Source organism: Sciurus vulgaris (assembly GCF_902686455.1).
Source record: "Sciurus vulgaris genome assembly, chromosome: 5".
In the NCBI taxonomy this organism is placed as follows: Eukaryota; Metazoa; Chordata; class Mammalia; order Rodentia; family Sciuridae; genus Sciurus; species Sciurus vulgaris.
Window position 1 is genome coordinate 156,189,764 of NC_136465.1, and position 144,179 is coordinate 156,333,942.

A 144,179-nucleotide genomic window follows, 5' to 3' on the forward strand; every position below is an offset into this window, starting at 1 on the left:
TGGGGGGTGTCCCAGGGAAATGTCTCTATGATGTGTTTTGCAGGTGGGGGCAGAGGAGACTCCTAGTGGATGCAGGTGCCATCCTTCCTGGAATCTGTGCAAAGAAACTAAGCCAGTTGGCACACCTCACTCCAGCACCAAGATGTCAGCATCCACAGAGCTCAGAGTCTTCTGGATGTCTGGTGCTTCTGTCAGTCTGTGATGGGTACTTTTTCATTGGAACCATTCTGTTTCTGGACACTGGCAGAGGGAAGCATAGTACACAGCACAGTTTTTGAATGCATTTGGAGAGCCTCCTTCTCAGGCTTTTCCAATCCCTGCTTCTGTGGTGGGATTGCCTGTGGAGGTACCTTGGGAGGATGAATTGCTGGGCACAGGGTCACACAGGGAGGCTAGGCTGAGAAGGGGGTGTGTCCATGTTAGGAAGCTGAGAGGAATGGCAGGCATGCTAGCACTTCCAGCACCCTTCTGCCCCGACAGGCCTCCTCAGGCTTCTGCTGCTCAAAGGGCGAGGGAAGGGCAGGCTCACTGGAACACTTGCTGGGGCAGAGCCAGGGAGGATCTGCTGGCCCTGGGCAACGCATGGGCTTGACCTGGGACCTGCGGCCCACTGCCTGGGTTCTCTGGTGCTCCAGTATGAGGTACGTGGCCATCGCGTCGTCCTTGAATCTTCGACTTGCCATGGACACCCAGGTATTATAGGGCTGGTATCCCATGTTGATCATGATTTTCAAAATTGCGGGATCTGGGAGTTTGGGGGGTGCCTCACTCGAAGGACTAGGGGAAGCTTCCTCTCCTGGCTCAGCCATGGGTGCTCCATTACCTGCTCTAAGGTGGGCCTCTGCGTGGAGTCCACCATCAGGATCTCGTTGATGAGGCTCTGTGCTCCCTTGGAAACGTGTGGGGGAATGTCTGCGTGCTCCCTGCATGATCAGCTTCTTCAGCTGCTTATTGCTGGTTGCCACAAATGGGCACCTCCCCATAAGCATAAAATAGAGAACGACACCCAGGCTTCAGACGTCTGTTAAGGGGGGCCCTCGTATTCCTTCCCGTGACTTCAGGGGCAACATAAAAGACTGCCCCAGGACCTATTCAGCCTTTTACCAACTGTGAATCTGGTGCTTAAGCCAAAGTCAAATGAGTTTGACGGTGCTGCTGGCATCCACCAATGTGTTCTCTGGCTTCAGGTCAAGGTGCAGATACCTGTCTCGTGGCAATACTGCAGGGTACACACAATCTGCCTGAACAGTCTGCGGGCCTCCTCCTGCATGCTGTCAGGTTCCAGGATGAGGTCCCATAGCTGTCCCCCACCTGTGTGCTCCATAATAAGGTAGATGTATTGGAAGGTCTCGATGACCTGGAAGAGCTGGATCACATTCCGGTGGTCCGAGGCCACCATCATAGCCAGTTCAGACAGGACGGGGAAGGTCCTGGCCTCTTTTGCCAAAACCTTCACCTCAACCTCTGTTCTGGTCAGGAGATGGCAGGCAAACTTCACCTGGGCAAACCCCCCTCCCTGATGTCCTGTAGTACCATATCATGGTTGACGATGGCGGGCTCATAGCAGGAGCCCCACCCCTGCAGCACTGCACTGCTCTGACTGCTCTTACTGCTCTTCCTCCAGAAGGAGGATGCTAGCTAAAAAAAAATAACAAACAAAACAAAAAGTCAAAAAACAAAAGCAAAAAAATAAGATATATTTTTAAAAAATCCAAATTGAAAAACCAATATCCAAACACTACAACCATCAGCGACCAACCACCACCAAACATGCTAACTATCTGGGACTCTGACAGGCGCTTCCTGTACTTATAGAAAAAAAGCCCAGCTGCAACCACCCTCTTAAATACCTGTTGTTTGAAATTCCCTCCTTATGAGGGCAGAGCAAGAAATAACCCAGTCACCCCTGGGCATAACCCCAGTGGTCATCTAACTTTGGGGCCTCCAGGATCTTTTCCACTTTCATAACAAGAATAAGAAAGGACTATTTTTTTTTTTTTTGCTTTAGTGGGTTATGGAGACTGGTATTTCTTGTTTAGAAATTAAAATTTGTAGGATACTTCAGGAGTCTTTTCATTTTGAGTCTGAAAATCTGTGATAACTTTGTGACTTTGAAAGACCTCATCATAGCTGCACTCAAGGTGTCTGCTTCTTTGCTGTCCTGAACTGAGCAGTTTTCTTTCTTGGGCCCTTCCCTCATGATGGACAGCCTCACCTTGGGCAGAGGAGTGGAGTTAGCTGTCTATGAACTAAGACCTCTGGAACGTTAGCTCCAGAGAAACTTTTCATCCTCCAAGTTGTTCTTGTTGGGTGTTTTGGTCACAGAGACAAAAAAAGCTAATTAAAACAGCCACACATCATTGTGCCCACCTTGACAAACTGACAAATGTGTGTGATACTGGAAACTGGACCAGGTCCTTGCACATGCTGGAGAACTCTCATTGTGGGGTCGGAGCTTCCTGGCCTAACCAGCTCTCAATAATGTTACACTGAGGCTGAATTGTCAACAGGAATTTTGGAGGGATACACACAGTCACACCACAGCATGTGATAAACAAGAGCCCAGAGAGTTGGTCCCCACTAGATGTGCCCTGTGTGAGGGGAGTCTTTCAGGTTGCACTGAAGGACATTAGATAGGAGCTCAGATCTTGATGAGGACAGAAAGATTTCTGGTAAAACAAATTTATGACAATTATAAAAGGGCTACTTTTGTTTTCTACAAGATGTAAGAGAATCATATATCAAAACACCCCAACTTTATCCTATGGTATTGAATAAATATATGTAACACTGTAACATCAGTAACTGAGGGGGAGGGGTCAGAGAGATACAGCAACGACTTCTGAAGCCATGTTGCTATAGATTCACACCAGAGTGTCATCTCTTTCTCATGTTAAATGGAACCCCTATGGAATCCACAAGGAAATGCTTGTAGAGGTAAGGGAATTAAAATGTTTTACTACTAGGAGGGAAAGTAATCATATAAGGAAGCAAGTCACATTGAATCAAAGCTTATGCTGTCTCCTTATAAGGACATGAGGCACAGTGAACCAAGGGCCCACCCTGTTGTCCTTATAAGGCCACAGACCACATGGAATCAAGGGCCCTATCCTCATTTCCTTATATGGACACACACCAGGGAGTGTTCTAAGTCTAACAACAACAAGGAAACAAGGAAAAGAGTTTGCCCCACTAAACCTATGTCCTGCTAGGAATTATTGTACCCATAACCGCCTGCCGCCGACCCGGGTTGCTTCAAGTGGCTCGCTGCCACCACTTCTTGCTCTTTCGGCCTGACCAGCGGGACAAAAGACACGTACTCTTCAGAAGTTCATGAAGCAGCTTCCCATTAAGATAACACCCTCAATATATAAGCAGTCTCATGCATAAGCAATTGTAACCAGATATGTCCATCCAATCCTGTTAAAGGTCAAGCGATCACGAGTTCAAGCATACACGTAAAGCCACTAGGTGGCTAAACTGATTATCATACAGCCAATTGTAAATGCTTCCTGCCTTTCTCCAGGCATAATCAGGACGCCATTTGCTCTCTGCCAGTTGCCATCTTTAGATGCACGTGGTGTAACCCTGGGCCCTGGGTCTCGCCCGTCACATTATTGCATTTACAATGTGGTCATTTCCAGCCAAATCACTTCAGGTTTAGGTGAATAGATGCTTTGCCCATCCTAGAGCAATTGATAGTCCAGTATGCTAGTTTTCCAATGGTTAAATCCGAATTGTAGAAAGTATCTTTGAAAGTAGCTTATGTTCTCAACCAGGTAACTAAAGCATTTCTATCTGTGTTCTAAGAAAAGATTTAAAATAGGTGACCTGAAAAGTTTTGTTGAATCAAATTGGATTGCATTTCTCTCTTTCCTAATCACAAGGAGTCTTCTAGCGGTATGTTTAAAAAACAGTTTTGGAAACTGGGAGAATAGTTCAGTGGTCGAGCACCTGACTACCATGTGCAAGACCCTGGGTTTGATCCCCATCTGTGGAATAAATAGTTTTAAAAATCCTTTTATAATCCTACTATAGAATTGTGAAAATTTTTTAAAAATCAAAAGCATCCACCTTCCAATTATGCATTCAAAATATTTCACTTATTGCCATATGTGTTACCATCACAGATCAGTAAGTTATCCTTTATAACTGAAATATTGTCTTTTATTACCAACTATATGCTATGTTTAAAAAAAAACTCAATTTACCACATATAGTAATAATGATTCTTAGTGCTTTTTATCCAGCTCTACCATCCCTCAGTTTTATTTTTTTTATTTACTTTTTTTAGAAGAACCCTCATTTTCATGTTAAGATGAGAACCAGAGCAAGTGAACAAGTGGGTTAGTGGCTCAGTTTCCCTCCCTTCCCTCCCCAACCTCTCTTTTTTCCTTTGGTACCAAAGATGATTTAATCCAGGGGTACTTAACCACTGAGCCACATTCCCATCCCTTTCAGTTTTTTTATTTTGAGACAGGGTCTTACTAAACTGCTCAGGGCCTCACTAAGTTGCTGAGGCTGGCCTCAAACTTGTGATCCTTCTGCCTCAGCCTCCTGAGTTGCTGGGATTACAGGTGTTTGCCACTGTACCTGGCTCAGTTTCTGGTTCTGACCTCAGTTTCTGGTCTAATCTAAGACCATGCTTCACCTTTGAAATGTTCCTGGCTTCAACCTCCTTATTTGGAAATAAAGAAACTGAAATATTTTTCAAGTATATTTTGTGAATACATAAGTTATAGATACTGATTTCTGAACATATGAAAAGTACACAAAAATGGCTTATAATCTTATCAACCCAGATAAAGCCACTGTGAACATTTTGACGTAGTTTACAAAGAAGAAAATAGAGAGGCAGGAAAATACACATATGCAAATTTGAAGTAGAATATATAGCCAAATGTATTTAAAAAAACAACAAATAGAATACTTTAATTCATAGAAATAAATAAAAACAAGATATACTTGATTTAGAGGAAAATGTAAATTATCACTATCAGCTCAAGAATAAACAGCAGAATCCTAAATAGGCCTATAACAATGAAAAAAAGAATATCTGAAAACATTTGCGAAATTTGCTTCCATGATACAGGTATCATTACAATCCCCATTTTACAGAATTTTTACACAAATATTTGACAAAGCTGGGACTTGGCAATAGTTTCCATGCTCACAATTGCCACGCTTTTTGTGGGTCTGGTTCCCATTTCGTAAAAGCTCACAGTGACCACATTAGTAGTTAGGTAACAATCAGTAACCCATGCCTACTCTGCCAGGCATTGTTCTGGGTGCACAGAATGCAGTGATGAATGAGATGTGGTCCTTGTATTCTAGGAGCCTCTAGTTGGGTCAAGACTGACAAATAATTAAATCAATGTTCATTGCTCTAAGAGGTAGAAAAAAATGTCAGAGCCTAGAGGAAAGAGGGATGCCTTGGGAGACAGGAGAGAGGGCATACTGAATGTCCTGTTTGGGCTGGCTCTGGAAGAGGAGAGAAAGAGGTCCCATGCAGAGGAGAGAGCATGGCAAAAGCAATATGCTGTAGATAACCTGTACGTTGCCATCTCCACTAAACCGTTCTTTAAGAACAGTTGCACAGAGATGCTACGCTGCTTTTGACAGAAGGCAACAGTTCTCAGCAGTGTCTTTTCCTTCTATCAAGGCAGAAACTGCTGTTAGGTCACATTAGGATGGCAGCGATTTGGCAGAAACCTACTGTATCCTTCCTTAATGAGTTGTCAGAGGTTCTGCCATGCCATTTGTCTTCTGAGCACGTTTTTATGAAGGCTGTCAGTAAAGAGCAATGATGGGGATAAACAATATATTCACAAGTCGGCAGGAGGTTGAGAATCGGTTCATTCAGAATCAGCAGGGGACCGTGGGAAAATGCCCATTCTTTCAGCATGCCTGTGAAGGACTACCATTCAAGGGAGCTAAGAAAGTCTTCCTCTAATTCAGACTCACAAGAGCCTTCTGTAGGACCCCTGTCTGTCTACAGAATGAAATACAACATAGCAGACATCCTAATTGAAGAGCCCAATCTTAATTTTGACCACTCCCCAAAACTCAATTCAGTGACAGACAGATGAATCTGATACTATATAGATAGGGCCACCAGTATGGGGAATGAAGTCAACAGTTACATATCCCAAAGTAATTCCCACTCAAACTGCAACATAGGAGTTTCCTTGTCTCACTGAGGCTATTATTAACTACATGTAAAATTTAAAATCAAGGTTTTTTTCGTTTTGCTTTTTTTGGTGGTGATGTTTGTTTTGTCCTGAAGTTCCTATAGTTTATGTTAGAAGATCTAAGGAGTAAAATTTGAAGACAGACAGATCTTGGCTTATTTCTGTGGGGCTTTAAGCAGGTTATTTGCAATTCTAGTTAATAATACCTACTTCACAGAATTGCTGTAAGGATTAAATGAGACAATGTATCTAAATGTCAGTATAGATGTATTCAATAAGTGACAGTCATCGTGCTTATGATAAATATTATATAGACCCAAGATCAGTTTATAATTTCCCCCAAAAAAGAATAGGTACCTTTCATTAAATCTAAATAATTATGAATAAATGAATTAAAATTTTATACCAATAGTTTTTTATATGGTCAATGATAACATCTAACCTGTTATGTGTGATTGAACAGGAAGCAGAATCAATTTTTATTGTCCTTCTTAATTTATCAAATTTCTAGTTGCTCTACTATACTTTGAATTTAAAATACAAGTGTTCATGTGATTACAAATCTTGTAATGCAGAATATAGTTTTAAAAATAATTACATTTTGCTATCTAACCTCCTCAGTATACATGGAAAACTGAAAGTTTTATCTACAAAAAAAAGGTTACTTAAGCCAAAAAGCTAGCCTGTCCTTTATTTTAGGACTATTTGTATAAACTTTGTAATTTAAAGTATAGTATAAATCAGGAAATATTCTTTATTTTAATTTTCATTTTTCTAGTTATTAATTTACACTATCAGAAAATAGCATTATATTAAAGATGGGAAGGTTGCTAAGATTATCTGTTTGATCCCTTCATCAGACAAATATAAAACTAAGGCCTGGAGAGGTCAGAATTATTATCTCATCTTGACATACATATATGGTGGTTATCATCAACAAGACAATATAAATAAGCATTTGAAGGATATATTAACTTCCTGCCAGGAAACATGAAATTTCCCAAAGCTGAATTGACTTGACCAAACAGCAATGGTACCAAGCTTAATATTTTAGCATTTTTTGTCTTCAGAATTGCAGTAACTATAAATAATATAGCCTAGTAATTACTAAAAATAAATAATAGAGCTAAAATTTGGTATGAAGTAATACTTGATTTTTCCATCTTAACTGGTCTTCCACACCAAAGGATAGATAAATATCAGTTATTTAGAACATTGGGAATACCACTTGATGCCTCATTTCTGCAGTTCTTTAAGTAATAGCTCACATTGCTTCTATAATGCATGGAGAAAACGTTGTCTAGTGCCTTAACATGAAAGTACTTCTGAGGGACCCTCGTTTTACCTGCTGTGTAGCATTGGTTGCAGAATCACATATGGTTTGAGGAAATTTCACATTCACTATTTTCCTGCAAGTCAGTTGATGTCACTGCATAAAATATGTAGTAATTATGATAAAGACATAACCTTATACCTCCAATAAATTTTCAGCTATACACAAAGTTAGGTGAATCAATTGTTTCCAATCTAGATTATATGTGATTAGTCAGCTGTTCAGAGGCAATGTCAATCAGAATCATTACGTTATCATTGTTCTGGTGATTAAATGCTCTCTTTGTTCACTACTGAAAGCTCAATTGATCTAGTACATAGCCATGTTACACTTAGTTGTGTGTCTCCAATTAATGAATGCTCAGAATGCATTTTTTTCTAACTTATTTCTTCAAAGTCAAAACACAATTTACAGTGAAGATTTAGAACAATTGAATAATCTGTATTCAATTGGAGAATCTGTCCCTGGGTATTTGTACTGAAACCCAAAGTCAAAACATCACACTAGACAACATTTTCAGGAAAATGTTCAATTTTGTGAAAAAGATACCTTTCAAAGAGAGGCCCATGATGATTGACACTGTTGGTGAATGCATTTCCATGAAGAGCCATCTATGCTTTGGTATCACACTATACACCATCAGGGCTGGTGACATGAAGAATATTCAGAAGTCACAGATAACCAATTACGCTCCTTTGAGAAATCAATGGCTATTATTAGGTTTGAGCATTGACAATAATGGCTGCAGCATATCTTGAAATAAAGATGTATCTCTTGTGAGAAGTGAAATGAAAAATGTCTCAAAATAAAACCACTTAAAAAATAAAAATTTGAATTTGACCCACAGGGACAAATTGTTCAACTGATCTGAAAATTTTTCCCCTTTCAAATAAGTGTTCCTCAACTAAGGGTGACTCCCTTCCAGACAACATTTGGTGATGCCTAGAGATATTTTGATTAACAGGACACTAGGAAGAAAGTGAAGATGCTATGGAATTCTAATGCAGTGGCCCGGCCCAGGGCTGCTGCTAAACTCCTGCAAACATAGGACAGAGCCCAACACCACCCTTACCAAGAGTTAGCCAATCCAAATGGTCAATAGTTAAAAGAGATGGTTGGTGGTGATGTTGCACAATGATGTGCTTACCCCCAATGAACTGTACACTTAAGATGGTTAAAATGATAAACATGTTTTGTATATTTTGCCACAATAAACCAACAGTGTGGAGATTGAGAGCTTTATGTTATTGGGAGTCCTTCTGCAAAGAAAGTACTTCAGTCTGCTAGGAAGGCCAACGGGTACTCTGCACGTAGTAAAGTAACATTCAATAAAGCAAACTACTTTACTTTGGTCTTGTAAACCATATTTTGTTCTCTCTTGACTTGCTTCCAAATTTCTTTCATCCACTAGTGAATGATCCCAAACAATAGTTTCCTCGCCTGCCTAAATACTGCTGCCATAAAAATGAGAACAAAAACTAAACTCAGGGGTTTTGGCTCAAACAATTTGGACGTAGAGGTCCGTTACATGCAACCAAAAGTCTTGACAAATACAAGAGGCAAAAAAGAAATTTGGGCAAACACAAAGTAAGGAAGCTTCATGTCACAGGGTTATGTGGAAAGGAAAGAGAATAAGAAGCAACATGCTCCCAGTAACACTGAAGAGAGGTAAGATTTATCTTCTTCTTCTGGTATTAATCCCAAGAAAGGTCAGCACAGGTGCCCACTCATCAGCGCTCCACACAGCAAGTCGATCAAGTGCAGCCCCAAATGAGGCTTCTCCGAATCCAGAATCTCACGACTATAAATCTGTGTTCAGAGTCGGACTCAGGCATAATTAATCATTTCGCTTACCCACAACTTAACTTTGAAAGTGTTTTTATCATTAGCCCTTCTCTCCCAATTTAGTCAATGATAGTTAAAATATTTCTAAAATGGAATAATATTATTAATAATTCTTGCTGATGCTGAATCAGAGCATATCAGCAAAGCCATAGCCCTTTGAAATGTTTTGATAATGTCAATGAAAATGAAGTTCTGGGGCTGGGGTTGAAGCTCAGTGGTACAGCGCTTGCCTAGCATGTGTGAGGCACTGTGTTAGATCCTCAGCACCACATAAAAATAAACAAAGGTATCGTGTCCATCTACAAACTTAAAAGTTTTTAAATGAAGCTCTAACATTGGAATACAGTGAACAGAGTCGAAAGTTCCTTCTCACCTATACAATAGCCACATTGTAAAAATAAATCTTGTACAACTTTTACTAAAATTATTCTTTTTGGTTCTGCAGTAAATTGGAAAAAATGTTTATAATCTGTCAAAATAAGAGTTTTATTCATTTATGTAGAAAAATCTGCCTCCTAACACTAAGAGTTTTCATCCACAAAAGAGGTGGGGAGAATATGTAGGGAGAAAGCTGAATGACATCAGGTATAGAAAATAAAAAGCAGGAACTACAAAGAAAAATATCAGTGCATCAGTAGCATTAATAGTTTCTACCTGGCAGAGACACTAAAAGTCAAATCATAGTCTGGGATAGTGTTGCTCAGAAGAACAGAGGCAGCACCTGGGAGCTCTAACAAAACACTGGCTTCTAGGTCCTACTTGATTGAACATATGCTATAATTAAATGATCTCTTTTTTAAGACTTTACCTAAGAGAACAATCAAAGAGACACACAGGAACAAGAATATATAAGATGGTTCACAACACTTGCAATTACCAAAAAGTCATGACCAACATGAATGTCCAACAGAGGTCACAGCCAATGATGCAACATCGTGGACTGAAACGCCAGGCAGTTACTGAAAGTCTTGGGGGTAGAACAGCTTGTGTTGTCACATGGAAACATTGCTAAGTGAAAAGAGTCTGACAAGCTCTAGTAACATCTGATTTTTGTATGGTTAAAACAAAGCTTTCTCTCAGCAAAGGAAACTATCAGCAATGCGAAGAAAGAGCCTACAGAGTGGGAGAATATCTTTGCCAATCATACTTCAGATAGAGCGCTAATCTCCAGAATCTATAAAGAACTCAAAAAACTCTACTCCAAGAATTAAAATAATCCAGTCGACAAATGGGCTAAGGAAATGAATAGACACTTCACAGAAGAAGATCTACAAGCAATCAACAAACATATGGAAAAATGTCCAACATCTCTAGTAATAAGAGAAATGCAAATCAAAACCACCCTAAGATTCCATCTCACCCCAATTAGAATGGCGATTATCAAGAATACGAGCAACAACAGGTGTTGGCGAGGATGTGGGGAGAAAGGTACACTCATACATTGCTGGTGGGGCTGCAAATTAGTGCAGCCACTCTGGAAAGCAGTGTGGAGATTCCTTAGAAAACTCGAAATGGACCCTCCATTTGACCCAGCTATCCCACTCCTTGGCCTATACCCAAAGGACTTAAAATCAGCATACTACAGAGATACAGCCACATCAATGTTCATAGCTGCTCAATTCACAATAGCCAGACTGTGGAACCAACCTAGATGCCCTTCAATTGATGAGTGGATAAAGAAACTGTGGTATATATATACAATGGAATATCACTCAGCCATAAAGAATGATAAAATTATGGCATTTGCAGGCAAATGGATGAAATTGGAGAATATCATGCTGAGTGAGATAAGCCAATCTCAAAAAGCCAAAGGATGAATGATATTGCTAATAAGTGGAGGATGACACATAATGGGGGGGAGGGAAGGGTTAGTGTTAGGGTTAGAGTTAGGGTTAGGGAGGGGGGCAAGTATGGAGGAAGGAAGTACTGTATAGAGGGTAAAGAGGGGTGGGAGGGGTGGGGGGAAGGGAAAAAATAACAGAATGAATCAAACAACATTACTCTATGTAAATTTACGATTACACAAATGGTATGCCTTTGCGCCATGTACAGAGAAACACCATGTATCCCATTTGTTTACAATAAAAAAAAAAAAATAAAACATGCTGAAAAAAATTGCTGTAAGAGCAATCATTCAAAATGTTAACAGTTTTTATCATTGAATGTGGATTTGGGATGTTTTTCTTCCTGTGTGTTTTTTTGGGTTTTTTTTTTTTCTGAGTTCTTTGAGTTAACTGTGTATTGTTTTTGTGGATAAAAAAATTCCTATAAAAACAAATCTCATTTTGTTTTTACAAATAAAATAACAAATGACTTACTAGAGCATTGCTCCAGGAATGGAAAAGAGTGGTCATAATTAGTTTATGAGGTGATCTAACTAGAACAGGTGGGCCTTTGTTTACACTGGAGTTACACCTTTTGATAAGGAGGATGTCTTTTAAAAGTTAGAAAATATTCTTTGTTGGTTCCTGGGGATTTCTTCTGCATTCATGTTTATACAACTAACTTCCTTGGCAAGATTTTCTTTTCAGGGAACAATGATAAATTCAGCTCCAATGGAATTCTCATAAATTCCAAATTAGTCACGTTTATATTAATGTGGATTTATTATGATCCAGAACAAAATAAGCAAGAACAGTGTGTTCCTTTTCCCCCACAAATATATTGTCTTAGGAAAAAATGATCTCCTTTGATCTCATATGAATTCCTATTTGTCATGGATAAGACCCTCAATATTTGCTTACATTCTAAAGTCACAACTACTCATAAAACAATTGTGTGACGGTGCTGTCCTGTGTCATCCATGCTCACAGATTCCAGCGTATCCTGACCATTGCCTGGAAATGGCCCATGCCATGGGTACTGTTACGGTTAATCTTTTCAAATGGTTTGTGGATGTGTGTTTGTGAAATAGTTAAGCAGCAAATGGGCTTTGAATGGCTGTAGGGAATTCTACAAGTCTTGAATTCTTCACACTGAGACTCACTCCTTCCATGTTATGTCCGAATGAAAAGAGGCTCTTCACCACCTTCCTCAGCCTGCCTGCTAAGGGGAGGTCGCTCAGAGATGTCATACATGTTTGCTCCCCCCGCCCCCACCATCTCTTCCCACCTGCACCTTCTTGACCAGCAGAAGAGAATTAACTCATCGATGAATGTATCATCAGATACAGATGAGACAATGGTGCAGGATGGTGTTATAACTTCAGAAAGCAGGGAATTCGTTGGCTTGATTTAAAGCCATCCTCCTTGCTAACTGTCCAAGTCTGTCTGCTTGTAAGTCTTTGAAGCATGCATGTGTGCAGAGACAGAGACAGACAGGCTACATCATACATGTGGCCAATTTTTGCAGGATCCTGAGTTCTGATAATTTTGATTATAAAAAAATGGTTTGTGTTAATTGTTTAGATAGCCTAAGATATTGTTTCTATTATTACTCTAATATTAAGACTGCTGGAGCTGGGTGTGGTGGTGCACACCTGTAATTCCAGCATCTCAGGAGGCTGAGGAAGGAGGATTACAAGTTCAAAGTCAGCCTCAGCAACTCAGGGAGCTCCTGAGCAACTTGGGTTCAATCCCTGGTACAAAACAACAACAACAACAACAAAACAAAAAATGGTTATCTTTAAGAACAAATACATTCCCATAGGATTATGTAATTATCCTCTCAAAGGATTATGTAATTATCCTCCTTGATGGATCCATTCTTGGGTAAACAGCTACATGTTTAAGTTAACTGTAGATAATCCAAAATCCAAAAAAAATTCAAAATCTGAGATGTTCCTGGTTTTGAACATTTTGGATACATATTCAACCTAGAATAAGTTCTTTCTTAAGAGTTAAAGTTATAAATTTCAAACTTTTTTTTTTTTTTTTTTTTTTTTTTTTTGACATGAGTGTCTTACTATAGTGTCTTACTATGCCCAGGCTGGCCTCAAATGCCTGGGTTCAAACAATCCTCCTGCCTAAGCCTACTGAGTAGCTGAGACTACAGGTGCAAATCACTGAAGCCAGCTTGAGTTTGTAACTCATAAGGTACTAAATATATAATTTTTCAGTAAGAGAATTTTACTTTAACCACACATTTCTCAACTGATTTTTCTACCATTACTTATTCGATCAACCTGTGATATATCATTTCTTTGATCTCTTCTCAGTCATTGATGAGATAGAATAGAAATAGAAAAGGAAACCTAGAAAAGAATAGGAAGAGCTCTTCCTTACAACTTTCACATTAAAATAATATCACATAATAAAACAATGAAAATGATTTTTCTTGGAATAACAATGTGCTGAAACAATTGGAAGTTGTCCAGAAAAAATTAAAATTCCTCCACATTTTTCTTTTGTGTTAGTTTCTATTGTAATACAAATTAAAAAGCTTGCTTCCACCCATTCTCCCTTTCAAAACAATTATGTCTAAATATTATCAGGTGAGGCTGAGCAAAGTAGGGATGGGAAAGGCAGAGGAGTCAAGGGAGCAGTGACCTTGGGTAGGCTGTTGGTACCAGGCAAGGCAAGAATATCATCCAATGGAGTGGGATGGGGGAGGCCATGGTGATGAAGTTTGGTTACATGGAGGGGACTGATCAAATAAGTAAACATTGAGGATGAAGGGAAACAGTTTTCTCACTGTTGGAAATGCAGGTGAGAAAATTAGAATGAGTTGTGTGGTATTAAAATGGAATTTTCAATAGGGATAAAAAAATATATAGATGTAGTTGTAATTGTATGTATATGTAGATGCACATATTCTCTAGTGGTGTCTTGAGAGAGGGCCTGGGAGCATCAACACCCCAACCACCAAGGAGTACACCTAGCATCCAGATGACTCTTGGTTTCAAAATGCCATTCTCCACCAGAAAGAACCAGCGTTTCTTGGAGAAATGGCTGATTTCCGGGCAAGGGCAGGAAGCAACTTGTTGGATCAGAAAGGAAGGAAATGCTCAAAAACTGATGATTACACATCAAAAGAACACCAAAGACAGCTAAAAGAGGTCTCTCCCATCCAAGCACAGGAAAACAGAGGCACAAAAATAAATAGGAAGAGATCACAAATCCATGTAATAAAACAGGGATCCATGAGTCCTCAAAAGAAATGATGGGCATCAGCAGCCGGCCACACTGGCACACTCCTGTAGTCTGCTATTTAGGAGGCTGAGGTCGGAGGATTGCTTGATCCTTGGAGTTCAAGGCCAGCCTGGGTAACATAACAAGACCCTGTTTCAAAACAAACAGGTAATGAGCATCAAAATATATAACCATAACATTATAAACCACTAAATAAAATAGGATCCTGAGTTCAGAGTCACATAAATGAGTGAGGAGGGAAAGGACAAAAAGTTTTCCCTTACAATGGAGTACCCACTAATTAGTGTAGACAGAACCATGGAGTCAGTAAGTGACCATTTGGCAACTATCATCATAACTTGTTCAGCCAAGAAGCATAATGGATACTAAGATGTAGGGGATAAACGTTTGATGAAGAATTAGATATCTACATAGCCTCAAAGTACTTTCACAAAATACATCTTGTTACCAAAAGGAAGAGAATAGTTTTACAATGAAAAAACCTGGTAGATAGTTTCTTAATCAAGAGGTCGGAGTTTCTATCACCAATAAAGGTTCAAATCAAAACATGCCACCTGATAAGACATGACAAGAATACAGTACTTCTTCAATGATTTTCCTGCCAAAAATGTATAACCTGAATTTAATCTTAAGAAAACATCAAATAACCCCAAACTTAGAGAAGTTCAACAACATGATAGGTTGGATCATGGATTAAAGGGTAGCATTGTGTCATTGTTTGTTTTCCTGGTTTTGATTTTGTATAGAATGCTCCATCATGCCAAAATATTCCTTACAAACACTTGGAATATTTTGGAATTTTTCAAGGAATATTCTGGTATGAGGGAGCATCCCATTGGCAATTTATTTTCAACTGGTTCAGGAAGAAGAGTTTGTTCATATGCTTGCAGTGTATCTGTAAATTTGAAATTATTTCAAAATAAAACTACAAACATGAGCTTCCCTTCCATGAAAGTAATTCATTCATCCATTTTCGAGGGGCTAGGGAAAGCACATGCAATTAATTAATTTTAGATAGAGGCAAAAAGAAAAAGCCAACACACTCGTTCAACATTGGTGAGGTTTTCATTGTCCAAAAACATCATGGACATCTGCATTGAGACTAGGAAGAGCAGTGATATGTTATACTCAACAAAGGTAGCACCTTCAATTAAGCTCCAGTTTGGAAGAAGAGATTAACAAGCACTAAAACTGCAGTTTCAAGGCTTTATTGCTTTCTATAGCATGCCTATAGAACAGTCTAGATCAGAGCTGAGTCTGCTCATTTTCTTAAGTTTGTTTATTCATTCACCCCGTATTGACAAGGTGAAACGCTACCTGGAGCGCCACCCAGCTGAGTGAAAGTCTATACAGCACAGGCAGGAATCTACCAGTGGAAGGATCAGCAGCCACACAGCATCCCAGGACAAACCTGCCTGAGTTTGGCATGGCTAGATACTTCAGAGATTGTGCTCCAGAAGAGCAACCTCACCTGCCCACCCCCGTGAGAAGAGGCTTGCATGTAAAGTAAAAACAGTCCCCACTTGGGTGCGAGCTGCCCAGCAGAGCCACATACCAGTGCTGGGAACACAGCTGCCCAGAACTGCCAGCACTTGGAACCCTTGGAGAGGCAAGAGGGAGCCACCAAGCCTAGCCGGTTCACTGCCAAGCCACCCAGAGAGAGACACAGGTCATCCAGCAGTCACTCTGGTGCATCTCACCACACTCAGCCAACATTTACCAGTAAACAAGGACTGAACTTTTATGCACCTTACACTTCAGGAACTAAAAATCAAATACACATAGTCATGTATTCCCACAAAGGATGATCTATAAAAAGGAGGAAATGAGTGGTCCGAGTATTGCTGGTAAAGACATATTTTATGTCTTCCCTTGCTTATGTCTCAGATTAAACATCACCTCCTCAGAAAAGTCTTCTGTGACTTCCAGAAGGGCACTGATTCACTAATCACACAGTTGCTGAATTTTGGATTTCCTTGAAAATTTTCATTACATGGGAACTTCACCACAGAAATTTTGCTACAGTTGTTTTTCTCCAAGGATTTGTCAGTTCAGCTAAGCTGAATATCAACTTTGAGAGTATTTCACATTAGGATATCTAACAGCAGACTTTCCTTTACAATGATTCATTTTCGTCTGTCTTTGAAAACTGGAGCTGGCCTCCACCTTTGCTGACAGTGAAATCACTACTGTTAACGGTCCCAAAACCTGCTTTAGATTTTGGTAATTTTTGGTCTACTTGACATTTGGCAAATTGGTGCAAATTTAGGCAAATTAGATCTACTTGGCCTGAGCTGGTTTTGATCTCCACCCCTCCATTTCTCCATACACTTGCCCAGTTCATTACTTATAGTACATGGTAGCTGAAATTAGGTTTTTTTTGTTTTGTTTTGTTTTCTGAGATTTTTTCCACTAAATTATACCTTCCTTTTGGAACTTTTGTGTCTATGGTCCATAAAATAGAGACCAGCAGATAGAATGAAGCCAAAATCAAAAGGAAGCAGAGTTGTCCACAGTTTTTACTTAGAAAAATAGAATAAACTTGGGGTGGGATTGTGGCTCACGGGTAGAGTGCTTGCCTAGCATGTGGGAGGCACTGGGTTCAATCCTCAGCACCACCTAAAAATAAATAAAGATATTGCATTCATCTACAACTAAAAAAAAAATTTTTTTTAAAGAATAGAATAAACTGAATGGTGGAGTATTGAAAATAGAATTATTTGCTTTTATGGAGGCAGGGTAGTATAGTGAAGTCTTTATAATTTTATTTATTACTAAGTTTACTGTGCCTTGTATTCTATTAATGTGTCTTTTGAAACTTAAAAAAATTCTTTTGGTTTTTTTGGTTTTTAATTGAACCCAGGGGCGCTTAACCACTGAGTCACATTCCCAAGCACTTTGTGTTTTTTAATTTTGAGACAGGGTCTAGCTAGGTTGCTTAGGGCCTCACTAAATTGCTGAGTCTCACTCTGAATTTGTAATCCCCCTGACTTAGCCTCCTGAGTCTCTGGGATTACAGGCATGTGCCACTGCGCCTAGCTTGTATCTTTTGAAACTTTCAGCAGATCTTAACCACATATATACACAGTGATTTGAAATAAAATTGACAATTTCCATTTCATTTCTCATCTAGCTAACTAAACTCTTGTTACTGAATTGTTCCCTTTATCCCAGTTTATTATTTTTTTCTTATGGCAAAGGAATTCTGATTGCCTCAGTAGCATTTATTGTCTGTACCATTATTTAGTATTTATTATCTATAACTTTGAGGACTGATACCTTCATTTGTGAATATAATAGTCCTCTGACTTTACCTTAAGAGATCTGAAGGTGGTGAACAATTTTATATGTATTTCCATAGTAATCCAGTTTATGGTCCTACACGTATGTTGCTTACTTATTTTGCTCTTTTACATAATATTAGAGACTGTGGTTTAATATAAAGTCCCTATAACTGTACAAATAGACATTTATTGTTCACTTAGGAAAGGAACAGAAAGAATATTCTCATTCAGTATGGAACTCTCCTCCAAGTGGTGGTCCAGGGGCCGAGTTTCCTTCTTCAACAAGTGAGTTCTAGACTACCTAGCTCATCTAAATCAAGTTAGGAGGGAAAAGGGCACAGAGGGTCATTCATGAAAGCTTTTGAGGTTCAGGCCTAACAGACAGCACGTCATTTTTCCCATTTTATTATCTAGACTACAGTCACATGACCTCATCTATCTAGAATGGTAACTGGGAAATGTAGTCCAGCAGTGCCCAGCAAGAAAAGGAAATGTGAGCAGTGGTCTCTGCCATACTTGGAAAAACTACTCTAATAATTAGGCTACTTTTTATTATTTTACATGCACCTCTGATATGCTATTTTCACTCCTTCTATTTTCTGCTATATGAAGATACTATCATCAGACTTCATTAATCATCTCTTTATCATCTTTAAGCCATAATTCCAAAACTAATATAACCACCATTAACATTTTTCATCTCTACTTTTTGTGTGCACAAGTTTGTATGTATTTTAATATACTTGAAATAATATATAAAATTTCTATCTTCTTGCTTACTTAACATGATAGCATAAACATTTGCTCAATCTTAGGAATGCTCAGCAGTAATTTTTTTAAAGGTTGCATTATCTATCTATTTATCTATCAATCATTCTATCATATACTTAGATATTATACCATAATTGTTGGACATTTAAAGTGTTTCTTGATTTCTATTTTAAATATGCATCTAGAACTATCCTATATATGTATATTTGTTTCATGTCTGTGTGTATAAAATGTTAAAATTACTACAAATTTATGAAGTCCATCAGTTCAGTTATTTATTCATTAAGATATTTGCTATTATAAGGATTCTGTTATGTGCTAGAGAATGTCTAAAAATATCAGCACAGAAGTTAATGAGTAAAATTTTTTTCTCTAGGATTTAGTGTTAAAACGTGATAAGGATGCAGTGCCTATGTAACAGAACAACTAATGACCTACGGAAGTCCGCAAAACCTTCAGGTAGAAAATGCTCATTTGAGCTGGACCATGGAGGTAAGATGAGAAGAATTTTCCAGGGAAAGCAAATAGGGGAAGAGATTTCTCCATGGAGAGACTATCCTTTGTAAGTACAAAAGTTGTGAAAAGAGCGTGGTCCATTGTTCAGGGGCAGGCTTTGTGGTCTAAGGGACAATGCTATGGTTTAGACATGAAGTGTGCCCCAAAAGCTCATGTGTGAGACAATGAAAGAAAGCTTAGAGGTGGAATGATTGAGTAATGAGCGCCTTAGCCTAATCTGTGCATTAATCCTCTGATAGGGATCAACTGTGGGCAGGTAGGGTGTGGCTGGAGGAGGTGGGTCACTGGGGGCGTGCCTTTGGGTTTTCTATTTTATCCCTGATGAGCTCTGCTTCCCGACTGATTACCAGGTCCTGAGTGGCTTTCCCCCTCCACACCCTTCTGCCATGGCGTTCTGCCTCACCTTAAGCCCAGAGCATGAGAGTTGGTGGTCTATGAACTGAGATCTCTGAAGCATGAGCCCCAAATAAACTTTTCCTCCTTTAAAATTGTTCTTGTCAGGTCTTTTGGTTACAGTGGTGAAAAAGCAGACTAACACAGATAGGATGGAGAAAGGGGTATGTTTCAGGCTGCTGGTAATGGCAACCAACAAGTATTGGTGAGCATCCACTAATACATCCAGGTCCTCACTTTGTTTGGCAGAAGGGAAGGTGGGAGATACCTCTGACAATGATAACATGAAAAGGTAGAATAATGAGTTTTATTTTTTAAAATTTGATTCATCAGAGACATTTAACAGATGAGGGAAGGGTGAAGGTTGTACTGCACAGGAGACTGTGGAAGAAATTCCATGGGGTTTTGTGTTTTAGAACAGTCCTCAGTTACACCGATTAATTTCCAAGTGCTCATATGTCAATTTGAAATTTTACTCAAAACTCACTACTGCCACCGTGTGGAAACATGGCAAAGAACTGAACCAGGTTTAAATTCAGCAATGCTGGTCAGTAATGCTTAGTTGAATGGTTCCTGATATTTTTACCCGCAAAGGTTTCTTTAATTAGCTAGCTTGTCCTCCCAATTGAATCTATAATTTAAAAAATTGTACACAATTTATTGACAAATTAATCTATTTTTATAAATCATATATAAATAATGCAAATCAGAATTACAGATCTGATTCATGATAATCAACTAGTAATTGTATTTTGAACTGATTTCATTCTAAATAAAAGCAAAGAAGCATGAGGTTTTGAAATTTTAATTCATCTATACAATCTCCATTAAGATAAATGTACAATTTGTTAGTAGTTTGTTTTTTATTAATGAAAGTAATTTGCAAAATCTCAACACCTTCTAAGTGAACTATGTCCAGGGGCCTTTGTTTATAAACAATTGATCTCCAGTAGACAATTGTATCCGCTATGGGACATATGATATTTTTGGCTTGTCCCAACTTTGAGGGAATTGGGTTGCAACTGACATCTAGTAGGCAGAGTCCAGGGATGCTGCTAAGCAGGCTATAATCCACATAGCCACTCTCACAAAGAGATTTGACCCAAAGTAGTACTGAGGCTAAAAACCCTGATCTAGGCTAACCCCTGCACTGTGTAAACCACGGAAACGAGAACCAGAACAGTGAAATGACTTTTCCTTTAATTTAAAATTTTTTAGTTTGATTTTTAATTAGAGAGTATAGTCAAAGGTTCTAAAAACAGAACATATAAAAACATGTAGAACTAGAATGGATATTTCTCCAAAGAAAATATAGTACTAGTGGCCAACAAACACATGGAAAGATACTTGACATCATTGGGCCTTAGGGAAATGCAAATCAAAACCCCAACAAGACAGCACTTCACGCACGAGGATGGCTCTGATCAACACTAACACACATACCCACGCCTACATATTTTCCTATGCCAGTACCTTGAGTTTCTATTAATATCCTCAATCCCCGTCCAACAGCATACCATTTTTCTAGTTTTCTCCTTTTCCACACTTGCAATCCCTTCTCTGGTATTGGGGCGCTTGGTTCCCGTTCTCTTTAATATGGTCCATCCCTGTAACAAGCCTTGCGTCCTGCCACTGCCCCTCTCCTGCAAGCCTTCCTCACCCCATTTGGATCCGGACACCTGGGTCAGGTCGTCCTTCTGCACGGGCACCCTCCTCACTTCCCTTAGGCACTGGCACAGCACAGGGGGCAGTGCCCTGCACCCCGGTGTGGACACCCTCTCTACCCCACTCAGGCTCCGGCATTCTATGTCAGATCACCGTTTGGGGTGATCACCCTGCTTGTCTCTCATGCTGGGTGCGAGGCTGCCCCTTGACCTGTGTTAGAGTTTGGGTATGATGCGTCCCCCGAAGCTTCCGTGTTAAGGTAAGACTATTCAGAGGTGAAGTGATGGATTAGGAGCGCTGCAGCCTAATCATTCCATCCTGGTTTGAATGGACTGAGCAGGTGGTAACGACTGGGGTGTGGCCGGAGGAGGGAGTCACTCCCTGGGAGGGTTCATCTCCCCTGCAACTCCCTCCCCCTGACCCTGCCATGAGGTATGCAGCGTCCCCCCACTGTGCCCTTTTGTCATGATGTTCTGCCTTATCTTGGGCACAGAGCAATGGAGTCAGCCCACCACGGATTACATCTCTGAATCTGTGAGCCAAAATAAACTTTCCCCCCTCTAAGTCATTCTGGTTAGGTATTTGGTTACACCAGCAAAAAGCAGACCAACACAAGCTACATGGCCCCAGCCTCACCTCCTCAAGCACCAGCTTCCACACTGGACCACCACCTTGGACACTCTCCTCCTCTGATTCAGGCGCTAACACCTCTCCTGTGGATGCCCTCCTCACCCCACTTGGACCCCTGTGTCCCCCAGCATTGATACCTACTTTGCTTGACTCTTCCTAATGGCTTTGGGACTATTATGTCCTAAAATGTTCTGAACAGGGAAAGGAAAGCTTTGTATTAATTCCTATCATTCATTACCAGTCAGGGGAAAAGGAACAGTGAGCCCTACATAGTGGGGAAAACGTGTAGTGAGGACTAATAACTTACCCAGGTTCCCACAAGCAGTAAGTGTTGTAGTTAGGATTCCAACTTAGATTCAACCCTAGTTCCAGAACCAGCACTACTAACCATTCTGCTCTCTATTGGATCACATAAAACAATCATATAACATGTCCTATTAAATATCCTAAAACAATGTTTTAGTGACATCTCTTGCTACATTATATACTGCCCTTTTTGTGTAACCCAGTATATAAACACATTTTATGTGTCAACTCAGATTTTTCTCAGTCTCACCTGTCTCCCGGTCCCTTGGTTGCTGATTCTCCTCTAGCTAACTCTGTACTACTCTGTGGCCCAAGCTTCCTCCACCTAAAACTGACACCCGAGGTTACTGCCACCCCCAGACTCCAGCAAGCTCTAAGGCCTGGGGTCTAGATTCTCCCAGCTCTACCTTGGGGAAGAGGAGGTAACTCCCCACAACTGAACCAGTGGGGGTCAGGAGACAGGAGGGGTCTGGCAGATGAATTCCAGCTGTGTATGTCTCTCCGATGTGTTCCCAAGTGTATTTCTATCAATCCTGTTCAAAGAGTCCCACATGGCCAGCAAATGACTTTGTCTTTTTGAAGAAACAGTGACCAGCCCAGAAATGTAAAACCTAGCATTTGCCTCTCCTTCCTCCTAGTCTTACCTTTTGGCCTCACTTCCACTGCTCTGGGATTGGGCCTCCCATAAAACATTCACATTTAAGGTTCATTTTATAGAGATCAATGGGGGTTCTGATACCATAGGAAGAATTTCTCTCAGATCAGAGTAATAGAAGCAACCATGCTTTTCCTGAATGATCCAAAGTGTATAAATGTGATAGAAATTGTGAATCACATAGCCAACCGGACTTCTCAGAGACAAATGTGCAGCCCTTCTCTAGCCAATGCATAAGGTGCTCCATTTTTTGTGGGTGGGTTTTTGTCTTCTAACTTTATATATGGCTCTGTTACTTCCCTTTCATTCTTCGTTGTTTCTTTTTAGTGTTTTTTTCAATAAGTCTCTTCAGATCTGTTATGGTTTGGATATGAGGAAGGAGTCCCCCAAAAGCTCTTGTATAATTCAGGAAAGCTCAGAGATGAAATGATTAAGAAAGCTGTGACCTAATCAGTCCACCCTAGTTTGAATGGATCAGTTGGGTGGTAACTGTAGGCGGGCAGGGTGTGGCTGGAGGAGGTAGCTCACTGCGGGCAGCCCTGGCAGGGTACATCTTCTCCGTGGCCCCTTCTCCTCCCCTCTCTCTCGGCTTACTTCTCCTGTGGTGTTTGCCCCAGAGTAATGGGCTCAGTCATCTAAGGACTGTGACCTCTGAAACCATGAACCTTCCTTTAAATTGTTCTTGTCAGTGTTTGACTTAGGAACCAACTTCCTCAACAAGACTCCTAAAGCACAAGAAGGAAAATCAAGAATCATTAAATGGGATGATATCAAACTAAAAAACTGCTTCTCAGCAAAGGAAATAATCAAGAATGTGAAGAGAGAGCCTACAGATGGGAGTAAGTCTTTACCACCTGCACCTTAGATACAGCATTAATCTCTCGGGTATATAAAGACCTCAAAAAAACACCACCAAAAACCAAATAACCCAATCAATAAATGGGCCATGGAACTGAAAAGGCACTTCACAGAAGAAATATGAATGGTTAACAAATATATGAAAAAATGTTCAACATCCCTAGCAATTAGAGAAATGCATACTAAAACTACATTGAGATTCCATCTCACTCCAGTGTGAATAGCAATTATCAAGAATGCAAGTAACTCTAAATGTTGGCAAGGATGTGGAGAAAAAGGTACACTCAAAACATTGCTGGTGGGACTGCAAATTGGTGCAAACACTCTGGAAAGCAGTGTGGAGATTCCTCTGAAAACTTGGAATGGAACCACTATTTGACCCAGATATCCTATACCTCGGTATATATCCAAAGGACTTAAAATCAGTATATTGCAGTAACCCAGCCACATCAACATTTATAGCAGTTCAATTCACAATAGCTAAACTATGGAACCAACCTAGGTACCCTTCAACAGATGAATGGATAAAGAAATTGTGATATATATACATAATGGAATATTACTCAGCCATAAAAAAGAACTGTGACTTTTGCCAGTAAATGGATGAATCTGGAGACTATCATGCTAAGTGAAATAAGTCAATCCTCAAAAACCAAAGGCCGAATGTTCTCTGATGTGTGGATGCTAACATAAAATAAGTAGGGGAGAATAGAAGTTTAGCAGACTAGGAAAAAGGGGAACGAAGGGAAGAGGGGATGGGATTAGGAAAGACAGTAGAATGAATTGGATTTAACTGTCCTATGTCTGTAGAAGAATACACAGTGAAACTCCACATTATGTTCAACCACGAGATTGGGATCCTAATTAGGATAAGTTATGTACAGAGTCATGTATGCATAATATGTCAAAATAAACACTACTGTCATGTGTATCTAAAAAGAATAAAAAAAGAAAAAGCTGACTAAAATAAAATCCTCTGTAGAATAAATCAGATGATAAAAAGGTAACTTGGTATAATAAGAAGAGCATGAAGTGAGAGGGTCTGTCCTAGGTCCGATTCATGCTGTTTAGTTACCTCCAAAATTAGGAGTTTATTCTAGACACCTCCAGGGTTCTGTTCTACATTTAACATTCGCTGATTGATCAATGCTGACTAATCACTGGAGCTCACCTGAATCCAGGACTAGCAATGGTTCTATTTCCATGGAGAAATCTGGACTAAGGAGATTACTGTCTCAATAAAAAAAAAAAAAAAAAAAAAAACCTCTATCTTAAATTATTTTCCACCATATTCTTTTAATAGTAAAAGGCAGCCTTTAAGTTTAGACCAATCTCTTAAATCTTGAGGAGTCCAGGCAAATTAATTTTCTGGTGTGTGGAGAGGGTTGGTCTCCCAGTAAATAAATAAGGTGCTATTTTTATACAGGTCTCACATTACTTAAACCAGAGTTTTGGGGGGATAGTGGTTAGATTTTTGGTTGATTATAAATATAGAGGGGAACAAACATTTATTAAGCACCAACTCCAACCAGATAGTGTACTAAATGCTTTGTATATTATGTAATGTTTTTCATTTCATGTCAACCTTAGGAAAGAGTCAGGAAAGGACCCCAGCTTTAAGTGGCAGGAAGTAAACTTCTCCATGGGTGCCAAAAGGAGACACTGAGATTCAGTGAAGTGGAGCAAGATAGTTTATAACATGTGGCACAGAGAACAGCAGGGGCATCACCACAATTGTGCTGGTTTCTCCTGCCCTCAAGTCCCCTGGGTAAAGTGACAGGCCCAGATGGATGCTACCCAGACAGTGGGTTCCGCCAGCTGTGGGAACCACAGCCAAGGACCCAGAACTTTTTGAGCAAACAGCAAACAAGCTGTCCCCTTCCTGTGGGAATAGGGCAGTCCCCTGATTATGCTGCGGTGGTCCTAAGGACCTGCTCCCTTGCCTGTGCCTAGCTACTGGAACTGCTCAGCATCAGGAGGCAGAGCCCTACAAATACTGCATCCTGCAAGCAGCCCTGTAAGGTAGGGGCCATGGTTATTATGTCCACTGCTGAGGGAACTGAAGCAGAGATAACTTGCACTTGGCAGAACCAGGATTTAATCTCAGACAGTCTTGGCTTCTAACCACAATATCAGTTTCCTTTATGGTATGATATTTTCTCTACAATGGTGCTATGCGTTATGAACCAGCAAAAAAGACTTGAATTCTAATATGTAGCTAGTGGCTGTATTATTTGCAGAAGAAAATGTATTTTCAAGTTCTTCATTTTTTTACCAAAAAATACAACATCTTTCAGGTTTGACATAATATGTATGAAACTTCTACCAGACAGAAAGCACACAAATCTTGAGTTTTTTTCTCCCCTTAAACCTACTCTGACCATAGGTATATGTGGGGGCACCTGGCTCTCCTTGCAGTGCTTGACAGAGTTCCACTCAAGGATGATTGCAGAGACTCATCCTAAAAGGATTGTAGCCAGATGTATGCCTCCCTAGCTTGGATGTTATTCTGTGGAGTTTTCCTAATAATATATTACTCACTTCAGTCTGAGGATCTTGCTAGAGGTGATGGGAATAATTCTACAAATTTCCAGAAAAACATCACGGAGACCAAACACGTGTTGAAACCTCACTACAGGAGAATGTTTTTATTATGTTAAAAATCAAACACTGCATTTACTGGCACAGCCAGAACCTGTTGGGGCACAGAAATTTATATATAACAATCTTTCCCCAAGTTCTAAGCACAAAGCACCTCCCACAGTAGCTACTAGATATGGACTAGCTTATTTTATCTATGGCAAGCCCTGGTACCCCCCTAAAGGCAAGCCCTTAGAGAAGGTAGATATAGATCTCCCCCTGTCTCCTACAGGGTGGTTTAATCCAGATGATGGTTGTGTTTATGTGCGGTGGTAAGGTAAAAGAATAAGGTTTCACAACATTCTTTCCTTCCTACAAAGAATAGGTCACCCCTATGATAAACGTTGGTACACAATGCCCTGTTCTGGGAAAAAGACAATGTAATTTATTCAGCAAAAGAACTTGGCCACTAGAACCACTGCGACCGCTGCCCTCCTGTAGCCCTTAACTCAGCAATTTAGATATTAACCAGAAGGACCTAGTAGAGATGGTCACATGACATTATTTGTCTATCGCTTTACCGCAAAAATAATAAGAATAGTCTTAGGTCATATAGAGTTTAGATATTAAGGAAATAAACATTGTATTAGCTCATTGACATAGTTAGATATTCTTAAAATAATTGTGATTAAGTAAGGATAATCTGGAAGGTTACTGTTTTCTCATAATCTTTCGATAAAAACAATTGCTGCCTATGCTTTGGAAACTTCTTTGATTTTATTAATCATAAGCCTGTTATCAAAGCCTGAAGAAAAATGTATATAAACCCAGCCTTCCCCAGAATAAAGTGGGATTGATTGCACCAGAACTAGAGTCTGTGTCTTTCATTCTCCATCCATCGCCGACGCTGTCTCCCGCACCCCGTTTACCAGTGTGGAACCCATGGACCCCTGCTGGGGCTGGACCCCCGGCAGGTATAATTGATTCTGACCATAATCATAGAATGATAAGATGATGAGATTATGAGAATAAATAAAAGGAAGATCATGAATTTCAAAAAGAAACTCTAAACTCTACCCCTATCATTCTATATTAATATTTATATTTCTCTATATTTGTACTCAAACATGTTTTGGGGTGAGACAACACTGGTGTGAAGAAAATTTGTAGGCATTGAAATTATTTAACTTTCCACATATCTTTCAGCAAGAATATGTAACCTTTCTAAATCTGTCTCACCTACAAAATGGGGATAATAATACCTCCCTTGAAATACTTTGAGTGTTTTATTTGTTGTAGTTTTGTCTTGTTTTTGGTAGTAGGGGATTAAACCCAGGCCCTCACACTTGCTTGGCAAAAATGCTCTATCACTGAACTACATCCCCAGATCTTTTCATTTTGAGACAGGGTCTTGCTTAGTAGTCTAGGTTGGCCTTGAACTCACCATCCTCCTACCTCAGCCCTTGGCTTCCCAGATTGCTGGGATTATAGGCAAGCACCATAAGGATTTATATAAGATAAATGACATGAAGCATCCTAACAGAACATGTGAGGTACTCAATGGTTCCTTTCTTCTCAGAAAGGTTTTTAAATTTCACAAGGGAAGACATCGCAGGTCCATATTATTAATCTCAATAAATATTTCATGATCATTTGATAAATTCCTTTTTAGTTGTTTGTGTATCACTGGAATTTGGGGGGTTTATACTAATCAGTGGTGAAATTTAGTTCTTCTCACACTGTTTATCTTAAGTAATAACAACAAGCTGTTCTCTCAGGATGTGCTCAAAATGTATTCTAATCTTCAAAACATATAAATAACTTTCTTCCCATATTAGAACCAATTATTCTAATAAACATTCTGTTGACTCATATACCAATGTGACAATATATGTATACTTTAAACCTTTAAAATAATAATTCCCTTTAGCTGGGCTGGGTGGCACACACTTGTAATCTCAAATACTCTGAAGGCTGATGAAATATTGAGTTCATCCTGGGCAATTTAGTGAGACCCTGCTTAAAATAAAAAATGAAAAGGGCTGGGCATATAGATTAATGATAAATGTTCCTGGGTTCAATCCCTAGAACCGCCCCCCACCCACACACACAAGGTTCTTTAACCAGAGAATTATATTTCTAAGGACTTATGGTAAAAAATCAGAGATACATGTGTATGTTCAATGTGTACTTTATAACAGGAGGCGAGAGGGCTGGAACCAATAGAATGATTAATGAACACATTTGCATAATATAGAATATAATGGAGACAGTAAACTACATTTGGGAGAACATTAATTACTGTAATTATAATTAACATATAAAGATACCCTAATTTTAAAAAAGGTGCCATAGCCCAGCCCAGTGGCACAGTTAATCCCAGCAACTCAGTAGGCTGAGACAGGAGAATCCCAAGTTCAAGGTGAGCCTCAGCAATTTAGTGAGGCCATAAGCAATTCAGCAAGACCCTGTCTCAAAATAAAAGAGAAAAAGGACTGGGGATGTAGCTCAGTGGTAAAGCACCCCTGATTCAATCCACAGTTTTTTAAAAATGCTGTTATAATAAAGAGTATACCAAAAATGTTAACAGTGTTTTGTGATTGGTGAGATTACTCTTGACTTTAAGGTTTTTTTTTTTTTTTAGAACTTTCTGTACTTTCCAATATTTCCACAAAATATATGTATGATATTTATAATTAGAAAAATACCAAAGGACTTATGTATCCCTAATTTTTAATAAGGTATTTGAGATTAACACTTAACATGAAGAGAAAAACCAACTTTAAACACAGCTATCTTTACATAAGTCACTGTAATTTGTTCCATCTCACAGAGAAAAAAGCTAAAACCAAAAGCCAGACTTCTAGAGTACATACTGAGCTTATGAAATGTAGCTTTATGAAGTAGAACGAGCAAAGGGTTTGGGGGCTGAAACCAAGCTGTATATCCCTGGGCAAGTTACCTGCTAGACCGGTTTCCTCATCTCTAAAATGGGGCTGCAGCCACAGTCCCATCTCTCAAATGGGATTGTGCGGCAAGATTTCCAAAACAATGTGAAAGAGAAGGCACTCAAATCTACATAAAAGCTAAAGATTCATGAAATGATCGACAAACTAGGAGAAAAATCCACCGAACCTTGGAGCAAACATTTTCAAAAACTGGTATAAACTAGTCTAAAAATTACTGTCTTGTCAGTCTTCTCCAACATTTACATGGACGATATTGAAATAACACCTACTGAGCCCTTAGCCAAGCAGTGTTAACCGCTTTTATGTTATTTAATTCTCACAACACTTTGAGGACGGCACTACTTTTAAAGCCAGGTTAGAGCTGAAGAAACAAAACCCATCCCCACGTGAAGGGCGGTGGTTCTGAACTCAGGTTGCCTCCAAACTCTGTCTGCTCTATAATGCCTCCAGAAAAACCCCTGAATGCTCACTGCTAAAGTCGTCTTCTTCAAGTTGCAGGCATAGCCATGTTCCCCAAGGCAGCGTTCTCCAAGAATGGCACTGCGATTCGGATCAACTGAGCTAATTACCCGGAACACTAAGATGATGGGAACAGCAAACTTAACTGTGCTGTGCTCCGGGTAGTGCAAACTTTCCCCACGTCCTTATTACAAATGCTCCTAAAAAGACCCGCCGGCTCGCAGCTGGCGACCAAACAGGGAGAACCACGCAGGGGCCGCCTCCCGCCTTCCAGACTCCTCTGCAACAAAGTCTGTACCCCGCTCCTCGGAGTTTCCCCTCCCCTTGTCTAGTCTCACCCTTCTCTCTTTAACAATGGCGAAATGGGCATTCTAGTTTGGGGGGCTGTGGCAGAGGCGCCCCCCAAAACGCGGATTCTGGGGGAGATGAAGGAACTCGCGAGCCCGGAACTTGCTCAGTTATAAAAGGACAAAGTGAACCGCCATTAACCAAGCTGGCGAGAAATCACGTCCGCTCTACAGAGGACACAGCATCTCCCAGCCAGCTGCTCCAGGCCTGGGAGCACTCGCGAAACCCCAGCCGCCACGCACAGCCTCGTATTCTGCAGGACGCTGTGGGCAGGGCACAAACGCACGCCTCACTGCTGGTTGCTAGGAGACACGGCCCGCCACCTCCTCCAATCAGCACGCACCTCTTTGCGTCCAATCACAGAAGCCGGGAGAATGGTGGTGGGAGGTGAAAGGTTACGGTGCTATTTGGCGGCCATTTCTCCTGAAGCGCAGCGGTTCGGGCCCTCGGTAGCTGCTCCAGTCACGAGGGACAGGCTACAGCTGGGTCGGCGGCGAGTAGCCAGCAGCATTCGCCCTATTCGCGATGGTAAGGAGAAAGAGAACTGCCCAAGAGGGGGCGAGGGAGGGCGATCAGCCTCGCCGGGCCTGGTGGTTGCTTCGCGCGTTTCCCATTCATCCGCGTGAGGCGCCGCGCACCGGGTCGCCCGCCCTTTCTCCCGGCTCGGGGGTGCGGATGCGCGCGCTGCACCCGATGCCCTTCCCCCACGAGATCCCCTGCAGCCTCCTGCACCTTTGCATCCCGGCCTGAGCTATGCTGGCTGGTTAGGATACAGGGTCGGGGTAAAAGTGAAGCGGGTTTTCACGTCTCACCTGCAGCACTCCGGAATCCGCTTTTATTCCTTGATATTGGGACTCCTAGTCTGTGACCCTCTGGACACAAAGCCCAGACTTTACAACAGTCATTTATTCATCAAGCAAGTATTTATTGAGCGCACACTACCTGCCAGGTATTGTTTTTGGGCACCAGGAGTTTGGAAGACACATACTGATGCGACCCTACTTTAGAATAGCCCAGTCGGATGTGGGAGGTAGACATTAGTCAATAACAAAAACATGTCGTTGCAATTAAAGTAAACACTAAGAAGGAAACTGACAGTGTTTTAAGTGGTTGTATTGGTACATTCGAGGGCTGGTCAGGAGGGGCCTCCCTCGAAGGTGGACTGGATAGCAGGAGGAAGAGCGGACCAAGCACAGGGGCAGGAGCATAGGCGCTCCAGCCTGAATACCAGCTTGGCCAGTTACAAGACTGACAAGAAAGCTACAACTGCTTACAAGAGTAACGGTTATGAGGACCCCTTGGATCATATTAAGCGTTTTGATTCCATCCCACGTGCATTCGGAAGTCATTGAAGCATTTTAAACAGAGGTACATTGTTTGATATATACTTTTAAAAATAGTGGCTTCATGAATATTAAATTGGAAACCCTTTAGGAGGTTGTTGCCCAGGTCCTCTGAGATCACGCTGAACACGAGGGATTTAGTAGCCAGGTTTTATGGTTCCTTTGAAATGATGGAGAAGTAGATGAGGGAACTGCTGCCTGAATTCACTGGGAATATTAGTGGTTTGTAGAATAAGTGAACTTTGAAATGGCTGCATTAAGAAACACTACTAAAGATAGTCACATTAGCTCCCAGAATTAAAGTGAAAGGTTATCAAGCACAATCTGCCTCTTGCTTCCTTCTGAAGTCTTGTATTTGGAATGCTCACTGACAATACTGTTATTATTTCTTATGTCCTCTTGAGATTACCTTGTTTGACTTCCCTTCTTTTACAGAGGTGACCTCCCTTGTCTGGAACAGCCCCTTTTCCCTCTGGGAATAACTTCTCATTCTTTAGAGGCATTACTTCTTACAGGCACCCTTTACATTTCTTTTCATCCCTGAATTGGTTTGGTACCCTTGTGCACGGTATTGCAATATGTAATATGGTTTATTTAGGTATATGTTAACATTGCCCTATGTAATATAATTATGTCTGTTTATATTACCTCCCCCCAAACCCCCAGAGAACAGGGACTCTGTGTGTTTACTGTTTTTACCTTTGTTTGGTTTAGAGCTTGGAACAGTGAATGATGCAGGTATTCATTGTTTCTTAAGTACCTAATGAATATTTTTATTTGATGAGTTGAAGATGAAATTGGCTAACTGGATATCTAAATTTTCCTGATGTTTTTCAGCAAATAAAAATGAAATTCTGGAGTAAAGCAATAGTAATTCAAGAGTTTGCTTCATCTGAATACCATAAAATATTGATAATATGTAGAGGAGATGATGGAAGCTGAGCTAAGGGAAAACAATCAGTTAAATCCCTTTTTTTTTTTTTTTTTTTTTTTGGTGCTTTGCAGAGTTTACCCCTCAATCCCAAACCTTTCCTCAATGGATTAACAGGAAAGCCAGTGATGGTGAAACTTAAGTGGGGAATGGAATACAAGGGCTATCTGGTATCTGTAGATGGCTATATGAACATGCAGGTAAGCTAAAGTTATAAAGATCATAAAATTATATTTAATTTTATTTGCCTTATTTCTCAAAGGCTTGATATGACTAATAAGAATACATACATTGAAATGGCATGGGATTAAATCAAAATTCAGCCACAGATTTTACTCTTAGTAGTTAAAGAAGTGCTTTGACATTTGATTCCTAAAACCATTAGGGAAGAACACTACTTTGCTGGAGGAAGCAAAACTTCTCTTAGCTCTGAAAGAAATTGTTGAAGTGAAATTCTTCAATCTTTTAATAAGTGCTAAAGGTACAACACCTGAGTAAATCAATAAAAGCACTTTTTCGGGAAAACGTGGATCAACCAGGGGAATTGATAACCTGACTACTTAACTGTTAAATTATTTTCCATAAATGATTCAGCCAGGCTTTTTTTCTTTGTAATTAATGTTCGAATTGTAGTAAAAAATAAGTCACTTTAACCATTTTCAAATGTATAATCAAGTGGCATTAAGTACATTCATTGTTACATAGCCATTACCATTATCTGTATCCAGAACTTTTTCATCTGTACCCATTAAATATTAACCCTCCATCCCCCTGCACGCTCCCCAGCTCCTGCTAACCACTATCTTTATGAAGTTGTCTTTGTACCTCATATAAACGGAATTGTACAATTTAATTTGCCCTCTGTATCTGTGGGTTCCATATCTGTGTTTGCAGATTAAGCCAATTGCAGATTGAAAATGGGGGAAAATTGAGTCTGTACTAATGATATACATTTTTCCTTGTTATTATTCCACAAACAATAGAGTATAATAACTATTTACATAGCATTTACATCATGTGAGGTATTATAATCTAGAGATGACTTAAGGTATATGTAAGATATGCAGAATATATGGAGGATGTGCATAGGTTATGCAAATACTGAACTTATGTATGGGACTTAAGCATCCTGAGATCTGTGGGGGATGGATTATGGAACCATTTCTGTAGTTACCAAGGGACAAATGTATTTGTCATTTTCTGTTTGGCTTGTTTCATTTAGCATAATACTTTCAGGGTCCGTCCATTTTTTTTTTAATGACTAAATAATATTCCACTCTATGGATATGTCACATTTTAATTTTCTGACCTCTTGTTGGACACCTTGATGGTTCCACCTTTTGGCTATTTTGAACAATATTACTGTGAACTTGGGTGTACAAATATCCGTTCAAGTCTCTGATTTTTTGGGTACACATCCAGAAGAGGGATTACCATATTGTTTCCACAGCAGCTGCATGCATGGTTTTACATTCTCATCAGCTAACAGGAGTTTGAGTTTATCCACATCCTTACCATCTATTTTTTGGGATGTTTAAAATATATATGTATGCATATACACATCTGTGTATATGTACATTTATGTGTGTGTGTATACATATATATATACATATACACAGATATATATATCGTCATATATAGCCATCTTAATGGATATGAAGTGGTTTCTCATGGTTTTAATTTGCATTTCTTTAATGATTAGAGATTTTCATGTGTTTATTGGCCATTTGTTTATCTTCGGAGAAATGCCTATTTCTTTTGCCCATTTTTGTTTTTATTTTTTTGTTATTTTGTTGTAGACTCCAACCAGGTTTTTGAAGGTTTCTTAGACAGGTGTGAGTCCAAGGATTCCGTACTTGTAAATAAGCAGGAGTACTTAGGAAGGCAGACCTAAGATTTTCCTTAAATGTATACCATCTAATAGGTGATACTAAGATCCTCAGAGTTCTTATAGATCATAATATCTGGAAAACTTCTGAAATAGGAATCATTTACCAAAGCTATAGAAAAGTCCAAAAAGCATACCCATTATGATGAGAACATTCTGAAGTTAGTAATGTTCGTTGCACAACTTTGTGAATATACTGAAAACAACTGAGTTGTACAATTTATTTATTTATTTATTTATTTAATTTTTGAGTTGTACAATTTAAAAGAGTGTTTTATGCTATGAAACTATACTCATTAGAAAGGAAGAATAATATCTGTTTAATTAGAATTAATGTAGCTTACTAGTGAGCCTGCTTGAAATACACAATGTATCTGAGTAACCAACCGCGTTGATGTCAGCTTTTGTTTGTTCACTCACCAAAAATTTTATTGAGTACTCATTATTTTTCTGATATTGTGAATATAGCAATGAACAAAACAGAGTCCCTGCCCTCAAAAGTTTGTTTTAGTGGTGAAAGATGACCATGTAATATAATGTGGTATCAGGTATTATAGACACTATGAAGAAAAAGTAGAAAAAGGGTGACAGCAGGCAGTATTAGGATAGCCTCTCTAGGAAGTGAATTATGCCAAGACCAGAATTAGTGAGCAACCTAATTGAGAGTATCTAGGAAAAGAGCATCCCATTTTGAGTAAAGAGCAAATACAAATCTCCTGCAGGCAGGGGTGTGTTGGGCATATTCAAAGTACAGCAAGAATGTCAGAGCAGAGATAGAAAGGTTGGAATGGTAGCCAGGAGAGCCTTGTAAACAGTGGTAAGTGCTTTGAATTTAATACATGATAGAAAACCTTTAGAGCATTGTTGTGTAATATAGAAACTAGATAAATGTTGGAGAATGTGCTAAAAATAATCTTTTAAAAAAGTTGCTCTTAATTTTGTTTTTTGGGGGGTCCCAGAGATTGAACTCAGGGCTAGTCGATCACTGAGCCACATCTCCAGCCCTATTTTGTATTTTATTTAGAGACAAGGGTCTCACTGAGTTTCTTTAGTGCCTCGCTTTTGCTGAGACTGGCTTTGAACTCATGATTCTTCTGCCTCCCAAGCCACTGGGATTATAGGCATATGCCACCACCCCTGGTGCTCTTAATTATTTTTGATAGCTGTTACTTACAAACTAATTGTCTCTACAACCACATGGTTCAAATAAGTCCATATTTTTGAGTACAGGAAGTTATTTGTTACTTTGTTTTCTGGTTCAAATAAATTCATATTTTCAGAGTACAGGAGGTTATTTGTTACTTTGTTTTCTACAAGAGGAAATAATATCTAGCCTGGAGGATTACTTCATTAACTTGTCTTAAATCTTTTACCACATATTCTCTTAAAACTGTTTTTCTTTCCCTTGCCCATTTCCCTTCTTTATTCCTTTTGTGAGCTTTAGTTGGCCCTGGTGGTGATGTTTTCTTTCTTTTTTTTTTTTTTTTAATTACAAGTAAAGTATATAACTATATGTAGAAAAAAATGTAAAAATTTTGATTTAAAATTAGAAATAGCTGCAAAGATCATTCCTGTTTAATCTCAACAACTTGATTTTCCCTGTTTACTACTACATAAAATTTTTTTCATAATTTTTAACTCAGTTCTTTGATTTGGTTATATTAACCTTAGCATTTGTACACCCATTTGAATATCTCAATATGATTTGTAACGTTATTACTCTGAGAATAATTAATGTCTGCCACTTTAGAACTGAATTTTCTGAAAACTTTTTAATTACAACTTATAAATTAGAGATTACCTTCTTTGGTTACTCTTTTGATATTTAATAGAAATATTACATAACTTGGGAATTTAACAATTTACATTGAAACAAGCTTTATTACGTATTAGTTCCACATCCGTGAATGTTGATTTTATTGAATGTTCATATGAAACCAAAAGTACAATAGTAATAGAAAGCCCATTTTCTAATTATAGGTAAATTTGAGTTGTTGGCATAGAAAGGTCTCAGTTAATAAGTTCTCTCACCAGTATTATAAGTGTGTTACAGTATTTTCCTCCTATGCAGCTAAACTAATATATTTCTTTTTATTTAAAGCTTGCAAATACAGAAGAATACATAGATGGAGCATTGTCTGGACATCTGGGTGAAGTTTTAATAAGGTAATAAACAGCAGTAGTATATGTAAAGAGTTAGTGGTGAGTGTTAGAATTAGTACCTCAATTTGAATTATGTGGTTTGAATCACTATTAATTTAACATAATATTCTACAACTAGACTTCAGAAGTCTTTGATATTGTTAAAATTTGTCAAAGGTAAGGTTTAAATACTTTGGAGCTGTTCATCCTTAAGTTTTTTCTAGTGTTAATATTACATTTTCTGGCTCTTAGATATAACCTTTTTCATTGACCTTATTACAGGAGCTTAGTTTTGAAATTTAGTTGAGTCTGGTTGCTAAAGATTTTTGGTGTACTCATTTTCTAGTACTAGCAAGCCTCCAAATTCTAGTAATTATTTTATGAAAATGTCATTATGACAAACACATGGTAAAAAAAAAAAATATATATATATATATATATATAAGACCATAATTAAGCAAGCTTTTTAAAAAACAAATCATGTGAAACATTTCTTTTAAAAAAGCACAAATTATATGATGTAAATTTAGCATGCAATATTTTCATAATGAAAAAATCTAGCAATAGTAATTCAGATCATATGGTTTTTGGTTGAAACAACAAAATGGCTGTTTCTATTTACAGGTGTAATAATGTCCTTTATATCAGAGGTGTTGAAGAAGAGGAAGAAGATGGGGAGATGAGAGAATAGCGCCTTTCATGGGGATTTTTTTTATATATATTTCTAGACAATAAAGACTTGTTTTTGTTTTTCAGTTTGATTTGTGAACTATTCATATGCAGATATTTACATGCAAAGCTCAAATGTTGAAACAGTTGAAAGTTGATTCACAGAACTAATGCTTTAAAAGCCACTTGACTTTATATTCAAGTTGCTTTTCCTCTGTAAGCCCAATAATTTTTTTTTTCTATAAGGCATAGTTATTTATATACTTAAGAAATTTTTATGAAAGTAAATTTCAGCCCTTGTTGTTATATATTAACAGACCTTTTTAAAGCAAATTTTTTGAGCCACTTAATGTGTAAAGCTAAACATTTTCTTAATATACACTCTTATTTAGTAAAATAATGTTAACTATCAGTATAAGCTAAATAATACACATATCATAGCTGAAATTGAAACATCATCTGAAAATCAAAATGACTGGAGATTGGGCACAACAGAAATCGTTAACTGACATTTAGGCGGGAGGCATATGCTTTGTTCACTTGAGAATAAAGTTTTCTGAACAGAACTTCATATGAAACAAAATTCAGTCTCATGGTTATATTGAGACCATAATTAGTAGATTTCTCTTAAGTTTTAAACTCCTCAAAACTTTTCATTTATTTTAGTTTTACATTGTTAAATGTATATTCCAAAGTGATAACTATACTGTGTACTTCCCTAAAGGTATGTTGAGAACTTGCATCATTTAAATTTTCATGTTGTCGGAAACAAGCCATTATTACACTTTAATCGTAATTCATCTAATTTGGGATATATATCCTCAACTGAGACAACTCCATACTAAATATAAATGTTTAACTATATAAAACAATATGAATAATAAAAAGCTTCAAAAACAACAAGAAAAACTCTCATTCCCAATCCTATAGCTTGCAGAATAAGGGCCTATCTTCCTCAAATTAATTAGGACACTGTGGGGCAGAATATTACCATTAATGAAAGCCAAAATCTATAAAATTTATGTAAAACATTCTGGTAATAAAATGTCTTAACTGCTCCTATTCAACTAAAAAAATATTCTTCCTCCAGTGATTTTGTTCTTGGATCATTGACTAAAATAAGATCATGTTTGTTACCAGATGGAGGGTTTGAACGATAGGTAAGTCGTCTTCCCAGCTGAAACAAAAAGAAAAAACTACTTAATGTTCTTTAGCATAACCATTTTCTACTGAAATAAGTAAAATGCCAATATAAACTTGATTCATATGGAAAAATATCATGGAATAATGTGGTTTAAAATGCTAAAAGATCATAGTTAAAGGGGATTTTTAACATAATGGATGTTCAGCATGTTGGGCAAAGTTTGATAGCAAATTAAACACCCAATGCAGACATCAAAGCAATTAGGATTTATAGGTAAGTGGGGAGATCTGGGTAAAGTCATTGGATAGCACATGGTTCTAATATGGCCATCCTAGAAAAGCACAATGTTGGAGGCCAACATTTCATTTCTCAGTAACTGCCATAGCACTTCATGCTTCCTCTGTGGTTGGATGAGATTGCTTTCTTGCCCATCATTTAGAAAGCTTTTTGAACAAAATTTTCAGAAAATTGCACCATCTTTTTAAACACCAGTGTTATTGCTGGTTTTTGGAGACGTTCTCACCAGGAGAGGTTTAGGGAAAATTTGAATTGTTCTAAAAGTGACAACCAGAGTGAGACTAAATTGAAGCTGTAAGCAAGAAAGGTAATTTCACTGAAGTTCAGCCTGGATGAATTGGAAGAATAAGGTATTTTGTTTTTGAGCTGCAGAGGCATTCACATACTGATACAGCTAGACCTATTAACAGCAGAACACAGACCTTTTTCTTTGGTTGTGCTACTGCTCTTTCCAGAGCAGCTTTTAGCCTTTCTTCTTGGTATTTTTGTTTTTCTTTCATTTTTTCTTCACGCAACCTGTCACAGGAAGGAAAGAACATTCTTATATAAATTATTCTAAAATCCACAGAATGTAAAGATACATATAATTACTATTTGGTAATGAATTGTCTAAATAGATTCCCATAACAATGGGTTTTGAATGTTCAGGTGGATCTCAAGAACTCCTACTTAGAAATGGGAAGATATTCCATTTCCTCACTTTGGAACAAGTGAAAACTACCGAGAACTTGGTCTAAAACAAAGCCAGGCATTCTCAGCACTCCACTATTATTGCAGCACTTTCTGTACCATAGCCACTTACAATAACTTCCAGTTATCCCTTGTCCCCCCGCTTTTAAAACCTTACTTAAGTGTAAAATAGAGAAGAATCTACAGATTACAAGTGTATACTTTAGTGTATTACCATGAAAATGTGTTTTCCAATTAATGTTCTTAAATGATATTCTTGATATAAGACCAATAAATGCTGTTTCTCTTACTCTTAAGGTTTTTGTGAGGAAAAAGATAACTTATTCAAATATCCTGGTGCACAGCTTGGTACAGAATAGGTAACAAATGATAGTTGCTTTATGAACCTGTATGATTATATCATAAATGTAAGATGATATACTGGTATATCTGTATATATATTTGATATACAGAACATTTTTTAATCCACAATTGGGTGTTAAGTTGGGTACATTGAAGCCATGAAAAAAATCAAGTAAAATCATTATTAATACAAATGAAAATAATTGAAATTTGATTTGTGTATTACTGCTGCAAATTAGTTGTAATTGCACTTTAAAGAGAACACATTTGCTACTGTAGAAAACATGTATAGTGAGGTCACCTTACAGAAAGTGATCCTTCATTTATATTTTCACATTTGCTTTATATTCAGTAAGATCCCATTAGGTTCGCCTTAATGTATTCTAGACTTCATTTTTATATGGAAGAAATAATATTCCCCATACACTAGTAATGTAGTAAACAGTGACAAAATATCTAATATTAATGGCTGTATTAGACAGCCTACTATGTGCCAAGCATGTTTGCTGCTTTTATATGAATTATTCTCACGTCAACCCCATAAGTACGATTATTACTGCCACTTGACAGATAAACTGAACAGGTTTTGCTGCCTGCCTGACATCACAAAGTTGTAAACAATTGAGTCTGAACTAAGCCCAGCAGACAGGCTTCACGGCCATGCTTGGAACTGTAGTACCATTCTGCCTCCCAACGTGCTTTTTGCTACATGAACACTATCCCACTCGTAAACATTCCTACATGCCACCTTATGCAGGCAATAATGTTATAATAATCAATAATAATAATAATCAAACAGCATGTACTTAAAAATCCTTATTTAACTTGGTGCAGAAATTTGTAAGTAAGTGTGTTTTCCTGAAAGGTCCCAGTTGGGTGTGGGGTTGGGTTTCAGGGACAGGCTTCATGAGGTTGTTCTGAGGAATAAATGAGTTACTGTGTAGTGCTGGGTAAGTGCTGGCACTGAGGAAACCCTACTTGTGTGGCTGGCTCTGACTTTCTAGCATTTCTTTCTTAGATTATCTCCCTGTAGTTTTCCAATGAAAGGCTCTTAATTCTGTGCCTTGTGCAGTTCTTCCACATGACAGCTCTTCAGAAATATTCAGTGCATCCTGAAGATTCATGTTTTCATACTGCAAAGACTCACTTGCCCATCCCAAACTAAGTCAGTTGCCCTTGGTGAACAGTTCCTTGGGCTCCTTTATTTCAGACAGTGCTCATTACCACTGGCAATAAGAACATTTATTTCCTAAGAATATGTGATGTAAGTGTCTCCCACACTAAATAATAGTTCTGTGAGGTGGGTAGGGTTGGATTCGACCCCTCCAGTGCATCTCTGTATGGCAGCCCTTGCCACCTGAGATTTGCCCAATGTGGGATCCAAGCAAAAGCAGCCGCTCATTAAGTCATATAGTATACTTAAAAGGCAGTGACTATACTTTTGCCGTCGCTCCTTCTGTTTCATCCTCTCAATTGCATCCACGCTTTCTTTGGGGATAGATTCGATGAGATCACTCAGTTCCACCAGGCGAGACTCTACTTTGACCAGCTTTTGAACTGCGTTCAGGCTGCCAACCTCCGCATCTCCAATGCAGACTCTGTACACTTGATTGATTTTTTTACTAAGTGAATCTATCAGTTTTTCCTGAGATTGAAAAGAAAGCAGGAAACATCACATCACTATTTGGTTGCTCATTAGATAAAAGTCAAATTCCATTTTACTATGTTACAATGAAAAATCCTTCCTATACCGGTATGTAGTTTTTTCTTTTTATCTTTATTCTTTATTGGTGCTGGGTACTAAACAGGTATGCTCTACCACTGAGCTACACACCCCAGCCTCTAAATGTTTCTTTTTTAAAGAAAAATGTTAATATGACCTAGATCAGTGAAAAAATGCAGCAGGGATATTTATATCACAATATATAGTCAGATCATTATAGCAACACCTTGGATTATTTTCTCAAAATATACTTAGGTATAAAAAGTAATTATCAATCCAGTTTGCCACTTACTTTTTTTATTTTATCATTGTATTATAATTGCTAAAACTATAATCATACTATATGTCACTTTATTTGCCTATAGGCAGGATCTCCCCATTCTGTAGAGACTGCAAGCACCTCAAGGGCAGGAGCAACTTCTTATGCTTATACTTGTGTCTAAAACAGCACTGTGCACATCACTATACACTTAATGTTTGCAGAATAAGCAAATGCATTCTCTCAGAGAACGGTGTTTGCAAGCAAACAGATTTTCCAGGCTGCTGACCTATGAGAGCCCTTTTAGGAGGTTAATTTCTATGCTCACCATTGGGAAGCTAATGCCATCTTCCAGTCCAAAGGAAAGCTTAGGCCAAACCCTGCTGATCCCTGTACTCACCACTGCATCCTTTTAACTGTTGGTTTTGGGCCCATAAGATAATTGTTCTCTTTCTCCATCATTAACCTGGAATTCACAGCTAAGAGGACCTCGGGAAACTGCTGGGCAAGGTAAACCACTCTCCAGGTAGCTCCCTGCCCCAAATATCACCTGTGCTCATGAAAGTGAAAATCACCATAAAGCCAAAAACAAATGACACACTCAAGACAGAGGTGGCTCCTAGAGCCCTGGAAAACCACTGGAACCACAAGCTCCCTGCACAGCCACTAGCATTGAAGTCTCCCACCTCCTAGTTCAGTGAGTCCACCGATGGTCCTGTTGACCAGAAAGCTCCCTTTTCTTCCTCTCTAAATACTTCTTTATATCTAAAATGATCCTTTTAGAAAACTCGGAGAAATACAAAATATAAAGAAACAAAAAAGTTCTGTTTGCCATAAAGCTCCCTTTCTCCTCTCCCTAAAGTAATGTTTCCTGTTTATGCAACAGGACATTCCATTTAGAAACCTTGGAGACATACAGAAAAATATAAAAGAAAAAAAAGTAGCCTATCAGCACTGAAATACTAGCCACTGCATATGAAAAAAACAAAATCATTAAAACAAAAATATATGGTACTTTAAAATATATATTGAATACTTGTTCTGAAAAAAAGCAACTTTAATATGAGAATAATGGTTGATGGACATTTCTAAATGAGATCTACAACACTTAGATCAAACTTAAAAACAGACAGACTGACTTTTCAGGGTATCTCGGTTTTGTTTTTTAAAGTTCCCTTATCAAACAGGAAAAGAAAAGACAAGAAAAAAGTTCTTTAATGAGAACAGCATTAAGAAAAAAGGACTGAGATTAAGGAAGATAAGTTATGTGTGAAAAAGAGATTGAGGGCTTGGCCCAACAGAGCAAAAGGGCAAAAGAGTACAAGCCAGAAAGTCCAACTGGTGACAAAATGACACGTAAGCCAGATTCCTGCAACTGCCACCAGATGGCAGGCCCGGCCCAGAGTACCTTGGAGGAGGACTCGGGGCTTGGGGGCAGGAGCTGCTGAGGCTTCAGGAGGGAGGTAGCCTGGGTTCTGCCTTCCAACGGTGGATGGGATATGTCCAGAACAAGGTTTTGGGAGGAATCGCTGGATCTGACTGGCCTGTCACATTCTGCTCTGCTTTGAACTTCCCCAGTTGCTTGTACAAAAGAATAAAACAAGCAAGAACACACTCTGTAGATTGAACAATGGGTAGCTTATGTTGCATTTCATGTTGAATGAAAAACAACTGCTACCCAGACTGGATGAATCTCACACATAATGGCGAAAGAAGGCAGACGATTCCACTTCTAGAAAATTCAAAAACAGGGAAGTTAATGGATGGTTACAGAAGTCAGGGAAGCAGTCACTTGAAGGCTGGCAGAAAGGGGGATGAGGAAGGTTTCTGAGGGGGCTGGTAACAGTCTGTTCCCTCGTCTAGGGGGTGGTGTGCACGTGTGCTCACTTTGAGAGAAAATTCCTTGAGAGACACACTAATAATTTATGCATTTTTAAATGTTATGTTGTACTTACAGTTTTATTTTAAAAAATTGAATCAAGGAAAAAATGTTAATGGGTTGAGCACAGTTAATGTGGCAGTTTTGAAAGAATAAAACATTCATTTTACAGTTATAGTTCCAAAGTAACTTATAATTTTTGAATATCAAAATTAGGTGTGTCGCTTCTATCGGCTTCAACTGGAAAGAAACTTGGTTTATTTTTGTGGTACTGGGGATTGAACCCAGTGCCAAGCACTTTACCACTGAGCTATTTTTATTTTGAGACATGGTCTCCCTCGGTTGCTTAGGGTCAAAGTTGCCCAGACTGGCCTAAAACTTGTGATCCTCCTGCCTCAGGCTCCTGAATAGCTGGGATTACAAGCATGTGCCAGGACACCCAACTGGAAAAACAATTAAAAAAAAATTAAGTGCTACTATATTTACTTATAAAGGATTGTGTTTTGTACATTTTGAAAGAATGGGGTTGGGGAAGCAGGAGAATTCTAAGGAAGGAATTTTCCCTTTTAACTTTCCTGTTCTGCCTTCTTCCCACCCCACACTTCCAAAATTTGACATTACACTTGAGACAAAAATGTTATGGCTACTCTTAAAAAGTAATTTTCAGTTCAATTCTCCCTCCTCTTTCTTGGGATCTGGTCACCTCGGTGTCAAGTATTGAAAATGCCTCTTTTTTCTTAGTTGTCTTCAAGTTGGATGAAAGGTGTTGCCTTGGGTGGGGGTGGGGTAGATATCACATATTTATCAGACTCTTTTGCAAGACACTTGGCTTTAGAATTACTTAAAGAGTTGAAGAGTGGAAATGACCCAAGTGTCCCTCAAAAGATGAACAGGTAAACAAAATGCATAGATACCATGGATTATTTTTCAGACTAAAAGGAAATGTAATTCTGGTACATGCTACATGAATGAACCTAGAGATCATCGCACTATGTGAAATAAGCTTGCACCAAAGGACAAATATTGTACATTCGCACTTTATGAGCTCCCTAGAAATGTCATATTTAGGGAGACAAAGTAGAATGGTATTGCCAGGGGCTGCGGGGGAGGATTGGGAAGTTGGTGGTTGGGGGGATAGTGTTTCACTTTTGCAAGATGAAAGAGTTCTGGAGATTGGTTGCAAGACAGGATGTGCTGAACACTACCTAACTGTACATTTTAAAATGGTTAAGATGTTGAATTTTATACTGAAATGATGAAAAATTTCTGGAAATGTGGTGATAGCTACACAACAGAGGATATACTTAATGCCATTGATGCTCACACTTAAAATGGTTAAATGGTAGATTCTGTGTTTATTTTACCATCATGAAAAATGGCTAATGAAAAACATTGAGGAACCAGAAGGTAGCCACCATTACATCTCTTGCTCTGGCAGTGATGACCCCATCCCCTGCTAACTCCTTAGCTCAGGATGTTGTAACACCTTCTGGAATGTGTGTGTGAAGGAGCCGTAAACAGTTTTTGCTTTCTGTAACCCTGCCCACCTGTAGGGAGGGAAGGATAGTCACCTATTTCTGATGCAGTTTCCCTAGTTCTACCTGTCTGAAAAATCAAATCATAGCCATAGACATGATATCAGCCCCGCATGTTAGCTTTGACTTTTTAAAATTTCACTTCAGATTTTTACGAGGAAACCCATGTTAGATGGAATTTGTAGTTGGTTCAAAAACTAACCTAATCATTCATTCAACAAACATTTATGGAAGACAGACTTTATGGGGACACTATACTGAGCTAAGAAAAAGATAATCCTTGCTTGAGGAATGTGCAGCCAGTTGGGAGAGATGAACTTGTCAATAAATAAGTGTACCTCTGATGCCATCCCCCCATCTGAATTACTTCCTTGCTATGGTGGGTGTATACTCAAGGACAGATAAATCTGTCTAAAATGGGGAAGAAAGGTGAGCCTGCTTCCCCTGAGATTGGGGAGGAGCAGAGTGGCCACTCCCTGCGGGGGGCGGGGTGTTTGTTTGTTTCTATTTTGGACTGGGGAATCTAGTTCAGGGGTGAGTCTGAGTCACAAGTGCTGTGATAATGAGCTTATCTGAATTGTTACAGGCTCAGTGTTGAGCAAATTTCCCATTCCGTGTTGATTCACTGCTTCCTCTATTAGATACACTTGCTCCTTGAATTGCCACCAAAATGATCACAGGCAGTGAACTACTTTGTTATGTAAATGGTCTGACTTAAAGAAATGTATCTATAGGGGAAACCTTTGATATCATTTTATTAGAGCAACATTTTAAGTGAAATTCAATGCCACTTGGAATGATTCTTACCTAGTAAATTGGCATGCTGGCAAGATGATTACAGAATAAAATTCCCATAGGCCAAGAACAATTACCTGATGTTCCGAATTAAATTCTCCAAAACTAAAGAGCCTGGACCTCAGTTCCAATTCTGCCGCTTTTTCCTCTTCTCTTACACAGTTAGCCCTAAGCATTTCCTTGTGCTCCACCAGGAACTCGATGTTGCTATTTCTATTGCAAAAGAAGAAAGAGAACCTGGTCTGTAACTTGTGGTTTGGTGAGAAAACCATCAGGGGCTTTGACACTTTTTCTTTTTTTTAATCATCATCCTGTGCCTAGCAAGCCAAATGGGAGTTCATGCTTGAAGACCTTGCCGAGTTTACCCAGCAAGGAACAATGAGAAGAAATGCCCCAATGCTGCTTTCAGAAAGGCATTTTCTTCCCCTCCCTTATCTTTGTGGTTTTCCTCTGGTACTACAAAAGAGGGCAGCAGAGCCCAAACTGTGGTGTGACCTGCTTTGCAAGTGTCTTCAAACCTGAGACCTTCAGCACCACGGGGAGACGGGGTCCTGGCTCCCCTGGATGTTAGGTTCTTACTTCTGAACGAAAATATTTGTTCTGAAGTTAAATGCAGTGTGACCTATTGTTTAAAAAGATTACCATCTTCATGCCCAGAAAAGCGTTCCAAGAAGGTTCTGCACATTTTTATAATGGGTAGATATAAAGATCTATTCTCTCTGACTTGAAACTCTTTATCAAAACTCTAATAATATAAAATTTTAGAGTAGGAAAGAATTTTGTGAGTTATTACAGCTATCTTCCCCTGACATAAATCCCTCTAGATCCATTTGTGTACAACTAATCGAAATGCATTCTGCTGTCATGTATAACTAATTAGAACAAATAAAAACAAACAAACCAAAAAACAGGGCTGGGGTTGTGGCTCAGTGGCAGATCGCTTTCCTAGCACGGGCGAGGAACTGGGTTTCGATTCTCAGCACCACATATAAATAAGTAAAACAAAGTCCATTGCTAACTAAAAAAATATTTCAAAAAATAAATAGAAATTCTAAAATAAATAAATAAATAAATAAAATCCCTCTAGAACAAGCCCTGATGTATTGATAATGTACATTATGAAGTGATAGTCTATTAAATCACAGAAAATTATGATGTTGAATCACAGCTGAGGAAAATACATTGATTAGCATCCAAAGCATGATTTGATTAAGTTTCGAAATGATAGCTGTGCAAAAATTAAGGCAGCAGGTACCATTCTAATTGTTTTTAGTGTCTTAAACTATTTTTATTATTAGCTGGGAAAATATTCTGACAAGTGAAAGGAAGTAGGGACAAAATTTTGCTAATGCCAGCCTATTCTGTGTAAATACAACCTCTGCTTTTTATGCCCACGATGTGAACTACTATGAACAATCCAGCCTAAATCCAAAGAGACCATGAGGAAGGGCCAGCATGAAGCCTCTGGTCAGAAATTTTAACAGGATAAATCAACTTGTTTTGAATGACTTACATCTTATCCTGTATAACTTTTTCTCTTTTGTTTACATCTTCAAGATTTTCATCTACATCTTGGGAATATTGGACCAAAGTAAGATTCTGCTCTTCCAGCTCTGTGAGAACTTGAAGTAACTCTTCTGGTTCCTTGAAATAAAGCTCTGGCTCCTAACCAATCAACAACAAACAACAGAATTCACTCACAAATGTGGCCAACTTCCTTCCCCAGCCCCACCTCTTGAAGGTTCCACCACATCCTGCTGCTCCGAAGGCCAGGGACCAAGCCCTCTGCACAAAGCTGTAGGGGACAGTCAAGATCCAATCTATAGCAACTGTTCTGATTGCGAGGGAGACATGGGTAGAGAATAGTAGGTACCTCATGTATCTCTAAGGGAGAGCTGAGTCTCACGAAGAGGATGTTTGGGGTATTGAGGGGAGATGAGAGCCATTAGGGAAAGGGAGAGAGGAAGCGGGTCAAGGAAAAAAAGATGAAGGGATATAGTAGAAGAGGAGGCAAAGGCAAGGCAGGGGAGAAGAAAGAGAAGAGAGCAAATGGAAGGCTAAGTGAAGGCCACTTTCTCCCTACATTGTAATTGTTTTATATTTTCCAAATTTTTAAGAATAAGTATTAATTTAAGTAAACATTTTTTTTTTTTTTTTTTTTTGCACCAATGACTTGGTCATCTGCATACCCACGTTCATCATTGTTTACAACAGCTAAGAGGTGGAAGCCACCTAAATGCCCACGGATGGATGAATAGACAAAGGAAATGTATACACATACAATGGAATATTATTCAGCCAAAAGAGGGAAAACCTGTCCTACACTACAATGTGGATGAATCTTGAGGACATTATGCTAAGTGAAATAGGCCAGTTGCCAAACACTGTATGATTCCACTTTCGTGAGGTATCTAAAGTCGCCAACTCTCAGAAAGAATGATGGTTTCCAGGGGTTGGGGGAGAGTAGAAAGGGAGGTGTTCAATGGGTTTGGAGTTTCAGTTCTGCAAGATGAAAAAGTTCTAGAGATTTGCTGCACAATGTGCATACAGCTAACATTTCTGTACTGTGCACTTTAAAGTGGTCAAGATGGTAAATTTTATGTAATGTGTTTTTTTAACACAATTTTTAAAAAGGACGGAGAATTGCAGGTTCAAAGTCAGTTTCAGCCACTTAGGCCCTAAGCAACTTAGGGAAACCCTGTCTCAAAAAATAAAAAGGGCTGGGGACGTAGCTCAGGAGTTAAATGCATCCCTGTGTTCAATCCCCTGTCCTCCCCACAAAAAAGGATGACAGGTAAGTTGTGTTACGTATTACAAAGAATAGTGTTTTTTTGTTTTTAATTCCTTTTGAATTTCTGTGGTTCCATTTTAGGTGAGGTAAGCTCAAATCAATTTTGAAGCAATAAAGAAGTGTTTTGTTGAAGGCCTATTTATTTTGTGGTTCAGCTACCCAGTATAGCTCAAGCTCCAAAAAAATAAATGATCAAAAAAGAAAAGTTTCACAGGAAAGTTGTAGATGATAGATCTCCCCCCAAATTATTACCTCCTCATACACATTTATTTCTCAAAGAGGGTCTGATGACAAAAATAGACTATATGTCCAATTGAAGAATGGTATCAAAATCATATTTTCTTCTGGAAAATATATGGAATAGAAAATTCTAATTTCTAAAGAAGAAATGGGCATCTATAATGTTTCACAAGACACAACACATAAATAAAGAAACATAATGTGTTACCAGATCAAAGTCAATGTCATCATCTAGAAAGAATTCCAGACTGTCTTCGGAGCTGATACTGTCAGGCCGGCTGCCAAAGAAAAACAAAGAACATGTCTGATTTCTGAGCTATTTTCCATCAACGACTTTACTTTCATTTCTAAATTGTCTTTGAAACCTAACTGTAACATAGTTCTTTTCAAGAGCCTGTTTGGCCTTTTAGGGAACTGCTTATTGCAAGAATCAGTGGATTCTAGGAGTATGCAAAGAACACTGGACTCAGTCCCAGACAGGTTCACAAATGCAGGTGGGCCACATGGAAGGGCCATATGGTATGGTACCAATTATTTGAGTTACATCTATGAAGTAACTATTTTTTTTTTTTTTTTTTGGTGGTGGGATTGAACCCAGGGCCCTGTGTGTGCAAGGCAAGCACTCTACCAACTGAGCTATATCCACAGCCCTATGAAGTAACTTTTAAAAAAGAAACACATGACCACCTACCTACACTGCCAGATCTAGTCTGTTCATATCAAATAGGATCAACGTAGAAATATAATTTTGAAATGCGTGTTCTGGTACTCAAAACAAAACTTGTATCACAGTGTTTTGAATAGCCCAAAGACAACTGTCTTTTTAAGAGCAGATTTCTTTTTTTAATTAGAGCTCTATAGTTATACATAGTAGTGGGTTCATCCCAACAAGCTCATACATGCATGGGATTCAATTTCAGTTCATGATTCCCCTCTCATCACCTCCCCCGTCCTCTGTCCTCTCCTCTGTTCTTCTTCCTCTACTAGATTTCCTTTGGCAATCTATTTATTTATATTTGGTTCTTTTTACTTATGCCTAAAGGCGAAATTCCCTGTAGCATATTTATAGATGCACATAACATGATTTTTGAAGAATTCATTCTGTATTGTCTTCCCTCACCCATCCCTTCACTCTGCTTTAAGAGCAAATTTTACTTTTTAAAATATTTTCTGACCACCAGATGTGGTGGCACATGCCTGTAATCCCAGGGACTTGGAAGGCTGAGGCAGGAGGATCACAAGTTCAAGTCCAGCCTCAGCAACTTAGTAAAGTCCTAAGCAAATTAGTGAGACCCTGTCTCAAAATAAAAAATAAGTGGTATATATACACAATGAAATATTACTCAGCCACAAGAAAGAATGAAATCATGGATTTGCTAGTAAATGGTTGGAACTGGGGACTATCATGCTAAGTGGAACAAGCCAATTCCCAAAACACAAAGGCCAAATAGTCTCTGATATGCAGATGCTGACTCTCAATAGTCAGGGGAGGGAGGAGTGGAGGTTCACCAGATTGGGTGGGGAGAAGGAAGTGGGAGAAGCGGGGGGATGGGAATGGGAAAGATGGTAGAATGAATAGGACATAACTTTCCTATGTTCATATGTGAATACATGATCAGTCTAACTCCACATCATGTACAACCACAAGAACGGGAAGTTATACTCCATGAATGTATGATATGTCAAAATACATTCTACTGTCATGTAGCACTAAAAAGAACAAATACAAAATTTAAAAAAAAATAGAATGGACTGGGGATGTGACTCAGTAGTTAAGCACCCCTGGGTTCTATCCCCAGTAACTCCCCGCCAAAATATATATATCCCTTTTGATCAGGGTGAGGATTACTGGTTGGGGGGATGGGCAGCGAGGGACATCCTTAAAGAATAATTATGTGACTTGGAAAGGGGAAAAATCCTTTAAGAAAAATAAATTGAAAAATAACAGGAATAGTGAAACGGCAGGGACTGTGGAGAGGATCAGTTGGCTGTGGTCTAGGTAGCTAACTAGGTAGTTAACATCTGACAGCAGCTGGGGTGGTGGGAAAGTGAGTAGTCAGTGAGTGCAGGCCAGTGTCTTAGGGCACGTGTAGGAATGAAATCGTTGGAACCAAGAACAGAAAGAGCCACTGGGGCCAACAGAGGAGACAGATGACTTGACATCTGTAGTCTAGAAAAATGGAGGCAGCACACACAGAGAGAAAACGGGTTAAGGATGGGATAAGAAAGAGGCTACTGATTTGCCTGGCTCACACTGAGTCTGAGGGGACAGAACACCCACTGGAGCTGTCCTTCGAGCCTCAAAGGCGTGAGGAAGCAGAGGAAGGTCCACTGTAGTAAGATGACTATTTGGGAAACGTCCTCTGCAAAACCATCTCATAGACTGTCCACCCCTCCTTTCTTCTGGGTTCAGAAACACCACTTTCTAATCAATCTCTTCTCGATTCTCAGAAACTGGTGACTTTTGGGGTTCCTCTCCTACCGACATAAACAAAGTCTGTTGCTCCTCAGCTGTCTTCCCCTCTCGGTGAACCCCATTGTCTGTCATGGATCCAGCTGTTCCTAAAGCTCGCTCATCTCAGTCTCTTTTTCTTGAGCTCTAGCCTTCCACATCTGTCCTCCAATTGGACATCAATATCCGCCTGGCTGTCCCGAAAGGAGCTAAACCAACACATCCAAAAGTCACAGTCCTCCCCTCTCTCTTCAGGCCTGCTCTTCCGGTGCTCCCAATGTCCATACTTCCTCAATCTTTATGCACCTTTCAGCGTCCTGTCAACACTTCCTGAAGGCTGTCACAGCCTTTCCTTCTTCATTCCCACTGCCACTGTCTGGCTTAGAGAGTTCATCTTCTCTTCTTCCAACTGGCCTGCCACCATTTCATTCTCCACAATACCACCACACCCACCTCTCTAAAATGCAAATCGGGCTGGATCTGTGCCACACTCTTGCTTTAAACTCTCAGTGGCTCCTGGCCCTTGGGATAAAGGCAGACTCCTTAGGATGGAACACCCACTGCTCACGGTGTGACACCCATCTATCCCTCGACCCTCTCTGCCTTTCACCCCAGGGCTCAGGCGTTCTGTCACCTGGGCCAGAAAACCCTCCCCTCCCCCAACTTGTCTCCATCAACAACTCCTCCTTGTGCCCACTCAGCTTAGCTGCCACCAGTTCTGGAGGGCCCTCAGTGCCCCTGCCCCTCCCCTCTCCTCGGCTCCAGCCCTCCCTTGCCATGACTGTGGCACTCTGCCTCCCCTTCCAGTGACACTGTCGCGTGCACTGTGAGTGACAACCAAGCTCTTGTCTGTCCTCCTCCCTCGGCAGAGATTGTCCTTTATTTCTCACTGGGGCCCCAGGTCACTCGATAAATACTTCATACATGGTCTCCATGTTGGGGGAAGGCTAAAAAGTTATTTTCAAGAACAATTCAGTTTCCAAGAGAGTTAATCAAGTATGCACTGTACTTTGTCAAGGATGATTTCCTAGGCTCGGGGTTGAGGGTGGGCTTCTTGCGGGACTTTCCTGTTCCGGATGGTCAGATGAAGTCCATGCCATTGGTGATGGGAAAAGAAATAGCATGTAATTAGAAATGAGTTTGGTGGAAGGTATTCATTTTCTGCACAGATATGCCCATTACTTCTTATTTTTAAACATGATTTTATTATCAGAAAGATAATCATATAGAAAATGGAGCTCTTTTATTCTATTGAAATTGGGCTCCAAGCCTAATTATTCAATCAAAGGCACAGTGGCCGGGATGGAGGGGGAGTGGATTGTCAGAAGTAGGCTATGACAACTGAAAGCCACAGACGGGGGCGGAAATTATAAAATATTCATCATGCTTCCATTTTTACCTAAAACACATATATATATATGTGAAAGTAAAAATGATGTGTGCTTCACACTATCTGGTGGAGGGATCCCCCCAAGCCACAGACAAGGCCCCTGGGCACTTGTTTCCCCACACCTGTGCATGCTTGTTCCCCCACATGGAGGTTTGGGCCCAAGCCTGGTCTCAAAGTAAGAAGTGGCCATAAAGGGTCTTGAGTCTCTTCATTCACTAGTCCCAGGTCTCCCTGCCCTTCATCCCTCTTCCTGCTGTTCTGCCTTGAAGCCCAGAAGGGCCTCAGTATTCCACCTTCTACCTGGAAAGCTCCTTCTATTCATTTTTCAAAGCTCAGCTCAAATCTAACCTTCCCTAAAAAGACTTCTTAATGTCTTTAGAAGATGTCACACATTGAGTTTTTGCCCCAGAGCCTTCACTGCTATCTGTACTATGTCACCTGCCCCACTGTATTTTGTGCTCCTGGATGCATAACTATGTCACATCCACCTTCTTGTCAGGTCTTGACACACACTGTATGCCTCCATGGTGAGCGAAGGGAAGGTGTGGGGGGGAGTGGAAGAAGGACCCCACCACCATCACAAATCACTGCCTTAGCTTTCAGGTGATGCTGGACACGTTACTCAAAATATCGCTAAGTGGTGTTATTTAAACTTAGCAACGTCTATACTCAAGATTTTAAAGGGAAGAGAACATCGATGCCACCACTTACTCCTTCTGCCCCCTATCCCAGAGCCTTACTCCAGATTCCCCAACAGGCAAAGTAACATGTCCTAAATAGGAGAAGTCCAAACTGGCCTCATGAGCCAAAAGAATTGCCTTTTCCAATCAGCTGACCGAATGTACAGGCATCCTGCTCAAACCAGGGTCATTTCTGGGCAGGTAAATTGACTTTACTGGATCACTAAATACACTTGCTGATTGGTACCAGGATAAAGGAGAAAAGGAGTCACCAGAGTCAGCCAGTACTGGGGGATCACACACTCAAAAGTCTATAGGATGGGGCAGGTACAGGAGGGACGGGGGTCTAGTAGGGACTAAGCCCACCAGAGAGGGAGAACCCCTTTCGTGGAGAAGTTCCCACCTTGACCCTAGACTTCATGTCTTGTGGTTTTCAAGAGAATATAGAAATCCAGATGTTTTCATTGTATCTGCTAATTTTCAAATGTTGGCTGCCAAGATAAACAATCTTAAAACCTTAGACTCAAATCTCTGGCCTGCAGCTATGGTGGAACAAGAAGAAAGGAAAGCCAATTCCCCAGAAGGGGCCTGAAAGAGTTCTGGGAAATGACCATGACATGGTGTCGCTGCCTCTGTTTTTCCCCCAAGAGTGACTTCCCCAAGTCACTGGCCAAGCACAGTCACTTGGTTGCAACTGGCTTGGTTTTCTGAGCCCTGGGGGTGGGGGGTGGGGGGGGGTGGGGCTATTACTGCCAGAGAGCAGACCTAAACCCGAGGAATGAGGGAGCCTGCCCTACCTCTTGTGAGGGTCACACAGGGGACGACTGGTTCACCTGGGCACCTCTCTGAGTTTTGTGATAACCTTGGAGAGAACAGAACTCCTGGCTTCCCAGGATAAGGATGATGGGGACAATCTCTATTTTCCAGTGAGCTCTTGAGTCCTCCACTTGGATGGGGACATGTTCTCTGGTTTTACTTAGGGAGTGAAGTTGCACATCTTGACTTTTACCTTGGCTCCCTCTTGCCGTAGAATAGTCATCTGAAGCTAATGTCTCTCCCACATCGATGCTGTCCTCTCTTTTGTTTGAGCCCAGCGAGGCATCTAGAAATAGAAAATAAAGAGGAGAGAGAGAAAGAAGGGGAGAAACATTTCTGAGAACAAGAGCTTTGTCTCAGTGAGAAGGTACAGTTATTATAAAAACATCCAGGGACAGAAATAAAAGATGGTGACAAGGTAACCAGTAAAGATACTGAGCAAATGGTCAGGGATGGTCTCTGCAGTAGGCAGAGGAATGAGAACAGAGTTTTGGGGCACTAGGAGGTCACCATTTCCAGGGTCAGTCTATAAATCCTGAAATCCCACGGTTAGCTATCGACACCTCTGAACAGAGGCCCACGGAATTCTGAACAGCCTCTATTTAGATGACTAGTCTGAGGGGTTAAATCGTAAGCTGTCGAATGCAAGTAATTCTCCATTTTTTTTTCTGATTGTTGTCTGTCTTGGTCAAAACTTTAACCACGTGTCATCACCTGGCTCAGCGCCTCCCAAACTGTCTCACTAACTCACACTTGGCACAGAGATGCGTGAACAGTGCAGAGCAGCTTCCAGGGGTGTGCTGGGAAGCATCTAACAACCAGCTCTCTGCACAAGGAGTTGTCCCTGGTTTGTAGTTTGCCGGTTTCAGTTCTCTGCTGGGCTGCACCTGCGCCTCACCTGTCTCCTTGTGTGGTCACCTGGATGGCCTCTCCCAGGGAGCACTCTGCTTGCGGCTTGATAGCCAGTATCTGAAAACTCTTGTCTCTCAACATTTGTCCAGTTCCTGAAATCTTTTTGCAGGCAGGAAGGGAAGACTGTCCTGGTTACTCTAATGTTACTGGAAGTGCAAGTCTTCCGTTTTGATTAGTGGTTCCCTTTTGTTCACTTATTAAATCCTTCTATGTTATGGGGTCTATTTCTAGTCCCATTGAAGCCGATCTCCTAATGCCAATAGCATGTATTCTAATCATTGACTCTGTGGCTCTGTTTTAAAGGATTAGTAAACTCCCATTATTTTTCCCCCCACTGTGTACTGGGGATTGACCCCACAGGCACTTTACTACTGAACTACATCCAGCCCTTTATTTTATTTTGAAACAAGCTGGGACTTGCTAAGTTGCCCAGGTTAGACTTGAACTTGCAATCCTCCTGCCTCAGCCTCCCAACTCACTGGGATTACAGACATGCCCCACCACTCCTGGCTTCCTTATAATCTTAATTCAAAATTGGTTTCTTTTTTTTTCTCCCATATTAACCTCAGAGTTATTGTGTAAAGTTCTCCCCACCCCCAAACCCAACTCCTTGGGTTAATTTGTGGTAACATTTTAATTACAATTCCATGAAAAGTATACATTCATTTCAGAAAAATCGGTAATTTTAGAATATCAGTCTTCCTGTCCAAAAATATGACATATTTTCATATTTATCAAATATCCAGGTTGCACACATTAAAGTTGTATGTGTTTTCTTGGATTTAATTTTCTTGTATAGTTTCTAATCATTTAAGTCTATTTAGATTAATGTGTATAATTGACTTTGTATTCACTTTATAGAATTCTTTCATAATAAATAGTCTGAATTTTTAGGGAGGGTTTCTAGTGTATCATATCATCTGCAAATGATAAGTATTTTCTCTTTTTCCATGTATTTATTTTTATTGCTTTATATCTGAAATTAACCCGAGTTTCCAAATTAACAATAAATAGTAACAAAGATAATGGGACTCCTTGTCCAGATTTTGTTTCTAAAATCCCAATTATTTAAACAAACAACAAACATTGAAGCAGAGTATTTTAGAATCAAGAGTATTGACTTAATTAAAATTCAGAACATGTGATGGCACAATGGCTCATGCCCATCTCAGTGGCTTGGGAGGCTGAGGCAGGAGGATCTCCAGTTCAAAGTCAGCCTCAACAACTTAGTGAGACCCTCAGCAACTCAGCCAGACCCTGTCTCTAAATAAAACACAAAAATGGCTGGGGATGTGACTCAGTTGTTAAGTGCCTTGGGTTCAATCCCTGGCACTAAACAAAAAAACAACAACCACAACAAAACCCCAAAAACAGACAAACAAAAAAACATGTAACTTACTTCTTAATATTTTTGGAATGATGGTATTATTTTTTGATGAGCTTTTTAGTGCTTGCTGGATTTGCCACTGTTTTGGAGACAATTTCAGTAGAAAAAATCCATATTTCATGTACTCTCTAAGGAGGAATTCTGTTTTTGCTATTTCACTACTCAAAAGAAACAAAGATATGGTTACATGTATCTGTGTAAAAGCATATACATTAAAAATATTTCACAAAATTCATTATCTTGATTATGTAGCTAATAATGTACTTATAAAGAACTGTACATATAGCCATAAAAATATAGGCTTCAATAAGATATGAGAAGAAAGAAACCTATGGGAATGTCACCTGAATCGAACTTGACCAGTGATTCTCACTAAGCTGATGACAATCTTTCTCTGCTTATTTCTGGGGAAACACATTACACTTTAGACAGATAAATTAGAAGCTAGCCAAAAAAAAAAAAAAAGGCACGTAAGGGGAAGAAAGGATACTCACGCTTTAAGAGGCAATTCACAGGATGCACTACAGACAAAATTTCATCCTCCACTAAGTACAGAAGGCTAGGGATTATTATCACCAACTTTTGGAAGGTGGAATGGATGACTTTGCAAGTCACCCTGTGCTCACCAGAGCAAGTGCTCAAACCTGGGTCCCTCTGACTCCAATGCCCAAGCTCTTGCCAACAATACCTAGAGACCTGGACGAAAGCTCCAGCTTCACATTGAAGCTTTATCACAGTCATGCCACAAAAGGGACAAGGAGACAAGATGTAAAATAAGGAAGGACGGCCAGGGTGAAAAGGAGATGATCTTTCTGAGCCTTCCTTATTCAGACCCCCATCGGCACCCTACTGATACTGCATCTTATCAATATCCTCGGCTTCTATTCTTTATCTGTCAGAGACATCCTTCAGCCCTGCTGTGAGAGGGTTTTGGAAGATGGGCAAATGGCTAGCTCATGTTTCAATAGCTGGAGGATCATGGGATCCTTTTTCTCTACCACGGCTTAACCTTTTGGATAGGAATCCTCCCGGATGTGCCACAAGGAACACAGAGTGAAAGTTGGCTGACATTACATAGCTTCCTTGCAAAGGCTTCCTTTTCCCTTGATAAATATGTCCCCAGCCCAACCTCGTGGAAGACCTCCTCAGGCCATCTTGCCCACAAACAGGAAGAGGGCCTGATCCCTGGCTCAGTCCCAAGCTTGCTTCCATTATCTTTTGCACCTTTCTAGAACGAGGAGACACAGAAGCTATAAGAAAGTGCTTTGGCAGGGCTGTTTGGAGAGTGTCATTAGGTGGCCACTGTGCAGGAATGCAGTGCTTTATACAAACATAAAGGCTGTGACTCTCGTTCCACAAATATCCTTTAAATAGGTAGACTATTCTAATTACACTGCAGGGTGAAGGAGGGAAGGGATTCTCCATTTTGGAGTAACTTCAACTGAAATAGAAGAGGCTGCTGTAACCAGAATGAGTTTGAAACATATCGTTAGTGTACTTGGTTTCAAAGAAGCTACCAGTCCAGTTCATTGGAGGCATTTTAGACAAGTTATTTCCCTCCTTCCAAAAAATGTATAGGATATTACAAGTCTAGAATGAGGTCCCCAGAGAAAGAGGAACATCCAGTTATCAAAAAGAAAAAAGACAAAGTTTAGTGTTACCTGATACCCAAACTATAGTGTCTTCTTGATCATGAAATTAGTGTCCCAGGATGGTGACAGAAATTTTTCAGATGTTTCAAATTTAGTTCAAGCAAGTTTCCTTGACTATACAAGGAAATATACAGGTTCAAAAAGAGTGGTGGACAGGTAATCCCAGTGTCTCAGGAGGTTGAGACAGGAGGATCACAAGTTCAAAGATAGCCTTAGTACTTAGTGAGGCCCTGAGCAGCTTAGCAAGACTCTGTCTCAATATAAAAAAATAAAAATAAAATAGGCTGGGGATGTGGTTCAGTGGTTAAGCATCCCTGGGTTCAATTCCTGATAGGAAAAAAAAAAAAAAAAGTATGTATAATATGTCAAAATACAGTATACTATCATGTATAACGAAAAGGAAAAAAAAATTTTTTTAAGTGGACTGTGCAATAATATTAATCTCAACTCCTGCTCCTATAGTTTTTCTCATTATAGATCTTGACTTTTAATAGCAATGCTAGATTCTACTAAGTACAAATATAAAAATCACTATCAATTATAATTGTAGGGCAATTGTAAAATGAGTCCTAATTTTGGAGGTATTAAAAAGTAGGGAAATATGTCCTAAGATGCAGAAAAGAAAAGGCACTTAGAAGATAATTTATTGTTTACTTCTAACATTGGTTTGCTTCTTTTCAACTATTTTCTTTATTTCTGTGTCTACAAGTTAGAGAACTTTTTCAGAGAGTGGCCAGTACTGATGCCCAGGAAGATACAGTCCTTCACTGACAGCTTGCTGATTTTAAATCTGTTCACACTTATAAAATCATCAGTGGATAGGGATTGCTCCCACTTAGGTCTAGCCAGCCATGAGCAGTTTCCAGTGGGAGGTGAGAATTTGAAAATGAGAAGATGGTGCCTGTCCTCACCTCTTCACGGCCTGTACCTCGGTGCTGGCTTTCTTTAGCTCTGCTGTCATTTGGAGTTTGTTTAGAGTTTCTTGTGCTGCACTGAAAAGTAACAGAGATTCGTCAGTTTGTTTTGGGTTGTGTTGTCTTCTGAGAAATAATGTCAAAGTGGGGAACAGGATTTGTCCAGAGTGAAGACACTAACACTTTGAGAGCATCTACAGATCTCTGATCGTTTTCTCGAAGGAACTCCTCAAAGGCCATTGCATCATCTTCGAGCTTTTTTTCTGCCTTTCTAAGTTGTCTTTCCTTTGTTGCTATGTGTTTTTCAAACTTTTTAATTGTGCTTCTTTTGGTCGACAGACAATACTAGGAATATTGAAAATGAAAATCCGTCAAGAACATTAGCACACATTTCAAATACATTTCGACAGTCTCATAATACAGGGAGGGAAATAAGTTATACGGTAAGTGATTGTTTGGACACACATAACAGTGTGTCCAAATCTTGGGGTAACAGCTCTTATTTCATGAAGGAATGTTACTTTGAGGGACTGGCACAAGAGAGAGGAATTCTTCTCATTTACTTTTATGAAAAGACTGTGCTGTACCAAAATAGCTGTGCCCCACAAAAAAAAAAAATAGCTGCTGCCTATGTCTCCAAAGAGCAGAGCCATCCTATTACACTCCCATTCTTTCTGGAGATCAGGAAACTGGCCTGTCTAAAGCCACAAAGGCTACCAGCTTCTCCTCCAGTAGGAAAGACCATGGGAGGTAGCACTGTCAACCCCACCGTGCCAGGCAGGTATTTCTCCATGTCCTTTAACCGGACCCAAAGGGGCCTGCTTGGATCCCCAAGGACAATTTGATATCTACCTATTTTTTTTGGTACAGAATATAAGAATATGTTTGGGGTTTCTAATGCCACACATGAAAAATGGATTATAAAACAAAGCCATGTATGTGATAATATGCATGAACTTAAAATTTAGAAGTGAGTTAATTTGCCAGGCACAATGGCACATGCCTGTAATCCCAGCAGCTTCAGAGGCTGAGGCAGGAGGATCACCGAGTTCAAAGCCAGCCTCAGCAACTTAGCAAGGCACTATCTCTAATAAAATATTTTAAAAGGGCTGAGGATGTGGCTCAGAGGTTGAGCACCCCTGGGTTCAATCCCTAGTACCAAAGAAAAAAGAAGAAGAAGAAGAAATGAGTTAATTTTAGGAAATTACAACCAATAATAAGACCCTCCAAATTCATAATGAAAAGATTTCATTCATTAATTTACTCATCAAGGATTTATAGAGTACCTACTGTGTGCCAGAACTGTTTTAAGCACATCGAGTGGTGAACAAAATAAGCATAATCGCTTTTATGGAGCGTCCATTGTGACAGAGGAAGAGTTGATAAAAGGAGAAACAAGTGCCAGAGGACAAGAGGTGAAGAAGGGAAATCTGTGGCGAAATGGTCCCTCTGAAAGGAAGAGCCCCCAGTGGAGCGGCCTTCAGCAAGGTGTGTCTCAGGAGCAGCAAGGAGCCACTGTGGCTGGAGGAGTGAGCAAGGGAAGGAGGGAGGAGCAAGCTCCGAGAGCCAAGAACCCATCGGGCGGCCAGGGCTTCGGCCAATGAGGGGCATGATCTTCCTACTGTGGAGAAGAGGCTCTAGGGAACAAAAGTAGGAGGAGGCTGCGGATCAGAAGCCACCACAACCATCCATGCGGACAACAAAGGAATGAAGAAAAGATGGAAGAAACAAAGAAGGAAAGATGCCATGAAGCCAATCCATTTTTCGAAAATTATCATAAGTGACTCAGAAGTAGTGAAACTGCAAAATTTAAGGGCATAACCCAAGACTGCCCTCACTTCTGACACCAAGTTCAAGTTCAAGGAGTTCCTCAAAACACCCTCAGTTTGGGTGATTTTCCAGAAGGATTCACAAAACTCATAGGCACAGTTTAATACAAGGAAAGAATACAGATTAAAATCAGCTACAGGAAGAGACTCATCAGGTAGGGTATGGGGGGTTCTAATCGCAAAGCTTCCAGGATCCCCTGTCCCTGGAATCAGGATGCGTTACCCTCCCTGCATCTATACATCCTTAGCACACAGTGTCGCCGGCTAGGGAAGCTCCACTGAGTTTCAGTGTCCAGAGTTTTCACTGCGGCTTCATTAGATGGACGTGATTCACTGATAGACCACATGGTTGATCAGCCTTCAGTCCCCAGTTCTGTCCCAAAGCCCCCACTTTAAGTCACATTGTTGGTTTTTCTGTCAGTCACGTTAAGACTGTCAGATGTGACCAGCCTCACCTTAAAGAAAGACATTCTTATTTATAATGGCTGGAAGTCAAGAGTAAAGCCAGACTTTCTTTGGACAAAGTCATTTTTTAAAAAACTACATACAAGTCTTTTTGATAAAGGGATTCCACTAAGTCACTTTGGGAGTCACCAAACTGGTTGTGAGGAAAGGAGGAGATAGTAAAGAAACGGAATGAGGCACATTTAATACAAATGACCTATAATTCTGGCAAATCTATCAACTGCCCTGGATGTCAGTTATGTCAGTATTATTTTATGATAAAGGTCCAAATCACACCCAGAAAATAATAATTAAACAAACAAAGGCATCAGGTTTATATTTATAACTTCAGGTGAAATCTTTTGCGTTGACTGCAGTTGGCAGTCAAGTGGTTTATGTTCTAAAATGTGTGATGGGAAGTTATGAAAAGTTAAGTACGAGTTCACTTACTCATTCACATCAAAGACCCTAATAAAGGCAGATGATCTTCCTCCAGAGCATTAGACACTTAACAGCTGAAGAGTAAACTACATTCAATTAATTTCTTTTGTGAATTATCTCCCATTGTTAAATGTTTGGTGTCTCTGCTTCATTTGTGGTAAATGAATATGGACAGGACAATATTAAATAATCATGTTTTCATTTATATAGCCTGCTGGCTAAAGGTTTTTGATGGTAGGATAAAGCCTCTGTTATTTTTATAAGACCTTCTCCCATGGGGATCTGGCATGTCCTTCTGGCAAAAGTGGGTATAGTCAAAGCTGTAAGGATTCCAGGCTCCTCTGAAGGCCAAGTCTTTGTTTTCTACACTGTTTGGCACACAGAAGGCACTCAATAAACATTTTTTAAATGAATGAATGTAGAAATGAACTGATCTGTTCAGTCAATGATTTGTGACAAGTAATGGAAAAATACAGGTATTTAAGGTAAATATCTAGCAATGCTATGCAGGAAGTCTTCTATTTGGCTCCAGGGAGAAAGAAATTATTTTTACTACCTCAAGCAGAAACCTGTCTCTCTGGTCATTAATAAATTCATGAAGAGACCTTTTTGCATCTGGTCCTGTAAAGAAAATTGAAATAGACTTGGATTTAGTACATTATCTTTCAAAGATGTTATATGTGGAATGAAAGTATAAGTTATGACATATAGTGTGTAGATATTGTTTTTAAAACACTATAACTTCCAAAAAACTTTTCCTAACCAAAATGACAATTAATAATAGTAGCTACCATTTCTTTTATTCCCACTTATGGTCCGGGAACTTTATTAAACACTTAAAATATAACATTTAATCCTAACAACAACCTGAGTCAGCTATTTACTGCTGTCTCATCCTGTGTCCTGAAGCTTAGAGATGTCAAAACCCTGGTCCCAGATCTCATGGCTAACAAGCAGTAGAGAGAGGGGACATGTCTCTCAGGATAGGTCTTCCAAACCTGGGTTGCACAAAATAAGACTCAATTGATGTAAATCTTATGCGTAGACATTCTAGGCATACAGAGTCCTCAGGCAAAATGTTTTTGGGGACCCCAAACCAAATTTATAGTACGATAATTTTACCATCATCAAATTAAACAGAAAATACCAAAAAATTTCCCTTCAAGTTTTCTTCATTTTGGAAATTTATACATACACTGCATTTCAATGTTTGTTTCATGAAAACCAATAAACATGACACAGAATAAAGTCTCTCAATACAACATAAGTAGAAGTGGAAATAAAATAATATTTCCTGAGTGACCACTGAGCCTGTGCAGCATCAGGAGGTCTAATCTCTTCCTGGGGTCCTGAGGTCCCATGGAGCCTTCACTAACTCACTGGGGGAACATGTGTAAAGTACTCACCCTATCTGCACCTCAGTTTCCTCATCTGTCCAATGAGGATACTAATATGGTAGACTGTATTACTCAGATATCAGCTGCTTTTCTGGGAGGGGATTATCCCCCGCCCACTTGATGTCAGGTTGTCACTGACTCGATTAGGCCAGGGAGTGGGCATGGACATGCTCTATGTTGCTTCCAAGCAGAAGCTTCAGGAACCACCACCCATTTCTCTCCTTCTCCCTTTGCTGTAACCCCAGCAACATCATAGACAGGGATTGTTCCTACAGCAGAAGAACCAGGAAAAAAAATACCAAACTTGAAAAGTTAATTAAATCTCTGGGACTAGAAGCCACTGAAATTTAGAAGTGACTAATTACCAAAGCATAACTTAGCCTATATAGGAATGTGACTATTTCATAATGGTGTTGGGAGAAGAAAATGAAGCAATAGATCATAAAACAGATAGCAATTTCCCAACAATTGTTAGCTGCTATTAAAAACAATGCACTTAGAATGAGGAATCATTTAACTTTTCAAGGTCAATACTGATGGCAATGATGATTATTTCAGTCATTAATAAGCATTGGTTGGGTGGTAACAAACAAACTCTGGAGCCACCCACACATTGAATTCTGCATTCGCTTGGAGATTGCAGGTGACTCAACCTTACTGAACTATTTCATCCAATGCAAGGAGGAGGCCAAAGTATCTAACAGCATTTTGTGGAGGATTAAATAAATGCATATCAAAGTCATCAGTGCTTAGTGCACAGTTTATTTTTTCAATACTTTTTTCTTTTTATTTTACATAATGGAGATCTCCAACATTCATAAAAGTTGAGATGTCTAATGCATCGCCTTGGACCTATCGGCTACCTCAACATTATTAACCATTTGCCAATCTCATCTGTCATCCCCTCCTCAATTCTTCCCCTCACTGGAATATTTTAAAGAAAATCAACACCCCTGGATCATTTCACCACATGAGTACCATAGTATGGACACCTCCTGACAAGTTTTAAAACATGGCCATAATACCACTCTTACCCTTCACAAAACTAATTCCTTAATGTGATCCCATAGCCAGATTGGGTTAAATTTTTCAAGTTATCTTAAAAAGTGTTATCTTAAAAAATTAAAATTTAGTCAGGTGTGGTGGTGCACACCTACACTCCCAGCAGCTTGGGAGGCTGAGGCAGGAGGATCATGAGTTCAAAGCCAGCCTCAGCAAAAGTGAGGTGCTAAGCAACTCAGTGAGACCCTGTCTCTAAATAAAACACAAAATAGGGCTGGGGATATGGCTCAGTGGTTGAATGTCCAAGTTCAAACCCTAGTACCCCTTACCCGCCACCAAAAAAATTAAAATTAAACAAAGATTAACTGATGGGCATGGCTCCCAGAGTTTCTTCTTAACAGCCACCTCAGGTACATATGAATCCCCCTTACTAACTTTTTCCCATACCATTCATTTGTTCAAGAAACCTGGTGGATTTCCCTGTAGAATTGTCCACATAATGGATCTGGTATATTGCATCCTCATGATATATAATATGGTGCTTGGACCCCCATATTTATTCAGTTAAACTCAGCTTCAGTATATTCAAACATTTTTAATGGGAAAAAAATGAAAGTGCTCACTTTAGCTTTCATTTGGTCACTTATGATGGGCCAGCCCAGTGGAAAATAAATGTCCACATCCTAAAAAAATTATGTACTATCAACTTATTAAAAATTAGCTCAGTCTACGTTAACATGGTAACTGATTGCCGGGGCCAATGGAATTTTATCCTTCCAATTTAATTAGACTCATAATTGTGGGTTTCCCATTTTGGCTATTCTAGTTATCAGACAAGATCTTTGAACCAAGAGAACTCAGATGATAATGCTCTCCTCAAAGTGCTAGTGTCCCTCGACCCCAGAGCACCTCAGTCACTCACTGCAGATGTGAAGAGCAGTCTGAGAGATCTGACTATGGAGCATTGCCACTGAGCAAGCCATTCAGTGCTGCCTTTTGAGGGTAAAACCAAAGTCAGGTTGCCAGTCGCATAGAGAGGAAATGGCACTTCTGCCATATGGGCAGATGATCTGTCCATGACACGGAGTTGCCTGTGGACTTCCTTTGCTGGTGACTTCGCAGTTTGCCGCTATTGAGTACACAGACATAAAATAACCTATGCTGCCCAAATGGGGTTGCTGACTAATATTATTACCATCATGTAGGTTTGTTTTCGATCTGAATTCAGGCAGGGAGCATAAGGTAGCAGTATCATTCAGATCAACTCCTGATTGGAAATAGTCAGAGGGAGATTTCTTTAAGAGTCCAAATGGTTCATCTGTACAATCGGCACAAATGGACAACCCTGCTTCCATTGCTGAGGGAGCCCAGATTGCCCTGTAATGGATATGGAGAACGAAAAATCCCCAAGATAATGAGACCTGAAAAGGAGGAAGTAAAAATGAAGGCCATGCACTGACAGATTCATCTCCCAGGACAAATGTCTTCCAGGCGCCAGCCAGCTGCAGGTAGGTAGGAGGCATTTTATCACCCTTAAAAGAAACAGTCTCTGGGAGGCATTAATCTCCTCCAAAGTAGATCCTCTCCAGACTGTCCACAGACCTTGACCATAAGGCCACATCCCTGAGTGTCCGAGCAAACGGATGTGTTCACTAGACCACCCTGCAGAATAACCTATATAAACCCAGTCCCTTTCTTTGTTACCGTGGTTCATTTGCCACCAGGAGAGTGGGTCCACGGGCACCATTTCATCCTTCCCCCCCCCCCCCCCCCAATAAACAGCTGAGATGACTCGTGAGGCTAGTGTCCTGCCCAGTATTTTTGTGCTAACACCCTGGACAATACTCATTTCACCATTTCCTTTGTTGAAGAGTCTACCCTGTGGCTAAGAGAGCAGCAACGTCTTTGTTAAACAGTGATGGTGGGGAATCAGGTTGTCTTCCCAGCTACATTCCCCTAGTTATTCTGGAACTACTGTAGTGGCAAGGATTCTTGAAATCAGTCACTCCATGCAGAACTCTTTCTATCACATGCCACGTGTCATTTTGTGGTGGCAGGTACTGGGGATTGAACTTAGGGGCACTCAACCACTGAGCCACATCCCCAGTCCTATTGTGTATCATATTTAGAGACAGGGTCCTGCCTCAGCCTCTCAAGCTGCTGAGATTAAAGGCATGAGCCACCGCACCTGTCACATGTCATTTTAAATGCCCTTGGTGTCCCGAGTTTACCATTCTACAGAGGCAAATTCTGAGATACAAAATAAGACTTAGACATGCCCAAGAACTTGTGAAGTCTCCGGCATTGCTTGCCACAATTTCATACAATTATATATGCACCTATCAGGTTTTCTAAACCATTTAGCCTGGCTTTATGCTTTGGATATGAGATGTTCCCCAAAAACTCCTATGTTAATGGAGGAATAGTCAGAGGAAAATGATTGGATTATAAGAGCCGTAACCTAACCAGTCATTCTTAGTGATAACTGTAGGCAGGTGGGGTGTGGCTGGAGGAGGTAGGTTGCTTGGGGTAGCCCTGGAAGGCTACATCTTTCCTGCTGGCCCTTCCCCTTGCTCTCTCTGCTCCCTGGCCACAAGGACCTGAGAAGCTTCCTTTGCCACACACATCTTCCATGACGTTCTACCTCACTTTGGGCCCAGAGAAATGGAGTCAGCTCACTATCGCCTGAGTCTCTGAAAACTGTGAGCCAAAACAAACTTTCTCTCCTTAGAAAGCTTTTCTTGTCCTGGTATTTCAATCACAGCCCTAAGAAGCTGACTAAAACTAACGTCCATGGCTTCTGTTCTGATTATTGAATTCAGAGTCCTTTTCTAAGTAGTTTTTCTTATTCTCTCAAGATTTTCTGTTCATAATTTGGAAAATGAAAAGGTTTTGGGAGCCAGAGAAAAAAAAATTTTGTGCCCAATCCTGGGCACTTGATATATGTCTCTCTGTCCATCCTTCCTTCCTTAAATTCTTTTTTAATTTAAAAAATTGGAAAAGATTCATTTGGGGAAAAGTTTTTGTGACCCTATCATTTTAGTATTTGTCATTGTATACACTTCTTGATCTGATAAGTAGGGAACATTCATGCCATTGATGATACCCAGATTGCCTTCTTTCATAGAGTAATTACCATCATTTTGGAGTATTTTAATATGTTGCCTTCAAAAGCCATGAAGCCAGGTATGTTTTTGGTAATAGTAGGCAAGCTTATTTAGTTCTATTAGTTTCCTGGTTCTGAATATATGAGTTCTATAGCTACTCCATTCTTAGAAAGCTTCTGTATTTCTACATATAAAACTCACTATGAATGGCCAGCGTTTTATATTTTTTCACCTTTGCCAATTTTATTACTGTATTATTTTGGCAGTGACTATCTTTCTGAGAGTCATAAAAATGAGTAACAGTCTTCTTGGAAAAATATGCTTTCTTTTTAAAATAGAATTTCTCCCAACTCCCAACTCCCATTTATAAAGACTGCCCCCTAATTATAAGCTAGCATACTTTGTTTTTCTCATCTCCAGAAAAGCACCCAGCTTGAAATCAATAATATTCAAAACAATATTCTGAATTCCAGAGTAACTTAGACTTACCTTCCGTTAATCTGAGAATAAGAATTGGATCTAACCCAAATTTTCCAAATGGACCATCTCCTCCGTCAGAGCGAACAGCTATTTGGCTCAGGTGTGAACGACTCTTCATTCGGGATGAAAAAGTAGACTTTTGGTAGACTTCATGCTACGGTTCAAAAGTTTTTCCTGCCCAGGTGCAAAGTTAAAAGAACTTTTAATATATCCAAATAATCTTGTATTCAAATAGAGATCATATGTAAAAATGCCGTTTAATAAAATAAAAGATATTATCATTAAACAAGCAACCCTCAGTTCTTATCTTTGAAGGAATGTGTAATTTCCTACAGAAAACTGAGTATAAATATATTTAAAAATTAATTTTTAAAAAATTGTATTTCACAAATACGAGACTAGGAAATATCCTTCTGCATTTATTTATATATTTTCACAATTTTGTCTTGCCCCAAGTGCTGATTCCATGAAATTAAAAACTTGAGAGAAAATGGAACTCTCCAGTGGACATTAAAAAAAAATGAGGCTTCTGATTTCACCCTATTTTCACAATTCAATTTTGGGTTAAGTTCAACACAAACTATACAACACCTGCAGGAAACCATCACTCACAGATGAACCAGTTGCTGAGCATTTTTAGATATTTTCTTCATTCTAACAGAGGCTAAGAAGGTCCTGTTACCTTTGCTCTGGGAGGAAGGAAAGTAAATCTGAAATGTAAGCTGTGGGGCTGGGGTTGTGGCTGAGTGGTAGCATGTTTGCCTAGCATGCCTGAGGCCCCGGGCTCGATCCGCAGTACCACATAAAAATAAAGGTATTGTGAAATGTAAACTGTGACCCTGCGCAGTGACAGTTACCCTGCAAGGCACACAGGGACTTAGCTCTGTACCTGGTGATTCTGAAATGGTGCCCCTCCTCCTCTTATCCCCTCTTCCTTCCTCCCTGCTCCCCAGCACACACAGACACTGTCTTGTCCATGTCACCTTGGCAAATGTTGATGTCTTGGAGACTCTGCTCCAGTTATTTCAGTGAAGTCTACCTACACACCACCACCCCAGCCTCTCTCTCCTCCCCAGTAAAGTGGGCTGGCCTTTCTCTGTGTTTCCTTTGCATGTCTTGGTTACTGTAGCCTGTCAACTCTAAGAAAGCATTACCTGGGTGTGGTGACACACATCTGTAATCCCAGGGGCTCAGGAGGCTGAGGCAGGAGGATAATGTATTCAAAGCCAGCCTCAGCTACTTAGCGAGAACCTAAGTAAGTTAGACCCAATCTCTAAATAAAAAATAAAAAGGGCTGGGGATGTGGGCTCAGTGATGAAGCACCCCTGGGTTCAATCCCTGCTGCTGAAAAAGCAAGCAAGCAAGCACTATCATCTTATGCATGGCCAATGGTAGCCCAAGTGGGTGAAGTAGGGCAGGTTGTAGTTGCCATATCTGCATTCTGCCATTAGGTGGCGATCTTTGCATGTCCCTGCCATGTGCTGGGAGTCGCTTGGCTGATTGTTCACATAGTCTCCCCAGAAGTGTGGGGCACACACCATGTGAGTCCCCATATCTAACATCATAAAAATTCATAAGGGTGATGGATAAGAGGACACAATTATAACATTAATTGTGATTTTAATGAAAGCTTACCCTTTTCTTTGCTGCCATTTCATTTTCTTTGAAAAGAAAGAGATCTTTGAAAAAGATCTTATAAGGTCTGTCCTTTTTGACTGAGTCATCCTTTTCTTTATCTGGATGAAAAAAAAAAAAAAAGAAATAAAAATTTATTCTTCTTCTTCTGTTGACCAGAACAATAAAACTCCTACCAACTGGGGTAGAGTGAGTGGGATGCAGGGATCTCCGAGAAAGTGGGATGCAGACAGAAATTGCCTCCCCAGCTGGAATTGGAGTGCAGGACCCGGATCTCTTGGGCAAGATCCACAGATCCTCTGTTTTCTGTGGCACAAGCAGTCCTTGGGGAATGAGTTGATAAAATAGAAAGGCCTTGCCCTGTGTGTTGGTGCACACCTGTGACCCCAGAGATTCTAGAGGCTGAGGCAGGAGGATTGCAAGTTCCAGGCCAGCCTCAGCAACTTAGTGAGGCCCTAGTGCAACCCCGTCTCAAAAGAAAAATCAAAAAGGGCTAGGGACCTGGCTCAGGGGTACATGGGTTCAATCCCCAGTACCAAAATATAAAAATAAAAGTAGGTCTTTAGCAGAATCATGGTATCATATTTTAGAATGTGAATATACTGTTTCTTCCCACCACTACAGACACACCCACAGTGACCCTTAACCTCCACTACTGCAGCTTGCACACCGCCAGTCCCCTTAGGAAGAGCCTCAGTCCAAATGAGACAGTCTTAGAAAACAAAGTCAAAGATATTAACAAGTGCTGGTAAAGATGTGGAGAAACTGGACCCTCAAACACCACTGGTGGAAATGTAGCGTGGTGCAGACATTCTGGAATATAATCTGGTAGTTTCTAAAGATGTCAAACCATTGTCATATACCTCGCCGATTCTAACGTTAGGCATACATCCCAGAGAAAGGAAAACATGTTGACACAAAAACTTGTATATGCAGCTGGGCACACTGGTGCATGCCTGTGATCCCAGAGACTCCAGAGGCTGAGGCCAACCTCAGCAACTTAACAAGGCCCTAAGCAACTTAGCAAGACCCTATCACAAAGTTCAAAATTTTAAAAAGGGCTAGAGATGTGGATCAGTGGTAAAACACCTCTGAGTTCAATCCTCAGTACAAAAAAAAAAAAAAAAAAAAAAAAAACAACCTACAAAAAACAAAAAATGAAGAAGAAAACCCCAAGTGTTCAACACCGAAAAATGATAAACAAAATGTGGTATGTCCATATGATGGAATATTATTTAGGCTTGAAAAGGGATGAAGTACAATATATATTGCAACATGGATAAAACTGGGAAACACTATGTTAAGCAAGAGAAGCTAGTAGCAAAGGACCATATAGGGTATCTTTTCATTTATATGAAATGACCATATAGGCACAGTCATGGAGAAAGAGAGATTAGTGGTTGCCTAGGCATGGAGCAGGGATAGGGGTTAGAGTTTGGAGGTCAAGGGATGCAGGGTTTCTTTTTAAGGTGATGAAATGTTCTAAAATTTGCCAAGGTGATGCCTGCATATACCTGTGAAAACACTAAAAACCATGAATTTATTTACTTAATAAAAAAGAAGGCTGATCATTAAAAATAGAAAAACCAACTACATATCTGAATGGACTTTTTGTTTTTATTTATTGAATCTGAAAGGGCAAAAAGCCTTTCCTTCTGTGTCCTTATTTCCATTGCGTGGAGGTGTGATGCTGGGGACCGACATTGTGGGATTTTCACATTATTTATTTATTTATTGTGGTGCTGGGGATTGAACCCAGGGGTGTTCTACCACTGAGCTACATCCCCAACCCTCTTTAAAATTTTATTTTGAGACCAGGTTTTACTAAATTTCCCAGGCTGGCCTCAAACTTGTGATCCTCCTGCCTCAGTCTCCCTAGGAGCTGGAATTACAGGCTTGCATAATCACATCTGACTGAAATCTTGATTTTAAAGACCCCAAACCAAGACCAGGAATAGTAGAAGCTTGGAGTTGACACCTTAAATCAGAGAGAAAAAGAAAGGGTGCCCAACCCCTTACTCCACACCCCTCACCCCTTCCATCTCTACCTCACCAAAAAAAAAAAAAAAAAAAAAAAAGTCTCTGAATTTTTCCAAGCCGGTCAAGGACCTATGAAGGAACTTTGGTTCTGGCCCTTAATCACTCTGGTTCCTCTGCGTCAACAGGGGTTCTGGCTTAATTGGTCCAGAGCTTCAGCTTTGGGATATATTGAGAGGCCCCGGGTGGCTGTCCTGTGCTGTGGACTGGAACTTCATTGCTGCCTGAGAGGCCATTGCAAGACCCGTGGTCGCAGTGCCCGCGATCACAGAAGCCCCAGACATGCTGGTTTTGTTTTGCTCTGTTTATTGTTTGGATGGGTCATGGGTTAGGGAGAGGGAAAATCACCAAGTGAGGTCTTGGTTTTAACGTGGAGTATGAGGGTTCCAGTCCTGTCCAGTCCACCCTTACAGTGAAGGAGGGACCTCCAAGCCTAAAACAACACAAGATGGCCAGGCACAGGACACCCTGCACTTGACAGGTGAGACCGAGGGCAGTTGATTAGTCGTCAGCACAGCCCTGGTCTTTGACTCATGGCCACGTGAGGGGACTGCATTCCAGAGCAGAGTGAAACAGCAGGCGGAGTTGGGGGCAGGGTTTGTAGTAACAAGAGTGGGGAGTGTCCCCAAGTTCCCATAGCAGGATGTGACCAACTTGTTTGAGTAATTCTGTGGGTTGGCAGGGAAGTGAAACCCATTAGGTTGAAGACTCAGAGACGTGTGGCTCGTCCAGCTGGTAGAGGAACTAGCTGGGTGGAGAGTCCTTCCCTTGGGCTGGGGCCAAACCTGGAAAGAGCAGGGGTCCCCCTGGTTGGGTCTTTGGGGCTCTGTAAGGCTCAAAGATGTCCTGGAAGCACTGGACATTCTAGGCCTTGGTCATCCTGTAGAGCAGAGACAGCTGAGGGCAGGTCCAGCAGCTGGAACTGAGGACAGGAGGAGGAGGGAGGAGGGAGGAGCATGGAATAGGCTGGGGCCTCACAGAGGATGACAGAGATTGAGGACCCAAGGGAACCCAGGGCCGGGTGGCCATGAGGCCTGATTTTATGCATTGACAAGACTAAGGACTGCCTAGGTCAAACATTATTTCTGAGTGTGTCTGTGCGAGTGTTTCCAGATTAGCATTTGAACCAGTAGACTCAGCAGATTGCTCTCCCCAAGAGGGGAGACATCAAGCAGTCCACTGAGGGCCTGAGTAGAACAAAAAGCCATGGAAGGAAGAACTTGCTCTTTCTTTTCCTTCTCCCTGTTTGAGCTGACATCTCATCTCCTCTTGAACCCAGACTTAGACTGACACCATCAGTTCCTCTGGTTCTCAGGGCTTCAGACTCATACTGAATTACACCACCAACTCTCTTGGGTCTCCATCTTGCAGATGGCAGATGGTGGGACTTAGCCTCCATAAATACTTGAGCCAATTTCATCCTAAATCCAAGATGATTTCCTCTCAGGATCCCTGCTCAATTACTTCTGCAAAGGCTCTTTCTCTAAACAAGTTCACGTTTTCACAAACGTATCTTTTGGGGACCACATTCAACCTTCTACATCACCCTATGCTCCTGATGAGCATCAGACTCCAACCTAAGCCACAGCCCTCTGCCTTACCAAAGCTGAAAACAACTCAAGTGCTCTCAGGGAGCCAACAAATGAACTGTGGATTCTTCACACACTGTGATACACAGAGGTCAAAACGCAGGAACCACCATGTACAATATAAGTAATTTTCGAAAAAAGATGATAGTCTGTAGGCTATCCTTTTAAAAAGTTGAGCCAAAGTAAAAAAAAGTCTTCTTCAAGACTACATATGGACTACAGAGAGATAAGATAATAATAAAACTCCAGTAATAATCTACACAGGATTCAACATGGTGGCTACCTCAAATGACAGATGACGAGAGATCAGGTGTGTAGGTTTTGTCATGATGTAATTTACCATCAAGACCCTAGTCTTCATGGGTTCTGATGGATTCAGAGGTCCATATGTATTATTAATATATATCTTAAAAATAGGGCCATGGATATCAGGGAACTAGTACTGAATATATCAATACCTATGCTGCCTACTGTGCTGTGAGTGATAGACCTTTGTCTCGGATCCAAAAGTTTTGTATCCCTTCTTGGCATCCATGAAACTGGATAACTTAACAATTTGGGAGGAGGAGAAACTCTTAGACCCTTCACAGTTCTTGACAAAGTAATCTAAATCTTTTAATAAAAAAGCATCATCCAATATATACCTTTCTCTCATTCTACATCCAGTTTTTCCAGTTAGCAATACTAAGGAGTTCTTCAAATATAATCATCTTATCCAAAAGATGCTGCCTAGCATCTCATTTCCTGGATGTATCATATTATGAACTAATCCCACACCAATGGATGCATAACACAAAAGTCCAAATGGTTGCGGAATAGTCAAAGTTTTGAGACTTTGCTAACACAGATGAAATTTTGCACTGACGCTGAAAATGAAACAATTTTCCAATCTTCTGTGGGTCTGGAAAGATCCCAGAGTGAACAGTCTGTCCTGTGTTGTGGTTTAGATCTGTGGTGTCTCCCAAAAGCTCACATGTAAGAAAATGCAAGAATTGTTCAGAGGTGGAACGGTTGATTGTGGGAGTTGTAGCATAATCAATGGGATAATCCATTGATATGGATTAAAAGGGTGGTAACTGTAATCAGGTGGGGGTAGCTGGAGGAAGTAGGTCACTGGGGGCATGCCTTTGGGGTTTATAGTTTGTCCCTGGTAAGCAGAACTCTCTCTGCTTCCTGGTACCATGTCATGAGCTGCCTTCCTCCACCACACCCTTCCACCATGATGTTCAGCCTTACCTTGAGCCCCAAGGAATGGAGCCTGCTGTCTGGACTGAGACCTCTGAAACCATGAGCCCCCAAATAAACTTTTCCTCCTCTATGTTATTCTTGTCAGGTCTTTTGGGTACAGCAGTGTAAAAAAGCTGACTGAAATAGCATGGACATGTGAATGGATACACAAAATTCACTGACTCCCTTCAGTTTCCCACCACCTGACTGGCTCAGACCTTGGCCCTCTCCAGCAATGCTGAGCTATGGTGCACCCCACCCCTGCCCCATTGCTTTATGCCACAAAGCTTCATTGGGCCTAGTCTCTTTGGAAAACTTGTTTGGTTTATAACCAGAACTTGTGTCTCCTGATTTGCAGATCTATTCTGCACCTGAATAAAACTGCTTTCATTTTAACCTTGTTCATGATTTTTGTTTTACAGACATTATGACTGATCTAGTCATTTGCAATTATAAAAAATACTGCATTGGATATTCTTATACATACATCTTTAACCACTTGTGGAAATCTAGCTGTAAAGTTAATTCCCAAAATGGCTCTTTCTAAATCCTTTTTGAAAAACTTGGTAATGGAGCAGGGGTTACTGGTGGTGTCTATGTATCCACCCTCTCTCCTTCTATACAAATAGAGCCCTCAATCCTATCATGGCATCTGGGCCCCCAGAGTAGAGACTACTTTTCTCAACCTCCCCTGGACCTTGGAATAGCCATGTGGCTAAGTTCTGGCCAAGGGGATGTTAGTGAAAGTGGCAATCGTGTCCCCTACACATGCCCTTTCCATCCTTTCAGGTAGGAATATGGATGTGATGAATGGTGCAGAAGCAGCCAAATTGGGCCAAGAATATAGCTCAGTCTCAAGCTAGAAGGTGAGCTCCTGATGTGACCCTGTACATGGACTCACTCTGTTTACCTGAGAGAGTATCGAAAACCCCTATCGTACATTTAAACCACTGGTTTATATATATATATATATATATATATATATATATATATATATATCTTGTCATTCACAGTCACACATATTAATTCTAAATACAGAGTGCCAAATTGTCCTCTAAACAGGATGTGTATAGAGTGCCAGGCACCTACAGGTATTCTTGGTGTTACGCAGTCATTAAATCTTGACCAGATTTATAAGTAAAACAAAATTATTCCTGTTATACTAATAAATTCGAATTCCTTGTACATTTATAAAGAAGTAGGAGGATCAAGAGAGAAGGGTGGTGAAGGAAAGAGGTGGACAAATTTCAGTAAGGTTTGGTTATCTGCGTCCTTCCTCGTGACAGACAACTGAGCTGATTGTGACAATCGGACAGACACCTGATTTGAAGAATTTTAAAAAATCAAAAAGCCAAACCGTCTTCTCAGCAGGCACTTTATAAACTCTTCACACTTCAGGCTCTCGCGCAGCGCTCTCCTCTACTCTCCCAGTGCCTGGGGGAGCCTAGCAGTACTAAGCACAAAGCAAGGACGCACTGACGGATTTCTTTTTACCTGCAGAATTCGGTGTTGTTGGCAAAGCATGTGACGACATATTGTCTCCTGGACCTGTTCACAGGACAGGAAATGCACTTTTAAGAATTTTGTAAACATTTTATAAAGGGATTAAATTCAACTGCCAGTGACTCCCAAATGACCTTTCTGGCTTTTAAAAGCAGTGCACACACAAACTCCTCAATGTAATGATTCCAATTACAGGCACTTAGCCCAAGGAAACGATAGAATGACCAGGCACAGAATTATGTGCAATGCCATTTAATAAATAAAAAGTTGATTAACTATGTAATGCCCATTATATATGTATATATATATATATATATATATATATATACATATATGCTCATGTTCATGTGCACACGTGCGCGCGCACACACACACACACACGCATTCCGAGAGTTGTTCGAAAAGCTGTGCACCAGACATGAATAGGAACCACCTCTGGTTTGATACAATCTCTCCTTTCATTCTGACTAGGCTGAGATTGGAATTGGATGGTTGAGGCACTCACCTTAGCTGTAAAATTCCTTAAACTGCCAAAACAACAACTCAGTTATCAAGATAGATAATATGTTAACACAGTATTTTTAAATTCCAAATTGCTGCAGGAAAAAATCTGTGACATATACCATAGTCTTGGTCCCTGGAGTGGCACTGTTGGGAGATGGCGGAGCTTTAAGAGGTGGGAGGGCTTTAGAGCATTGGGAACGTGCCCTAGGATGCTATTGTGGGACCCCAGTCTCGTCCTCTTGCTCTCTATTTCCTGTCCCTGGGGTGAATGGTTCTGCTCTGCCACACACTCCCACCACAATGTGCTGCCTTGACATAGGCTCAAAGCACTGGGTCCAACTGATCAAAGAATGGTACCTCTAAAACTTGAGCCAAAATAAGACTTTTATCTTTTTAAGTTGATTACTTCAGGTATTTTGTTGTAGCAATGGTAAGCTAACACATTGAATGCAATATCAAAATTATACAGACATATCTGACTGTGTACTGGTATGACCCTGAGAGTAAGTTCTCAAGTTGCCTCACCTTGATCTCAACCCACAGATCTTGTCTTTATTTAAATTTTGTGATATTTTGTTCATCATAGATTTTTTGTGCTACTTTGTATTTTTTGAAATGGTAGATTAAAATATTGCTTATTTTGACTACTGAATTTTTGTTTCCCCTTAAAGTTTGTACCTAAGGCAGAGTGCTCCTTGCCTCACCTTAATTCTTATTCTGATTCTGTACTTTTGGGGTACTATTCAAATTTCTCCCTGAGCTTGTGTATCTTTCACAATGAGAAAAGTTATAAAGACATGTATATTTTTTGGGAAAAGGATACTCATGAATTCTTAGGAAAAACATGTGCTCATGCTGCATAGAGTGGCATATGCCTCCCAGCTAGTCTGAGGTTGAGGCAGAAGGTTCACAAGTCCAAGGCCAGCGTAGGCAACTTAGTGAGACCCTGACTCAGAACAAATTTTAAAAGTTACTGGCTACCTAGCTCAGTGATAGAGCACTTGCCTAGCTGTGTGAGACCCTAGGTTCCATCCCCAGTACTGCAAATAAATAAAACAAATAAAAGTGTTCCCATGACAGAAGCAATGAAAATTCCATTTAAATTTATGCCTCAGTAATCTCAAAGAGCCATATTTAAAAGCTAATGGTTCCAGAAGCACAGCAGCAAGTGATTAAAAACAGAGACATTCATGTGGACAAGCCAGATTTCAAATTTTGGTTTGCATTTACAGATGTGTGAGCAAGTTCATTTAACTTTCAGATTTTTTTTTTTTTTTTTGAGTAACTATTATGTGTCAAGCACTGTGGTAGCAGCAGGAAACAGGACAATTTTTAAAAAGATAAGATGGAAGGATAAAAACCAATTCTTTATGAATGTCTTGGTCTTTATTATCGTCTATAATCACCTAGCATCTCCGAGTCTCAGGTTCCTGTACCATAAAATGGGAATAATAGTTCCAACTAATATCAATGAAGCAATGAATTTTAAACAACCAAGCAGGAAGTCCAGCATACAGAATAACACACACTGTAAGTGGCATTATGTGCTAATAATTACTCATTAGCATGAGATTTTACTTCTAGTATTTTTAAAAACAAAGAGAAAAAAATTATGTGAAGCTTAGAAAAGAGAAAAAATTTAAAACTTACACCTTTGACAACAAACTTTTTCAAATCGCTGAAGGTTTTCCCCCAGGTGTGTTCATTCTACAGTCCAAAAGAAGGGTTGGTGAAAAACTTGAAATATGTTGGTTTGATAAGTATTTGGAATTTGGGTGGCTAGTACTAAAAATTTGTAGTCTTTTAAAATTCCATGCTGTGTACTCAGCACCTCAAGATTCTGCTTGCCTCTTTTTTTTTTTTTTTTTTTTTTTTTTTGCGGTGCTGGGGATTGAACCCAGGGCCTTGCGTGTGCAAGGCAAGCACTCTACCAACTGAGCTATCTCCCCAGCCCATCTGCTTACCTCTTTCTTGTCAAGTTTTTCCTCCCTCCATCCTTCTATCTACATTCACCCCTTCGCCACCCCCATTCCTCTCATCTAAAAGGTCTATCTGCAATGAGCATATTTATCTATGACTTCTGGTACCTTTCCACTCAAAGATTTAAAAATAAAATAAAATAAAAATAGAAAACAAACAAACAAAAATACCAAAGTTTCTATTCCTCTAAGTAAACTGCAAATAGGAATCTGCTCTGATTCCATCTCCCCTGTGATTCATAGGACACATAAATGGAGTCAGCAGTCTGTAGAACTCATAATGCTTCTGTACTTCTATATGGATTAATCTCTGTATTGATGAAGGGTTAGGGGAGAACCAAAGGGAGGGAGAAGATAACCAGTTACTCTTAGGGAGAAATGATAAAGTTCCTTTTCCAACCACCAAAAAGCCGAAGACAGGTTTATCGTGTAAAATAACAAAGCATGATGGCTAAATGAAGGCTCTGTATCCAAAGAGAACCAAATTGCTCCCAAAATGCCTGAAAACTCACACCTTAAATACATGTTCAAATCCAATGAGCTCAGAAATATCAGGTGGAGAGAGCAGGTCGCAGTGGTGCACACCTGTAATTCCAGACACTCTGGAGGCTGAGACAGGAGGACTGAAAGTTAAAGGCCAGCCTCTGCGACTTAATGAGATCCTGTCTCAAAATAAAAAAAAAAAAAATTTAAAGGGCTGGGAGATAGCTAAGTGATAAAGCACCCACGGGTTCAATCCCCAGTGCCAATGCAGACATATATACATACATACATAGTGATGGAGTGTGACTGTAGGCCATCTTTTAATTTTTATTTTCATTTTTTTGCAGAACTTGGGATTGAACCTAAGGGTGATCTACCACAAACCTAGGACTACATCCCTAGCCCTTCTTATTTTATTTTAAGACAGGCTCTCACTAACTTACTGACCTCAAATTTGCAATCTTCCTGCCCTAGCCTCCCCAGTAGTTAGGATTACAGGTGTGTGCCACTGAACCCAATGAAAACATAATTTTTAGACATGGCACAGATGCATGGTAAGTACTATGTAACTGTAAAGACGTGGAGAAAAGAGTTTAAAGGAGGGAAGATTCCTGGCATGACTGCAGAGCCCAAAGGAGGCCAGTAGACTTAGGCACAGTGACCAGAGACAGTGATAGATAAAGCCAGAGAGAGAAGTTCTAGAGATCATGGTAGGTCACTTATTGATGAAATGGAGAATCATTCTATGAATCTCTCTGACCACTGAGCTGAGAAGAGACAATATAAGGGAATGAAGGTCACACAAGGAGACCTATTAGGGGGTTCCTGTTATTGGAAAGCAAGAAATAATAGGGTCCCTTGGACAATAGCAGAGATGGGGGAAAGTGGTCTGATAGATCTATTTTGAAAGGAGAGCCTATAGGATTGGTTGGTGGTTTGGGTGTGGAGTATGAAATAAGGAAATGAGGTAAGAAAAACTGGAGTTGCCATCAATGGTGACAGAGGACACTGTGGGGGAGAGGATGGTTAGGAAGATCAGAGATTCAATGTGGAGCATGGTAAATTTGAGCTATTTATTAGATATCCAGTAGGACATGGGAGTCCAAAATATTCTTCTTCCCAAGGAACACCCTGCTGGTTAATTTAACCAATTCTTACATTCCTCTGACAGTTACCCAGTCATATCTGTTCGGTGATTTGAGATCTTTGAAGAATGGTATCCCAGGGACAGCAGAATGACACTATGGAAAGCCCCCAGCCTTGGAGGGCAGGCAGGTGACTCCTGTCCCCAACTTAGCACTTTTTCTCAGGCCTAGTGCACCTCTTCTACCAAATGTGGATCACAATACCTTTCTTACAGGTTGGTTGCAATTTTCAAACACAGTGGGTTGACGGGGAAATGATGGCTTACACTTTTTTCAAACTGGACACTGGCTAGATCTGTCCTCTTTCTAGTCCGCTCTGACTTGTGAATAGCCATCAGCATTTGACAAGAGTAGAGGGGTAAAGCGACAACTAGTTTCATGAAACACCCTGAATCAAAATTCTTGAAACCTAGTCATTAGGGAGGACTCTACTGCCAACATCAGTGTGAATTTGGGGCCGTTGGCCCACATGAGTTCAGAGTCTTAACATTCCAAACTTGGGAAAGTGAGGGAGGAGGACTGGGGTTTTATAAGGCCCAATCCTAAAGTCATAGGCCAGTCCTAAATATCATTAACAATGACACTGTCTCCCAGATACTATTGAAGGCAGTATGTGTTTGGTTTTCACAACTCTCTGCCTACAACCCAGTGTAAATGGATTTCCAGACTCAACATTAGATAAAAGGCTGGGTTTATTTCCCATGTCCATACAAGGATCTAGACAGGTTCTCTCAGACCCAATACCTTTCACACTTTTTTCCCCACCTCCTCCCCACCCACCTTGGACAAATACTGTGAACTGTGTCCTTGGATGGTGTGGGGACACCACAGCTAGCAGTTTTTTGTTTACCCAACAGCCAGAAGCCACTAGGTCCTTGGCCTGCAGCATGACCTGCCTCTTCTGATTAGGTCAGGGCAGAAACAAGGATGAGAAACTGACTTTCAGCCTGACCTCTAAGTCCCAGCTCACGTCAAGCTTAGTATTTTCTGTGGACTTTTCTATTGACATTTCTGATTGCCTCTTTAGCAAACTGAGAAAAATAAATAGAGGTCAAGGGGAAGGAGAAATAGGGGAAGGGAATCCAGAAATGTGAGCCAGGGTGTGAAAAGTACTTGGTAAACTAAGAAGTGCTATAGGGATGCTGGTTATTACTAAGGAAAATTCTGAGCTCCTTATCCCTTTGTAACACTGAACAGTAACCAAGGAGACAAATTGCTCTGATCCCTCCTGCTTCTGCAAACCTTTTGTTTGCAGCTGCTTCCTGGGTAATGTTGTCTATCTGGACTGTCAGTCAGATGCAGTCAGTTCATCCACAAGTATCAATGTCCATGAAAAAGAAATGTAAGTTATTTAGACTTTTCTGGAACTTGTAAGCTTTAAGTACAGTACATGGTACCTTCTCTGAATCAGGAGAGGAATTAGTTCTACTATCTGAAATCTAGTCCTTAACTGACCAGCAGAACTGAGATAAACTACTATTAATAATCACATCTGGTACCTGTTCAGAGGAAGGCACTAGGTTAAGTGATTTACATTTTACTTAAAGCTCAAACAAATCCATAAAGCAGAAATAATTTTCCTTAAAATAAGGATAAGAAAACTGAGATTTAGGAAAATATTAGTGAATTTTCCTAAGATCAAGCAGATCATAAGTAACAGAAGTGGAAATAAAGACAAGTTTTTTAAATTCCAAAGCCTTCTATTTTTCTATATTTTTATACTTTATAATTGCATAAATCTGCAAATATGCCTGAAATTGAAAAATTAAATTAGATACTAAAAGAAAAGTGAACTCTTAAGCAAAAAAATGTATTACGTAAAATTTTATAATTGAAAAATTCTTTTAAATCTTATAATATAAAATTTTAGTATTTTTATATGACTTAGTGACTTTATTTCTATTCCCTACCATTTATCCTTTTAAAACTTTGTACACACACATGCACACACACACACACACACCTCTGTTTGTGTATCTGAGCTAATTTGTGGATAATTTAGGATTTTTCCCCCCTTTTAGGATCTCTTTCACTCATATTGTCTATTTAATTCCTTTCCAATTTCTTTCTTTCTCTTTCTTACCTAATCTCTGTCACTTAGAGGCCATAGTATAATGCTAAAGTATATTTTTATTGTGTTCATTCAAAGGAGTTTTTGCTGTTTTTAATTGTAAAACGGCTTTAAAATGTCACAAAATTAACTTCCTTTTGTATTTTGCGTTTTACAGGTTTAGCCTGCTTTTATGGTGTATTATTTGTGTTCACATCTGTCTTCTTTTTGATTGTTAATCTGTGCTGCACAGGAAAAGTGTCTGTCTTGTCTTTTTACGTTCCATAAGACCTAACAAAGACTTTCTAATAAAAATGTACTGCATAAACCAAATAAAGTAATTACGAAACAAAACAAAATCTGGTGCCTGCCAGTGTTCTCCCAGCAGTTGATGGACAGGAAGAAACGGGGTGAGAATAACACACCATCTCACTTAAACTAACTCGATTCTGTCTCCAACCTGGACGGTGCAGTGCCCACCAGACGCCGTTGGCGTGTGGCGGGGCGGTCGCCGAGATCCAGCCTGTTTTACCTCAAACGCGTCTGGATCCGGGAACCGCTCCGATTTATCCTTCGGGAAGGCGTTGGGGACAAAGTGGGCAGAGGCGCCAATCGACTGTCTAAATCTAGGCTCTAGCCTCCACTGCCCCGGTACCCCTTCATCCTGGGGACCTACAGCAGAACTGGCCAACCGAAAAGTGCGCGGCACCCGCCACCTGCTTGGTTGCCGCGGGGACCCACGAGGCGCCCCGCCACCGCATCCCCCTCCGCCCCACCCCCAGGCTCCCGTCTCCTCCGCCCGCGGCCCTCCGCGGCCCCAGCCCCCTGTGCAGAGTTTCCCGCCGACTTTGTCCCCTCCCGGGGCTCTATCCCCAGGTTCCAGTCTCAGCCCCTTGGACAGAGCCTCCCACCATGCTGTCGCCACGGCGGATCTACCCTCGAGTTCCCGCACCTGCTCCGGGACAGAGGATTCCCGCGAACCCTATATCCTTCCAGGGGTCTATCCCCAGGTTCCCGCACCTGCCCCTGGACAGAGGTCCCTTCTCAGCACTTCCCCTGGGGGCTCTATCCCCGGGATCCCGCCCCAACCGCTCGGGCAGAGGTCCCCCTGTCCTGCTGCAGGGCTCTACGCCCGGGCTCTCGTCCTGGCCCTCCGGACCTCTCGCGTACCCTCCTGGTGCCCGCACCCCTGGAGGACCCCCTTCCCATGGCCAGTGATCCATGCATCCCGCCCTGATCTGCCGGTGACCGAGCTGCAGCGTCCTTATGTGAAAAGTAGGGACATAAGCTCTACCATCTTTACCCAAAGCGTGAAAAGGCGACCTAAAAAGACTGAAGTCCGTGATCAAGTTTATTGGTAATCGTCAAACTTGTTGGTCTTCTTGTCGTTGTGCCTGAGCTCTCGCCCGCAGCGACCTGGGGGCAGCGTCCGCGGGTGCCCGCCCCGCCCCGCCCCACGCTCCGGGCTCCGGAGGCTCCGCTCGCAGCCCCGCGCCGGACTCCGCCATCCCGCTTGCGGCTGGAGCCTGGTGGCCTTCGCGAGACCCGCGACGCGCGGCGACATGGCGGGCGGCCACCGCCTCCTGCTGGAGAACGCGCGGCAAGTGGTGCTGGTGTGCGCCCGCGGCGAGCGCTTTCTGGCCGGCGACGCTCTGCGCAGCCTGGCGGTGCTGGAGGGCGCCAGCCTGGTGGTGGGCACGTAAGTGACCGGCGCCCGGGGGAGGGCTGCCAGCGCCCGAGCCCTCCGCTGGGGCGCCGATCCGCATAGGCTCCGCAGCTTGCGGTACTTTCAGCCGAACCGGTTGAAAGCTTCCCGGCAACTTAGAGACAGTGGCAAGCCTGTCCTTTAGGCGCCTGGTGTTAGCATGTGGGACTGCTTTGGGTTGCCGTCGGTGAAAAAAAGTGCTCAAACTGACGACTCCATTAGAATGCATCCGGACCCCGCTTGTGTCGCTAAAATACCATTGTCCAACAATCAGAGCGGTTTCGTGTCCTCTTCTGGAGGTGCAGCCAGGGACCACCTTTGTCAGATGGGCTGGGATTTCTTCCTTCCTTCCTTCCTTCCTTCCTTCCTCCCTCCCTCCCTCCCTCCCTCCCTCCCTCCCTTCCTTCCTTCCTTCCTTCCTTCCTTCCCCCACCCGGCTTCCTTCCCTCTATTCCCGGATTTTTTTTTTTTTTTTTTTGTACCTGGGATTGAACCCGGGGCCATATCCCCAGCCCATTTAAATATTTTATTTAGAGACAGGATCTTGCTGAGTTGCTTAGGCCTCGCGAAATTGCTGAGGCTGGCTTTGAACTCTCAATCCTCCTGCTTCAACTTCCCAAGTCGCTGGGATGACAGGGGTGCACCACTGCATTCATCTCATTCCCGGACCTTTAAATCAGCACCTCTGGGGATGGAGTTCTGAAGCCTGAACATTTTTAAAAGAACCTCTCGGATCCCTGCGGTCTGCACACTAAAGTCCAAAAAACGGGAAGACAAATGGCCGTGACTTTGGGTAATAGGGATCAGGATTTGACCTGATTAAAGGAGGTTATTTTAGGTTATTTTCTCTTCACCTTCTGTTCCCTGTCAAACGTGAATAAAAGAACAAAGTTTGGGAAGGCCACCTGGAGTAGGACTGGGGGTTGGATGGGGATTTGCATCCTATCCCCAAGGTTCCTGCCAAGATTGAACCTGATGTGGCAAACAGACTTCTGCTTATCTGAGGCTGCTCAGGGTTGCCTAAGAGCCCAGATTTTAGGGATTTTGGTTTTGTTTTCAATTAATATATGGACGAAAACAACGTCACTTTCGAAAATTTGTTAAAATCAGAATCACACACTTGCTTAGAAAGTTGAGAAAATATTTACTCAGGTTGGGAAACAGACTCCATAGAAGTTATACTAATACTACCAACATGAGGTCTTGGATTCCTAGACATTCTATATCATGTTCACATCAAAACCACATAAAACAGAAAAGGAAAAGGAGGCCGTTGGCTTTGGTCTGGCTGGTGGTTTTCTTGATTTGAATCTGCTTCATGGTTAGAACTTGTTGGATTTATTATATTAAAATACAGTCACAGGAATATTCAGAACTTTACTGCTCAGAAATGACTGCAACTGGATTAGGTTGTTTTTATTTCACTTACACCATCATCACTATTTTATACACATGCAATATAAATTATGGGATTGAAAGAGTTATTTATTTGGTGATTCCAGTTGCTTTGAAATTTGTTTCCTGCCTTCATTATTTGAATATTTTAAGTTAAAAACTTTTTCAGGGTGAATCGTTTAGGTAATTGTCTCAAATTTTCACAACCTTTTCCTTATGCAGAACCTGTGTGTCCAAAGTCAACCTGATCCTGCTTCCCTTTTGGTAGACGAGAAGAGAGCAAGCTGGGAGAGAGAGTTGGGGGTGGGGAGGGAGAGGTGTACTGAGGATGGAAGAAGTTCCATTTCAAAGTCTGAAATGGATCAGTTTTAGTGGTGTCTTCTGATTAGATTGAGTCTCAGCAAGATCACCAACAGTCAATTCCTTCTAGGCTCTAGGAAAGAAAACGGAGGAATTCCAGAAACTCCCCCTTCCTAAAAATATCTCAGTGATTATCTGCCATGGAACCTAAATTCCACCAAAGGGGGGTGTGTGTGTGTGTGTGTGTGTGTGTATGTGTTTGTTTGGTGGCTAATCTTGAAGAAGCTTCTGATTCTGTCACCAGAAGGTAGGAAGAGAAGCACTGACTGTCATTTTCTTTACAAGTGTCTCATCCAAAGGCTAAAACCAAGATGGAAATGTCATAATGAACAAAAGAAGTAGGGAGGGCTGGGGTTGTGACTCAGTGGTAGAGCGCCCCCTAGCAGGTGCGAGGCACTGGGCATATAAATAAATGAAAGATACTGTGTCCATCTCCAACTAAAAATATTATTTTTAAAAAAAGAAGGAATGAGAATACAAATTCATCCACAAGGGCAATTTGTTATAGCTTGTCAGAGAGAAAAAAAAAAAAAAAAAGAAAGAAAGAAAAGGAAAACACTGAAGCAAAAGCGGATGAGTGCTTTGTCCTCCCTCTTGGAGGCCAGTAAGAGTCAAGCAGATGATGAACCTAAAAGAAGCAGGGTCTTTCCATTCATTCATCAAACGTGTACTGAGCTGTTAGATGGTGGTCAGCACTGGGGTGCAAAATGGCTGAGACTGGTCCTGCTCTCACAGAGCTGAGTCTACCAAGGGACAAGATGCAGGAAAAGATAATTGTAACACTGTATGGTAAGGGCAAAGGTAGAGAGTATAATTATGGGGTGCATGAGAATCACAAACCATCACACATATTGAGCCAAATTGAAAGGGAAAGGGGTTTTTTAATGAGCACGCCAGGCAAATGGTGGCTGGGAGCAGGCTAATGCCTCAAAGAACTCCCAGCCCCTGAATTTTGGAAGTACAGTGTTTATAAAGGCAAAATTCACAAAAACCACAAGAACAATTGAGGCACATGTAGGTCAGAAAGACCCTGTAGAGAGTTATTTTGATTACATGAGAGAATAGTTTGATTACACATTTCAGAGTCATTTTTGTTATACATCAGGCCCCACAGTCAGGGATTGGGGACATCCCACTATACTGTCCACATAGACGCAGCTTCAGGAGGCTGAAAGGAAAACATGATAAGCAAGCACACGATGGAGTCAGGTCAGAACAAAATGGCGTTACTTTGGTTGTTTTTCCATTTCAGTATGTGCAGGGTGGGGCTTTTAAGAACTGTACAAAGGGCCACCTAACCAATGGGAGATGTGTCAGATCTATCTGTCCGTAAAATAAGAGCAGTTTTTAGGCTTTAGGAATTCAGATGGTCTATGTGTTGATTCCACAAAGTTTCACAGAGCATTTGGAGGGCCGCTGGAAGAAGTGCTGAGCTGCTCAGTCGTCCTCATTATCTTTTTCACGTGAGGCCTGCCCTGATGAAGCAGCGGGCTTGCTGGTTTGCTTTGCTGCTTTCAGAAGAGTCTGTAGAATTGTTCTTTTTAGACTTTTCAAAATAGGAAGTAAATAAAACAACAGCAACACTTACCTGTTCCTTTTTTTTCTTTAAAAAAAAAAAAAAAAAGACCTGTGATGTATATTTATTGTGGAAAAAGTGAGAAGTAACAAAGAACCTCAGCATTATGTAGCATTATAAGGCACCAATAAAAAATATGGAAAAAAAGAAGTGAGAAAATACAAATAAACAAGAAGGAAAAAAAAAAAAAAAAAACAATCACTCAAATCCAACATTCAGTGAACCATTGTCAACTGGTTCCTAAAAATATCTCAATGATTATCATGGAGCCTAAATTCTATCAGAGGGGTGTGGTGTGTATGTATGTGTGTGTGTGTGGTGTGTGTGGTGTGTATGTATGTGTGTGTGTGTGTGTGTGTGTGTTTTCTTTCATTTATGTGCTTCTTCCTTCAGATGTTTTTCTGTGCAGATAGAAATGCATAAACATACAGTTTTGTAAAGAAATGGAGGTATACTGTTTTAGATTCTTGTTTTTTGTTGTCGTTTTTGTTCACTTAGTAACAAACAGTAAAAATCTCACCAATAGATGACACTAATAGATATCTTTGTCATATTTAATGGCTACTGAAAAACATTTTTAGAAGAATACTTTTATTTCTTTTGATAACTGTCCGCAGACACAAGCCTTTGTTCAAACATTTTTGGAAACCACCAATGAATGAGAAGCCACAGATGGTAGATAATCACGTGATTAGTGTGGTCAGGAAGGGACCCAGTGCCCTCAAAAGTGTCCTCCTGCACAGATTGAGCTGTCAGAGATTTACTTCTTAGGTTTGACCCTGTTAAAACACAATACTTCCTAGAGCAGTGTCAGTCATTAACGCTTTCCGCAGGGTAGTTTGTCAGCTCTTTCGCTCAATGGCTTCTGGTTACTACAACTTCCTGCCAAGTGCAGCACAGATCTGATAGAGAAGGAGAAAAATAGTCCCGAGAACATTCTCTTTGACCTTTCCCATTCAAGGGTCAGATTCTAACCTTGCTGGTCTTTTCCACCACCAAGTTCACTGCACAGTAGGAATGACCATTGAATTGGGCTAGATAAAAGCTGTTAATAATAAAGAATTGTATTAATAGGATATAAAACCAAATTTCAAATTTTAATTTCTTATTCTGTCCCTAAATGTATCCTCCTCATCACCCCAACCATTTCCTCCCCTTTCATAATATCTACCTTTTTTATCCAGTTTCTGCTCCTCCTCTCTTATATTGTTAGGTTACCCAAACCACTTCCATTTCTGAATCTCCTACCTCACCTGCTTTTCATGCCTTTTCAGCTCTCAGGATGACAGTCCTGAACCTCCATTTTGGAAACACTAATTTGTAAAGACCCAAACTAACAGTGGCTGAAACAGAATAGAGGTCTATTTCTCTGCTACGTAAAACTTCAGAAGTTAAGACGCAGGGCTAGTTGATGGCAGCACTCTGTGGAGTTGTCAGGGTCTAGGCCCCAGCCACCTTGCTCCACTGTGTGTGGTCAGCTTTCTCACAGAGACTCCATGATTCACGATGGCTGCTCCATCTCTAGTTATGGATTTACATTCCAACCAACGAGAACAGGGGCTGAAAATAATCCTATTGGCTAGAATGTGGTCACATGGCCACACATGGCTGAGGGGAGTCTGGGAAATGTAGTTTTTATTCTGCATGGTCATGGCTTAAGGTTCTAGTACTGTGGGAAAGGGGAACATTGATTTGGGAACAAGCAGCAAACTTGTTACACGTGTTTTGACTTTCTGTCTTCAGTATAGCTTGACTCACTTTCCCAAAGACTCAAGTTTCAAGAGAGAAACAAAATAAATGTTGACTGACATCAAGAAATCCAAAACATAGTTTAAATAATCAATCAAATTTCTCACAAGATTTCCCTAAATTTACTAATATTTTTTTATTTTACTTCAGTGATGGGTTTATAAAAGCTATTGGTCCTGTTGATGTGATTCAAAGACAGTTTTCTGAAGAAACTTTCGAAGAAAGAATTGACTGCTCTGGGAAATGCATCCTACCAGGTACTTGCCTCTTTTTCACAAAGCTCTGAAAGCATTTTTAACAGGTACTGCAGGAACATAAAGAGGAAGAAGGGTAGCTTGTTTTAAACAGGGTCTTACAATAGTATGAAAAAATAATAATGGCTCCATGGATTGAATTTTTCTTTGAATGTCTAGCTGCTTTATAAGGATGAGTTCATGGTAAATCCTTATCACTACCTGGTGAGGTAGATGTCATTGTCTATGTGTTACAGATTAGAAAACTGGAGGTTAGTGAACTATCTTACCCATGACTGTAGAACAGGTAAAGGAAAAACAGGGAATCAAATCCATTCGTTTCTTCTACTTCTTCCCACTCACATGCTGAAGAGAAACCAACTGCATTGTGTTTAAGTTCCAGAACAGTTGGGATGACTTTATTAGTCCAATGCATAGGGGAGGCAAGCAGGACAGCAGCTGTCTCTAGTGCCATAAATACTCTAAATTTGTATGAAGACTTAGAGACACCTGAGAGATTTCTCTACAGTTCACTTTCAATACACACAAAAAAATTTATTAACTATCATCTACGTTATCTCTCTAGTGTGATTTCAGGTGACCACTTGAGAGAAATCTCACAAATTTTGACTTTGACACAAACATAGGGGCTTTATATCTAAGTTTATTTATATAAAACTATGCATTTTAATATAATTAATTTATATAAAATTTTTGTATTTTAAAAATGTGTGTTGAGCCAGGCTTGGTGGCACACACCTGTAATCCCAGCAGCTCAGGAGGCTGAGGCAGGAGGATCACAAGTTCAAAACCTGCCTCAGGAGCAGCGAAGTGCTAAGTAACTCAGGGAGACACTGTCTCTAAATAAAGTACAAAATAAGGCTGGGAATGTGGCTTGGTGACCAAGTGCCCCTGAGTTTAATCTCCAGTACCCCCCCCCAAAAAAAAGTATATAGACACATCTGAATGAGCCTCTATGTTCTGGTTTTTGGGGGTCAGAATACAAAGTAAGGGTGAAATGTTATAAGAAAAAGAAGAGCATGATAGAAAACAATCTGAATAGGGGCTTTGAACTTAGTCTAATCAAAACCATTTATGAGCCGTTTTAAATTTTTTGGGGGGTGGGGGGTTACTAGGGATTTAACTCAGGGCACTTAACCACTGAGCTTCATCCCCAGCCCTATTTTCTATTTTATTTAAAGGCAGGGTCTCATTGAATTACTTAGTGCCTCATTTTTGCTGAGGCTGGCTTAGAACTCGAGATCCTCCTGCTTCAGCCTCCTGAGCTGCTGAGATTACAGGCATGCACCACCACACCTGACTTGTTTTAAGTATTTGATAACGACACCCTTTACTAAAATGTACTGGCTAAACAAAAGTTCCAAGTGATTGCTAAAGCTTTTCTTTCTTAAAGATAGATTTATTTTTTGTATTTTTCCTTCTCAAAGTTGCAGTGGGGGTTGGGAGTTGTATCATTGTTCCTTGGTGATATGGTCCTTGGTTTTGCTCAACGAATGATTTTGATAACCTGGTTTAAAGGCTTGTTTGCTCAGCATGGACTTTCTGGGCCAAGAAACATCTGTAAGGAATATTATCACCAGGTTGAGTTACTTTCCTGCATTAGAGGGTTCAAATGAGCCAGACAGAGGAGCCCTCTCAGACATAGTCTTCTACTCTTGCCTACTCCAAACTGGATGGTGGCCACCATACTTCCCTAAGAGCATCATGGGGCAGACTGCCTGCTGTCAAAGTGCCTCCTGCTCTTAACTCTGTGGTGACCTGATTTATTGATTGCAGGTTTGGTGGATGCCCACACACATCCCGTATGGGCTGGTGAGAGAGTCCACGAGTTTGCAATGAAGGTAACTGCACTGAATAATGGCAAATCCAAATAAAGTACAGTCCTTTTTCTAAAGAGTCACAGGCTGTCCACCTTTGCCATACGAGTCTATGTGTCTTTTTAATATATCTGCCTGAGTAAGGGAAACAAATGACAACAAAATGTATTTATAACTGCCCCAGATCTTTCTATCATATGTAAGACTGGCAAACACTTGAAGTAGAATAGCATTGGAAAATTCTTAGCCATGCCCTCCTTTCAGAACAAAGCTGAGCATGTGGCCCACTGATTTTTCCTTTTTTTTTCCCTTCAAGTCACTCCCTATAGTACCTTTTTTTTTTTTGGTACCGGGGATTGAACTCAGGGGCACTCTATTACTGAGCCACATCCCCAGCCCTATTTTGTATGTTATTTAGAGACAGAGTCTCACTGAGTTACTTAGCACCTCACCATTGCTGAGGCTAACTTTGAACTTGCCTCCTGTCTCAGCCTCCCTAGCCGCTGGGATTACAGGGGTGTGCCACCGCACCCAGCTTATAGTAGCATTTGAAAGAGCTCCAAGAAACTGTTTGAAAATCACCATTCCATGGGGCCAAATGTGGAAGAGTGCATGACAAAATAATCACAAAAATAAGAAGTATTATGCTATTCTCTTTTCTAATAAAAAAAGAGACATTAAGAATTATAAAAGTCTCTTCCAGTTGAGTATTATCCAAAATCCTTGGTTGGAGCCCTTTTCACATTGTTTAAGGAAAAAAGGGCAGCTGAATGGAATTATTTCAGAAAAAAGGAAAAAACTTCTTCAAGTATATTTCTTCTTCAACAAACTAAAACTCTTTTTAAGACCATTTTCTTAAGTCAAGTATTTCAGAGCTAAGGCACCACTGGAGACTGCAGTCCAGGACTGTCATTACATAGGTGGAGAAAGTCGGGTCCAGAGAAGGGAGGGTGTTGACTGAGGTCACCCGCTGAGGATGGCAGAGCCCGCTGAGAGCTCGGGCCAGGAGATCCAGGCCCACACTCTGCAGTACAGAGTAACTGAAGCCACTGGACCCAGGAAGAGCCTCTCTATTTTCTTGAGTGATAAAGGTCAGGCTCCAAACTCTGGTGCCCAAATATTGAGATATGGAAATGGCTCTGGGTTTCTTTAGGGGAGGTTTGAATAATTGTATTGGTGGTCCCTGAACCCCCTACCCTTTGTTGTTTCAAATATGCTGAGACATGTATGGAGGACTGAGACTCAGCTGGTACACACTGGGGTTAGGGTTGTTAAAATATTGAAATTCCCTTGTAACAGCACTAATTGATTGCTGCCTCCCTGGGACCCCAATTGTCTACACAGCATATCTCCCCTTTCTGCCTCTCCAGCGCCTTCCTGGGACCCCCTCCCCAGCTCCCTTCAATCTGGTGCCTGGCAGAGTGCAGCTTTAGGACAATGGGCATCCTTTCTGGTCTGGTCAGTTGGTGCTTGTGCCCTCTTGCTTCTTAATCGTTTTTAAATATCCCCCTTGGAGGCAGGTTCGATGCCTTGTCTGCGACCTCCCCTGAATGAGCCGTGTGTTCAGTTGGCAGGGGCCACGTACATGGAAATTCACCAGGCGGGGGGAGGGATCAACTTCACGGTGGAGCGCACCCGCCAAGCCTCGGAGGAGGAGCTGTTCTGCTCTTTCCAGCAGCGGCTTCAGTGCATGATGAGGGCTGGCACCACGCTGGTGGAGTGCAAGAGCGGATACGGCCTCAACCTGGAGACGGAGCTCAAGATGCTGCGCGTGATCGAGCGTGCCCGGAGAGAGGGGCGCGTCGGCATCTCGGCCACTTACTGCGGGGCTCACTCAGTGCCCAAGTAATCTCAGCTGGTGGGACCAGGGTGGAACTTAGTGGGAACGAAGCGCAGACTGCGTTCCGGGGACGGAGGTGCATCTGTACTTTAGCTCTTGCAAGAGACCGGTAGAAACAAGGCTTTGGAAAGATGTTCAGCTTCTAATGGACCAGCCACTTTGGACAGGTGGTTTTAGGATGGAGCTACATCCAGCCCCATCAGTTTTCATCAGTGATGAGATAAGAGGAGAAGTTTCAAGTTCTTTTGGTTTGCAAAAAGAAATGACCCCTTTGTAGTCCTTTAAAACTGTAGATGCTAATATGAATAATTTCCTCTGGTAAATTAATTTTCATAAAAGCCCCAAAGTAGCATAAAAGTAGAGATTATACTAATGCCCTATAGAAGAAAGAGCAAACCTTAGGTGACTCAGAAGAGTCCCCCAACGTTAGAGAAACTAAAAAAAAAAAAAAAAAAAAAAAAAAAAAAAAAACTATAAATATCCCAGTGATCTTTATTGTAAGTTTTAGCATTTATATTTCTGAACTTATTAAAACTTAAAACTGCACCGAGAAATTTTTACACAGCCTGTCTATAGAAAACAGTAGATTTTTATCCCCTAATGTAATAGAAAGTATGATAGTCTTTCCTACACACACACACAAACAGAAATACAGTGTGGTATGGTCTCTGACTTTGCAGTGATGAAACCTGAGTTTGAATCCAGCTTAGCCCCCTCTAGTTGGGTGACTTTGAGGATGTGACAGCTTTTTTGAACATGAATTACAAATCTGTACACAGAGCTGCATAACATCATGTTCCATAGGATTGTCTCGAGAAATAGAAATAATTTTTGTAAGCACCCATCTCCTCATGTTCTGCCAAGCACTGCAAGGAGAGCCAGGTGCCCCTGCAATGTTCGATCTCTATCCACTTTCTGAATGGTGACACAGAGCAAGAGCTTTCCATGTGTCCAGTACAGGGTTGAGGTGTTGCAAAATTCTATCTGCCAGTGACCCTCAGAGTTCTGTGTCTCAGTTCCCTAAGGTGCAAATCACAACTACCTAATAAGTCCAAAGTTGTGGAGCCAGCAAGAGGTGCGGCTCTGTGTCTATCGGATTTTAAAAGCCCAGCCCTTTCCAAGATGGAATGACCCCAAATTTTTAGAAAGCATTTCAAGGTCTCCTGTTGTCCTCTTTGGCCATGTCCCCTGGTCGTGAGACAGGAAGCCTTAGCAGATGCTTCAGGAAACATTGTGGAGAAAGAGGAAGGAAAAGGCAGGATGATAGCTGGGTACTAGGTGAGGGAACCACAGTTGGGTTTTCAGGGAAGCATCCAGGATGTCATAGAAGGGTCCTTGATGGGGAAATTCACCTTTGCTGTCAGGTGGCCTTATTGGCATCCCCAAACAGCATGGGTGTTTTAGCATGGGGGAGAAATTTGTGTCTCTGTAAGATGGGTACAGAAAGAAACCTGGATACCTCTGCTGTGCTGGCATGGCTCAGTTAAGAATCCTGAGATTTAGCCCTTTGAGGGTTTGAGGTAATTTACCGTTACTGTTTCTCAGGTTCTCCAAATGCCGGTGACTGTTTCTCCATTAAAAAAAAAAAAAAAAAATATATATATATATATATATATATATATATGTGTGTGTGTGTGTGTGTATGTATATGTATATTTAAGGATATATTTTAAATATATATATACATATATATTTTATACACACACACACACACACATATATATATATATATATATATATATATATTTTTTTTTTTTTTTCCCCCTCATGGTAATTTTATTTTCTTCCATCAGAGGAAAAACTGCCAAGGAAGCTGCTGATGACATCATCAAGAACCACCTCCCAAAGCTGAAGGAACTTGGCAGAGATGGGGAAATACACGTTGACAATATAGATGTGTTCTGTGAGAAGGGCGTCTTTGATCTGGATTCCACCAGGAGGATTCTTCAAAGTGGAAAAGAGATGGGGTTACAGATTAACTTCCACGGGGATGAGCTGCACCCAGTGAAGGCTGCTGAGGTACGGCTGACCTTGGGCACGTCCTTGTCAACATGCATTCTTGCACAGTCCTGCCATGGAAAACTTAATCCATTTGTTCGAAGTTAAGAGTCACCTTCTGAAAAGACAGAGCGGGGAAATCTGAACAATGTGCAGTTTGGTCTGGTTGAGGCTGGGAAACCCTGACCTCTACTAGAAACTTACTTTTTTTCCCCTGCAGATCATTTACTCTTTTTTTCTTTTTGACGCTGGAGATTAAACCCAGGACCACACTCACACTAAACACGTGCATTACCACTGAGCTATATCCCCAACTTGATCGTTTACTTTTATTATTAACTGTTGATACTAATGTGGGGGGAGGCTCTCTGTGATTTCAGTTATTGAACTCACAACATACTTTGGTACCAAGCCACACTATCACAGTACAGTAATTTCATATGTAGCTTCTAGAATCTTCTTGTGGTAACATCTGGATCAATGTTGGTGGAACACACCATGAACAGTCACAGGATGGTTTCAAATCTACATGTCTTGCCCGGAGTGATTTATTCATCCTTTCAACCTGTGTGCCAGGCACTGTTCTAGATGTTAGGAACTTAGCAGTGAATAAGCCGGTCCCTACAATTGAGAATTTAGACATCTCTCTTCTAAGCCCTGCTGCTTAAAATATAACTGCTCGGGGACGTAAATACAGTTGCAGATATTCCACCTGCATCTCAAGCACAGCTTGGCCAACTGGCCTTCTTGTGTCACTTCCGGTCTTGTCTTATGTTTTCTGCCCCAGTGACCAGCACCATCCTCTGTTTGCTGCCTAAGTAAAAAAAAAAAAAAACCCGGGCATTATTCTGACACCTCTCTCCCCTCCTCTACCATATTCCAACAAATCACCAAAGCCTACCAATTCTCCTCCTGCATCCATTTCTCTCCCCTCACTGCCTGGTTCAAACCACCTTCAGCTCTCACCTGGATTCCTCCATAACTGTTCTCTTGGCCTCAATCTAGCATCCACTTCAATCCTTTTCCTTAACCTGTACCCCTTGCAGTTGAAATTTCATGTCCATTCTTTCCCTCCATTGCTTAGACCACATAAAAGACAAATATGGTTCTTAGGACAAATTCCACACGCGGTGTGTGTCTTACCAGGACCTGACCCTGCCTTACCTGTCCATCTTCCCGCCCACCTCGCTCCTTCCCGTTTTCACTCCCACCGGCCTCTCTATCATGAACCAGCCACAAAAAAACTACTCTTAATACCCGATGCCTCCGTACGTGCTGTTCCTTCCTCTGAACTCCCCTTTCTCTAACTAGTCTTAATCCCATGTTTCATCTTAGCTACTTTTCTGGGACTTCTTCCTAGCCCTCCCTGAGAGTAGCTTATGGCCTCTCCCAGTCCTTTCCCCACTGGGTTAAAACCCAGTGACCCCTACTGGACTACAGCACACTGAGCATTGTGCCCAATCCTCAGCCAATCCTGGAGGTCAGCACAGCGCCCAGAGTACAGATGGCCTTTTGTAAATCAATACTTGTTGAATGTTTGTTGAATGAACACAAACCGAGATACTTTCGGTTACAAAGAGCGACTGAAGAAGTCAATACCCCTAATCAGCAAATCGAGTTTGGAAGAGTGGGGGTGAGTTCAACGTCAGGAAGAAACTTCCCCACAGAACATAATCAGTCCTGTGGGCTACCACACTCCCCAGAGTCCCAGTTCAAAATTTCTCAAGCCTGAGCAAGCTGCTGACCAAGGGGTCAGCTCTTCCCTGCTCTGGATGTGGCAATACAGCCTCCCTGGGTCACATCAATGTCAGTCTACTGTCCGCCCCACGTCACCTGTTAGCTTGGGGCTCTTGTGTGTGCAAACTCAACTGGTTGGGAATATAGTATATGATGAGACTCAGTTCAGTGGAATCCACTTTAAAGCAATGCTTCCACCTAATAATCTAACTCCAGTTTCTCGCCTGGAGGGAAATCAAGTTCAGTTTGATAGTCTCAAATTATTCACATAATTCCACATTTTGAAAGTTTATTTTCCTAACTGATATGTTTTCACAGAATGCAATGGCATTCCCAAAGTACCTATCTTTATTGTGTTTTTATGATACTATGACAATTATAATTTATTACCAGTTTTACTCAAACGTTTTACTCTGATCTGTAAGTTTCACAAAATTTTCTGCTTCAGAAACTATCTGAAAGCATTTGTTGTTTAAAACTAGTATTAAAGGTAGGAATGGTGGTGCATGCCTGTAATCCCAGCAATTTGGGAGGTTGAGGCAGGAGGATCACAAGTTTGAGGCTAGCCTCAGCAACTTCGTGAGACCCTGTCTCAAAAACAAAAAATAGAAAGGGCTCGGAATGTGACTCAGTGATAAAGCACCCCTGGGTTAAATCCCTGGTACCAAAAAAAAAAAAAAAAAAAAAAAGGAACGCCCTGTTAATTTTCAAATATACATCAATTATAAACCCTGTGTCCCTTGAGAGGCTTGTGCTTATAAAAGGCAGTTGACAAGAAAGCCTACAAATACAGTGTTGCTTTCTTTTTGTAGGAGAACCATTTTCAGGGCGCTGTATCCTTCGTTGTTGCTGTTTGTTAAACCTTTTCCTCTCTGCCCATCCTGCTTAGCTTGGAGCTGAACTGGGAGCCCAGGCAATCAGCCACCTGGAAGAAGTGAGCGATGCAGGCATTGCTGCCATGGCAACGGCCAGGTGCGCTGCTGTCCTTCTGCCGACCACGGCATACATGCTGAGGTGAGAAGACCATTACTCACCCCCGACACCCCAGGCACCAGCCGTGAGGACATAGACTTCTGAGGTGCCTAAACGTCATGCCATGGTCCCCACAAACCCTGAAAAATGCAGATGATGGCAACTAGCTCAGGAAGATACCAATTCTCGGTAAATGTTCTTAAATTAATTACCCTCAGGAAGGAGCTTAACCCAAATTGCCTTTGAGTGGTGGGATTATTGAGGAAGGCGATGCTTTCTTTTTCTTTTCTTCCCCCTGGATTTTGGAAATTTCCAATTTAAAAAATCAACATGCATTACTTTTATAATTAGAAAATAATGAAATAGCAGGGCTCTAGCTCAATGGTGCAGCACTTACCTAGCAGGTGTTAGACCCCAGGTAGCCAGGCATGGTAGCACACGCCTGTAATCCAGAGGTCAGGAGGCAGAGGCAGGAGAATCCCAAGTTTACAGCCAGGCTCAGCAATTTAGCTAGGCCCTGAGCAACGTAGAGAAACCCTGCCTCAAAATAAAAACTGAAAATGTTTGGGGACGTGGCTTAGTGGTTAAGCACCCCTGAGTTCAATCCCCTGTACCAAAAAGAAACAATGGAACAGGTTCTGTGATGTTTAGAACATGCGTAAGATGTTAGAGATACTCAGCAGCACTCGGAACCTGAAGGAAGGTTTTCTAAAAGGATGCTGGAAGTCCCATGATTGGGAACCAGAAGCCTCTGACCCTTGCGAGTGGCAGGATGAGGACACATGGAAGTTATATTTTGTAAAAATTCCCCAGAGATTTTGCCGTGGGTGCTCAATGAACCCAGTACTGCTTGTTCACTAATGCCACTGACCTAGGGTCTGCTAGACACGAGATCTGAGGTCCTCTGACCCTCTCCCTGGTACCACTTCCATGACAGCTGCCAAGTCTGTGGTCTGGGAAGCCAGCATTCCAGAGTCTGTTTATTTTCTCTGGGACGAGGTGCTTTCTGTGCGGTTAGGCTATGTGCTCTTCTGGGGTAGGAGGGGCTTTACAGGTTTCAGATAGTGGTTCTCAACTGCAGGGCAATTTTGTCTCCAGGGGACATTGACATGTCTGGTTGCCACAACTAGGGCATACTACTGACCAGGATGAGTAGAGGCCAGGATGCTGCTAAACATCCCTTGGTACACAGAGCAGCCCCGACCACGAAGAATTATCCAGAACAAGACATGAACTGTGCTAAGGCTGAGAAAGGCCAGGCTTCAGAATATTCTTAGAAGGGAAAAGAAAGGAATATTTCAGTGCTTTTCTTTAATATATTATGGTTTCACACACACACACACACACATATTGTGATTATTATTAATATTCACTTAGTGTAAGGGTAGAGGCAATGTAGGCTACAATCAGAAAATGCTGTTCTTGATTTGACCAACTGCTTCTCTTACACATCTCCATAGTCATTGGTCTAAGTCATCAGTCAATATTTAATACGGCTAATTCTCCACCATTCAAGGAATAAGTTTTTATGTGCACCAAAAAAAGGCTTCCTTTTCCTTGTTTTTACTTTCTTAACATGGAGTAAAAGTCTGAGACCGTGGCCCTGATTGGTTTGTGTCTTGTTCAGACCACAGGAGCAGTTAAAGAGGACTCACTGCTCTCTGACTTCTGTTCTGATTTTTCTGATCTCCCCAGGAGAGAGCTGCAGGGTCCTCTGAGCTCCTTCTTATACCCTGAGCTCCTTCTTGATTCTCATTTTGACAACAACCATTACCTAGTGCCACTGAAGTTCTTCCTTTAACCATGTAGTTCATAAATATATTTGCACATAATATTTATTCAGGAAATACTTACCTTTTTTTTTTTTGGAAGTGCTAGGGAATGAACCTGGGGCCTTAGGTTTTCAAGGCAAGCACTCTACCAACCAAGCTACATCCCCAGCCCCTTGCCTTCATTTTTAATGGAACTTCCTTAAGCTTTTACAGGCTCACACCCTGTCCCCCTAAGTAGAAGGGAGCAGGAGCCATTGGAATGACCCGCAGGAAAGTTCAAAGCTACAACTGTCCCCCTTATCTGCAGTTTTGCTTCCTGAGATTTTGCTTACCCCTGGTCAACTGTGGTCTGAAAACATTCAATGGAAAAAATCCCAGAAACAATTCATAAGTTTTAAATAATTTTTATCACAGTATTTTGTTATGATGGTTCTAGTTTATTATTAGTTATTGTTCTAAATCTTAGTGTGCTTCATTTATGAATCAAACTTTGTCATATATATATATATATATATATATATATATATATATACAAAAAAGTACAGTTGATATTGGAATTTGGTACATCTGAGACCTCAGGCATCCACTCGGTTCTCAGAATGTATCACCTGTGGATAGGGGCGCTGCTCCCCTTTCCTTATACCCTACCTCTGCTTCACTGACATGTCATAGTTGGGAAACATTTGCAGTGGTCCTACAAATTATCAGCCCAGACTAGGAGTGCTTCAAGGACAGCAATCATCTCTGCATTTCTCATAATTTATTAATTTATATACCAACCTGTGTTCTGAGGCCTGCTAGCTGCCAGGCACTGTTCTAGGCATTGGAGATACAGGAACACATGACAAAGTCCTTGTCCTGAAGGAGCTTGCCTTCCAAGGGGAGGAGATGAACAAGGTACTGAGGACAACTGAATATATAAAATATCAGGTGATGCAAAGTGCTAGGAAAAAGGCAAAGTCAAAGTCAGGTAAATGAATAGAGAGCCCGGGTGGGGAGAGGGCTGAGATTTTCTTAAGTTGGTCAGGAAGAGCTTTTTGATGAGGAATGTTCCAGCAGAGACCTAGAAGAGGAGGAGTGAGCCACGTCTAGGGGAGGGAGGGGAATTGTTTAGGAGAGTGTTCTGGGCCCCTAGAGATGGCCAGTGAAATGGTGGAAATGCCCTGGGTGTGCTGGGAGCAAGAGTGAGGCCCGAGAGGCCTGAGCAAGGAGCGGGAGGAGATGAGGGCAGAAGGAAGGGCAGACTTGACAGGGCTTTGGTGCAGACTGCAAGCCCGTGGGAGGCCACTGGAACATTTTTCAATAGCTCAGTGACATGATCTGACCTATTTTTCCAAAAGCTTCCTGTGGCTGTAGATCTTAGGGAGGTGGGGGTGAAACTGGGAAACCAATTAAGATGCTCTTACAAATATCTTGGCAAGAGGTGAATGTGACTTGAATCCATGGTGGTAGCAGGGGGTCTGCATATTATTTGGAACCTGGATGTATTTTTAAGATGGAGCCAGCAAGATTTTTCTAATGAATTGCCCTGTGAGGGGGCGAGGGGGTAGGAAGAGGAGTCAAGGATGACTCTAAGGCTGGCACACAGCACATGCTAACTGGAGGCTTTCTGAATGACTGGCTGCATTTATGGCCCACCGTGTTTTTTTGGGCACCATACATGAGATGCATACTCTTTCCATTGGAACTACAAAGAAGTGCCTGTATTTGGGGAAGGAAATAAAAGATTAATGCAACAAAAATGCAATCATGAAAAATTAATGGATGCCTCCAACAAGTCTTTATTGAGCAGCTACTTGTGCCAGACACTCTGCTGGCGCTGGAGGTGCATTGAAGAGTAAGACAGATAGGTAATTCCTGCCTTTAGGAATTTGAGTCTAAATGCACATATTCTGCTAAATGCAAACAAACCTAGAAAAGTTCTGAAGAGAGCTACTCCTTCTGGCTGGTGCAGGGGATGGAGGTGTCGGTGGCAGGGAAAGTGAGCAGGAAAGAGTGAGATGTAGACTGGGTTTGGATGACTGCATCTTGGACATTTTAGGCAAGGAGAATGGCAAACTCAGAAATATCCAGACAGGAAACCACGGTGGTTGGGGTGCAGCAGCAAGTAGGGGATGGGTAATGAGGCCCTGACAGGAGGCTGGGCTCAGTTTGTGGAGGGCCTCAAATGCCAAACTTAGGTGGACTTTGTAACTATTTTGGGCATGGCTATAAACTGATGCTACTCTGCCACATTCAGAACGCTCCTTGAACATCACGGTATCCTTTATTCAAGCAAACATATTGGTTAAAACCAAGGGTAGGAAGCCCTGGGACAAACACATCATCATTAAAAGAAAAAAAAAAAAAAAAATAGGCCTTTCTGCACATGGTTCTTGGCCTCTGCTAGGCTTGCCAGCAAGAGGAGCAGATGCCATAGCCTAAATACCTGACAGCTGGCTCAGTGAGGGCGCCAACCAATAAATGGACATAGGGCCAGGAGAGGGCCTGGGGTCACCCTCAATAGCTGTATTTAACAACTACTAAGCGGCACTGGTCCATCAAGGCTGAGTAGAAATCCAGGTGTTATCATGAAACATCAGCAAGCAAGCTAGCGCTGCAAGGGCTAACCGAGGAGTAGGAGATGCACTGGGAGGCCAGAGGAGGTGGTAGTCAAAAGGGATGACTGGGAAGTCTTCCCAGAGGAGGTCGCCTAGGCCTCCACCATGGGCTGCAGGACTGCTGACTCAGCACAAATGATCTCATCCACCTACCCATGCCAGCCACTAAGAGGCTGCAACAAATTCCAGTAGTTTCTGAAAAGCTCTACCCCTAGAATGACCCTGTCCCTCCCTTCCTTTCAGTGCCTGCCTGAGAAAGCTCAAGGCTGCAAGGAGAAAATATTCTTTGTTAAAGCCTAAAATCTGTTGATAGGCAGATAGGCCCCCTGAGGCCCTCTGTTACAGCAGTTACTTTTAAAAGCTTGTGATTTTAAGTTCTTTCTCTGCTTCTTTGAGATGTAAATCTTCTCCAACCCAGAACTGTCTTCTCAAGGACCTGCGCCGAGCCATCTCTTTAACAGGCAATCATTCAAGCAGAAAAGTTTTCCTCTTGTTCCCAGGGCTTGGGCCCCTGCCTCCTGCATAAAGGTACAAGTTTGAATCTCCTCCTCCTCCTCCGGATAAGCACCAATGAAGGAACCCGGATCTCACTGACCAGCCCCCTCCAGTGTTTTGCCAATTACCACGTCCCTGATTGAGTGCATGCTACTGTTCCTTCTCTGCTCCCTCAGTCTCTCTTTAAGACCTCCAGTTACCTCTGCACAAATGGAAATTTGGTTAAGTGCATACTGTACTCTTCCCTATTGCAATAGTTATTATTGAACTCAATCTCTCTTATCACTTTAACTAGTATCTGGTTTGTTTATTTTTGACGTCACTTTCAAGTTATATCCTAAAGAATGTAGACTCTTGCCCAGGAGACCCAGGAGATGCCTAATCCAGAAAGAAACACAAACATTTTACACATTAAATTATTGGAACTTTAAAATAGGGCTTACTAAAAATGTTTGAAACTTAAGAAAAAAAGGTTGGCGGGGGGGGCAAATGGAAAATAAAAAGTAGCATTATTCTAACCTCATTAGTTGTTTAATTTTGGAGTTATGAAAAGTTTATCCGATTTTGTTAGAAAATTTTATTAGTTTATTGAAAACCATTTGTTGTAAATGATATTTTTCTCCCTTAGCAACAATCTCTGAATATGTATATGAAGATTGCCAAGATAAATGATCACAAATTAAGTAATAGCCAAGTAATTCCAAAAGCAGAATGATAAAAACCAAGGGTCCTAGAGTTCTGCTTAACTCCACCACCAATCACCTAACTTTGACTTTCTGTTTCTTCTTCCAGAGCATGATGGGGTTGACAGTCTCAAGTTCTCTTCCATTCTAAACGCCTGTCCTATGAAAGTTCCAACTCTTGTGACTGACTGTCATTTCTTTTTCCCCTTAGACTGAAGCAGCCTCGAGCCAGGAAGATGTTAGATGAAGGGGTAATAGTTGCTCTGGGCAGTGATTTCAACCCTAACGCATATTGTTTTTCAATGGTAATTACTTTTTCATGTGTTTTTTGGAGCAGAGTATCTACCAAGCATGTAAATAACTCGAAAATATTTCACCATCTGTTAAAATGTATAGAAGTTCTGAAACTATTTCCCTGTCAAACAAGAAAGGAGAAGTGTACATGGTAGAATAATTGGATTTTTCCTGCACCACATGAACCCCTCTGGGCCTGAAGAGAAGAGAGAAGCTTCTGTTTGCATTATTTTCTGATTCAGCCTTGAGCACTGTGGTTTTACATTAACCCATTTTCCTTCTCTGGAGCAGAACGGAAACTCAAAAAGGTTTTAATAATGTGTGAATGGAAGATTCATCTTCTACAGAAGGGTCTTGAGGAATTGGAAATAAATATTAACAACACAGTTCATAAAAGATTTTTTTTCCCAAAGCATAACCTTCATGTGTACATTTAGATTTTCCCATAGCAATCTAGCAAGTTCCACCTATACATTTCTTGGTGGGGATGGGGTGCGGGATCAAGCCCAGGTGCTGAGTATGAACTCTGCCACTGAGCCACATCCTCAGCCTGGACATTTATCTACCTTTACTTGCTGTGCTGTGCTGAGAAATGTCCTGAGTAGAAGCTGCTGTTCTGTTACTTTCCCCCAATGCTTTTCTTGTCCCGCCTTAGCCCATGGTCATGCACCTGGCCTGTGTGAACATGAGAATGTCCATGCCGGAGGCCTTGGCTGCTGCCACCATCAATGCCGCTTATGCACTGGGAAAATCTCACACGCATGGATCTTTGGAAGTTGGGAAACAGGGAGACCTCCTTGTCATCAATTCATCCAGGTGAGAGTGCTCAACTTGGCCGTTTTATTTTATGCCCACTGACATATGTAATGAGGTTTAAATCCTGTTTCCAGTAGTTATTAGTATCAGGCTCTGACTACACTCAAACACTACCCACTCCCCTCTATCTTTACCCATTTCCAACCAGGACATCTGCCTCCCCATCCCAAGCTTCAACATAGACCAAGTTTTCAGGCCTGGTCATGTCTTGTATCTTTCATAGATTTTCAGGCTCTTGCTGTGTTTACTTGGACTTTGGACTCTAGTGTCCTCTGGCATGTGTTTTTGTTTATCTGCTTGGTTCCCGACCTTCTGCTTGCTCTCAGCTAGCTCCAGCTTGTCATCCTGGTTCTGATTAATTCCCTCTCTGACTTCTGAGACCTACTCCATCTCCAAATCTTCCATGGGTCTGCTGCTACCTGGGCCTCCACTATGTCAACTTGGGTCTTATTGTTCTAAATCCAAAAATTGTACATGCTATGATTCCTTGACCCTCACATGCTTATCACAGCTGTTTGGACCCCACATTCAACAGAGAAGAGTGGCCATTATGGTCAGAATCCACTCCTTCCTTTAAAAATCATGTTTATGTTACCATTCGTGCATGATGTAATGAAGCAAATATAAGATCAAGTTCTTAAATGATATTATTAAGCAACACTTTACTTCTCATAGACCAGTTAGATATTTACCATTTTGTTAAAAAGCTCAAATACCAATGGCCTACTGTAAATCAAGTTTTTAAATGCATTTACAGTTCATTTACAGTGATGATTTTGACTTGTATCCATTGAAAAAAAAGTTTGATTTCTTTCTAGATGGGAGCATTTAATTTACCAGTTTGGAGGCCATCATGAATTAATCGAATATGTTATCGCTAAAGGAAAAGTCATCTATAAAAAATGACAGCCTGGAAGGAAAGAGAAGACACTTCCACCGTATCAAATAAGTCAATATAAGAGATGATACCTTAGTGGTTGATCAGGATCATGTCATTTAAGCCTAAATATACTTCATTGTATTATTAATCCACTTGAAACTCCCGAGGGATTGATTTGAATTGAGTATGTGCACATGGACACATAAAAAGATGAACCTATAGTGATGATAATCTGAAATCATTAAATGGTTTCACAAAGATTGGTTACAAATATGCTGAAGATTAATATAGGAGGGAATCACAAAAATACCTTTGTGGGAAAAGCAGACTTGATTTGAAATGTCCTTTTTGTTTCTGCATCTCAAATTTCAGTTTTAATATTATATTTGGTGAACATCATGAGATGGAAGGAAATCCAAGTGATATGCCCCAAATTAAGCTACAATATACCCTTTTCTAATAAGCAAACTGTTTTCTTTCCTTACACAGTTTGTCTTTCTAGACACTCTTCAGATGAATTAGTGTCCCCAGGGAGAAGGTGTCCTTCCATTTCTACTGTGTTTTCAACCCTAACAATAAAGTGTCACAACAGAAGTCAAGATTCCTCATTTTACACTGGGATATAGGAGCCTTTTGCATTTTGATCAACCCAATAATGTAGTTTTTAAAAATTGTTAAGTCTTTGATTCTCACTAGTTTATAGAAAGATTTTATAGCTCTCAATAAATATTTGCTGGTGCTATTATTATTGTTTCCTTATAGCCCTGGGTGTAGATCACTGGTATTGTCCATAATAGTTTTTTATTTGTTTGTTTTAACAAAGTTGAACAAACAAACAAATTACAAAATCATTTGCAGAGTGAATGATTTATTTATGTAAATGGGTATTTCTAAAGCCATGTGAATTTACTGAAATCTTTTTAAAATGTTTATGCTAGCTTTACAAGCACAACTACACGGTCAAACTTTGTCCTGTTTATGAAAAGTAATTTGACAAGTAAACATGAAATACCAAATTATCATCAAATTTGGGTTAACAAATTTAGGTTAACAATTAGTGAAACTTTACTATACTCAGCATAAACCAAATCAAGATGCCCATATTTGTTACTAAAATGAAATACAGGCTGGGTTTGGGGCTCAGTGAGAGGGCTTGCCTGGCACATGTGAGGCACTGGGTTCGATTCTCAGCACCACATAAAAATGAATAAATAAATAAATAAAGATATTGTGTCCATCTACAACTAAAATTTTTTTTAAAAAAAACAATAAAAATGAAATGAAATAGCTGAAGCATGCTACTTATGAACAAAAGAAGCTTGTTTAGATCAGAGTTTTGGTTGCTGAAAAGTTCTGATGAGCAGGGCATGGGCTCTGGAAAGGGTTCCACTCATGGCAGGTTGCGGTGGTGGGCGTGTGTGTGAGAGGAAGCAGTCACCTCTAGATACATGAAGCCAGAGAGGGACTGTGTGAAGCCAAGCTGAAGGTTTTGTAATAATGGCATTGCAAGAATTCACCAGAGTCCCAGGAGAAAGACCTTAATCGCTTTCAAGGACACACCCCAAATGACCTAAAGACCTCCCATTATGCTCCACCTTCCAAAAGTCCCGCCTCCCAACATCGCCGCAGTGAGGACCTAATGAGACACTCAAGGTGTAGGTTCCTTGTCTCAGAGACAATGGAGGGTGAGAGCAAAGTAACAATTTGTTTTTGAAACAGAAAGGAGCAGAGCTCCTACAAAGGCAGAGTCCTGAGTGGATTGCCACTGAGTTGCAGCTGTCTAGGGGTTTGTATGACATTGCTGGATGCAACCTTTAAAGCCATTCACTGATGACTTTTAGGGAGAGGAGTTTCTGCATCAGTGAGCCCCCTGTCCAATCAGGATGTTGGTCAGGTGTTGTTCATGTGCTTGGTCACCTGCTGTCTGGCTCATCAGATACATGAAGCTGGGCATGCTGGGACAAGAAGCCCGGAATGATTTCAGTGCTGACCCTCACCCTGTCTAGCATATCTTATTGCTGGCTCCTGCTCTCACAAGCTTCCAGCACACAGACTCTTCCAGGATAAACTGCATCCAAACCGTCACAACCCCTTGTGGGAAGGTTAAGGGTAACATGGCGTATCGTTGTACCTGCATCAGGGTCTTCAGGCCTTTGGCCCGCTTGTGGTTGGTGGAGTCTTAAGGGATTGCGTGGGCATATGGTTGCTATAGGTGATGCCTCTCCTGTGACCAGTCCCCTGGCCATCAGTGGGAGTTCAGGAAGCAGAAGATAGGTACAAAGGCCAAAACTAAATGTTAGGTCTATCCTGCACCCAAGCCACATAGGATGATATTCTTTCATCTAAAGAGTAAAAACGCCTTCTAGAAGGTGTTTGCTCTAAATGAAGAGCATTTGTGTCTTTTTCAAGTGAAAGCAGAAGAGGGGACCCACCTGAACCACAGTCCTCCCAGGCTGTGGGTTGTGTCCTTGCAGCTCATGGGAGCTTACTAGAAGGGCAGAACCTTGCCCTCACCCTGGACCTGCTGAATGAGGATCTCTACCTTTAGTCTCCAGGTTGTTCACGTGCTCATTAAAGTCTGAGACGCACTGGACTCTAGGCCCCAGTCCCATGCATCTTCACGCTTCCTCAAACATATCTTTCGAGTCAGCAGCACTGTGCCCTCAGCCTGGGACGCAGTGTCTGCCTGGATCCACAGAGGAGATCCCCAGTGGGTGCCTGAAGATCTCCAGGGGGTTCCTGAAAGCACTGATGGATCCAAAACCCTGTGTATACAGGCACTGTGTCTTTTCCCCCATACATTCATATCTGTGATAAAGTTTAATTTATAAAGTAGGCAAGCGAAGAGAACAACAATAAGAAAAGAAAAACTTTAACAATAAGCTAATAAAAGTTACATGGGTGTGGTTGAAGCCAGAATTAAGGACAGGCAGTTAGTGTAGAAATAGGTGATTGGTCAAATCGAGGAAACAAAGGCCATGAAAGCCATCTGCCTCTGGAAGTTGGAGACTGCCCCTGGGAGAATGGAATGTCAAAGATCTCTGGAGCCCATTGATTACCAAATTTATCTGCCTTTATCAAGGACTGCAAACGGAGGAGCTGCTAATTAATGCCTGCTGGGCCCTTACCTGCCTGAATCACCTTGGCCCTCCCCCTGCCCATGGCTTCTCACTTAATGCAAAATCAGGCTTAGTCATGTAGGCAGGAAGGAGAGATAAGGGGGGGAGAGGACTGGAGAACAAAAGAGACCTTAACCTATAAAAGATGTAGGGTGCGCTCACTTCTTGGGACTTTAGAACATCAGCCATGGCCCCCTTCTTCCTGCCGGGAGAGAAGTCTGTATTATTACCTTTAAATAAAACCTGCTTAATATGCTTGCCTTGGCGTGCTTCCCTAGTGTTCAAACTTCAACATTAGAAGGAGCAGAACTCGTCACCGTTAAACGGGGGTATCATGGTCTCTCTCTAAACTATCTCATTGTTCTTTAACCTTTTCACTTGAAGCACTTTACAGCTTCTCTTTGGCACATTCAAATGGCCAGCATCACTACTCTTGCACTTTGGGGCCAGGATTAAGTAAAACAAGGGCTACTGCACCCACCGAACACAGTTACAGCAATACTATGACAGTTGGGCTGATAACCGAGAAGCCTGCTGAGAGACAGTGTGGACATGCTGGGCAGAGGGATGATTCATGCCCCAGGCAAGATGGAGTGAGATGGCTTGAGATTTCATGGAGCTGCTGAGAATGCAGCACAATTTAAAACCTGTGAATTATTTATTTCTGGAACTTTCTATTTAATAATTTCAGACCACAGTTGACTGCAGGTAACTGACACTGTAGAAAGGAAAAACATGTATAAGGGGAACTGACTGCACTTTCCTTCTCTACATGGGGATATTGGAGCTGGCTGCCTCCCCCTCATGCTCTCACACTGCAGGAGCCTTTATAGCATTGTAGTTTAACTGTCTTTCCCATTTGGTGATGAAGTAACAGAGCAGTGACCTGTCACACCCCCAGAATCCAGTGTAGTGACTGGTTCATAGCAAATGCTCAGTGATGGATTAATGAATGACTACAGAAACCTAGATAGTGACAGTGAAAATTATTCATCAAGATACACTGTTAAGCCAGGTGCAGTGGTGCCCAGAGACTGGGGAGGCTGAGCCAGGAGGCTTGCAAGTTCTAGGCCAGCTTCAGCAACTTACTGTGGCCCTAAGAAACTTAGTGAGACCCTGTCTCAAAATAAAAATAAAAAGGGGTGGGGATGTGACTCGCTGTAAAGTGCCTCTGGGTTCCAATCTCAGTACCAAAACAAAAAACCAAACACTGCTAAGCAGGCCCACCCAGGATGCAGTGCAAATGCTTCTTTGTGAGTGGGAAAGAGCATTCGAATTCCTAACAAAATGTCAAAGGATGATGCTCATGAGGAAGTAAACTGTAAAAGTAAAACCAAAGAAAGAAAAATGGAATGGTGGAGGGAGGGCTTCCTTGCTTGTCTTTGAAGTTTGGGGAGCCTTTTGATCAGATGGAAGAACTCCATGATGCTGGGGTGGAAGGTCATGAAGTGTACAGAAGGTTCAAGAGACGAGTTGAAACTTCATGCTTATGGCCAGGGGAAGAAGTCATGGAAGATTTTGAACAGGATAGAACCAGGATGAGAGTCTTGTAAAAAGATTAATCTGGCTTTAGTGGACATAGTAGACCCTCAAATATTTGTTGTGTGAATGGATTCAGCTACAAAGCTGATCAGATTCTTTGGTGGAAAGAGTAGAAGGTTCAGAAGTTCAGACAGAAAGATGGCTCAGTAAGATGTGATAACCCCTAGTGTGCGCTTCACTGAGCAACAACAGCAGCTCTTTCAACCTTTTAAAATTATCAGAAAATTTAAATTTCCCCTTAAGAAAGAAGATTTTGTCAGGTAGGGTCAAACTTTGAAGGATCACAGGATCACAATTCACTATTTCATATATATATATACATATATATATATATAAATTTTTTTTTTTTTTTTTTGCTTGCCAAGAACCAATTTTCACCCCTTTGGGGTCCATATCAGCTCTGGAGAGATGAAGATGCATGCATTAGATGCTGTGAGGAACAGGCAAGCTGATATGAAATGCTTAAGGAGATATGAATCTGAGCTTTGATTTCATCTTGAATTCTTTACCTGTAAAATGAACTCCTGGTCCTAAGTTTGGCACTGCTTTCAGGAAATTTGCAATCCAGTAGAGCAGAAAGATGGACATTAAAAAGTGGACTCAATGCCAGGCATGATTAAGAGTTTATTCTCTTAAAAGAATAACACTCTAATGAAACATACTAATATCTTATTTAAATTACTTTTGTCAGATTTCCCCCAAAGCTCAAGCATCTTGGCCTTCCCAATAAGAGGTTGAAGCATAAAGCCAATGCCAGCCTCTCATTGCCCCAATCCCCCAATTGTTCCTATGGAGGCTACTGTAGACCTGGGGCACCTGGAACCCAGGTGGCGGAGACTGCACTGAGTCCCGACATCTGTTCCTGCATATGCACGCTCAAGAGCTCATGGGTGTTCTGTGCTGGCATTTTGCTTCCCCTACTGACCATGAGCATGACCTCTGCTCTCCATTTCCAGCTCCTGAGCTCTCTCCTGCTTTCCATGGTGTGTCTACACATTGCCGTTGTTTGTTTTCTCATCTGACCCTGTGCTTAACCTATAAATTGTGAGGGCAAGGACCAAAGCCATTTGTTTAGAAATTGGCCAAGCACATGGTTTCCTGACATGCATGCCTCCACATGGAAATGTACCTTGCCTTCTCCTTTTACCCCCTTTTCTCTGACTTCCATCCTGCAAAGCCCACTTCCCTCCAGGCCACCCTGATGATTCCATGGAGATGCAGTTCTTCCTTCCTCTTGGATACAGTGGTGGTCATGGTAGGTCCCCAACTAGATGGAAAGTTTTTGAAGACAAGATCACGTGTGCTAGGTGACACACCATAGCACTGGCTCAGCCCCTCAGGCACAGTGGCTGTGCTAACTAGAATGCTGTTGGCTACGAGTATCAAATACGAAGCTAAATCATCTTAAAAACAGGAAGTTTCTTAGTTCACCACTAGAAATTCAGAGGCAGGGCAGACTTCAGGATTGGTTCACCCAGCAGCTCGATGATGTGGAAGACCCAGATTCCCTGCTTGCCTCTGTGCTGCTCTGTCATCCCTCAATGCTTTGGGTCTGGCTGGTGGTTGACAGTTGTAGCTCTGTGTCTCCTCATTTAGGTCAAACAGGAGAGGGGAAGGATGATTTCCTGTGGCTCTCAGAGGGAAACGCTTTCTCAGAAGCCTCCGATAAATCTCTTCCATCTCACTGACCCAAATCGCCATCCCGGTCTTTTCCTTCTCCTTTTTGTGGTGCTGGGGATGGAGGTCAGCGGTACCCTATCACTAAGATCCATCCAAGGCTCTTTTTTATTTTGAGACAGGCCTTGCTAAATTGCCGAGGCTGCCCTCAAACTCCTGATCCTCCTGCCTCAGCCTCCTGAGTCACTGGGATTACAGGCGTGTGCCAGTGTGCTTATCTGTTCCAGCCCTTTCTTGACCTGAAGCACTAGGTAAAGGGAACATGATCACCGGTAGACTAATCAGGCCTACGGCTGAGCAGAAAGACGGTCCTCCAACTTTTCTTTTTTCTTTTTTTCTGGAGGGGAGGGGGCATATTTTCAATGTTGACATTTAATAAATTAGTACCCTTAACAGAAATAACCAAAATAGCAAAATGATCATACTATTTATGAGATAGCCATAGTGTTTAGTAAAAAGATATAAATCCACTGACCAGGCCCAGAAATAAGACAAGAGTTTAAAGTGGTATACTTATTGGATTTTATGTATGTGGTAGATAATGACCGTGAAACACACCAAATACACGTCTGTGCCCTGGAGTATCACTCAGACTGACGCTAGGCTTGGCATGTGTCTTGCTTTGGTCACCAGGACTTGTGCAAATATGATGCAAAAGCCTGGGAAGTCCTCGTGCTTTGGGGCTGGCCCTCTCTGGCTGCCCTGGGACATGAAGGAGCCCAGGTGAGCCCACTGGGGGCGGGAATCCTGACACCTCCGCCTCTTTTGCTGCAACTACTCAATCAGAAAGAGAAAGTGTGCTGAGTCCATCACATTTTCTAAAACATGTTAACATTTGTTGACTGAATCCTCTAGAAATGAAAAGCAACTACACTTAGACTAGCCTTTCTCTAGAGAGGTGTTACAAACTTTGTCACAAAAATCTAAAAATAGGGTCTGGGGGTGTAGCTCAGTGAGAGAACATGTGCTTTAATACACAAAGCTCTGGGTTTGATTCCCAGCACCTCCCCACCCCCTCCCCCCCAAAATAGACCTAAGAATAAAGCCACAACAATATCACTGAAACAGTTTATTCCATATTTACCTTGAAAATCTCTTGAAGATAGGTGATGTCAGTCACTAACAGAGTTGCATCAAATGTCTTGGTGCCCCAAAGGACCTCAGGGGTGGATGGAGTCCAGCACTCCCCAAACTGGAGTGAAGAGCAGTCATTTGCTGGGGTTTACTGGCTTGATGGCAGCTCGTGTATAAGCATGGTTAAACTTCATTTATGTGAAATATAAACATCTTTCATTTTTAGCAACAGCACCAAGAATAGCTGCGGTAGACCAGTAGTACCTCAGCACAATTTTTGCTTCCTCAACTGCAGTAGGCTGCAGTTTTCACTAAGATCTCCACCTTTCCTGTGGACAGGGACAATCTAAAGAGCCTACTGTGTTGCTGGGGAGATAGCTCAGTCCGTAGAGTGCTTGCCTTGCATGCACAAGGCCCTGGGTTCAATCCCCAGCACCGCAAAAAAAAAAAAAAAAGCAGAAAAAAAAATACAGATTTACAAATAAAGAGCCTACTGTGACCCACACTTGTGTGCACCATAGGCTGTACTCAGCTGGGCAAACTGGCAAGTGTGTCTGTCCTTTTCTTTCCCAGTCACAGTCCTCAGAACCAGGGTTTCAGACACCTGCACTTGGAGTGCTTTGCACACATTTGTACAGATGTGTGCAAAGTCACAGATCTTAGCCTTGGGATGTCAAGAGATCATCTGACAAATTCTTCGCCTAGACAATGACACTCAAGCCTCCTCTGTAGGTCCTTTATTTTCTTGAGAGGAAAACAGATTGGGTAACACATCCTGAGTCCCATCTGACCTTTGTCAATAGGACTCACTTTAATGATTACCGTTGGAGGGAGGGGGTTGGTCAACTCCACAGATTCTTTATCTGTGAAATGAGGAGTCATTTTGGCGGGGTCACTATCAACATGTGAATAGGTACTAATTTCAAACTTCAACTTTAGCATATGAGTGAACAGTTAAGAGATAAATGTAATGTTATTTGATAAATATGAAAGACAGTACAATAAGGGCCACCCAAATAGCAATCTTTATGTTCATTCCTTAACTCATTTCCATATAAAACTCCCTGTGGGTTTTTACCAACTCTGTACTTAATTGCTTAAAACCTATGGACTATTCTTTACTGTAATTCAACTAATAGAAGGAATAGCACCTTAAGAACAAATTACAACTTAAAATGGTTGTTTAGAAGGTCAAATGAAGAAGCACTTGTCATAATACAATCAGCTAAAGAAAGTCAACTAGCAGAGAGCTTGTGGAAATGAATAAAAAATAATAGTAAGATTCATCAATGAAGTTTTCTTTTTTTTTTTTTAAAAAAAATGCTATCAATCTGTTTTCAAATTTGAGTTCATCTAACACTAAGAGTTAAAACTAGACCCATTGCAACTGTAGCTATTCTTAAGAATAAGTAGCCTAATGATATTGTTAAGAAAGAAAGAAAAGTTCTGTAACCCGAGGATACCTGGAACATCTCAAGTCGTAGCAATAGGAACACACCACTGGACTTAGCATCTGTAATAGATGCTAAGCTTAGCCAGAGCAGGATCCAGAGGATCTGCAGTGTATAATGGGCTGATCTACCCAGGAAAGTTCCAATATGGTACTCTTTTGTGTTGAGCTAAGGGTCATCTGAACTGCTAAGTTCATCTGACAAAGTCATTAAAGATCCTCAGACTCTGGGATTTTAGTGGTCTTGTGTAGAGATTCCAGTGAAAAGGCTGTTGGAGAAACAGGTCTTGATTCTGGAATATGCTCCATTCTGTATTTCTCGATGTAGGGTACAGCTACTTCCCAAACCTGAGCAGCGAGGACAGAGGAAGTTGAAAGATCAATAACACTGTTTCCACCTGCTATTAGACATCAACATCTTCCGAAGTCAAAATATCCTGTATGCCTGACTAGCTGAGTGGCTGTCCACTTGCTTTATTTTGAGTCATTTGATACATGATCTATGTCAATAAGTTGCTGACTGTATTAAAGACTTTAAAAACACAAAGTCCAAAATGTTTCTAAAGTTTTGAAGGTGTTAAGCTGCTTTCTCTTCCAAAGCAAAACAAACAAGCAAAACAAATAGAACCTAGAAAATTCAGTGTGGCTATAGTCACGGATGGTTGCTCAAGGGTGCACCATGACTATGCGCTTTCTAACGAAGCCTTAAATGATAAAAGGCAGTTCACTGAATTTTCCCATGGCTCTATCTCTCTGTGCCTTTGACCATTGCTACTCAAATATGACCTGTGCCAGATCCCCATCAGTGTTACCTAAGACAGGTCAGAATCTCGTTGCTCCAAAATTACTGAATCTAAACATACATTTTTCACAAGATGCCCAGGAGATTCATGTACACATTCAAGTTTGAGAAGCACCACCTCAGATCCTGGCTTAGTTTCTTCTCCATCCACCAATCTCTTCTCTTTTAAGCATAACATCTTTTCAAATTAAGACCTAGTTTTTGGTTTGCAGCTGCTTTTTATCTAATTGCTGCTGACATCCAAGAAGTCTTTCCTACTCTCTGACCTTAGAAGATGTATTCTTTCAGAAGCTAGTTCCTCCTCTACCTTTCTCCCAGCACCAAAGTGGGTAGAGGGTGAGTGTCCCCCCTCACAGAGTACAAGGTGCACTTAGAAATGAGGGATCAAAGAGAAAATCTGTTTTCCAGGAGCAGAGTGACTGTTTTGGGAGGAATCAAGTGATTTTAGGGAACATGATACAAATTATTTGAAAAGTTTGATATTATATAACACAAGATGAATCAGCATGCTAGGAAACTGTCTCAATCATCCAATCAGCATGCTAGGAGACTGTCCCAGTCATCCAATCAGCATGCTAGGAGACTGTCTCAGTCATCCAATCAGCATGCTAGGAGACTGTCTCAATCATCCAATCAGCATGCTAGGAGAGTTTCTCAATCATCCACTCCTATGGTCAATGTAACCAGAGGAAAATAAGCAGCAAAGAAAACCTATAACCCGCCAGCAAGATGGGACAAGGCCGCACCCGAATACTAGATGGACTCAAAGCCCCTCTGAAGTAAGAACCTGGGACTTCGTTTCCCCCAGGTCTGTGAACCCTTGCACTTGGTGGGGTAGTTTGCCAACATCACCAGAAAGAGAAAGTACTTCTGAATGAAAAAAAGACATCTTGGGGAGGAGATGATGACCTATGAACCTTTCATCTAATTTTTCTCCCCACGAATACTGATCTCAAAACTCTGTTAAAAATTCATTTCAGCCTCCAAGCCTTAGGTAATCAATGTTTGTGTGCAACATGAGACACTGGAGGGATTATCCAATGGCTTCTGTGTGACCTTGCAAGTTGCCTGCATATCTTTGTGTTCACTTCCAAGGAATGCAGGACACAAAAGAACATGACAATGTTTCTCTACCTCCCCACTCTCACCTTGCTTTCTTATAACAACCAAAAACTAAGAAATAATCCAAGTAGCCAACTTGCCTTCTGCTCCAGGAGCAGCCTGTGTGCCGCTTCTATGTCTGGAGCCATGAAGCGATCTTTTATCCAGGGCCTGCAGAGGAAACCATATCGATCCATCAGCCAAATGTTTAGTGTTGCCAAGGTTCACAGCTCTGAAATGGTGTGACCTCCAGGAACCTGTTGACTTTACCTCACAACAGAGCGCACCAGGTCATAGACCTTCTCCAGTGGAGTGGTTGTTCTCAGGGGCCGTAGAAACTCTATACCCTGGCAGGCTGCAAGAAGCTCAATAGCCAGCACTAAAACAAAAATGCCAAGACAGTGACTGATTAAAGCCTGTGACTTCATGCTTGAAGAACAGAAATCACCCAACATCAACAGTCATCAATAGCCAACTAACAGGTGGCTGTTTCTTTGTCTATTGGTGGAAGGAAGTTACCTGGGTATCCATTATCATTTTAAACCTGCTTTTCTGACCCCGTGGAAGTATCTTTAATGGTGAGAGGGGGATAATTGAGACATTTACCTGGATAGATTGTGAGACACCCTAACTTACCTAGGAAGCTGCCCTTTCATAAACTCTACTCATGAAAACTGCCATTTCCTCCATTCATATCCTCTAACCAAGGTTTGTTAGCCAGGTTTGTGTCATGTGGGTAGGGAAGGAAGTCAGAAAGAATACCCATCCCTGATCCGGAGCCCCAGACCTATGAAGTCAATCTACAGTTCATCAAGATGCCTCACTTCTCCAGTTTCCAACCCCACATGTGTGTCATGAGGATACTGAGTTAGAAGATGTCAACTTTCTTCCAGGTCCAGTGAATTCTTTGTCCTGTCCCATTGTGACCTTTCTGTACTACTCAGAGTTCATAATGTGCTTTGTGAATTAGAAGACAAGAGGTCAAATGTTTTTAATATTCTCTTTGAGTTAACCACTTAAATGGTCTGATCAACTTCAAGCTTCTAAACTGTTTTCTTGGCAAATAATAATAGTTAATCTTGAATTATATTCAATTAAACTTCATAATTTAGACTATATCAAATGTAGAAAAATGTAGATTTCAAGATTCCAGGTTTATTGCGAGATATTCTTAGCTAAAAACATTTCATGAGTTTTTAGCTAAGAAAGAGCATATAAAGATTGTTTTATGGAAGAACATAAAGTTGGCAAGATAAATTAATATCTTGTTTCTCTATAAAGGAATTTTAGTTTTAACAAATTTGGGAGTCTTTACATTCAAAGACTTGAAATAAACATCATATAATCAGTTCTAGGGCAACCACAGACTCACTTGCTTATTAACTGATTCCTTCAAAACTTTGACAAAGGTCTATGTGCCAGGTGTTTCAAGCCAAAGAGAACAGCAAGATTAAACACAATCTGAAATTTACATGAAAGTGAACATAGGAAACAGTCGTCATTCATCATGATCAAAGAAGTTTAATAGGGAGTTGATGAGTGAGCAGAAATATTTTTCATCTAAAGTCACTTAGCAGATTGGAATAAATCATGGTATATTGCCTAATTGACAACCTCATTACCCAGTCCCCAACTTCACAGATATTACAGAGATGTGACTCCAATTACTTACTCTCATCTCACAGAGATTTCATTTTGAGCTAACTTCCACAGGAACACATATAGAATAGTCTTGTAAATGGAGGAGTGATAAATCACGAGGATGCAGTTTCATTTTTTTATAATCAGTATAGGGGAGTGGTTAAGACAGTGGACTTGAACCAACCACCAGGAATAAGTCCTAGCATTGGCATCCAAAGCTGTATAGTACATTATTTTAATCTCTGTTTTGGCTTCTTGATCTTGGCACAGTAGTAATACTTACAGGGTTATGGTGCAGATTAAATGAGTTCCAAGACTAAGTGCACACTGCAAATGTTTAATAAGTGTTAGTGATATGATGTTACCTTAAAAGAAGGGTGAGCTGATAATGTCAAAGATGAGAAAAAAACTGAGAAGAAAATATTTGCAAGATAAACATGAAACATCTCAGAAAAACAATAAGTCACACCTCTATAGCATTTTGCTATTCAAACCAAGCAGTTTTTCCTAAAGCCATTGATTAGGGCTTTAAAAAACATACACTTCATAGTTACAAACTCAAGGGGTTCAATTTGTCTTGACTTAGCTGGTTTTTTTTTTTTTTTTTTTATGATTGCCATTATTTTGAAATAAACTCATATCCTGTAGCCTACTGGTCACCTTCAACCCTCCAAAAATTTTTTTAAGCACAATAAAAATATTTAAGGAATCTTATATGATTCTTATATGATTATTTTCATATACCTGATCTTATATGATTATTTTCTTTATCTTAACAGTATAATTCATGTAAATTATATCCTAAGCAAATAAAGAACAGTTCTACTTATATTGCAAATGTGTTCTGTTTAGATATATTGCAAATACAATCTCAAGTTTTTAAAGTTTGAATTCTGTTTTCTCTGCCTTCAAGGCTAATTTATGCTTCTCTTGACTGTGTATCCCCTTCTCTCCTCCCGCCCAAGCTCTTGAAGCCATTTCCTTTCTCCAGTAGGCTATTTTCAAGTCCCTTTTCCCCCAGATGCAACCATCCCTCAAAGCTCTCTTCCTTTATTCTTCTGTTCTTACCTCCAGTAAGATAGCCTTCTGCTACCTCCATGCAGATAGCCCTGACCTTCACCATTGATCCCAGTTCTTACCTGGACTTTGGCACCTGTAGGCGGATGTCCTATAAGTGTCTCCATCCCAAAACAATTTATTTTATGCATATACCCCCTTCTTTCCCTTGCAAAACTAGTACCACTCCCACCTCCTCCCACATGCCCATTTGTTGGCCTTATGTGTTATTCAATTCTTAATCTCCTTTGGAGATGTCCTTTCTGGTCCCTTCAGACTAGATAAGATTCAATTATATTCCCCTACTACTCTATTCTTCAGTTAGAATTTTCTTAAGAGCTACAAAGAGTTGCCAAGTTGTCCAATGTTTGCTTCTGTCTAGACTTAAATTTTCAAGAGGGCAGGAGCCAAGTTCATCTCATTCACTGTATAACCCACTGTGCTCAATTGGTGGACACATGTCCACCCCAACCAGGTGGGCACGTTTTCTTCCCATGCTCCCACACTAGTTACCTGTACAATAAATAATCAGTGGGTGATAAATAGGTAAGTTCTTATCTTATACTTTTTATCTAGCACCAGTGGATTCCAAGTTTTATAGGTATTTATTAAATATCAGTAATCAAAACCAACTTAAGTAATGAGCATGCTTGTAATACAAATGGTCATTTTTCCCTCAATTGCACTTCCCTGATATAAATGGAGAGAACATTGGATGAGCTAGATCTATCATCTGGACCAGTGCCAACTTTATAGCCATGCAAACGTTTACATGGCAAGTCCATAGCAGGCCTTTTTTTTAAATGAGTTCCAGGCTCATTCAGGGATGTGACCCAAACAAAGATCCTGGCCCTAGTAGAGCTTGAATCTCACTGGGAAAGAGGAATAAACCTAAGTATAACAGAATTACTAATGCTCCATTAGAAAAAAGGAGAAAGGATGGCAGTTGCTGATGGGAAGGCATCTGAGATGAAAGCTAGGCAGCGACCTAGATGAAGAGAACCCCGTGAAGTCCAGGAGATCCAGGAAGGTGCAGAGGTAAGGATGTGCTCATTAACAGGTACAAGGACAAACTGGCTCCAGAGTAGAGCATGCGATAAAGAGAAGAGGCAGTGAGAGACAGAGTCAAATCAGCCTGCTTCATTAACCTCACAAAGGGCTGGATTTTGTTTTGAGCTCTAGGAAGTAATTGGCAAATTTTCAGCAGGGGCAGGGTAGGGTCTGAATTCTGTTTGTCAGAGCTCACCCTGTTTTGTCGCGTGTGCCGACTGCCAAAGAACAGTAGTGAAAACAAAGAGAGTAAATAGGAAGTGACGGGTTTGCTTTGGTATCTTTGGAAGGTAGGATTGATTTGCTGATGAAATGGAGAGAAGACATGAGGACAGATAAAGACAACTCTTCAAGCGTTTGGTCCAAGCAACATGGGCAATGGGGGAAGCGTCTGAAGAGTAAACATTCTAAAGGCACCATGGTAGATAATAACAAGTCCTGATGAAGATGTGGAAGAAGTTGGACCCTCAAACACTGCTGGTGGAAAAATACAAAGAACACAAACAATAAGTGGGCCAAGGAACTGGACAGACACTTTACAGAAGATGATATACAGGCGATTAGTAAATATATGAAAAAGTGTTCAACATCTCTAGTAATTAGAGAAATGCAAATTAAAACAACTCTGTTTTCATCTTACTCCAATTAGAATGGCTATCTCAAGAACACAAACAATAATAGATGTTGGCATGAATGTGGGGGAAAAGGCACACTTTTACACTGCTGGTGGAGTTGCAAATTGGTGCAGCCATTCTGGAAAGCAGTGTGGAGATTCCTCAGAAAACTTGGAATGAACCCACCTTTTGACCCAGTTATCCCACTCCTTGGCTTATACCTGAAGGACTTTAAATTAGCATACTATAGTGATGCAGCCACATCAATGTTTACAGCAGCTCAATTCACAATAGCTAGATTGTGGAACCAACCTAGATGCCCTTCAACAGATGAATGGATAAAGAAACTGTGGTATATATATAAAATGGACTATTATTCAGCCATAAAGAAAAATAAAATTATGACATTTGCAAATAAATGGATGGAATTGAAGAATATCATGCTAAGTGAAATAAACCAATCCCAAAAAATCAAAGGCTGAATATTTTCCCTGATAAGTAGATGATGACATATAATGAGGGTGGTGAGGTGGGGTTAAGAGAAGAATGGAGGAACTCTAGATTATGTAGAAAGAAATGAGAGGAAGGTGGGGTATGAAAAATGGTGGAATGAGACAGACATCATCACCCTATGTACAAGTATGATTACAAGAATGGTATGAATCTACATCATGCACAACCATAGAAATGAAAAAATGTACCCCATTTGTGTACAGTGAATCAAAATGTAGTCTGTAAAAATTAAAAAATAATTTTAAAAAACCAGCTGATGGGAATGTAACACAGTACCACCATTTTGGAACATACTGACTGTTCCTCAAAAAGATGAACACAGAATTAGCATCTGACCCAGCACTCTACTCTAGAAAACAGAGACATGTCCCTACAAAAACTTGTACAGGTTCACAGTTGCATTATTTATATGAGTCAAAAGGTAGAAACAATCCAGATGTTCCTTGACTGATGAAATGATAAACAAAATGTGACCTACCCATACAATTGAACATTATTTGACCTTAAATAGAAATGAAGTGTTCATACATGCTACAACTAACACATACATGCTACAACATAAATCAATCTTGAAAATATTAGGCTAAGTGAAAGAAGCCAGTCACAAACAACTGCATATTGTGTGATTCCATTGATACAAAATGTCAAGAATAAGTAAATCTATAGAGACAGAAATCATGTCAGTGGTTGCCTAGGATTAAAGGGAGTAGGGAGAATGGGAGGTGATAGAGGGTCTGGGGTTTCTCCTTGGGCTGACGAACGTGTTCTAAAATCGATTATGGTGATGGTTGCACAACTCTGTGAATACACTAAAATCCCTGAACTGTACCCTTGAAATTGGTGAATTGTAAGATATGTGAAAATATCTCAAAACAGTTCTTACTCCCTCCAAAAAAAGAATATTCAGTCTTTACATTTATCTTAAAATAGTTATATTCTTTGACCAGCCAATAGTATTTGTGCTGTCTCCAAGATGCAGCTTTGTCACACAAGTTGGACCTAAAACTTAGTGACTCTTTATAGTCAACTGCAATGTACAGGAAATACCTGGGACAAATGCCAGGTTCAAAGGGACATGACAAGGAAGCCAACAAGTAAATCCAGAATGTCAGTCTTCCAACAGGAAAACTAACCTGACTTTTCCATTAGGCAAGGGGGCGGGGGGGGGGGGGACGGGACGAGGGAGTGTTAAAAGAAGTTTAATGACGACCAAATTTAAAACATGGTTCTTGAATCTTGACTTGAGCAAACCCACTGTAAAGATATTGAGACCCTGGAGCTGGGAAATTTTGAATATGTATTTGGAGGTGACACCAAGACTTAACATTGAATGGTGTTGGATGTGATAATGGCATCTTGGTAGATAAGAAAGCATCATACTGAAGAGAGGAAGGATGAAGGAATAAAATGAAATGACACTGGGGATTGGCTCAAAAATAATTTGGGAAAAGTGAAAGAAAAGATGAAGCAATCGTGTTGACTGTTGGCCAAGGGTTCATGGTACTAGTCTCTCCAGTTCTGAATGTTTTTTTAAAAGTTTCATTTTTAAAAAATCCAAGGAACCAGTTGATCTTGGCATAGTTCCTTGGTTCTTAATTCTCAGCAAGCATCAGTCTCCTGGAAGACGCTTTAAACAGAAATTGATCCTGTCCTCTCTCTAGAGTTTCTGGTTCAGCTGGTCTGGGAGGGAATCTGAGAATCTGCCTTTCTAAGGAGTTTCCTGTTGTTGCTGCTGCTGCTACTGGTGAGGATTTTATAAGTATATTACCTTGCTCTACGTGCTCGATGACCCTGAGGGCCTTCCTGGCTGCCCACCCTCCCATGGAGACGTGGTCCTCCGTGGCAGCACTGGTAGAGAGCGAGTCCACAGATGAGGGGTGGCAAAGAGCCTTGTTCTCAGAAACTGCAAGAGACCAGTGCAAGTTATTGACATGTGGCTTCCCCCAAAGTCTTCAGAGCATGGAAGATGGTCTCCTCAAGCTCTTGGCCATGACCTGAGCACCAGATGGTACAAAGTTACTTTGGGAAAAGGAAACAAGTCAATTTTCTCCCAAAGTGAGATGGACTCTAAAGTTCTAGTGAGTTCTGAGGTAAGGCAGGGATGAAGCGTTTGAAACCCTCAGATTGATTGCAAGGCCAAACTGAAAACACTGGAAGCATTTAGTATGCCCTGGAGACTTGGAGAAAAAAGACATGAGAACAGGTTCAGTTAGTGGAGAACCACCTGCCTGCCTGTGTAAGCAGAAGCAACAAAATTAGAATTCAGGTGTGGTGTCTGAGGGCTGAGGCTGGACCTACTGGTCTTGTGCAAGAAGATTTAACAGTTTAGAATGCTCAGCATGACCTAAGTGAACATTCTGAGTTTAAGCAAGGGTTTGGTGATGGGCAGAGATATCTCTGGGAGGTGAGGGAAGCCTTCGCTGGGGCCGCTCAAACTTGATTGTGCACATTCAAGTCTCAGCAATCTTGCTATAATGCAAATACTGAGTTTGGGGTGGGTCCCGAAGTCCCAGGATTCCAATAAGCACCCAGGACTACACTTGAAGCTTCAGGGACCTAGTTTAAGGATCTTGAGTTCCAAAAGGGCAGGGTCCTCACCGAGGGCTGCAGCTGTGCAGTGGGCTATCATGAAACCAGAGTTCAGACCACCTTCAGCCACCAGGAAGGCAGGCAGCTCGCTGAGGGAGGGGTTACAGAGCCTTTCGATTCTTCTTTCACTAATTGCAGCAAGTTCATGGACACCAATGGCCAAATAGTCGAGGGCCTGAAAAAACTTAGCAGTTCAGTTGGCCTGTACTGGAATATGCATTCTGGGTTGGGTGTGATTTTAAAGAGCTTACTTTGGCTGGGTATTCACCGTGGAAATTTCCTCCGGAAATCGTCTCTCCCCGGCTGGCAAAGACCATCTTTGAAAACAGGTTAAGGTTGAAAGGAGCTTCAAGTGTAACTCCTGTCCTACCTGCTGATTTTTAACATTGAAGTGATAGTCCTTGTACAGATGTGGGGTAAAGGAAAAGAGACAGTCTTCCTGAAATCACGTTGACATAAAAGAGCACAAAAGAAAAAAAATTCAAGGTAAATTGGGTACACCCCCTGGGAGCCACAAAAACATGGAGTATGAAATTGTGTCTTCTCTTGAGGTCAGAGATTCCCAAGCACCATCATGTCCTAATCTGGTGATTAGTACTTGCACTCAAAAACTGCATAAGCTGAAACTTTGTTTGAAAGTAAATTCTGTATCTTCAGTGGCTACTGTGAGCTTGTGCCCCAAGGAAGCATCTGTTGAATGGAAGACAGGGCTGATGAGCAACCATCAGAATATCTGAAACAATCGATGCTGGAAATCTTTAATCGATAATCCTGTGCCAGTGTTCAACAACAGGTGGCAACCAATGGATCTTCCCAATCCATTCAAGTAAGAGGCAACATTAGACTCACTGAACAGTGTTACTCAGAGATAATTCCAGCCTTTCATAAACCAACAAGCATTCAGGCAAAGACAGATCCTCTTTCCAGGTTCCAAAGAGTTCATTTTCACCTATTGGACTAAAGAATACAATTGGCCCTTATACCCAATTCTGCATCTGAAGATTTAATTGATCTCAGTTTGGAAATATGTGGAAGGTTGGGGATATAGATCAATGGCAGAGCACTTGCCCAACATGCACCAAGCTCTGGGTTCAATCCTCCCTACTACCAAAGAATAACAATAAAAAATAAAGAAAAGAAAAATATTTGGAAAGAAGTTGTGTCTGTACTGAATGTGTACACACTTTTTTCTTGTCATTTTTCCCTAATAATACAGTACAATATTTATATTATATTAGGTATTGTAAGTAATCTAGAGATGTTTTGAAATGCATGTAAGGATGTGCATAGTTTATGTGCAAATACTATGTCATTATATAAAAGGAACTTGGGCATCTGCCGGTTTTGGTATCTACAGGTGGGTCCTAGAAACAGTTCCCTATAGAAACTGAGGGACAATTATTCACTACTTATTAACTGGGAACTTACTGTGTGTGAGAAACGTTCTGACCTTCAAAGAGCTGGTGTTGCATGTGTTACATTAAATTAGTCAAGTTTGGAGTGACTCTTTCTATGCATTCAACTGGAAACTGATTAGGCTTGGCCTCGAGTTGTTCTGAATTTGTCTGTTGGCTATTGAATTATAACAATTAGACTTTAATATCCAGCACTGTGTAATAGGTGTTCTAGATCTGAAATAGAAAATTGAGGAATAGCCAGGTGCAGTGGCGCACACCTGTAATCCCAGTGGTTTGGGAGGCTGAAACAGGCTCTTGAGTTCAAAGTCAGCCTCAGCAGCAGTGAAGCACTAAGCAATTCAGTGAGACCCTGACTCTAGATAAAATACAAAATAGGGCTGGGGATGTGGCTCAGTTGTTGAGTGTCCCTAAGTTCAACCTCTGGTATTAAAAAAAAAAAAAAAAAAGAGAGAGAGAGAGAGAAAGAAAGAAAAGAAAAGAAATGAAAATTGAGGAATATATTCTTTCAGGAGAACCCCAATTATGAGCCTATTGAAAATTCATAATGAAGCCTTTCACTGAGAAAATTAAAAACTTATCCCTTCCCCAAATCCAGCAATTCAATAATAATTTTTTCTTATCTTTTTAAAAACTCTATACAGTATCCTTTAAGGTCTAAATTATGTAAGTGTAGAATAGATACCTCTCCCCTATGCAAGAATGGATACATGAGATAAGATTCAGCAGAGTTCACGAACACTACTATTCCACTTTGGTAGCCGGGGGTGTGGGGGCTCTTTGAGGTGAGCTGAGAGATCCACAATCCCAAGGATTATTTAGTGTGGGTTTTAATTAACTGTGAAGCAATATAAGAGAGTCTAAAATACACATCCTAAGATAGTTTTGTCAGAAAACACACTAAAAATGCTCATGAGAAAACTTGCACAGGTATTGTGTAACCATCTGCTAACCCAGGCAATGAACTGCTTTCAGGGTGTTAACTCGGCATTTTCTCCAGCATTAAGTAGGAAGGCAGACATGGAGTGGGAAGAAGAGATTCCTAAGGGGTTGCCTGTCTTCAAAGGCAGTGTTGTCTTTGTCAATATTGCACCCCTGACAGATCACCTCATCTTCCAGAGAATGAAACCATCAGAACATCCCATAGCAAAATCCACATGACTTTGAGGTAAGCAATTCCTTTAAAGGAAAGAAGATCTATATCCTGGAGGAAAGGAAACATTCTTACTATTATTTGTACAAATATAGAAGCATTGACTTGAATCAAGTCTGAAATAAATACTTGGAGGGAGAAAGTCGTAAATCTTTAGTCATTTTGTGAGAATGTTGCCTTCTGTTTCATGCATCCTCACATCATTAGACCCCGCAAGGTTCACAGAAATGTAGGCCACGTGCTGCCTACCAGGCCTCTTCAATCATGTCTTCAATCATGTGATGTGGGTCTTCATCCTCCACCAACGACCTCACCAGTGGGTTGCAGGGAGAAAGCCTGTGAGAAACATCTTAGCCAATGCCGAAAATGCCTCCCTGAAGCTTTATGGGACATTGGTTTGCTTCTGTCACTTACTATTTCCAACCTGGAGAAAGTCCCTGAACCTCTGAGCCTCAGGGACCTATGAATTGAAATGATAGAACTGAAATCCTCTGAAAAATGACTGCTTAAGCAAATCCTAAAGTTACCACCTGGTATTCTATAAATGCAGATTAGCAGACATTCAAAAGATACAGGATTATCTGTTGCACTGTTCAGTTCTGTGGTGATGATGTCTTTCACAAACGCTATGGTGTCATTCACCACGCCATGGATCTGAAATACAATCAAAATAATATATAACAAATTAATTCCAGTAAGAATGCCAATATTCTTCTAAGATAACATCTTCAATTTTTCCCCAGAAAAGTGCTTCAAAGTTACAACCATGAAAATTACGCTTGGTTCATTTAGAATAGGATAAGGGCCTGGATAAATCTTCTGAGTTCTCACTGAAACAAATTAGAATAAATGCATTATAATATGAATTTACATCAGAACAATTGATTGCCAAACATCAGGGTGTAGGAGAAAGGATGTCAACTCCAGGCATAGAAGGTTTGGCTTTCAGGTAGGATGTGGGAGGATGTGGGAGGATGTGGTAGCACATGGGCAGGTTACTTAAGTTTATAATTGAAGCAGAAATGGAAAACAGATGATAAAACTCACCTTACAGCATGTGAGAAGTAAACAAGATAGGCAGGCAAACTCTTAGACGTGACTCACAGAGCTTATTGAGATGATGGCTTTTATCCAAAGAGGTTAAGTTTACGGAGCACAAGGTAATCACATTAAAAGATACTCACACATGAGGAGGCCACCCTGCACCAGCGCCTGCCATCTGGCTTCTTCCAGATGTCAAGGAAGTAAAGATCTAGCTGAGCTACCTCAGCCAAGGTACTTAAGTCTGTTCTAAGTTCTTACTGCCAAAGGGGACAAAGTACCTATCTCATAGGAAGATTAAACGGGAAAATTTAAGGAATTAACACATGGAAGACACTGATTGTGGTGCCTGTCACATAGAGTCAGCCGTCATTCTTAGACTATCAGAAAATCCTTAAACCAATTAGTTTGGCAATTCTTTCCTGTAAATATTTTTGTTCTATGTAATAAGCTAGCCAGAATGGGATTTGCTGAATAAAGGAAATGACAGTATTTACCCTAAGGAGGACTCAGTAGTATACTTTAGACTGGAACTTGGCACAAACTGACATATAATTTTTTGAAATGCCTTTTAATCTCTCAATCAAATCCTATGAATTAATATATCTGCAAAACAGGATGGCTAACACCAGCGCATCTCATCTGCATATTTTAAAGTTAAGACTCACATATTAATTTATGATAATTTACATAAGAGGCAGATAAGGTATAATCATGGACTGGAACTTGAATTTTGAAAGGTAGAATGAGACCCTCCCATGCACATGTTTAACCAGCTGGTTCAAGATTTATCTAACAAGGCAAACCAGTAAAAGTCTTTTAACTCTATTGAGTTGTTGTGCTTAATCAACAAAACAAGTTGTCTACTGGACTCTGAAAGCAGGTTAAGGAAAGCGATTCAGAAGAAACTGGTTTAGCACAGGAGCAGAATTTTTAATAACTGGAGAAATGAAGGCAGGTTGTACATAATTTTTCATACAGGTACTAAAAAAATTGGATTATAATTGGTCATGACATGGGTTTCTAACACTTTTGTTTCCATTTTGTCTGCTGAATTTGGGAAAAGAAAAGAAACTTGGTCAGGGGCCTTGCTTTCTCTCTTACCTGTGGACAGCAGCGCAAGGTGTATGCATCCTGAACACGGTCACAGAACCTGTGGCTCTCTGTGGAAGAGGGGGTAGGAGAAGGGAACTTCTTACCCATTCTTCCCGCAAGAACACCCAACCAAATAAGCTCACTCACATAAACATGCCCACACCTGCTATCTCTGAAGGGTGGTGATCTGAGTCCAACAGTGACCGAAACCGAAAAGCCACTTCGATTTGCCCCCGGTGAGGGCGGACAGCGTGGATGTCTAGAATTGAGGAAGGTGAAAAGATCTGAGAAATTCTGGTATTAGAATAAACTACTATCCATGGCTCAGGACCATTCAAGTTGCCACAGTCCTCAAAAGTCCCAAGAGTCCTTCCCGATGTTCAAAATTAGAAACCCAATTCCCAAAGAAAATTTTTTTCCTTATGGACTTTATTCTTTTGTACTTTAAATACTAGAGTGCAGGCTACATGTTGATCCCACTAAGAATTGAATGCAAGATATGCAAAAGAACTGGGCTAATGATAGCAGGGAGCTCGAATAGTGGGCTCATTTAACTAAGTCAGTTTTAGATAGTTTTCTGTCCTACTTCTTATATAGTAGGGGCTCTTTAAAATTGCTTTCTCAACTAGCTACTCCTATACTTTTTCTCTCCCAATTTTCTAATCGAGGTCAATCCTGATCCTACTCTAGTTTTAAAGTCCTGCAAACAGTTTCCTCAAACAATATCTAGTTTGACACATGCGCTGCGTGATCTGGGCAGGTCACTTAACTCCCAAGGTCAGTGTCTGTAAACATGGTCATTGCAAGAATCAAGTGTGGCCTAACTTAGTGGAAGCTTTGGCAGTACTGGGTGCACCATGGGCATCTGGGTTTTCCCTTTCTTCTCTGACCCCACAATTCCCATGCCTAAAGCCTGCCACCAGCTTGCCCCACCAGCTCTGTTGGATGAACCCCACTGAAGGGAAGAACTCACTGACCTGTATCAAAGGCTTTGGTAGTTCCCTTCAGCACCTCCAGGGTCAGGGCCGCCACGATGTCAGCCTGCCTGGCGATGGCACTGGCTCTCTCTACAGCTTCACAGCCCAGGGAGGTGATCATCTGTGTCCCATTGATGAGTGCCAGGCCCTTTGGGGAAGGAGAGAAAAGTTTTCTAGTGTATCTATTATAATGGACCTAAATAAAAATGGCTTTTGCTTTTGGAAGAGAAATATTAGTCAGTCGACTGAACTGTTTATCCATGTTTCTAAAGAGCGGGGCAGTAATGTTTTTTGAACCATTGAAGAATGTGTGCCATCGTATGTGAAATTGTTAGTACAAATCTGAGAAATGGAATTCCTGTTGAGTATCCCCATTCTCAAGACAGCCGTGTAGCTCTGGAGTATAGACAGCACATACAATCTTTTGACTCTATTATGCTGCATTTCTCTAGTTTCTCACTGTTGTAGAAGAGACATTCTAAAACCAAGCCTGGTCCAAGCCTTTTGGCTTACAGCATCTTAAGGAACCTGGGCTGAGAGCATGTCTTAGGAATCCCTAGAGAACTAGATTTGAAGTTTAGGAGAACCCAAAGCATTTGTGTCATGAAGAATCTTACATGCTCACAGAGGGGCTCTTTCTTCAGTGAGCAACATCCAACAGACACGTAAGTCACATTTGTTTCAGAGAATGTGAGGGTCCACTGACGATCGTGCACACGTAAAGACTTGCTAATGCAAACAAATTTCCCTTGAATCTCATTACCTCTTTTGGTTTCAGGACAACTGGTTTCAATCCATGAGCTTCCAAGACCTATAGATTGATTCAAAGTATGAAAATGATTATTAAGTGAAATGCCAGCCCATTTCTGATTTCATTTGGAATTCAATAAAAGGTCGTTAAGGTCAAAGGTCCACCTTATAAAAGAGTAGGCCTGCATGAATTGGCTCTGCTCATATTTTCTAGTTCTGTTCTTTAGTCTGAAGACAGACTTGTCTTTCAAATAATTTTTGTACTTAAACCAGGGATTCTGTCATTTACAGAATGAATTTTGGTTTCTAGGATCTTTGTGTTCATTTTATACCTTGTGACTCACTTTTATTGTTGCTGGCTCCAGACATACCTGCCCTAGGCTAAGTCTGGGCAGGTATATCTGTCTAGACCTATGTCTGTCCCTGCCTCTGAGCTTGACCTGAACCATCTCCCACTCTCATCTCTCTGTTCTCTATACCCTGGCAGAACTTGGCGCAGGGCTTGGGTGGTAAATGTGTGTGCATCCATGAAGAGGGGGTTATGGAATCCCCTCCACCAGATAGAGACAGAATCTTGCAGAAAAGAGGAAGAATAACCTTTACCTGAAACAAAAAAAGTAAAGAGAGTCACTAAGTAAGGTCACTCAAGGAAAGAAGGAAGAGGAAGTAGGAGAAAGATAGCATCAATACTACTTATCTAAGTCCCTTTCACGAGAAGATTTGAGTACCTATATGCCGGATTCTCTTTTCCGGGTGAGGCTGGGGCTGATGATAGAAAAACGGAGACAGACAAACTCAGGGGCAACAGCATGTGGCGTGCTCCCAGGATGTAGGAAATGCTCAGGGCACACTGGGATGAGATCAATGAGCTGCCAGGAAAGCAGCGAGGACGGGCACAAGGGACTTGAGGGGTAAGGAAAAGGCCCAGAGGAGCACAGAGGGAAGATTCTAGAGGACTTTCCAGAAGGAGAAATAGGAGTGAGGCAGGTGGAGGCCTGTGCTTGTGCTGGGCTCTGCCAAGTGCCCGCAAGCAACCTCGTGTCTGTGAGGGAGAACCCTGGGTAGGGGGGATTAGAGGGTCACGTGAAGAACAAGACCCCGGAAGCCACCTTAAGTTTACACTTTATCCTAAAGACAATGGGAGGCATTACCGGTTTTAAGCAGAATGTTCTTGGATTTGTGGTGTGAAGGTGGCCAGGGAAACCCTGTCCATGATCAAGATGAGGCAGGATGCAGGAAGGATGATCTAGAACCTGACCCCACATGAGGATCTAGCCCCTGAACTTCTTCCTCCTCCTTGACCCTCTGTCTCTTTCACTGTTAGGGGACCTCCCAGTAAATGGTACTTCAGGCTGCTCTGACTGAATTTGTTGATGGATGAGAAAACACTGAAGCTTTATTGAAAACACTTTTCTGATTAACCACCAGGGAGGGATTTGAAGGAGGTCACATAGTCAGTGCGATGGCCCACAGTTCTGCATTAGTAAAACCAGTTCCTAAAGACAACGGGGATAGTTTTAGACCTCCCCGAAATCACCAGAAGTATTATGGGTGCAGAGTCAATTCCTAGTTAACACTAACAGCTATAGTTTTTCAGCAAGGTGATCCCCAAACCGAGGAGGCTGACAGTTGGGTAGGGAAGCTAATGGCTTCAGCTGGTGTGACTTCTAAGCTTGAGTTGTCTCATCTATAACATAAGCATAGCCGTGACTCCCTCACTGGGCTGTCATAAGGATGAAGGGACAGAAAGCCCTCAAGAACACCCGGCATTCAGCCTAGGGAAGTTGCTGTGGATGGAAGTTGTTGTAAAGATCTTACATATTTAGCATCAGCCCAGCCACTCTTCGGAGACCACATCTTCCCTTCTCCAATTAGCCCAAGAGCAAGATGAGAGAGCGGGGCGAGGTCTCCGCTGGCACCAACAGTGCCTTTCTCTGGAACGTAGGAAAGGCAGGAGGCTGCAAGAGAGGTGGCCACCAGTGGCTTAAAGGGCACTTCCTTCACTCTGGTTATCCTGACCTTGCCAGGGAAGAACCCCTCCACCCCAGACTGAGTGTGGTGTCACCTTATGGCGTAAGGAAAGTCAATTCCTCAAGTATAGCTAGGGCTTAAGGAACAACCTAATGGAAGGTTCTGTCTAATCCTGAATTTTTGGGCAGACTTAAGGGGCATATTCTAGTCCTCAAGATGCCAAGTGCTGAGTGTGAAGGGTGCTGAAGGGTAGTTAAAGTTCACGGGAAGTACTGACACCCCTTCTGCTCCCCCAGCCCCTTCTAGCCCTCTTCCTTCTTGCAGACATTTTTGTCTTATTAACTGACCCCTCAGTCAATCAAGTCCATTGTGTGAGACATGCCCAGCCTCCATGGAAGGTTGGTCTGGGGCTTCATTCCCTTACCATTAAATGCTTCAATAACTTGTTTGAGGGTCTCCAGGGAAATGCCACTGTATCCTTTGGCTAAGACATTGATCCTTAAAGCCAAGAGCATCCGACACCTCTCAGGACTGAGTGGTTTCCCAACACCTGCAAAATAGAATTGACATTTTCCCCAAGAAAACCAAGGCCTTTCCTACCTCTCAGCTGCCTCCATGTCTTCAGTCTTTCCCCTCATCATTCCAGTTTCCTATTGCTCTCCGCAGCTGGCTGGTTGGCTCTCTCTGCTACCTGCCTTGCTTCTCGAAGCCTCAGCTTCCAGACAAAGGCAAAGCCTCAGATTTGCCTTCTCAACTTCCCTCCCTAGAATGCCTCAGTGAACCCCAGCCTCCCAAAAACATTTAGAATCGTGTTACCCAGCACCATCCCCCACCCCCAACCACATACACAGTGTTGAGATTCCTCAGTAGGAACTCGTCCTCAGCGTGATGGGCACTGAGTCTTGATAGACTTTGCCACTCATCTCACCCATCCTAACTCAATCCCTGAGTTCCCATCTTCCTCTCCTCTCCTGAATGCACCCCTGTCTCCGAAAGATGGGAAATGTGAGTGCCAACCCCACACCTCCACCTGGCCCATCCCTTTTTCTGAGGTTCAGCCTAAAAGCCATCTGATCTGCTGCCATCACTTTTCCTTCTTCCACTCTAGCACCTTGTCCTTGGAACACACTAACTGTTCACGGCTGTCACCAGATGACTCATACAGTGTTATGTTTTATTCAGGTAGCAAACAAGAACTTGGAGGCACCCCATGCGCTGCATAATTTACCTGAAGAATGGGAACGAACCAAATTGACCTGAAGCTCCCTGGAAAGAGAAAGTTAAAAACTGCTTTAGCTAGCGCCAGGTGAAAATGTGCCCCCAGCTGGGAAGACAAGGCAAGAAGAGTGACATCCTTGGAAGGGCAGTCAGATGCAATGAAAGAAACCAGCCACTCCATGCTTTCATGAACAATTAATATGCCAGTTAACCCAAGCCTCGCCCTGCTCATCTGTAAATTGGGGCAAACATCAGTGAGCTCCTTTGATGAAAAAAAAATTCAAAGATAGGGGTGATCGGAAGGTGAATGCACATGTGTTTCAAACTTACTGTAGTTTATTGATAGGAATGACAGTTCTGGCAAACTTCCCAAAACCCGTAGTAATGCCGTAAACAACTAGAATACAAAACCAGACATTATGCAATTAGATGCCAGAGGTTTTCTGGACTGTAAAAAGAATTTCATGACATAAAGAGAAAAATATACCAGTCTTCTCCTTTATGATGCTGTCTATGACTTCCCTGGATTTCTGTACCTTCTTTTCAGCAATTGGAGTGAGCTAGGAAAACGTTGGTCGGAACTGAGCATGTTGAAGGCTTCCACGTCAAGTCTTCAGTGGAAATGGCCCAAGGACGTCCTTCCCTCTCTCCCACCATACCTTTATTTTGTAGTGTCCCTTTCCCAAGTTGACCAGATCCTCTGTGGTCAGACTGTCCCCATCTAAGTCAATGTACTGTAAAAGAAGGGAATCTTAGTGGGTATGAACAGCTTAATTGCTCCAACCAAGAAGCCTCCAGGAGGATTGAACTTTGACACTCCAGAGATCTTTCTACTGCTGTGAAACACTAATGTTCTAATTTTAGAAGCAGCTTACTTAAGAAGAGGCTGGAGACCGGGTGGTGGAGCACACCTATAATCCCAGCTACTCTAGGGGCTGAGGCAGGATGATTGCAAGTTTGAGGCCAGCCTAGGCAACTGAGCCAGACCCTATTTCAAAATAAGATATAAAAAGGTGGAGATGTAGCTCAATGCCTAGCATGTGGACAGTCCTGGATTCAATCCTCAGTACTGCAAAGGAAAAAAGAAATAGAGACTGGAAAAGGAGAGTTTGAAATGCAAAAGCAAAGTAATGCATTTCCAAGCTCCCTTTCCCTAATACACAGAGCTGGGGAAAGCCCTAAGGGAAAGTGGTTTGCAGCCTACCTTTTCAGGCTCCCGGTATTTGCTGTATCTGAAACCAGGTAAAGGAAAAGACTGGGGAGCATGGAAAAGCCCCAGCCCCACTATGGCCCAGTAGCCCCCAGAGCTGAGCAAGATCCTGGAGGAAAGGATACAGGTAAACTCCTTCTGGCTGAGAGGGAATGAAGTCAGGGGACATTGCATCACCTTCTATGACTGAAACGACAAGCAAGAGAGAGAGCCCTTATGGCCCAAAACTTACAGCTGGGCTGCTGCTAAACCAAGAAAAGTCCATCAATTGCCCTTGGAGTCTATAGAAACAGCTGCTTTAAAACAACTTCCAGTGCTTTCAAGTGCTCTTAGCATCTTTACACCGGAGAGCAAAGGCAGAGAGCTAGAGATACAGGTGTTTAAATGAAAGTTCAAGATCTAATTGCCACCTCCTTCCTGGCTCCTGGCTGTGCTTTTAAATCTGAACCTCTGATTCTTCTGTGCCCCTGAGGTCCTGCCTGATGAGGTCTCTTCACCGGCAAAAGAACCTTCGAAATGATTTGTTAACTGCAAAGGGATTCAAACCTGCAGTCTTAAGTTCAAGTTTAGGCTTTGTCACTTCCAGATCCCTGACTGCAGGGTTACTGGCTGACTGACTTACTGGCTGTCAAAGGGGGACAAGAAGCCAACCTCTCTCACAGAGGCATGGCAGGTTGGCAGGTGTCTCCCCAGAGCCAAGAATCAACAAGTGCTCCTCTTCTTATCATCTCCCCTGAGATGGGGGTGACAAGAGAGCCTCCTTCCAGTCCTAGAAGGACAAAGTCCAGCTATCTGGCCATCAGTTTGCTCCCCTCCCCTCAGGCCACTCACCCACTTCCACGAACTCATTGTCCTCCAAGGCCACCTCCAGCAGGTCCTCATTGTCCAGCAGGCCCAGGCCCTTGCACCGGCGCACGAGGAATTGCACAGCGTCCACGGAGGCAAAGCCACCGTTGTCTGGCTTGTTCTTGATGTAGCGCCGCACGGCCTCACGGCCTAGCCAGCCCACCGTGAGCTGCGCGTCCCTGCAGGGCACCGCCAGCCACTCCCCGCGCACGTGCACCGTGTACCTGGGCATGGCTCTGCTCTCGCAGTCCTGTGACCCAGTGAGGCCGCTGCGACCTGAGAGTTTCTTCCCTGGAGTCGGCCTCGGGAGGGAGAGTTTTTATCCAGCTGCGACTGCTGGGGTGTGGTTGGCCAGCATGGGCTTTCAAAACACACCCCTTGCCTCGCCTTTACTCATTCATGAGCTGGACAAATATTTATTGAGGGCCCCAGGTATCCCTTTGGCTTTTTGAAACCAAGCTAGGGACAGGAAATGAAGATGTCGGCCACTGAGACTCTGCCCATCTGTAAGCCAGCCCTGTGGGCAGCGTCTCCCACCCTGGTGGTTTCAGCTCCTTTTGCCACCTTCTGCAAGTCCCCTCTGGTCAGGGTCCCCAGTTTCTCCCTTTCCCCTTGTCTCTTCACATTCTCCTACACCAAGGGCAGCTTATAAACACCATGTTCCTGTCTTTATCTGGAATTACTCAACTGTAAAATGCATCCTACTGGCCAATTGTGACACCCGGGAGTGTGGCAATCTTCATTCATTTGTTTATTCCACAAACACATATTGAGCAACTACTCCTTGCCACTGGTAAGTTCTTCTGAAGCTCTTGCTCCACAAAGGAAGACTGCGAAGGCCAGAGATCATTTTCACAAGCAAAGGTCATCTCCTGGACACATGAACCACCGTGGCTTGGAGGTCCATGACTTATTAGCCTGGAGCAAGTGAGGTATTAGCCTTCGTCTCCTTTGCAAGGGCAAAGAGACTAACTCCTCATTGCAGAATTTGCAGTATTTACCTAGGATCAAATCCTAGTTTGGGATATTCTAGCTGTTTAACCTCCAGGAAAGTTACTTGACTTCTCTGGGCCTCAGTTTCCTCACTGTAAACTGGTAATAAGGTGAGTGCTTGTCTCAAAGCGCCATTGGGAGGATGAAGTCAGTTTATGCATGTAAAACCTCTAGGGCAGCCCCTGGTGCTGGAAATGCTATGGACATATTTGTGATTACTGTCTTCTGGACTCATAATACTTCAGATGTGTTGTCAATGTTCTTTAGTCTCGGTAGCTGCATATCTCCAATTAAGTTTCTTTGCCACTGTAACTGCTCCCTGCATCTAATTCCTTACCCTTAGTATTGAGAAATTCTGTCAGTATGAAGGAATCAAAAAATGTGTGCACTACTTTAAATAAGTAGCACTTCGGTGGAAAAGGCAGTTAATAGAGATTTGATTATTGTAACAGAAAATTCTGAAAAGTGTGTTTCCACAACAGACTTGTTGGAAACAGAGACACCACCACTGCCAACAAAGAGCCATACCACACCCACAGTCTCTTTCTTGGACAACCTCCTGCAAGTAATTGAAACTTGCCTTTCAGCCATCCACATCCTCACCGTGCCCTGGAATTCATCATTGCCTAAATTTGACCCACATGTCATCTTAACTTCCAGTAATCCACCTTCTGACTCGACCCTCTAACCTTCCGATTCCCCACGTCTACCTGGATTATCTGACCTTGGCCTGACCTCTGGTCAGTCCCTTCTTCCCGCCTCTCCCCCACTTCTTACACATTTTCAAGGTCCTTTGCACCCCTTATTCTATGCCCTGGGTCCTCAATGCTACCTGCCACCTGTTTACCCAGGCAGAAGACTTCACTAGGGAAGTCCTGAGATCATGCAGATTCCTAGTACTGCCCTTTGCCCCGCTGCCACCCGCAGAGTGTCCATTCACCTAATTCTCAGAGGAAAGCCTAACATCTTCATCTCTGGGAAAACCGAGGTACTCAGGTGTGAATCACCCTTACTATCTGCCGGCCTCCATTCATTCATTCCTTCATTCAGCAAATAATTCTTGAACACCTATTACGTATCAAGCTCTATGGGAGGTGCCGGGATAAAACGTATATAACTACACTCTGCCTTCATGGCAGTTACTGTTTGGGGATGCATACAGACTTCGACTCCACCCAAACTCCTGGGCATTCCGGCTGACAGTCCCGGCTGAGCTCAGCTTTTGAGTGATTCTGAGAAGACCTCAGCTCTCAGTGATCTACATCAGGCCCTTGACCTTGCAGAGCCAGCTTAATCCTGTTGCCCTTTCTCCAACACTTCCCAGCTCTGTTTGCTTGGTAGATATGCCTTTTTCCTGAAGTCTCAGTGCAGGCCTCTTCTCCAGGGCAGCATTTCCTAAACCCTTCCTTGCTGGGCTGGTGAAGCCACCCTTTTCCAGGCTGCTTGACCTCCCTCTACCACCCTTTCTTTGCACAATACTGGGGAAACCTATGCACGCTAGGCAAGAGTCCTACCATTGAGCTATGTCCCTACCTCTCTTTGAGACAGGGTCTCACTAAGTTGCCCAACTGGCATTGAACTTGGGGTCCTCCTGCCTCGGCCTCTGCAGTAGCTGGAATTTACAGGTGTGCAGCATGGTGCCCCAGGTTTCCCTCCCCAACCTTTAGCATCATATAGAAATTACTTATCTGTGTTCATCCAGTAATCATGTGTGTATCTGACTTGGCACAGACATCAACGTAGGTTAGCTGCAGTGTCCGTGTGAACTCTACTGAGCTGTCCCAGGGAAGCCTGTGTAGGGGAGTTTGCCTTTGGCGCCCTCTACCTTCTTCATAGTGCCTTCCCACCCCACCCTTCGAGCACCCCTTTTTCCAGTTCTTTCACTCATTTAAGGAAGCAATCACTGAAATATGATACTAGCTTACAGTTTTAAGCTCATATGGCAGAAGAAACCTTAAAAAGCATTTTTTGAGTGTGTGATTTTGTTCAAGTCTAAGCACTTAGAACATGACTAAGGCACTCGAACTGAACTTGCTGCTCTGGCATTCCTTAAAAAAGCGAGAACAGAGCCTTGAGAAACAGAATACCTGCAGTGAAGGTCATTGTCCCTGAGGACAGAAGTAGTAGGGCAAGCGGGAGCAAGGGAGACATCTGAGGATTCCTGGAGGGACAGGAACTTCAATACCTGCTTCATCTTCCCTGTTCACTCCTATTTTAAGACTAGTCCCCATCTGAGCACTTTTGCCTGGTGATGTCACACCCCCATCCAGGCTTACACTCCAAGACATTTTCTCTTGGCCAGTTATTTGTGGCCAGGGTGGACCCAACCTGGGTCAGTCTCATGTCTGGGAATTTGGAATTGAGCTGGTCTCTCCACATGGTAGGAGTCATTTGCAACAGCGGAGCCGGGGGCACCTGACTGTACAATGTGGACAAGAGAAGCAGACAGGCAGGAGTAGGGAAGGCTCTGCAGCCTCCTGTCCCTGGGTCCTGATAACCTCTATCCCCCATCATTAAGCGATCTTCCTCTTCTCTTGTTGACTTCCAGTCATTTGGGTTGTCATTACTTGCTGTCAAAGAATCCTAACCAATATGGCTGTGGTTTCCAACATGTGTGCCAAGGCATGTGGGGCACTACACTGCATTCACAAGGGTGCTCTTATGCTTGCCTTTAATATGGGTCAGTATGTGGTACCATTTGCTGTGTGCTCCATGGGTAAAGAACGTTGGCTGCCACAGATGAGGCACATTGGGTGACTATCAGGAGGCTACTTGAGAGACTGATGGAGGTGCTCATGCCCAGAGTGCCCATCTGACCCCTAAGAAGGGAGACAAGTCTACTGGATCAGCTGGATGACCCAGGGCTGGGGAGCAGAGTTTACACAGTTTGGTAAGGGAGTTCATGCTATCTACGTTCACCAGGTGGGTGATGAGCAAGTGCAACTGAGTGTCCATGTTTAAGATTATTTTAAAAGCAAAACCCTCATCATGCTAAATTTTTGGTTTGCAGCAGATTCAAATCAAAGAACTTTGATAAAACATCTGGTATATAATATTTTGAACATTTTGGCATATTTTGTGATCATATTTAGAAAACTAATAATAATATATTATTATATTGTGTGCATGTACAAATTGTAACAACAAATCCCAACATTATGGATAATATAATGTATCAGTAAAAAATATGGAGAAAAAAATAACTGATAATGAAGCTAATTCAAAAATTTACACCATGTAAATTAACAGATTAAAGTTCATTAAAATTTACTTTACAAAGAATATACCACTGTTTTTTAAAAAGGAAGTAAAATTTGGCAAATTCACTGACAAAACAATAAAACACCACAAATAAAAAGACATTTTTAATTACAACATGAGCTGAAGCTTTGAATTTCTTCATGAATTCAATTTTAAAAAAGGAAATTTCAGAAATCAGTAACAGGCAGATCCTTAATCCACTTTCAAATCTTTGCCCACCAGCATGGCAGTCACAGGGTGCATGCTTGCCTTGTGCTCCTGGTAGGTCCGGATAGCTTGATCGTGGGACTTGTCAAAGGCAGCAAGATCCCTGCCAAGAAAGAAGGAAAAGGAAGAGGAAAGAGGGAGAGGGGGAGGGGGAACATTAACTTAATATCAGAGGTAAAATTAAAAGTGATGATAGGAATAGCTAAATATCACCCAAATAAAGCACGGATCCTGGCCCATTAGGTAGCCCTGTGCCAATCCCTGTATCAGAGGTTGACCCTTAAACTGGCAGATCACAGATATTTGGGGGTGTTATAGGGAAGGGCCAGAATGGCAGGGATAGTGGCTTTTTACCAAACAGCATGCAAGTAGTTTATTATTTGAACAGTGTCTTTTCACTTCCTAGCCAAATATTGGTCTTGTACGAGGGTGTACCTTAAAGACTATCTTTTTAAAAAGTGGCTATTTTTTGTTTTTTGTTTTGTTTTTGTTTTGATACCAGGGATTGAACCTACCAGGGATTTAACCACTGAGCCACATGCCCAGTCCTTTTTGCATTTTTTTTAACTTAGAGACAGAGGGTCTCACTAAATTGCAGAGGCTGGCTTTGAACTTTTGATTCTCCTGCCTCAGCTTCCTGAGTCACTGGGATTACAGGCATGCACCACAAGCCTGGCAAAAAATTGTTTTTTTTTAAAGTTTATTTTTTCATTAAGATTTTTAAAGTACAAAAATAGTAAATTTAGAAAAAGAATTTCAGAAAATTTCAAACAATTTAATTGAGAGTGAAAATACTAACTCTAGTGAAATATGCTTTGATGAAATATTTTACTTAAAATATGAATTTTGTGGCCATAAAAAATAGATAATGACTTGTACTGCCAAATTTTATACTTGTGAAGTAAATTAAAAACAAATTAATCGTGGATATTTATGTCATGATTATATTTTTTCAGAACACAGACCAAATACATAGTAAAAGCACTTCAAAGATATTCTCAAGTTATTCCTTGCTGTCAAAATATGACTTTTCCCCTGTACCAGGCAGCCTTTATTATGTCAAGCAACCTGCTCTTGCACTTCTTAGCAACATTTGAATCAAAAAGACTTTACCTTATCTGCTTGCATCTACCTCCCCGCATTTAGTTTTAGACTCTTTCTGGTCCACACCTATTCACCAATATCTTCGCTTCTTTTAAAAATCCTTCTCTATACATAAGACCATCTTCGATTTATTTCTTTTTCATCACTAACTGTATTTGGCCAATAACAGATAATTTATATATAATGCTTCTAAAAAAGCTAATAAAATCATCTCAAATTTTAAATAATTAGAAGTGTGAATTCCTCTTCCAAAATTACACCTATAATAATAAACTTTAACAAATTAAAAAACTTCTAAACACTGCATTTTACAAAGTTTTTCAACAATAAAATTTTAGTTTGTTCTTCCAATTCCATGTGTAAATATGAAGTATAGTTTGATGTGGTCTTACTTGAATAAGGGTCGTGTAAACTTCATTCTTCCTTGTTCAGTCGCCATTTTTAGAGCCAAAGGAATTGCTTCCTCCCATTTCGATTGAATGCAGAGCCGTAACCATCTGAAAGGTGGATTTTTAGGGGGCATGGGAGAGAAAATAAGAAGGAACAGGAAACGACAAAGGAAATGTAAAGATGAATAATCCCATTATAGTCGTATTGTACGCCACTTTATGACTTTACTCTGAGACACTCACACCCGAATATATATACAATTTAGTTACTGGAGAAGAGAAGGAAGCGGAGTTGGTTCTTGAAAAAAAGATCATATTTTAAAAGGTCTGGATTATGGAGGTGCTCATGTGCTTTATCAATGCAATTTCTCGAGGAACTGAACTTTTCATTTAAGCCTCACACTACAAATTTGAATTAAGAAAGGTTAACATATAATAGAATCATAAGTTTCTAACTATTCCCAACTATTCAATTTAGCTGGCTGAGAAAGAAAGCCCATTTACCACTGAATCCTTCATACTAATTTTCTTTTTAAGCTTAGAACAAGGTCTAATGAAAGATGAATATTCTCGTCTTATAGACATAAATACCACTATAATTAATTATATCAATGCAGAAAATTTAGTAAGGATTTCTCAAGACCCATGGATGTTGCGTACTCTGCTTTCCTTCTCCAGATTTTAAATCAGTGTTCTGCTTTCTTCCACAGAGACAAGTTAAAATGATGTACCTGAATCGTATTTCAGAATTGTTAATGGCATTGAAGTTGTACACCTCTTGCATTCGCTTTATGTGCCCCAATGGAAGAGGTGCCTAAGAGCAAAATACAGAAGCATAGCGTATCATTTCAACAGGATTCCTTGGAAGAAAGGAGCTGGAGAGAAATTCTTAGCCAGATTAAAATCCTAAATATTTTATAATAGAGAAGTAAGTTAGATAAAAAGTAAAAGAAACAAATGTATACTAACGTTAAGTTTTGTGCAAACTTATTCTGGATGTTTTTACTAGGAACATAGGGATAATTTACTTTGTAAGGTACTTAAAAGAATTAAATGAGAATTATTCTCCTCAGGCTTTTTAGCATAAATATTACCTTCCAGACTTTCCAGTACTTCCCTACATATTATATAGCTTAAATTTTTCCACTTCTCCAGATTAAATCTAGTTCCTTAATTTTTTTCCTCACTGACTGCCTCTGGCTTTATGTATGTCCTCTGAAATCACTTTTAAGTGACCGGTATCCTTACAAAATGTCAGTTCTTAAACTTTTATATTACAGACCCTTTGCAAGCTGATGAATAATCTGCACCCCTACCCTAGGTGAAGGAAGTGTGTTTACTATAAAATACAAACTTCTTATACAATTTTGGAGGCTCATGAAACTCCTGTGCTCATGTCAACCCACTAAAAGGGCAAACAAGTTTGGGTGAAGGAAAGAAAGGAGATGAGTTCAGTCTGGACAGGCAGAGTTTGAGATGCCCACAGAGGACAGGCAGAGGTGCTGCTAGAAGACAGAAGCTCTCCTCTCCAGTCACGGTCTCCTTACCTTTCAGTACTCGCCTCACACTCACCATCTCTCAAAAACTGCTGGGCTTATCCCAAATTATTTAGTCTATCAGCTCCTCTGAGGACATGTTCAAGTTCAAGGACACCCAGGTATGCCAAGCGGTTAAGGTCACTTTCAAGGCTTCCTGACCCTCCCCGGGTTTTGCTGCACCCATTCCCAAGTCACCCCCTCAGGTTTTCTCTCTTGGTCCTAGGTCAGAAAGCAGTGCTACAGAAATTTATGAAACCTTGATGACTTGATACACCAAAAACTGGTTGTATCTTACATCAACGGGACCCCTGCTACTCCAAATCCTAAGCTTCATTTCTGCATCAATCACAGAGGAAATTCTGTTTCAAATCTCCATCTCCCTGAATCCTTAAACTGGAATTCCCCTTCACGTACTACACAGAGACCCCGTCATTATCTACCATTCAAAATGCACCGCCTTCTAGTCTCATGAGTTCTTTTAATTACCTGGGTTTAAAATCTTAAAATCTGCTGAATTATTTCCTGTTAACCCTCAAATCCAGTGAGTCATGAAACCTGTGCTTTCATCCTGCATAATCTCTTTCACTGGCCTGGTCTCTCCCTCCACACCAGCTTGCTTCCTCACATCACCCAACTAACTCACAACCATGTAGCCCTCAGGTCACCACATTAGTATTTATGACCCACTCCTTCAAGTGACTCTCCTATTAAGAATTTTAGATCCTTTCCAACTGACCAGAATAAAATCTAAACTCCTTGGTTTAGCACTCAAGACTCATCACACCTGACCCTCACCAGTCTTTTTTGTGATACTTCACTGACTTCCTCACCCAACCCAGCCAGCTTACTCCTCAACACTGGGCACCTAATGCTCTCTCCAATTTGAATACCTCCCTCCCTCCAAATCAAACCTCACTCCTTCAAAAATCCTTCCCTGATGACCCTGAATGGAAATGAGTTCTTCTGTACTAAATAAGTTTTCTCAAATTATAACTAAAATATACTTCCTTTTATTGCTCAATTTTAAGTATGTTCCCTTCCTATTAGATAACAAGTTTTTTGAGAAGGGTGTATTCTTTCTTACGTATTTTAGTAAGTAGTCCAATATTAAACATATTAGGCATTTAATAAATGCTTTTTAAAATAAAGAATTATGTGTATTGTTTTTTCTGAGTTTTTACATTAAGATTTTTCCAAGGTAGGTACAACATATATGCTGTGCTTTTGTGCCCATTTTAATTTCTCATTTTTTGAGGTAGTACTTACTCTCTGGAGCATCTGTGCTAAAAACTCATTCAACTGATGAGACGAGAGATCTTTCAAGTCTGTGGCATTGAATGAATTTAAATCCTCTTCTTTGGCCTAAAAATAAATAAATAAATAAATAAAAAATGTTACCTGGTTATTTCTGTTTGTATACAATTTAGTGATATTATTAGTTTATCTGACATAAAAGTAAAAATTAAGAAAAAGACAGAAATGCACAGGTGAACATCATATAAAATGAATTTAAACCTGAGTGACTTATATAATCTTGAGATTGTTACTATAACTTAAAAAGCTAATTCCTAAAATGTAAAGTGTGAAGCTTAAGAAAAAAACAGACTATTAATAGTAAGAAAAAAGGAATAACCAATCTTTAAAAAAAAATACACACACACACACACACACACACACACACACACACACACACACACCATTTGAGGTATGTCAATTTCCAAAGCAAAGAAACATTACAAAAATCATGCCAACTAAATTATAGGCCAATTGAAAATGTGGGTAAAAAGATCAAATTGCATATTCTTTTTACTATCACCCTAAGGACCTGGTAAGGCCATAAACCAGTGTTCCCCTCTACTGCCACACACATTCTGAGTTCCCCACTGCATCTCAGTAATCATCTAAGAAAAGCAAGTCTATACTTTAAAAATTCAGATTCACTGCCAAAAGTTTCTGAGAATAAGATCAAGGAATATTAATTAAATTTATCAAAAGAAGTGCTTTAAAATCTTTTAAAACTCATTCTAAATTCTTTTGAACTAGAGAGACTTTTAACTTTAAAAGAGATATGCAAATGTTAAAAAAAATCAAAGACAGAATGAGAAATTCCTTTTCTTTTTCTCCCTGTATATATTTCCAGAAACTTCAGTGCATACATATACACATGTCCTTTTGAAGAAATATTTACTTTGTACATTCTTCCCCCTTCAGAACTCTCCTGAAT

The 144,179-nt window shown here is 41.1% G+C and overlaps 5 protein-coding genes across 9 annotated transcripts in view; 2 read left to right on the forward strand and 3 right to left on the reverse strand.

Annotated features, from left to right (window-relative positions):
- Positions 1-30,269: 30,269 nt before the first annotated feature.
- On the forward strand, positions 30,270-36,952 carry SNRPF (small nuclear ribonucleoprotein polypeptide F). The gene is made up of 4 exons (XM_079141597.1): positions 30,270-30,421; positions 32,242-32,367; positions 36,157-36,221; positions 36,822-36,952. The coding sequence occupies exons 1-4, from the start codon at positions 30,419-30,421 to the stop codon at positions 36,886-36,888; spliced, it is 261 nt and encodes an 86-aa protein (XP_078997723.1). The 5' UTR covers positions 30,270-30,418; the 3' UTR covers positions 36,889-36,952.
- A 260-nt stretch (positions 36,953-37,212) lies between these two features.
- CCDC38 (coiled-coil domain containing 38) lies at positions 37,213-67,608 on the reverse strand. 3 transcript variants are annotated; one of them, XM_079141594.1, is made up of 14 exons: positions 67,474-67,608; positions 62,035-62,099; positions 58,946-59,109; positions 58,762-58,842; positions 56,211-56,356; positions 54,093-54,185; positions 52,023-52,080; positions 48,770-48,839; positions 47,044-47,195; positions 45,608-45,743; positions 41,788-41,871; positions 40,779-40,984; positions 38,730-38,823; positions 37,213-38,043 (listed from the first exon to the last, which is right to left on the reverse strand). In XM_079141594.1, exons 1-14 carry the CDS (start codon positions 67,580-67,582, stop codon positions 37,930-37,932), a joined length of 1,572 nt encoding a protein of 523 aa, XP_078997720.1. In that variant the 5' UTR covers positions 67,583-67,608; the 3' UTR covers positions 37,213-37,929. The 3 variants fall into 3 exon arrangements, with proteins under 3 accessions (XP_078997720.1, XP_078997721.1, XP_078997722.1); XM_079141595.1 differs by lacking the exon at positions 67,474-67,608 and adding an exon at positions 62,885-62,904; XM_079141596.1 differs by lacking the exon at positions 67,474-67,608 and adding an exon at positions 61,488-61,552 and having other exon boundaries at positions 62,035-62,100.
- Positions 67,609-82,952: 15,344 nt separating this feature from the next.
- AMDHD1 (amidohydrolase domain containing 1) lies at positions 82,953-105,318 on the forward strand. Its single transcript, XM_079139215.1, has 9 exons — positions 82,953-83,315; positions 88,552-88,658; positions 90,432-90,496; positions 92,040-92,317; positions 94,106-94,331; positions 96,937-97,061; positions 102,781-102,874; positions 103,519-103,679; positions 104,498-105,318. The coding sequence occupies exons 1-9, from the start codon at positions 83,179-83,181 to the stop codon at positions 104,583-104,585; spliced, it is 1,281 nt and encodes a 426-aa protein (XP_078995341.1). The 5' UTR covers positions 82,953-83,178; the 3' UTR covers positions 104,586-105,318.
- Positions 105,319-112,977: 7,659 nt separating this feature from the next.
- HAL (histidine ammonia-lyase) lies at positions 112,978-135,097 on the reverse strand. Of its 2 annotated transcripts, XM_079141191.1 has the most exons (20): positions 134,449-135,097; positions 133,743-133,803; positions 133,612-133,639; positions 133,067-133,141; positions 132,895-132,967; positions 132,738-132,804; positions 132,418-132,455; positions 131,614-131,739; positions 131,037-131,176; positions 129,232-129,279; positions 128,469-128,616; positions 127,655-127,750; positions 127,501-127,559; positions 125,929-126,009; positions 123,039-123,104; positions 122,797-122,962; positions 121,967-122,101; positions 115,595-115,703; positions 115,426-115,495; positions 112,978-113,769 (listed from the first exon to the last, which is right to left on the reverse strand). In XM_079141191.1, exons 1-20 carry the CDS (start codon positions 134,693-134,695, stop codon positions 113,632-113,634), a joined length of 1,971 nt encoding a protein of 656 aa, XP_078997317.1. In that variant the 5' UTR covers positions 134,696-135,097; the 3' UTR covers positions 112,978-113,631. The 2 variants fall into 2 exon arrangements, with proteins under 2 accessions (XP_078997317.1, XP_078997316.1); XM_079141190.1 differs by lacking the exons at positions 132,895-132,967; positions 133,067-133,141; positions 133,612-133,639; positions 133,743-133,803; positions 134,449-135,097 and having other exon boundaries at positions 132,418-132,451; positions 132,734-132,804.
- A 3,711-nt stretch (positions 135,098-138,808) lies between these two features.
- LTA4H (leukotriene A4 hydrolase) overlaps positions 138,809-144,179 on the reverse strand; it is a 38,448-nt gene continuing 33,077 nt past the window's right edge. The window contains exons 16-19 of one of the 2 annotated variants that reach the window (XM_079142868.1): positions 143,222-143,317; positions 141,149-141,231; positions 140,421-140,525; positions 138,809-139,027 (exon numbers count right to left, since the gene is read on the reverse strand). In XM_079142868.1, the coding sequence (XP_078998994.1) occupies positions 138,910-139,027; positions 140,421-140,525; positions 141,149-141,231; positions 143,222-143,317 (402 nt within the window). In that variant the 3' untranslated portion in view covers positions 138,809-138,909. The remainder of the gene's footprint in view (positions 139,028-140,420; positions 140,526-141,148; positions 141,232-143,221; positions 143,318-144,179) is intronic. The other variant, XM_079142869.1, reaches the window with a different exon arrangement.

What these genes read in the sequence shown, in the direction of transcription:
- SNRPF (XM_079141597.1), top strand. An exon ending in ATGGCTATATGAACATGCAG is followed by an intron (nt 32,368 to 36,156) that starts GTAAGCTAAAGT and finishes TTTTATTTAAAG; the next exon opens with CTTGCAAATACAGAAGAATA. An exon ending in CTGGGTGAAGTTTTAATAAG is followed by an intron (nt 36,222 to 36,821) that starts GTAATAAACAGC and finishes TTCTATTTACAG; the next exon opens with GTGTAATAATGTCCTTTATA.
- AMDHD1 (XM_079139215.1), top strand. Translation starts at nt 83,179, where the DNA reads ATGGCGGGCGGCCACCGCCTCCTGCTGGAGAACGCGCGGCAAGTGGTG. An exon ending in ACCCAGTGAAGGCTGCTGAG is followed by an intron (nt 94,332 to 96,936) that starts GTACGGCTGACC and finishes CATCCTGCTTAG; the next exon opens with CTTGGAGCTGAACTGGGAGC. An exon ending in CTTGTCATCAATTCATCCAG is followed by an intron (nt 103,680 to 104,497) that starts GTGAGAGTGCTC and finishes ATTTCTTTCTAG; the next exon opens with ATGGGAGCATTTAATTTACC.
- CCDC38 (XM_079141594.1), bottom strand. Translation starts at nt 67,582, where the DNA reads ATGAAGAGTCGTTCACACCTGAGCCAAATAGCTGTTCGCTCTGACGGA. An exon ending in GAGGTACAGGCCGTGAAGAG is followed by an intron (nt 56,357 to 58,761) that starts GTGAGGACAGGC and finishes TCTTTTGAGTAG; the next exon opens with TGAAATAGCAAAAACAGAAT. An exon ending in CAGAAGGAGCGACGGCAAAA is followed by an intron (nt 38,824 to 40,778) that starts GTATAGTCACTG and finishes TTCCTGTGACAG; the next exon opens with GTTGCGTGAAGAAAAAATGA.
- HAL (XM_079141191.1), bottom strand. Translation starts at nt 134,695, where the DNA reads ATGCCCAGGTACACGGTGCACGTGCGCGGGGAGTGGCTGGCGGTGCCC. An exon ending in ATTCCTATCAATAAACTACA is followed by an intron (nt 132,456 to 132,737) that starts GTAAGTTTGAAA and finishes TTCTCTTTCCAG; the next exon opens with GGAGCTTCAGGTCAATTTGG. An exon ending in ACAGTGCAACAGATAATCCT is followed by an intron (nt 123,105 to 125,928) that starts GTATCTTTTGAA and finishes CTGTTTTCAAAG; the next exon opens with ATGGTCTTTGCCAGCCGGGG.